The 119,479-nt window shown below is 38.6% G+C and overlaps 2 protein-coding genes and 1 non-coding gene across 7 annotated transcripts; 1 reads left to right on the top strand and 2 right to left on the bottom strand.

Moving 5' to 3' along the window:
* The first annotated feature begins 5,866 nt into the window (after window positions 1-5,866).
* On the top strand, window positions 5,867-11,045 carry STBD1 (starch binding domain 1). The gene is made up of 2 exons (XM_059922819.1): window positions 5,867-6,661; window positions 9,149-11,045. The coding sequence occupies exons 1-2, from the start codon at window positions 6,454-6,456 to the stop codon at window positions 10,009-10,011; spliced, it is 1,071 nt and encodes a 356-aa protein (XP_059778802.1). The 5' UTR covers window positions 5,867-6,453; the 3' UTR covers window positions 10,012-11,045.
* Window positions 11,046-13,525: 2,480 nt separating this feature from the next.
* Window positions 13,526-113,412, bottom strand: CCDC158 (coiled-coil domain containing 158). 5 transcript variants are annotated; one of them, XM_059924019.1, is made up of 24 exons: window positions 113,334-113,412; window positions 107,817-107,859; window positions 98,879-99,022; window positions 92,653-92,870; window positions 87,332-87,441; window positions 86,891-87,218; window positions 86,453-86,529; window positions 84,892-85,002; window positions 84,144-84,258; window positions 77,901-78,020; window positions 75,652-75,849; window positions 74,494-74,976; window positions 67,999-68,188; window positions 66,012-66,164; window positions 63,852-63,964; window positions 59,926-60,084; window positions 58,460-58,552; window positions 57,500-57,625; window positions 36,670-36,827; window positions 28,099-28,158; window positions 25,546-25,613; window positions 22,841-22,999; window positions 15,921-16,028; window positions 13,526-13,642 (listed from the first exon to the last, which is right to left on the bottom strand). In XM_059924019.1, exons 3-24 carry the CDS (start codon window positions 98,946-98,948, stop codon window positions 13,566-13,568), a joined length of 3,294 nt encoding a protein of 1,097 aa, XP_059780002.1. In that variant the 5' UTR covers window positions 98,949-99,022; window positions 107,817-107,859; window positions 113,334-113,412; the 3' UTR covers window positions 13,526-13,565. The 5 variants fall into 5 exon arrangements, with proteins under 5 accessions (XP_059780002.1, XP_059780000.1, XP_059780001.1 ...); XM_059924017.1 differs by having other exon boundaries at window positions 15,921-16,020; XM_059924018.1 differs by lacking the exon at window positions 107,817-107,859 and having other exon boundaries at window positions 15,921-16,020; window positions 113,334-113,368.
* Window positions 65,233-65,340, bottom strand: LOC132366846 (U6 spliceosomal RNA). Its single transcript, XR_009503567.1, has one exon. It is a non-coding gene; the product is annotated as a U6 spliceosomal RNA (small nuclear RNA).
* Window positions 113,413-119,479: the final 6,067 nt, after the last annotated feature.

The raw sequence follows: 119,479 nt of genomic DNA, 5'->3' as shown, positions 1-119,479 counted from the left end.
GTTTATCCATACTGTCACCTGAAGTAACATGGAAAGTAGAAAAACTACCTATTGAACTGGTGATGTAACTAAGGAGATTTTTATACAGAGTGTTGAAGGTACCTCCTGGTTTCTTGCTGCTTATAGTAAAATGCAAGAGGAGATCGATAAGCCAAAAGGACAGTTTAATCAAAAGCAACCAGGACTTGATGGTTTTGTAAACTCCTAGCCTCTCAGATGACAAATGATGTTTAAATTAAGAAATGATTTGTAGCAAAGATCAAATCCAAAAGGACATGCCAGGAAAACATGGTCTAAAGATGAATCCAAGGATGTAATTGTTAAATCCCTTGTTAAGACCTCAGAAAGTTCAAAGATGACGCTTCAGAGTACATTCAGGCGGACAAAACTTCTACTGAAATTTTTAAAGTGTGCCTCACCGTTTTAGTCAAACAATAGAGCGTCTAAGAAACTGGAGGATGTTGTTCTTCAGCATATTCTCAAGGTAGAGAAGGGCTTATCTTCAAGATACATGTGGGGAATTCCCTGGCGGTCCAGTGGTTAGGACTCTGTGCTTCCACTGCCCGGGGCCCAGGTTCGATCCCTGGCTGGGGAGCTAAGATCCCGTAAGCTGTGGCCCCAAATAAAAGAGATTTGTGGTTTTGGCTCTTGAATAATGATGTGGACCACCTAAGATTCACAGGAGACCTGCAAAGTTTTTTGAAGAACTATAATGCAATAAACACTGCCAGCTTGGACTAAAATGGGGGTTGTCTAGAAAGGGGCTAAGTGTATTTTGCATATGAGAGCAAACTGTTACTGAAGTGAATGTAGGTCAGAATTCTTTCTCAACCTCCCCCTCCAAATTCATGCCTGCACCACTCCTGCACCAACAGGCCAGCAGAGCTGCTGCAGATTATTCTCAGTTCTGGCACCTCCCTAATAGCCGTTATATCGCCCATCATTCATCATGTTATCTTCTTTGATTACTCGTTAATAGTGTGTTTCCCTCACTAGAGTATAAGCTCATGAGGGCAGGGAATGTATAGGTTTTTCCTAGTGTCCTGCAGAGCGCCTAGAGTCCTACATAGTTGGGGCTCAAACTATGCATTTATTGAATGAGTGGATGAATATCAGGAATGGTGAAGCACCAAAACATAAGAGGTAAATTTCCTGAAAAAAATTTTTTTTAGAATTGACAGTTATCTTCTTGGGAGAGAGTGAGGTAGACTAAAAAAGGACATACCTAAGCAAAACTATGATGAGGGCAAAGTTTGAGGTGACCATTATGCCCTGTTTCTTGTCTTCTTCCTCTTTTCAGTATTACTCTTTAACTGCTTCCCGATCCCACCCACCTACCCAACCATGGCACTGTAAGTATTGGTAACTGTTAAAATGTGTCAAAAAGAAAGTTGATGTGTCGCCAATACCTTAGAGTGGATTTGCTTGATATTTTAAAATCTAGAGGGAGAACGAACCAAAGGAATGAATTTCTAAAGGAAGAATTTCCTACAGTGGGCTCCTGCCTCGGAGGGGTGGCGAGGGAAGCCGGGCTTCTCCAGTCCTCCACACCTGAATGTACAGTGCCACCTGCTCTGCTCGCATAGAAAGTAGGTTCTATGTTTTTGCTCATGCTGCAGGAAAAAAATGGGCTAAGTCATAAAAAAATACAATAGACCCAAATCACTTCTTAAATGGTCAAGGTCACCAATAAAAAAAAAATTAAAACAAGGTATCAATTTTTGTCTATCAAATTGGCAAAGATTTTTTTTAAGACAAAACTAATATTGGCAAAAATACTAAGAAAAAGGTGCATATATTCAACTTGTGAAAGTGGGAAAAGATACAGACTTTTTGAAGGGCAATTTGGCTATCCAAAGCCTTAAAAAAAAAAACAAAACAGAATAAATAAGCAACTTTGTGTGTGTGTGTGTGTACATATGTACATATGTATATAGCCTTTGACACAACAATTCAATTTCTGGGAATTTTGAGTGAGTAGAGGCCAGGGAGCTGCTAAACATCCCATAATGCACAGGCAGCCCCTCACAACAAAGAATAATCCTGTCTAAAATATCAATAGTGCTGAGGTTGAAAAAGTCGGTCCTATAGCATGTGATCCAAGAGAAGGCAAGGAGGAAGCACAATGCCTTTTATAACCTAGTCTTGGAAATCACACATCACCACTTCTGCCATATTCTATTCATTAGAAGTAAGTGGCTAAGTACAGCACACCTTCAAGAAGAGGAGAACTGAACTCCTCCAAATTTCCTTCGAAGGGAAGAATATCAAATAATTTGTGGCCATAGTATAAGACCAGCGCAGTCTGTCTTTCAGCCACAAATTATTTATGTTGCTCTCATATGCAAAATACACTTATCCCCTTTCTAGACAACCCCCATTTTAGTCCAAGCTGGCAGTGTTTATTGCACTATAGTTCTTCAAAAAACTTTACAGGTCTCCGGTGAATCTTAGATGGTCCACATCATTATTCAAGAGCCAAACCCACAAATCTCTCTCTCTCTTTTTTTTTTGGCTGCACTGTGCAACTTGCGAGATATTAGTTTACCTTTTAGTCACCAATATGTATTTAAGATTTAATTACATTGCTGTGTGTAGATCAAGTTCATTGTCGTAACTACTTCATAGCATTTCATCGGCATCCACCATATTTTACTTATTATTTGCCCACAATGGGCAGCCAGGTGGCCTTGAACTTTCGGTTATCCCAAATAACACTATGTGCCCCCTTACAGTCTTGTGCAATCTCTTGGCCATACATGTTCAGGAGTGGGATTGCTGGGTCATGGGGTACACGCATACTTAATTTCACAAAATTCTTCCAGATTGTTCTCCAGATTGTTTGTACCGGTTTACTCTCCCATCAGCAGCATTGCATCTTTCTAATATTTGCCTTTCTGGTAGATGTAAAATGGTGTAACATCCTTGTTTTAATTTGCATTTATCTAACTACCAGTGAATTTGAGCATTTTTGCATCTTTTGCTAGTCATTTATTCAACTAAAAATTACCCTGAGTGCCTATTATGTTCCAGGCACTGGGGAGAAGCATCCCTTGTTCATTTTATACTGGATCTCGTGTCAGGTTTTGTTTTTTTTTTTTTGGATCAGTTTGTATGAGTTCATCCTATATCTACATATTAGTGCCTTGTCAGTTTTAACAACACGAAAATCTGCTCCCCATCTGGATCTACCTGCTAACTTTGTCTATAGCAGCCTCACTGATGAGATAGCCTTATTTTGATGAAGTCAAGAAATCTTTTGGCCTCTTACATTATGCAATATCACAATGAGAGTCTCTTGGATTTTGTTCTATTAGTAGTAGTTTGACCATTTACATTCAGGACTTTATTCTATCCGGAGTCCACCGTTTTATGTGGTACAAAGTAGTAATCTAACTTTATTCTTCTCTACATAGTGAACTTGTTCTCCTGACATAGATTTGCCTTTGCTCTAAAGGTTTCATCATTCAGCGTAAGAGATCTCAGCCTGGAGTCTATTCTGGAACTAAGATGAGTCAGAGGTTTGCAAACAGTTGCACTTAGAAAATGTCCCTATGAAATATGAAACTGGGCAGCTCCAATGTGACGGCTTTGCAGAAGGCTTGACTTGTGGTTAACATTACGTGGAGTAGCAGGAGCCAGAGGCTTGACAGCAACAGACAGGTGCTAGTGGTGAGTACATTTCCCTAATGAGGTGAGGGCTTGCAGAGAGAGGAATTACAAACCAAGAGCAAGGCTGAAATTCACCGTAAATGTTGGAATACTACCAGAGGGATACGCTGGTATCACACATCCAGATTTGCACACTCACTTCTAAAATGTATGCTTTGAAATTTGGACATGGTTTAAAAGCATTAGAATTCAATGCAGCTAGAGTTTCAAGCAGGAGTCCTGGGAGGTCAGAACACTGGGTTCAAATCCCAGCTTGGTCACTCACCAGCTGTACGACCTTGGGCAGATTACTCCTCTCAGGAATTTAACATGAGATAATCCTCATAAAGCACTTAGCTTAGGGCCAGTATATATTAGGTATTCAATGAACAAAGACAATAAAAAGGCCTATTACATAACAAACTCTGTATTCTGGGGAATACAAAGAATAAACAAACTCTGGCCCTCAAGGGATTTATGATCTAATATGGGGATGAGATAAACTACAACAATAATTATACCATAAGAGAAAACCTTGTATTTTGCTCTAACAGAGTTACAGTAGGTAATCAGAGTTCAAAGAAAAGAATGGCATATCAGTTTGAGCGCTGGGGGCTAAGAGTGGGATTGGGGGCTGGGGAAAAGTTCATGGAAGGAAGTGGCTTTTGGGAAACGTCTAAACCAATGAGAGAAGGCTCCCGCGGGAGAGACCCCCATTTGGCTGGAGTTCAGGTAAACGATAAGAGAAAGGCCTGGAGAGGTTGTTGGGTTGTGTCAGGGAGACCTTGAAGGCTAAAATGGGGTTGGATTTAGTCTGGTAGACAGAGGAGATGCCCTACCCCGGGCTGTGCTTTAGGAGGATTAAATCAGGAGTGGTTGCAGAGTGGATCACGGCCAGAGGGGAGGGAGGTGTGGGAGGATGGTAAGGTCTGGACAGGTGAGGTGGGGTGTGAATGTTGGCGCGGGTACTGGGAAAGGCAGAAAGGGAGCAATGCAACCGGCCTGTGATGGAAGGACCCACAGGACTTCCCAAGGCAACTTCTTCCCCCAGCGGCCATTTCCTTCCTACCGGCTCTGCTTTCCTTAAAAGCTCACCTGGATTTCCTTTCTCCCACTCAGCTGATAGCTAACCTCACTCACGGGGCCCCTGTGTATCTCAAAATGTTTCTTTTGTGCCTTCTTTTCTTTTTCCATGCCTGTTTCCTTCTCTTCTTTCCTCCGAGGCCATCCCTCCCACTGGTGTTCTTGACCCACCACTTCCTCCTTCCCGCGGAATCCCCGTCCAGGATTTCCCGTCCTCCTCACATCTTTCTCCAGGTCTCGGCTGGCTCTCTCCTGCCCACAAACTGAACAAACGTGCCCACGTGTCTCTCGGTCTGAAAGAGCTTCCCTTAGGCCTTGTTCTCAGGCGACACTTCGATTCCTCTCCTACCCTTTGCCTCCAAGTTTCTCTGGAGAGGGCTGCCTCCACGTCGGCCTTCTTCACAGCCTTCACCACGTTCACTGCTCAGCCTTCCAAAGCGAGCTCCCACCCCCCAAACACTGCAGAGTCACCAAGGACCTCTTACAGGCCGAATGCAACCACTTTTTCTCAGCCCTCTATCCACGAATCTCTGCTGAGCGACACCCTCACTGCCCCCAGCCCCTCCAGCTTCTCCCACTGCTTTCTGTACCTGACTCTGCAAACAAGGCTCGAGCCCGGGGCACGTTGGAACGATTTGTTTTACCTGAGGAGCCATTTTAGTAATCATTCCAGCTGTGGTCTTAGCAGTTGGATGTGGGAGCGTGTAGGTCAAGGAAAAGGCTCACCCTGCAGATACAAACATGGGAACCGTTAGCTTGAAGTTGGTGTGTAAAGCCATCAGATCAGCAGAGGAGTGAATTTAGAAAGAAATGTGTATAATTCTTAGTTCCCAGGTTGTTGTTGTTGTTTTGTGAGGATCAAATTAAATGCATACCTTAAACACCTGGCACACCGACAGCACTTAACAAAGACGGTTGCAATTTTTTATTAATAACCCATCCGGAGGCGCTCGCGTCTGCACGACGTCCAGCCCCGTCAGGAGGTCGCGCACCCTCAGCAACGACTGGAGGCGGTTAAGGTGATTGGCATTTACAGATGGATGGATCTCAGTCCAATCGTTTCCTTCTACAGGCGGGGAGGCGGAGGCTTGGGGAGGTTAAGCGCAGCTAACTGGCGGAGGAATGGAGCTTCCAACGCGCCGGCTGTGCGGGTCTACCCACCCGGGCCGGCTGCCTCTCCCGCCCCGCCCCCGCTCTCGCCGCAACCTCGCGTGTCGCAGATGCACCACGGCCTCTTCCGCGTCTAGCCAGAAGCTCGCACTGCTACTGAGTGTTTGTGGGGAGGAGGCGCCGAGGTGGCCGGCGCTGTCCCACGCAGGGCTGGACCTGAGCTGCAGCCGGAGCAGGAAACGAAGGCGGCGGGTTTGCGCGCGGGAGCCGTGCGCCCTTGGACTCTTAACGCGCGCGGGACGCATTTGGAACCCTGCGCCGGGTGCTCCCCGCCGCCGGCGACTGGCGGGGTCGAGAAGGGAAAATGTTGGAGAAGGAGGGCGCTTGTGTGTCCGCCTTGCCGGAACATGGGGCTGCAGCCCCGGGGCGGGGAGTGGGGCGGGGCTGGGAAAGTTGAGTTTTGGTCGCGGTGGGCTGGGCCCCGCGCGGGAGCGCCCGCCACTGGGGACCGTAAAAGGCTGCAGCGGGCTGGGTAGGTGTGGCTCTGCCTGCGTGACCTGAGCCCCCGTCTCGGTCGCCGTCGTCTCCCGCAGCTGCGGCTTCTCAGTCATGGGCGCCGTCTGGTCCGCCCTGCTGGTCGGAGGGGGTCTGGCCGGAGCGCTTTTCGTTTGGCTGCTGCGGGACACGGGAAAGGAGGGGGATGCGGAGCAGGGGAAAGACGCCTCTCCAGGGGAGGCTGCGGCTCCGGGAGGCGATCAGGGTGGCGGCGGCGGACTGAGCCCTGGACCTTCTAGGCGGGAGCTGGTCACCAAACCAGGTATTCTTCCTCCCTGTGTCTCGAGGGCATATCTGCCGGGGGGCTCTGAAGTTACCCGCGGGAGGGGGCAGGGGGCGGAAATCCACCTGGAGGTTTCCCGAGGGCTAGCTTCTCCTAACCCGGGCAGGACCCTCCCCGCGGCTCGCCTTTTCCCCGGCTGGTGCGCACGCGCCGGGTGGGGTTCTCGCCCTACACCGAGGCCCTGGGGATGCCCAGGCGGTTTGTCCCAGGTCCGCGCCCCGCTGAGTCGCTGCCCTCGGCGCCCGCCCCTGAGGACCTGACCCTGCTCTTCCAGCGGGGATGGGCTCCTCCGCTTGGCGGCGCTTGGCGCAGTGCGGGCGGCTGCAGCGGCGGCGCCCCTTCCGGGCCTTCGGAAAGGGGTGCTTAGGGTTCGGAGATCCCACGACCCTCTCCAATTTCTGTCCGAGCAGGGACACTGTCTCGGTCCCAATCCCATAGCCTCATGTCCTCCGATCGCTCACCCCATGGAAGAGCCGTGTTTGGGAACACCGGCGCAGCGAGCAGCCCCCGCTATCTGGACGCTTCTGTCGGGGAGGCAAAGTTCAGGTTGGACTGTGGCCCTGAAGGCTTCGGCTGAAGCCCTGGGGCTGTTCAGTGGCCGCGCATTTCGGAGCTGTCGGCCCTCCCCCACGCTCACCCGAACAGTGCACGGTTGTCTGAAACCCCAGGGAAGAGACACCTCTTTCTACTCGGATGAGTACAATTGACGTCTAGGTTTCCATCTCTGTATTTTAGACCCTGTGTACTAGGCAAAGTAAGAGCACTGGCAGAGAACCTTACCTTCCAGCGCCCTCCCTTGGCAAGCTGCCCATGCCTGGACTCCAGCCTAGTGGTGAAAATGACATCGGTAAACTTTAGTGGAGTGGCGGTTCATGTGTAGCCACTTGAAAATCTGCCCCTGTGCCTCTCCTGCAGAGAGCTCATTTATCTTCTTTTCCTGAAAGCCTAACTCATGTTTCAGGTCGAAAGATTGGGAATTCAGAGTAATATTTGTTGACGTCTCACTTCCAACACCACCATTAAAAAGAGACAAAATTAAACAAGACCACCCTCTTCCCACCGCCATCCCCCCCCCCCAATCCCCATATGCTGATTGTATGGTTTTGGAGAGTAAGATCTTGTAGGGCAGCGGTCCCCAACCTTTTTGGCACCAGGGACAGGTTTCGTGGAAGACAATTTTTCCACGGAAGGGGGTGGAGGGGGAGGGTGGTGCAGGCGGTAATGCGAGCGATGGGGAGCGGCAGAGGCAGCTTCGCTTGCTCCCCGACTCTCACCTCCTGCTGTGCCGCGGGTTCCCAACGGGCAGAGGACTGACTGCTACCTACCGGTTTGGCCGGGGGGTTGGGGACCCCTGTTGTAGGGAGCTATTGGGACTATCAATGAGGTGGCCAAGAAGGAAACTGAGTCTTTAGGGAGCTTGGATTGTGTAGTCTTAAGAAAATATATTTTTATTTATTTATTTTAAATTTATTTCTTTTTGGCTGCGTTGGGTCTTCGTTGCTTCGCGCGGGCTTTCTCTAGTTGCGGCGAGCGGGGGCTACTCTTCACTGCTGTGCGCGGGCTTCTCATTGCGGTGGCTTCTCTTATTGCAGAGCACCGGCTCAGTAGTTGTGGCTCCCGGGCTCTAGAGCGCAGGCTCAGTAGTTGTGGCACACGGGTTTGGTTGCTCCGCGGCATGTGGGATCTTCCCGGACCAGGGATCGAATCCGTGTCCCCTGCGTTGGCAGGCGGATTCTTAACCACTGTGCCACCAGGGAAGTCCCAAGAAAATATATATATATATATATATTTTTTTTTAAGAAAATATATTTTTAAAGTATGCAATGGGAGGGGATATAAGATGCCTGTGTTTTGTCGAAGAGGTTCCTAATGCACATGGGGTGTGCAAGGCAAATCCAGCCCTCCTCCCCACCCTCACCCCCAACTCTTGCCCAGCCATGCACTGCTGTCCTTTGTATTCTCCCACAGTGACAGCTGCTGCTGACCTGCCCGCATCTGTGAGAGTCAATCCCTGACCTGCACGCAGTTCCTGGGAGTACAAGTGTACTCATCTGGTTTGCAGGGTAACCGTGCAGCTCTTTGTCACACAGGCTGGACATTTTTTGATGATGGCAGCCAAACAACTTGACTTGGTTGCATGCCAGTATGGCCTGGACTACAGAGATCCAGGACCATGACAGGGTTACACTTCTGCCTCTACAGCTTGCCACCTCGTTTACACTCTTGTGCTGGTATACTGACACTCCTGGATGTGCCTTTTATTACTGGATATGCCTGTATATTCTTAGAGCACAGTTGGGAACACACCAGGTAATTAAGTACTTGATTTTAATAGAGACAAATTTTGTGAACTGCAGATAGATTAGCAGCAAAGTCTTTAAAAACTAAAACTATTTTCTCAGCCTAACTTACTTTTTTCTCACATAAACTGCACAACACTATTACACTTTTCCTTTTGTTTTTTAGAGCATCTTCAAGAAAGCAATGGATGTTTGGTTTCTAAGACTAAAGGCCCTGGTGACCTGCAGGAAGCAGCATGGAGACTGCAGAGTCCTTCTGGAGAAGGCAGTAACCGTGACAATTCAAGAGCGCGTGTTCCTTCTGGACAATTTCCAGACACACAATCTCCAGCTACCTCTGAGACTGGTAACTCTAGAAGTGACTCTGACGTTTCAAGAAACGAAAGCCTTGGATCTCCTGTGGGAGAATGGGGATTCCAGAAAGGCCAAGAGAAAAGTGCTAAAGCAGCTCCAAGTCTGGCAGAGAAGTTGCCTTCTAGCAACCTGCCCCTGGACAGAGCGAAAGAAGAAGTGAGCCTTGCACAGTCGGACAGTCGGGCCCGGGCTGACCACGTGGACTGGGAGATGGTGTCCCGGCACTCATCTTGGGGCGATGTTGGCTTGGGTGGCAGTCTTGAGTCTCCAGTGTTAAGCTCTAAGCAGGGAAAGGACTATGACAGAAGCAGTCTTGTGGAAGCAAGAGGTCAGGAAGTGGATGTGAAACCAAAAAGGGCAGGAGCAGTGTCTTCAGAGTCTCATCAGGTTAGCGTCAGGTTCCAGGTCCACTATATCACAAGCGCTGGTGTGCAATGCCTTGCAGTAACTGGAGACCATGAGAGTCTTGGGAGATGGAACACTTACATCCCACTCCAGTGTAGCAAGGATGGGCTCTGGTCTCGTTCTGTGCCCCTGCCAGCAGACGCAGTGGTGGAATGGAAGTTTGTGGTAGTAGAGAATGGGCAAGTTACCCGTTGGGAAGAATGCAGCAATAGATTCTTAGAGACTGGCCACGAGGATAAAGTGGTTCACAAGTGGTGGGGGATTCACTGATTCAATTTGCAAAGCATCGAAGAGGCTATTGCAGAACATGGAAGAGGCTAAGGTTGTGCAGCACCCTGAATAATTTAAAATAAAGGAAGTGAAACTTCCAGTCTAGCCATCAGAGTTGTTTCAGATTTGCTAGTGGCTTTTGTCTAATGTGTAGATAATGCTTCCATTGAGCATGGACTTTTTTTCCTGTGGCACTGATGGATGGATTTATGCTGATCCATCGTTACTTTAGGGCTTGGTGGTCTTGAGGAGGGCTTGGCTAAACTTCAGATGTGCACTGGTCACGGAGCACGGAAACTAACCAGCTGCAGAGGCTTGAGGCTTGAGCCTTCGGGTGATTCTTGAACCAGGGGAGTAAAACACGCTTTATTCAAAAGGAGCAGATTTCGTACTGGTACAGCTGGAGAAATGCTCTCTTTAATCATACACACTTTATATTTAAAAATCATTAACATCGTATGGAGCTGTGATTAGAAAATGTCTGGTCACTAGATGTGATTAGCCAGGATATAAGGTAATGCATTAAGACTTCCCAATGTTTTTTGCTTGATTTTACTTGCCATGTATGGTTTGAGGGTAGCAAGTATGTTTTTGTCCTAATGATCAATGGCTGGTATACAAACAAGGGGCCTAATCAGAGCTTGTTAGCAGGAGCAGCCCAAGAGGAAAGAACAGGAAGGGGGATAGGGTATAGGGCTGAGCAAGGTGGCCTGAATGACACCTCTTAAAGAGCTGGGAGCTACAAGCCCCGCCGGACTGCAGGGTGGGACATGCCCGTCATTTCCTCACGGGCCTCCTGCAGGACCATCTCTCCCCACGGCCCCTCCTCTCACAGCAGCTCTGGGCTGACAGATGGACTGCCCCATAGCAATCATTTCAGCCTCTTCCCTCTCCCTTCATGCCAGTAGCTAACAAAATTATAACAGGAGAGTGATACGGAAGTACATCTTTGCTCTGGGAAGAAATAAACATTTAAACTTTGCCATTATAACTGAAAAAAATAATAAAACCTGAGTTTTAACATCTTTATTAAATGTCTGAATTATTTGTATAAATCTTAGTACCATAATAGCTTAGATGTAAAATAAAATACTAATATTTTCTCCACTAATGACACAGAAAAAAAGCAAACATCAAAAGGCACAGAGTCTGTTCTCCCTTTAGAGAAAAAGTTTTAGAATATTTCTTTTAAAACTTTACCTTTGTTTGGAGGGATATTATACATGCCTGTACTTGAAAATTAATTCTATATTAAAACAACTTTTAATAAGTGTAACATCTATTGGCAAAACAACGTTTAATCCTGGTTATAGATGGTCTTTGCTGAAAAGAGCCTAAACCCAACTGAAAATAGTGTTAGAAAGTGCTTTAAGAACTGTTTTTGGCTCATAGCACTTTTGTGTTAAATTCACATATATTTTCTACAGACTTCACAATGAATTTTATATTCTACCAGTGAGGTCTTCAGAAGGCATTTACCATTACTGTACAGAATGCCCAAGCATTTCTATTAGGTCAAACTAAAGGTAAAACAATTTACAGTCAAAATCTGTTTAGAATTCTATCATTAGCCATTTTATCATTACCTAATGAAATAAAAATCTTTCAGTAAAGCCAACTGATTTAAGAGATAACATATAATACTAAACTTTATATTTTTAAAACTTGTTATTTAAAATCGGATGTGCTTAGAGGGAGAAGCGTGAGGGCTGTGGTGGTAACTTACGTCCTACTTAGCGTGTCATCTGCACTGGTTACCCTGAGCGCCACCCGCTGTCACAGACCCCAGCGTGTAAGAAGGCTGCAACGACAGCAGCTTACTTCTCCCTCACTAAACGGCAGTGGGTGCTCCTGGCAGGAGGGCAGCTTTCCTTGCAGGTCATCACCCAGGCTCCTGTCCTGTGGCTCCTCCATCCCCTAGGACCTCACTGTCCTCTGTAACCAGCCTGTGGAAGGGGAAATAAAGTAAGGAAAGACCCCACTAAAACTTTGGGCCAGAAAGCACCACAAACTGCTGTGTCCATGTGCCGTTAGTGAGAACTGGGCAGGTGTTCCCATGTAGGGAGAGGGGAAGTGGGGCTGGGAAACAGAGTCTCTAGACGGGCAGCAGTTTCTCAGTGGCAGCTGTACTATGGAACGGGAGTACAGGCTTTTTGGACAGGCTGGCTTCTGCGACACCGTTCCTGTTGTCTTTGGCACAATTTAAACATTTTTGTATCTGTTCTTCTGCTCTCCTTTTATTTGGTTCACATCCTGTAGTATCAAATATATTTGGTCTTTGTTCCTGGCACAGAGCTCCTCAAACCCTGGGAATTTCCTGAGAGATAGGAGTATCTTGTTATGCAGATATGAGCTTCTGCTAGTGAGGTGACTTAGATGGGCCCCCTAGATAGCCTCAGGCTGGGGCTGGTCACCGGAAAGACCAAGTGATCGGAGGCTTGCAACTTCCAGCGCCACACTCCGATCTCCAGGATGGGGAGCGGGGCTGGAGAAGAAGCTCTATAAAGTCTCAAATGGTGAGATTTAATGAGCTTCTGGGTTGGCGAACACAAGGTGCCGGGAGCCCTGAGAGGGCGTGGAAGCTCCACACCTCTACCCCGTACCTTGCTCTGTGCATCTCTTCCATTTGGCTGTTCCTGAGTTATAGCCTTTATAATAAACTGTAATAGTAAGTAAAGCACTTTCCTGAATTCCATGATCAGTTCTAGAAAATTATTGAAACTTTAGAGGGGAATGTGGGAACCCCCAATTTATGGCCAGTCAAAAAGTATAGGTGGCCCGGGACTTGTGACTGGTGTCTGAAGTAGGGGCAGTCTCGTGGGACTGAGCCCTTAAATCTGTAGAATCTGACACTAACTCCAGGTAGTGAGTGTCAGAATGGAATTGACTCAGAGACACCCAGGTGGTATCCACAGAGAATTGGTTATTGGTGTTGGAAAACACTCCACATACAAACCCCACTAATTTATTAAACTCTAATTGAGGCAGACTGAATCCATTCAATCTGCAGAAGTTACCCACTGGCTGAAGAATAACAAACTTTTTCTCTCTTGCTTCCTAGTTATTAATACGTAAAAAGAAACTTTTCTAAAAGTTTTGATTACGGGCCACAATGTTTAGTTATGTGATTACATTCACTGATATTGACAGAACAAACAGGGAGTTCAGGGTCACAGAAGGAATCCTGGTCAGTACCTTGGAGTTTGTCCTCCTGTTCTGGGCATTATACCCCATCTTTCAATTTCATGTGAAAGAAGCATTTTAAGCTGAAAAAAAAAGAAGACTATTGCCTCAGCACCACTAAAGATAACAAAAAAACACGTGATTATTCCAACACACTGGTATTAGCACAAAATAACACCTATAAGGTACTCTTGCATCTAGCTAGTACTGCTTTTAAGTTTTACTGAGAGAGCACTCAAGACTAGTTTATTTCAAAATAGAGTTTACAGGACAGGGTATCCTTTATTAAATTTTCACATAAAAAGAAAACAGTACACAAGGCACTAATTATAAGTAACACCACAATTAATTGGGCATCATCAAGCAATGTATTATTTTAGTAACATTTTTTCCTGGTCTTTCACTTTCTGTATCCTCTTTTCTTGATTTCTGATCATTGAAGACATTGCTGAAAATGTTGATAAAGCAAAGTTAGAAAAGCAACATTACTCAGGCTTTAAATTCTATTATGCGCTTCTTAAAAGGTCAGCTTGCTACCACACACAGAATCCTGAGCTCAATAAGTTCTCAAAAATTGCAAAGTAGCATATTTTTTAAAAGACTGAAATTATGAAACAGAGCTAAGGGTAAATCTTTGCTCTTTCAGTTGTTTTAAATGAACATGATAGAGAATTCCCTGGTGGTCCAGTGGTTAGGACTCTGCTCTTTCACTGCTGAGGGTGTGGGTTCAATCCCTGGTCAGGGAACTAAGATCTCACAAGCTGTGCAGCACAGCCAATAAATAAATGAACATGATAATTATTGTTATAGAAGTAATACATACTAATTGTAAATAATTTGAACACCTCAGAAGGGTACAAAGAGGGGTAAAGGTCATTGTTTGTTTTTGTTCCCTCAATCTGTTGAACCTCCCCATCCCAGGTCATCACTGTAAACCCGTCAGTGAGTATCTTCACATGTACACACACACACACACACACACACACACACACACACACACACGGTTTTCTTCTTTACACAAATGGAAATATGTGGTATAAATTGTTCTGTAGCTTGCTTTTATTCACTTAACAAAATGTCAACATCTTTCCAGTTCAGCTCATGATTTGTTATGACTGCACAGTATTCCACTGTGTGGATGCACCATGTTAGTAAATAAATTTTTAAAAGTTGTTTCTTATTTTTGTTTATGAACATGCTATAGGAAATACTTCAGACTTTTGTATGTACAATTCTTCCTTGCAGAATAAATTGCTAGAAGTAGAGTTTCTGGGTAAAAGAACACACGCACTTTAAATTTTGATAAATGTTCCCAAAATTCTCTCCAAAATATCTATTGCAGAATTTCCAAGACACACTCCATCCAGACAATGCATCCAATAAAAAGTATTTGTCTAAAAGAACTTTTTAAAAGTTTTTTAAAACAAATACGACATGTTTATCATTTGGATTATTACATGGTAGGATTACTCAGATAAAGTCAGAAATATACGTCAAAGTGTGAATAAAAATGGGGCCAATAAGATAATGCATCTTCCTTAAAAAAGTTATGATAAACTTAAAATCAAACATTTTTCTTTATGTTTATATATGCAGGCATCTGGAGTTATCATAAAGAATTTGTTAATTTTCTTTGGTAACAATTTGGTATAGCTTTAGTACATTAAAAAATGTGCATTTTGGAGTCAGAAATTGCAGAGATCAAGTCCCAGCTCTATTACTCATTGTGTGACTTAAAACTTATTGACTGATTGTGATCTTCAGCTTCCTCATCACCAAATGACATAATATTAGCACCCACCTCCCAGTGTTGTGAAGCTAATTAGTAAGACACTGAGTACAGGGCCTGGCACATAGCTGATAAGTGCTCAATAAATGCTAATAACAACTATTATTATTAATAAGGTTAAATTTATTTTAAAAGGATTTATTCTTAGAAAATTATTTATTATCCTCCATCTAGCAACTTATATTCTCTAGAGATGGAAGATGAAATGAGAATAACATGTATCCTCCAAAATTAATTTCTTTCTGACAAAGGCTCCTGGATTCATGTCAGGAAATCATAAAACATGACAGCCTCCCAAATCCATGGGAACATCCACTTAGAATTTATGCCCCAAAAGTTGTCTATCATCTGCAGACTACAACAGTTTCTCATTCAGATAGCTTCAGTATATAGTTTTTAAATTTAAAATTTTTTTTCATTTTTTATTATTTATTTATTTTTGCTTCAGTATATTTATATGCAGTTTATCTTTTTATTTAGTGATTCATTGGGTGGCACAGTCTCCTATACCCATGCTAATTTAAATCCTCTATAAGGCTAAATACTGTTGTTTTGTTTTCTGGCTATTAACTGCAAACTTATCTTGGCTACTGCCATACAAATTCTCATCTACAGACCTAACAGGGACAAGAAAGACAGTGTATGGGAAAGTCTCATGTGAAATCAGCCACTCAAAACATGTGTTCTGTTGAGGGTTAGTCAGCCGTATTATCGTCCCTATTAGATGAAAGAGGAGAGCAGGGCTAAAGTGACCTGCCCAAGGTCACACTATTAATCCAGGCATTAGGCATGGTTAAGACACTCATATTTTGACTAAGGTTTCTGAATTTCTTGTTCAAGATCCTTTTCAGTGGGACTACAGATAAGAGGCTTAACCTGAAGGGAAGATGAGTATTCTTTTGAACAAGGAAGATCTCTCCAAAAATGTACACTGTACCTTGGTTCTTCATCTGTAAATCTTCTACCAGAGTCTGCAAGCTTTCCAGTCTGTTCTGAAGCTTCCTGCATGTTTTTCCGGTTGTTTCTATTGGCTGAGACTGTGAAGCTATTAGAAAATTGCTTAGATGTGGTATTAAAAATCTATTCAGTATTTCATTTTAGAAATCTTTCACTTACAGGTTAAACAATCTTTCCTTTAAAATAATGAAAAATTTAAAACACTATTTGAAAATAAAATGTTTTATCTAATACTGCAATACTAGCTTATTTGATTTTGTTTCAAACCAATCTGATTTACTATTTTTTAACTAGGTAGCATTAAATGTGATGAGTGTGAAGAACACTTCAAGTTTAATGATACATTCTGCATTATAAATGACAACTTTTCATACCAAACCTGAGTAGTTCCAGTAACTTAGAGTTTGGAAGCACAAGATTTAATACTCATGCTGGCAACAGTTTTGAATGTGTGTGAGGCCAAGTGCCCATTTCAGTTGTTGACACCTGAATGAGGATAGTATTAAATGATGGGAGAGGGGAGTACAGATGCTGATATGGCCACAGTGAACCTAGAATAAATGTGGCAGCAGCAACTGAGCAAGGGCTAGAAGCATTTGAGCTATTCTCTAATAAGTATGCTAAGTTTTGTCAACCTCTAAAAAATACTGGTTGTCAATCACAAGATTTTAATTTTGAGCTTAGCCTCTGACTTGCTGAATAATCTTGAAAATATTTTTGATGGCTCATTTTCCTATCAAAAGACTCTTTCACTTAAAGATATTAAATTTTAAAGGCAATCATCTAGGAGTTACTTTGGTTCAAGAGAATAAAAAATAATTTCTCATTGAGAAATTTTTAACATAACACAAAACATATGAAGTTTGATGAGTATCTGACAACAGGGTAAAAAAAGAAAATGCCACACTATTATGTAACCACAAATTAATAATGGGGTGACCAACAGCACTGTTCTACTCCTGCAGTAATCACTGCTGTAATGATGAAGTCATTTGCTACTCTAAATTTTTTAAAATATTAAAGAATAACTTAGAAGCATAATAGATGAAGGAGGACACAAATGCAGAAAAAGATGGTAAAACAGAAAATGTACTAAAATCTGTGATTAGGTCCTGATTTCTTTTTTTTTAGGATCTAAAAATATGTTAGGCATATAATTTCAAAAGACCAGGAACTGACTTAACAATGATGCAACAACTTGCCTAATTTATCCCTTATCAAAGGGAATGATACCATAGAGCACTGGGGCAGTTTGAATCACTGTCATATATGATGAAAAACATTTCAAGTTCAATTCAACATATACATATTTAATGTCCACTTATTTATCAGGCTCTTATTCTAAATCAAATCATTTCTCCATCTGTCTTAGTGAATAACAAATGAACTTAAAATCTTAAAAATGAGAACATTTTGGTAAGTTTGTATGATAGACACTTGCACTTATAAAGGCAGAGACTGAAGAGAATGTAAATAATTTTAGAGAATGTAAATAAGAAAGAAAAGTCAGACACATCAGAAACAAGAACTAGAACCCTGCAGCCTGTGGAACGAAAACCACAGTCGTGGAAAGATCGACAAAATGAAAAGGCAGAGGACTATGTACCAGATGAAGGAACAAGGTAAAACAACTAAATGAAGTGGAGATAGGCAACCTTTCAGAAAAAGAATTCAGAATAATGATAGAGAAGATGATCCAGGACGTCGGAAAAAGAATGGAGACAAAGAGCAAGAAGATGCAAGAAATGTTTAACAAAGACCTAGAAGAATTAAAGACCAAACAAACAGAGATGAACAATAAAATAACTGAAATGAAAACTACACTAGAAGGAATCAATAGCAGAATAACTGAGGCAGAAGAACGGATAAGTGACCTAGAAAACAGAATGGTGGAATTCACTGCCGCGGAACAGAATAAAGAAAAAAGAATGAAAAGAAATGAAGACAGACTAAGAGACCTCTGGGACAACATTAAACACACCAACATTTGCATTATAGGGGTCCCGGAAGAAGAAGAGAGACAGAAAGGACCCAAGAAAATATTTGAAGAGATTATAGTCGAAAACTTCCCTAACATGGGAAAGGAAATAGCCACCCAAATCCAGGAAGCGCAGAGAGTCCCATACAGGATAAACCCAAGGAGAAACATGCTGAGACACGTAGTAATCAAATTGACAAAAATTAAAGACAAAGAAAAATTATTCAAAGCAGCAAGGGAAAAACAACAAATAACATACAAGGGAACCCCCATAAGGTTAACAGCTGATTTCTCAGCAGAAACTCTACAAGCCAGAAGGGAGCAGCATGATATACTTAAAGTGATGAAAGGGAAGAACCTACAACCAAGATTACTCTACCCAGCAAGGATCTCATTCAGATTCGATGGAGAAATCAAAAGTTTTACAAACAAACAAAAGCTAAGAGAATTCAGCACCACCAAACCAGCTCTACACAAGTGCTAAAAAACTCCTCTAAATGGGAAACACAAGAGAAGAAAAGGACCTACAAAAACAAACCCAAAACAATTAAGAAAATGGTCATAGGAACATACATATCAATAATTACTTTAAACATGAATGGATTAAATGCTCCAACCAAAAGACACAGGCTTGCTGAATGGATACAAAAACAAGACCCATCTATATGCTGTCTACAAGAGACCCACTTCAGACCTAGGGACACATACAGACTGAAAGTGAGGGGATGGAAAAAGATATTCCATGCAAATGGAAATCAAAAGAAAGTTGGAGTAGCAATACTCATATCAGGTAAAATAGACTTTAAAATAAAGAATGTTACAAGAGACAAAGAAGGACACCACAAAATGCTCAAGGGATCAATCCAAGAAGAAGATATAACAATCATAAATATATATGCACCGAAAATAGGAGCACCTCAATACATAAGGCAACTGCTAACAGCTATAAAAGAGGAAATTGACAGTAACACAGTAATAGTGGGGGACTTTAACACCTCACTTACACCAATGGACAGATCATCCAAACAGAAAATTAATAAGGAAACACAAGCTTTAAATGACACAATAGACCACATAGATTTAATTGATATTTATAGGACATTCCATCTGAAAACAGCAGATTATACTTTCTGAAATGCACATGGAACATTCTCCAGGATAGATCACATCTTGGGTCACAAATCAAGCCTTCGTAAATTTAAGAAAATTGAAATCGTATCAAGCATCTTTTCTGACCACAACGCTATGAGATTAGAAATAAATTACAGGGGAAAAAACGTAAAAAACACAAACACATTGAGGCTAAACAATACATTACTAAATACCAAGAGATCACTGAAGAAATCAAAGAAGAAATCAAAAAATACCTAGAGACAAATGACAATGAAAACACGACGATCCAAAACCTATGGGATGCAGCAAAGGCTGTTCTAAGAGGGAAGTTTACAGCAATACAGTCCTACCTCAAGAAACAAGAAAAATCTCAAATAAACAATCTAACCTTACACCTAAAGGAACTAGAGAAAGTAGAACAAACAAAACCAAAAGTTAGTGGAAGGAAAGAAATCATAAAGATCAGAGCAGAAATAAATGAAATAGAAACAAAGAAAACAATAGCAAAGATCAATAAAACTAAAAGCTGGTTCTTTGAGAAGATAAACAAAATTGATAAACCATTAGCCAGACTCATCAAGAAAAAGAGGGAGAGGACTCAAAGCAATAAAATTAGAAATGAAAAAGGAGAAGTTACGACACCGCAGAAATACAAAGCATCCTAAGAGACTACTACAAGCAGCTCTATGCCAATAAAATGGACAACCTGGAAGAAATGGACAAATTCTTAGAAAGGTATAACCTTCCAAGACTGAACCAGGAAGAAATAGAAAATATGAACAGCCCAATCACAAGTAATGAATTGAAACTGTGATTAAAAATCTTCCAACAAACAGAAGTCCAGGACCAGATGGCTTCACAGGCGAATTCTATCAAACATTTAGAGAAGAGCTAAAACCCATCCTTCTCAAACTCTTCCAAAAAATTGCAGAGGAAGGAACACTCCCAAACTCATTCTATGAAGCCATCATCACCCTGATACCAAAACCAGACAAAGATACTACAAAAAAAGAAAATTAGAGACCAATATCACTCATGGATATAGATGCAAAAATCCTCAACAAAATACTAGCAAACAGAATCCAACAACACATTAAAAGGATCATACACCATGATCAAGTGAGATTTATCCCAGGGATGCAAGGATTCTTCAGTATATGCAAATCGATCAATGTGGTATACCATATTAACAAATTGAAGAATAAATCCGTATGATCATCTCAATAGATGCAGAAAATGTTTTTGACAAAATTCAACACTCATTTATGATAAAAACTCTCCAAAAAGTGGGCACAGAGGGAACCTACCTCAACATAATAAAGGCCATATACGACACCCCACAGCAAACATCATTCTCAATGGTGAAAAACTGAAAGCATTTCCTCTAAGATCAGGAACAAGACAAGGATGTCCACTCTTGCCACTCTTATTCAACATAGTTTTGGAAGTCCTAGCCACGGCAGTAAGAGAAGAAAAAGAAATAAAAGAAATCCAAATAGGAAAAGAAGAAGTAAAACTGTCACTGTTTGCAGATGACACGATATGACACACAGCAAATCCTAAAGATACCACCAGAAAACTACTAGGGCTAATCAATGAATTTAGTAAAGTTGCAGGATACAAAATTAATGCACAGAAATATCTTGCATTCCTATATACTAACAACAAAAGATCAGAAAGAGAAATTAAGGAGACAATCCCATTCCCCATGGCAACAAAAAGAATAAAATACCTAGGGATACACCTACCTAAGGAGGTGAAAGACCTGCACTCAGAAAACTATAAGACACTGATGAAAGAAATCAAAGATGACACAAACAGGTGGAGAGATATACCATGTTCTTGGATTGGAAGAATCAATATTGTGAAAATGACTATACTACCCAAAGCCATCTACAGATTCAATGCCATCCCTATCAAATTACCAATGGCATTTTTTACAGAACTAGAACAAAAAATCTTAAAATTTGTATGGAGACACAAAAGACCCCGAATAGCCAAAGCAATCTTGAGGGAAAAAAATGGAGCAGGAGAATTCAGACTCCCTGACCTCAGACTACACTACAAAGCTACAGTCATCAAGACAATACGGTACTGGCACAAAAACAGAAATATAGATCAGTGGAACAGGATAGAAAGCCCAGAGATAAAACCCAAGCACCTATGGTCAACTAATCTATGACAAAGGAGGCAAGGATATACAAGGGAGAAAACACAGTTTCCTCAATAAGTGGTGCTGGAAAACTGGACAACTACATGTAAAAGAATGAAATTAGGATACTCCCTAACAGCATACACAAAAATAAACTCAAAATGGATTAGAGACTTAAATGTAAGACCGGACACTATAAAACTCTTAGAGGAAAATGTAGGAAGAACACCCTTTGACATAAATCACAGCAAGATCTTTTTTGACGCACCTCCTAAAGTAATGGAAATAAAAACAAAAATAAACAAATTGGATCTAATGAAACATTAAAGCTTTTGCACAGCAAAGGAAACTATAAACAAGACGAAAAGACAACCCTCAGAATGGGAGAAAATATTTGCAAGCGAAGCAACTGACAAGGGATTAATCTCCGAAATATATAAACAGCTCATGCAGTTCAGTATTAAAAAAACAAACAACCCCATCAAAAAATGTGCAGAAGACCTATACAGACATTTCTCCAAAGAAGACACACAGACGGCCAAGAGGCACATGAAAAGCTGCTCAACATCACTAATTAGTAGAGAAATGCAAATCAAAACTACAATGAGGTATCACCTCACACCGGTTAGAATGGGCATCATCAGAAAATCTACAAACAACAAATGCTGGAGAGCGTGTGTAGAAAAGGGAGCCCTCTTGCACCGTTGGTGGGAATGTAAATTGATACAGCCAGTATGGAGAACACTACGGAGGTTCCTTAAAAAACTAAAAATAGAACTACCATATGATCCAGCAGTCCCATTCCTGGGCATATACCCTGAGAAAACCATAATTCAAAAAGAGTCATGTACCACAATGTTCATTGCAGCTCTATTTACAATAGCCAAGACATGGAAGCAACCTAATTGTCCATAGACAGACAAATGGATAAAGAAGATGTGGTACATATATACAATGGAATATTACTCAGCCATAAAAGGAAACAAAATTGAGTTATTTGTAGTGAGGTGGATGGACTTAGAGTCTGTCATACAGAGTGAGGTAAGTCAGAAAGAGAAAAACAAATATCATATATTAACGCATATATATGGAATCTAGAAAAATGTTACAGATGAACCAGTTTGCAAAGCAGAAATAGAGACACAGATGTAGAGAACAAACGTATGGACACCAAGGGGGGAAAGGTGGGGGTGGGATGAATTGGGAGATTGGGACTGACATATATACACTAGTATGTATAAAATAGATAACTAATAAGAACCTGGTGTATAAAATTTCCTCCAAACTAAAAAAAAAAAAAAAAAAGAAAGAAAAGAAAAGTCATTCTCAGCATTTAAAAGAAGACTCAAAATCTTATAATAAAATAGAGAAAAAAGGTCATTATTCATGTCAGAGAAAGAAACATAATATTTACCTATAATATCTATGTATATTTACTAAGGGGTGTGTATGTGGTATACAGTAACTATTCTATTTAAATAAGACTCAACTAAATAAACAAAGAAGACCCACTTAAGCACACACCCACCACACAGCATCAATTAGAGTGTACATATAAGAACACCATGTGACCTTTTATTAATTCCAATTATAGAACTTTTAAGTCACTGGAGTAGGAAATCAATTAATCTCATCAGTTATATCAGGTTATTCTTACCTTTAACAGAATCAGGTGAATGAACAGGCTTGGTGGATCTATATTGTGGTGTGGAACCTATAGAATCTTCAACCGAACTAGTCAGGAGTGAGTGAATTGGAGACTTCTTAGGAGAAGAATGGAATGAACGAGAAGCTGAATTTTTCACAGATGGATTTCCTAAAATTTTACAAGAACAAAAGTAAAAGGACAGAATTACTTAAAAATAGTATGCTGCACCTCTGAAAAAATCAAACTCTCATGAGAATATGTTCCCAATCACGGGGCTGGGGTGTGTTCTGGTAAATCCCCAAGGCTTTGGGTTGGAACAGAAAAGGGCTACATCTTAGGAATGAGGGACTGGACCTGCCCTTGGGGATCCTGAGGTCTATCTTCAAATCATCTTAATTCCTGATTGGATTAAATTGATCTGGGATTGCTGGTGACCTTGGTTGTGTACCAGAAGCAAGCATGAATGCTCTCTGGAGGAAGGTGATCATATTCTAAGTCTGAAACCATCTGTACAATTTTTCACATATGTCTGTCATACAATAAAAATAACCAGGCATATGAGGAGACAAAATAACATGGCAGAAAACCAAGAGTAAAAAAATACAGGTAATAGATATAGACCCACAAGTTCTGTATAATGGAGGCGCAGACTTCCACAGATTCAACAGCATTACTCCAAACCCCAAACAAGTTCTTTTTATATAAAGAAAATCATACCTAGGTATATCAATAAAAACTGCAAAAAACAAACAAATAAACAAAAAACCCAAAGACAAAAACAATCTTAAAGCTGCCAGAAGGGCAAAAATGGCAGATTACATTTAAATGAGCAACAATTAAATTTAGAGCTGACTTCTTAGTAGAGACACTGGAAGCCAGAAAATAGTGGAATATTTTCAAAGTGAAGGAAAAATGTTAACCTAGATTCTATACTCAGCAAAAATATTCCTCAAAAATGGGGATAAAATAAAGACAAGTTCAGGAAAACAGAAACTGGGAGAATACATTTAAAGGAAACATTAATGGCTTAAGTAAAATGATAGCAGATAGAAAGTAAAGTGTGAATATGTGGGTGTATGTAAATGAATATTAACTGTACAACACAATGCAAATGATCCATTATGGTATTTACCTTTATATGTGACAACAACTGTATGACAGTTGGAAGGAAAGTGAATGGAGTTAACATGTTCTAAGGTACTCACAAATTATGAGAAAAGGTAAAGGCACTCACATATTAATCTAATAAAACAAGGATATATGTTGTTTTCTCTTGGGTGAACATTGAAACAACAGTATAAACATATAAGTGAAGTAAAACCTGAAGGAATTAATTGTTCAATTTCAAATAAATGCTCTTTTCTTCAAAATATTAGTTCTTAAAGATTTCTCACAAGTTAAAGTTTTAAAAATTAAGAATTTGCAATTATTTTATTTAAGAATATTATGTTTTTATTTTAGATATACATAGATACTCTTCTACAAAAGACAAGAAAATCTGGAAACTTATCTTCTTCTATCTATTTCACCTCACACCTCGATTTTCCCTATTTACATTATTACTGTCCAGATTTATAGCTACAATTTGTTGAATAACCATCATTTTCACAGTTTCATTCTTTCCCATTTATTTTGTTCTCTTCCATAAGAAGGCTGATAATGTGTCTGCTGATTTGCCTTCGCCTTCCAAATCTAACATATTCTGTATCATTATCTTTCATGTTTCTTAGTTTTAAAATTCCTTTTCTGTAATTTTCTCTTGCGGTCCATGATGTCCCTGACTATGATTTCAGTCATGCATATACTAATTTTTATTTTTCTAAGGCTTTCCTCTGTAATGTTATTATTTTTTCTTTTCCATATCTAGCCCGAGTTGTGCCATTTTATTTTTCAACAGATTCTGTTATCTTTCAATCTCTTCCTTGATCTCCTTGTTTTATAGAGAACATTTTGTCTTTGGAAAGTATATGGAGAATCATCTGTCTCATTTCTTTTTCTTTTCTTTTCATCCATTCAGTAATTATTTATTGAGGACCTGCTATGTGCCAGGAAAGTTCTAGGTACTGCATATATCAGGGAACCAAACAACTAAAGACATATGCCCTTGTGCAGCTTTTGTCTAGCAGGAGGTGACACACAATCAACAACATAAATTAGTAGGTTACATATAGTATAAAAAAAATGCTAAGTGTAATTTAAAAAAAGAAAAAGATAAGGAGGTTATAATTTTTACATAAGGTGGTGAGAGTAGGTCTCACTGGGAAAGTGACATCTGAGCAAAGGCTTTAAAGGCGGTGAGGGGACTAGCAGTGTGGAGGGAACCACCGAAAGGGGAGCCACTGCAGGGTTTTAAGCAGGCCCCATTTCTGTGCTTTCATTAAAAACTCACCTGCAGGGGCTTCCCTGGTGGCGCAGTGGTTGAGAATCTGCCTGCCAATGCAGGGGACACGGGTTCGAGCCCTGGTCTGGGAAGATCCCACATGCCGCGGAGCAACTAAGCCCGTGAGCCACAACTACTGAGCCTGCGCGTCTGGAGCCTGTGCTCCGCAACAAGAGAGGCCGCGATAGTGAGAGGCCCGTGCACCGCGATGAAGAGTGGCCCCCGCTTGCCGCAACTAGAGAAAGCCCTCGCACAGAAACGAAGACCCAACACAGCCAAAAATAAATAAATTAATAAATTAATAAAAAAATATAAAAAAAAAACAACAACTCACCTGCAGATGGGAATGCGAAGCAACTAGGTGGATCTCCCAGCTCTCCTGTGTGTAATGTGACTGGCTCTCTGGAAGCATAAGAATGGTCAGGCAAACATTCCATTTCAAAACTCAGTGTTAAGATTTATCGACAGAAACAAGCTAATGAAGGCAAAAGTGATGGCTTAAAATATAAGCCCAAGATGGCAGCCATAACCCAAAACTGCAGAAGTCCTAAAATACCCTATGAGGGAGATCCAAAGTTGCATCATCTCTATGTATTCAGTGCCCATGAACATTTTGCAGAATGAAAAGGTAATAATATATAATCTTGGTTAGAAAATTCATTTTTGTGTAATAATAGCTATGAAACCCAGTATTTCTCTCATGGATTCTAAGAGATGCAATCTTAATGACTCATTTAAAAATTTAAAAACCAAAGGAAAAAAAAACCTCTCTTAGCAATAAGTATCGCTTTATAAAACTATCAGACCTATTTAAATCAGTAAGTTGAACTAAACTACATAGTTCTCTGTAGGATGGGTGCCAGTTTGATAATATTATGACAGCAGCTCTGAAGGTGGTGCCCTTGCAAAGGGAGTTTGTGAGGTCAACATTATTTTTATTATAATACTAAGGTATTATTTTCTTTTTAACTCTCAGTCTCAAACAAGTGTATAGTGGAGTTTCCCAGAGGCTCCATGATATCTGATATCACAGCAGATAAATGCAGAGGCAGATATGAGAATACAGCTATCTTTTATTAAGCCATGCATTAAACTGATGATTTAATGATTTTTAATGATTAAATCTTAATGATTTTTTTTGAAAAACATAGTTATTTTTCATAATAAAATATGTTATTATGGTAATATGTAATGTACTTTGTTACTTTTAAGTGAATCAAAATGTTTTAATTTTTTAATGCTTAAAATTAAATTTTATTTTCCAATACTAAAAATGGAAATGACCTATATAAACAAAAGCTCTTTGGAATCCTCAGTGATATCTGTGAGTGCAAAGGGGTCCTGAGACCAAAAAGTTTGAGAGTATTAGGAGAAAAGCCTTGGAAAGGAAGGTCATGGCTATACTGTGGCTAGTTTTAATTATCAGGGCAAGCAGTTTGTTCTTGCTGCAGTAGGCAATGGGGAGCCTTTGAAGGTTTGGGGGCTGGGAACATAGTCTGAGGAGTGCTTCAGGCGATCAATCTGAAATTGATGCACAGAAGTGACTGGAACTTGCAAGAGATTGGAGATTTAAAACATCCACACTAAACACTGTAGAGCCCACCACAATGGTACATGCAAATGGTAAAATGGCCTAAAAGGCAGTGTGGTAGGATGAACAATAGCTGCCAAATATATGTGTCCAAATGCCAAGAACCTATGAATGTTACCTTATATGGCACAAGAGACTTTGCAGATGTGATTACATCAAGGATCTTGAGATGGGGAGATTATCCTGGATTATGTGGAGATATACCTACATTATCTAAATGCCATCACAAGTCTCTGTACAAACAGGAAGGCAGGGGGAGATTTCACACAGAAGAGAGAAGGTGATGTGACAATCTCAGCAGAAAGACTGGAGGATGCTATGTCATAGGGTGTGAAGATGGAGGAAGGAGCCACAAGGCAAAGAGTGCAAAGAATGAGGCTCTAGAGGCCCAGAAGCTCTAAAAGAGAAAGGTAAGGAAATGGATTAATCCCAAGGGCTTCTGCAAGGAGTGCAGCCTTGCCATCACCTTGATTGTTCAGGTACTCAGAGGCAGAACACAGGAGCAGTTACAAGCCTGAGCTCAGGAACCAGCTAGACCTGAGTTCAAATCTGGCTCCTCTATTTACAAGCTGTATGACCTTGGCAAATTGCTTGGCAAGCCGAGTCTTCATTTCTAACCTATATACAGGGATAATAATGCCTATATCATAGATTCGATTAGACAGACTAAATGAGATGAGTCTAAAACACCCATATAATAGTAAAAATAAAAATATGCAGTAGATAGCTGCAGATATTATTAACAGGAACGATGTAATGTTACACACTCAGGTGAGAAGAAAATCAAAACTTGTTTCTTTTAGGCTAAGAGAAAGCTGTATTTAGAAAGATTCAAGTTCACTGAATATTGATTAAACAGCAGGGACAGTAAGAAAGTATCTGTCTTAACTCATCACTAAACAAATATTTCCTGAACAGCTACTATATAACAGGCAATATGCTTGGTGCTGAAGATACAGTAATGAATAACCCTTTCTTTGCCTAAATGGAATTTAAACACTAGAGTTCATTTTCATATTCTTATGATATAAAGAGGGCTCCGATATCTCTATTTTTTATAAGTGGTAAAAATAGAAAAGATAAAAGCTTTTTTCCAGGCAGTCAGTCAATAAATAGACCCTATGACTATAAGCAACTTGAGGACAGAGCCCATATCTGTCTTCCTCACTGTTACATCGTAAGGGCCTAGCACAGAGTGTGGCACATCATGGGCAGTTAACGATCTTCTGAATTAATGAATGAACAGTAGTAAAGGGGACATTTTGAAAGTCAGGGGCTGGAGAGATCGTTTCTTACCTGCTAAGAGTTTCACTTGATTTGCTGCCTTCAGTGGATTCCCTTAATGAGTTGTTGCTTCTGTTGGCAAAGGGTGGGAGAAGTTAAAGACCACGTGATCAAACAAAATTGTTCCTCTGGATACTGCTTTTAGACAAATGCAGATTCAAAAGAGTGAGATTGGGGCGCTGGCTCTTCCCAGTGGAGAGAACAGTATGGAGAAGAGCTTGAAGACAGAAGGAAATGAACCCCTTTTGGGAATCAGGAGTAGTCTGTTTTGGTTAGAGCACAATACAGGAGGAAAGCAGGGTGGTGACGAGTTAGGGAGATTCTTCAACATCAGCCTGAGAACCATGTACTGAATGCAGCAGACAGTGAGGAGCTACTGAAGATCTGCAGGCAATGGCTTCTGTGTCTGACACGAGTAACAAAGTAATATTAGCTTTTTTTTCCTTTTTGGCTAAAGTCAGTTCTCAGAAGTTGTCTTTGTTTAGGGGTTATGGACTTCATTTCTTTATGCTCTTTTTATGATTTCATTTAAACATTCAGCTATTCAATTATTAATAAAAATAGAACTGTTTTCAGTAAGGTTCTTATAATCCTATATTGAGGTGGTTGTAACTTCCTTTCAGACTACCTTTCTCTCAAAAGTTATGTAAGCTACTGTAAATACATGTAAATGTAGAAAAAGTATTCCGTTTTTGGAATGGCATACCATATAAATATCTTCGCCTGGGTAAACAGCAGTAAAATTTAAAATAAGCAAAAAAGAAAAAAAAAACTGCTGGGGCTTCCCTGGTGGCACAGCAGTTAAGAATCCACCTGCCAATGCAGGGGACACGGGTTCGAGCCCTGGTCCGGGAAGACCCCACATGCCGCGGAGCAACTAAGCCTGTGCACCACAACTACTGAGCCTGTGCTCTAGAGCCCGCAAGCCACAACTACTGAGCCCACGTGCCATAACTACTGAAGCCCAGGCACCTAGAGCCCATGCTCTGAAACAAAGAGAAGCCACCACAATGAGAAGCCCGTGCACCGCGACGAAGAGTAGCCCCTGCTCACCGCAACTAGAGAAAGCCTGTGTGCAGCAACAAAGACCCAACGCAGACAAAAATAAAATAAATAAAATAAGTAAATTTTTAAAAATGCCTATTGTCTCTTTGGTGGGGCTAATGACAGACTCTGGGAGGGCTCACGCCAAGGAGTACTTCCCAGAACTTCTGCTACCAGTGTCCTTGTCCCCACCGTGAGCCACGGCCACCCCCCGCCTCTGCAGGAGACCCTCCAATTCTAGCAGCTGAACACACATGTTGACTGAAGAAAAACTCACAACCTAAAAGTTGCGAGTTAAGCTGTACTCCGGGATCTTACTGAGGACTCTAGCACAGGCGGCAGCTTCTCAGATATCCCTGAGGATCTTCTCTGAAGAGGATGTGCAAGAGCAGCTGTGGGTTATAACTGGGAGGAGTCATCTCTGCATTTTTCCCTGTTGCTTGCCGTGTGGAGGACAGGCTCTTGGTGCTCCAGCCAGGCGTCAGGGCTGTGCCACTGAGGTGGGAGAGCCAAGTTCAGGACACTGGTCCATAAGAGACCTCCCAGCTCCACGTAATATCAAACGGCGAAAATCTCCCAGAGATCTCCACCTCAACGCCAAGACGCAGCTCCACTCAACGACCAGCAGGCTACAGTGCAGGACACCCTATGCCAAACAACTAGCAAGACAGGAACACAACCCCATCCATCAGCACAGAGGCTGACTAAAATCATAATAATCACAGACACCCCAAAACACACCACCAGACGTGGACCTGCCCAGCAGAAAGAAAAGATCCAGCTTCATCCACCAGAACACAGGCACTAGTCCCCTCCACCAGGAAGCCTACACAACCCACTGAACCAACCTTAGCCACTGGGGACAGACACAAAAACAACGGAAACTAAGAACATGCAGCCTGCGAAAAGGAGACCCCAAACACAGTAGGCTAAGCAAAATGAGAAGACAGAGAAACACACAGCAGATGAAGAAGCAGGGCAAAAACCCACCAGACCTAACAAATGAAGAGGAAATAGGCAATCTACCTGAAAAAGAATTCAGAATAATGATAGTAAAGATGATCCAAGATCTTGGAAATAGAACGGAGAAAATACAAGAAATGTTTACAAAGGACCTAGAAGAAATAAAGAGCAAAGAAATAGTGATGAACAACACAGTAAATGAAATCAAAAATTCTCTAGAAGGGATCAATAGCAGAATAACTGAGGCAGAAGAACGGATAAGTAACCTGGAAGATAAAATAGTGGAAATAACTACTGCAGAGTGGAATAAAGAAAAAATAATGAAAAGAATTGAGGACAGTCTCAGAGACCTCTGGGACAACATTAAACACACCAACATTCAAATTATAGGGGTCCCAGAAGAAGAAGAGAAAAAGAAAGGGACTGAGAAAATATTTGAAGAGATTATAGTTGAAAACTTCCCTAATATAGGAAAGGACATAGTTAATCAAGTCCAGGAAGCACAGAGAGTCCCATACAGAAAAAATCCAAGGAGAAACATGCCAAGACACATATTAATCAAACTATCAAAAATTAAATACAAAGAACAAATATTAAAAGCAGCAAGGGAAAAACAACAAATAACACATAAGGGAATCCCCATAAGGTTAACAGCTGATCTTTGAGCAGAAACTCTGCAAGCCAGAAGGGAGTGGCAGGATATACTTAAAGCCATGAAGGAGAAAAACCTACAACCAAGATTACTCTACCCAGCAAGGATCTCATTCAGATTTGATGGAGAAATTAAAAGCTTTACAAACAAGCAAAAGCTAAGAGAATTCAGCACCACCAAACCAGCTTTACAACAAATGGTAAAGGAACTTCTCTAGGCAGGAAACACAAGAGAAGGAAAAGACCTACAATAATAAACCCAAAACAATTAAGAAAATGGTAATAGGAACATACATATCGATAACTACCTTAAACGTAAATGGATTAAATGCTCCAACCAAAAGACATAGACTGGCTGAATGGATACAAAAATAAGACCCATATATATGCTGTCTACAAGAGACCCACTTCAGATGTAGGGACACATACAGACTGAAAGTGAGGGGATGGAAAAAGATATTCCATGCAAATGGAAATCAAAAGAAAGCTGGAGTAGCAATTCTCATATCAGACAAAATAGACTTTAAAACAAAGGCTATTAGAAGAGACAAAGAAGGACCTACATAACGATCAAGGGATCAATCCAAGAAGAAGATATTACAATTGTAAATATTTATGCACCTAACACAGGAGCACCTCAATACATAAGGAAAATACTAACAGCCAAAAAAGGGGAAATTGACAGTAACACAATCATAGCAGGGAACTTTAACACCCCACTTTCACCAATGCACAGATCATCCAAAATGAAAATAAATAAGGAAACACAAGCTTTAAATGATACATTAAACAAGATGGACTTAATTGATATTTATAGGACATTCCATCCAAAAACAACAGAATACACATTCTTCTCAAGTGCTCATGGAACATTCTACAGGATAGATCATATCTTGGGTCACAAATCAAGCCTTGGTAAATTTAAGAAAATTGAAATTGTATCAAGTATCTTTTCCAACCACAACGCTATGAGACTAGATATCAATTACAGGAAAAAATTTGTAAGAAATACAAACACATGGAGGCTAAACAACACACTACTTAATAACCAAGAGATCACTGAAGAAATCAAAGAGGAAATCAAAAAATACCTAGAAACAAATGACAATGAAAACACAATGACCCAAAACCTATGGGATGCAGCAAAAGCAGTTCTAAGAGGGAAGTTCATAGCAATACAATCCTATCTTAAGAAACAGGAAACATCTCAAATAAACAACCTAACTTTGCACCTAAAGCAATTAGAGAAAGAAGAACAAAAAAACCCCAAAGTTAGCAGAAGGAAAGAAATCATAAAGATCAGATCAGAAATAAATGAAAAAGAAATGAAGGAAACGATAGCAAAGATCAATAAAACTAAAAGCTGGCTCTTTGAGACGATAAACAAAATTGATAAACCATTAGCCAGGCTCATCAAGAAAAGAAAGGAGAAGACTCAAATCAATAGAATTAGAAATGAAAAAGGAGAAGTAACAACTGACACTGCAGAAATACAAACGATCATGAGAGATTACTACAAGCAACTCTATGCCAATAAAATGGACAACCTGGAAGAAATGGACAAATTCCTAGAAAGGCACAACCTTCCGAGACTGAACCAGGAAGAAATAGAAAATATGAACAGACCAATCACAAGCACTGAAATTGAAAGTGTGATTAAAAATCTTCCAACAAACAAAAGTCCAGGACCAGAAGGCTTCACAGGCGAATTCTATCAAACATTTAGAGAAGAGCTAACACCTATCCTTCTCAAACTCTTCCAAAATATTGCAGAGGGAGGAACACTCCCTAACTTATTCTACGAGGCCACCATCACCCTGATACCAAAATCAGACAAAGATGTCACAAAGAAAGAAAACTACAGGCCAATATCACTGATGAACATAGATGCAAAAATCCTCAACAAAATACTAGCAAACAGAATCCAACAGCACGTTAAAAGGATCATACACCATGATCAAGTGGGGTTTATTCCAGGAATGCAAGGATTCTTCAATATATGCAAATCAATCAACGTGATACACCATATTAACAAATTGAAGGAGAAAAACCATATGATCCTCTCAATAGATGCAGAGAAAGCTTTCGACGAATTCAACACCCATTTATGATAAAAGCCCTGCAGAAAGTAGGCATAGAGGGAAATTTCCTCAACACAATGAAGGCCATATATGACAAACCCACAGCCAACATCGTCCTCAATGGTGAATAACAGAAACCATTTCCACTAAGATCAGGAACAAGACAAGATTGCCCACTCTCACCACTATTATTCAACATAGTTTTGGAAGTTTTAGCCACAGCAATCAGAGAAGAAAAAGAAATAAAAGGAATCCAAATTGGAAAAGAAGAAGTAAAGCTGTCACTGTTTGCAGATTACATGATACTATACATAGAGAATCCTAAAGATGCTACCAGAAAACTACTAGAGCTAATCAATGAATTTGGTAAAGTAGCAGGATACAAAATTAATGCACAGAAATCTCTTGCATTCCTATACACTAATGATGAAAAATCTGAAAGTGAAATTAAGAAAACACTCCCATTTACCATTGCAACAAAAAGAATAAAATATCTAGAATAAACCTACCTACAGAGACAAAAGACCTGTATGCAGAAAATGATAAGACACTGATGAAAGAAATTAAAGATGATACAAAGAGATGGAGAGATATACCATGTTCCTGGACTGGAAGAATCAACATTGTGAAAATGACTCGACTACCCAAAGCAATCTACCGATTCAATGCAATCCCTATCAAACTACCAATGGCATTTTTCACAGAACTAGAACCAAAAATTTCACAATTTGTATGGAAACACAAAAGACCCCGAATAGCCAAAGCAATCTTGAGAAAGAAAAATGGAGCTGGAGGAATCAGTCTCCCTGGCTTCAGACTATACTACAAAGCTACAGTAATAAGACAGTATGGTACTGGCACAAAAACAGAAATACAGATCAATGGAAAAGGATAGAAAGTCCAGAGATAAACCCACGCACATATAGTCACCTTATCTTTGATAAAGGAGGCAGGAATATTCAGTGGAGAAAAACAAATACCATATGCTAACACATATATATGGAATCTAAAAAAAAAAAAAAGGAAAAGAAAATAAATGGTCAGAAGAACCTAGGGGCAAGACGGGAATAAAGATGCAGACCTACTAGAGAATGGACTTGAGGATATGGGGAGGGGGAAGGGTAAGCTGAGACAAAGTGAGAGAGTGGCATGGACATATATACACTACCAAATGTAAAATAGATAGCTAGTGGGAAGCAGCCACATAGCAGAGGGAGATCAGCTCAGTGCTTTGTGACCACCTAGAGGGGTGGGATAGGGAGGGTGGGAGGGAGGGAGGGAGATGCAAGAGGGAAGAGATATGGGGACATATGTATATGTATAACTGATTCACTTTGTTATAAAGCATAAACTAACACACCATTGTAAAGCAATTATACTCTAATAAAGATGTTTTTAAAAAATGCCTATTAAGTTGATTTCTAGAAAGTAAATTACTTTAATACATTTCACCAAAATCCTTTTTGGTTTCAGTTAAACACTATCACAACTTTCCATCAATTCTCATGTAAACTGTCCAGACTTCCCAAATTACCTGGTCACATGTAAAATTCCTGGACAATTAATTAGATTCAGAATCTCAGATTCCTCTCACCTATGGCATATCTCTAATCTCAGGCTTGATTCAGTAATGCAATCTCTTATTCTATCATCTCTGTATAGATAAATGTAACTCTCAGTTAATTATACAAAGAATAATTTCTAGATTCCATGTATTTTTAGAATAATCAATTGCTCCTACGTATTAAACTCTTCTTTAAGGCACAACAGTAGAATTTAGGCCTCCAAGCAAATTTTGCAAAATGCTACCTCTGGAATTTGTCAACTTAGAAATGTTTTTGTTCCTGAACCCTTAAAAGCTTGAGGCTGAGTTTCGGCTTTGGTGACAAAGCTTAAAATGACAAGGTCATTTGTAGGATTACAGCAAATTAACATAAACTCTCTAACAGCAGGGGCTAAATATATTCATGTTGAATACAGTTTAATATAGTCAAGCCCATCATTAGTGGTTGAAGTGATGGAATTTTGATCAGGTAAGTCATGGTAATCTTGTGGAATGATTAGTGCTGGAAGCCAGGGGCTCTAATGTTTACTTCTGACTTTGTCTCTTTGCCTCATAGGAGGAGGCAACTTAATCTGTCTAAATGTAATCATCTGTCAAATGAGCTTAATAATACTGCCCTGGCTTAGAAGGCGTATTATAGAGTTATGACAAAAATGAAAGTGCTCTGCCCTTCACAACAGCCAGGACACGGAAATAACCTAAATGTCCATCGACAGATGAATGGATAAAGAAGATGTGGTATATACATACAATGGAATACTACTCACATAAAAAAGAACAAAATAATGCCATTTGTAGCAACATGGATGCAACTAGAGATTATCATACTAAGTGAAGCTAGTCAGAAAGAGAAAGACAAATACCATATGATATCACCTATATGTGGAACCTAAAATATGACACAAATGAACCTATCTATGAATCAGACAGAATCACGGACATAGAGAACAGACTGGTGGTTGCCAAGGGGGGAGGGAGTGTGAGGGAGGGATGGAGGGGGAGGTTGGGGTTAGCAGATGTAAGCTTTTATATACAGAATGGATAAACAACAAGGTCCTACTGTATAGCACAGAGAACTATATTCAATACCCCATGATAAACCATAATGGAAAGGAATATTAAAAAAAAAGAATGTATATATGTGTATAACTGAATCACTTTGCTATACAGCAGAACATAACATTGTAAATCAACTACACTTCAATAAAAAAAAACTGAGAAAAAATAAAATACATGAGAACATTTTAAAACAATGAAAGTGTCCTGCACATATAAGTATTCTTGGATGGAGTGACAGTAGAATGTTTCTAACATATGATTCAGAGAATGCAATGTTATACTAGGTAACTGGACTGTTATTAATATTTTACTACTATTATTAATAATATTATTAATAAAAAATAGACAAATCCAATTAACATTTTGCTACCTCAGGTTAATAAACACTAACTGAGCATCTTAAGAAAATGGAGATTATTTATATATAAGTATTACGTCAGAAAGTATTATTCTGAGATATTTGCCATATAACCAGAAAACAAAATTAAAACAATGGTTTATTATAATACTAACAACATATAATTAGTATTGTAACGCTAAGATTATAGTATATACCATATTAACATGCTCTAAGTTAATTTAATAGTAGCACACATTAAAAATTTAAAACACTATTTGAAAAGAGTATGAGAATGTCATTGATTTCTGCAGGTACGTGCAGGCAGTGGCTGGTGGACTGGTTGAATCCTGTTTTGGATCTGACTTTTATTAATTTAAGTCATTGGCATGAATGCCTAGAGAACCAAGGCTTTCCAATTAGCTTATACCTGGAGAGTTATGTGGTTCTCAGGGTTTGAGTTTTAGCTTCACCGTGTATGGCTGTAGGTAAGTCAACCTTTTGGAACTTGTGTTTTTCTCATTTTTAAAATAGGATAAATAAATCCTGCTCTGTCTCGTCTCAAACAGACAGTTGTTGTGACAATCAAATAAGATTATGGATGTGAAATCTGTTGGGAACTATAAATTACTGTATGAATGTAACTTTGGGTAACACGTTGCCTTGACTAATTTCTGAGTAGAAAAACTATTGCTATTATTTTCTCTTGATGTCAAGGTGTTTTACTTTTGCTAACTCATCCACTTTTGTTTTCCCTGGTAATGTCCAGATACCCCTCAAAGTTACTGAAACTTCAACCCCCCAGAAGTTGTCCCACATAGACAACGTGATCGCTACCCACTGATGAGAGAAGCCTTCCCACTCTCAAGTACACTCAGTCTTACACAGCCACATAGGAGACCCCCAGAGATGGTGCTCTCCCGTCTTCCTCGTTCTTGCCCAGGGGCACGGGTGGCTCCTCGTTGATCACACTTCTCAGCTCCCGGAGAAGCTGTTTCAAGTCCCTCGTTGGATCTTCCTTTGTGTTAGGTTTCGTAGAGTGCTGAATTAAAACAATTTACAAGACAAGGACACTTTGTTTTTTTCAGATTCGAATGCCATTTCCTATTATAAAATTAATTCAACTGGTAAACAGAAATTATGGAGGAGAAAGAAGAGGAAATAAAAAACCTGTAATCTTACTCCTCAGGGATAATCAATAATATTCAATCAATAATCCACACAGTGCTATATCTAATCTATAAATGTGTGTATACCTATTTATACATATATGTAAACACAGGATCAAACTATAAACATCTATTTTTAAATCTTTTTTTATTTTTTAACTTTAACAATGTGGTATGTACATCTTACCATGCCATTAAATATTTACAACTACCTCCAGGCAAAATAATTCCAATACTTTTGTTAAGGGCTGAACTAATTTTATAAAGCTACAGAACTTTACAAATAAGGAACTCTCTAGCGATGAGTCAATCTACTCCCAACACTTTACTGATGAGGAAAGAGACATCCAGTATTTTCAAACTGTGTTAGTTGGAGAATAATATAAAAAAGATTTTCAAATAGATAGTATTCCTCAATGAATATTTATAATATAAGAAAAAGTACAGAGGTTCCCAATTGGCACAAAAAGAGAGGAAACCTAACGATAGTCAGAAGTTGCCCTGGTGAGCAGGTGGACTTAGTTGGAGGATGTTCATGGCTAGAGAGGCATCAGGCATCATCAAGCTATTTTAGCCAGAAGTGTCTGTCCCAAGGCAGAGTTACACCTGCCACACGGATTGGCTGCTGAAGGAGGAACACTGCAAAATTTTTGTTCTTTGGGCATTACTTTTCTAGGGTCCACATCAACCAAGTGTTGATGTTACTGGTATAACCCTCACATTCCCCTCCCCTTCCTACCACCACTGATAAACCACGTAAAATATCCAGCTGAAGATGTCAAGAGTTCTAACTGAATGTGTGGTAATTATGCTCTTTCCAGTTTACTGATGGTCACCTTACCTAGAAATTACCATGATGAGTTCAGAATTTCATAAATTAGACTCCATTAAATTATGAAATTTGATTTCATTAATTTAAAATATATGAAGATGTGAACCATTTTTAATAGACTTTATTTTTTAGAGCAGTTTTAGGTTCACAGCAAACATGAGTATTAGGTACAGAGATTTCCCATATACCCGCTGATCGCACACATGCTGAACAAGTTTCTTAATCATAAATAAAAGCATTTGTCTCTAAGCAGATCCAATTTCACCAAAAACTGGCTTTGTTCCTGCCCTAGCCCTGGTGGACATCATATCTAATGTGGAATAAAACTTCAAAAACCTTATCCTATTGCAATATTCAGTCATTTTAGTTCTAACCTTGAAATCTCAATATAACACCTGGACCTTCATATCTTCTGCCCATTAGAAAGTTTATTTAATAAGCTTTGTCATTAAAAATTTTAAGCCCTTGACATTTATTATAACTTATCAGTATAATATCGTACAAACATGTAAATATGCTTCCTTCCCCACCCCCAGGATCATGACACTCATGTTCTTTGAGAGTAACTGGTGCTTTACAAAACATACAAGGTTGAAAAGTATTCAATTAACATTAACATTTACTTAACAATTAATCATAATCAGCCCTATGATATTCTCTTATTGTGATTTCATCCTAATACTCTTTAAAACTTTTAAAATTTGTGTTGTTCCTCCAATTAAAATATAAGTTTCATAGAGGCAAGGACTGGTTCGACCATCTCCGTCTTTATACACTGCATTTCAAATAACCCATACTTTGCTTGTATATAAAATCACAAAAATATAAAGTTGGAAGGGTCTTTAATATCATTTAATTCTAGTCCAATCTCCAGTCAGAAGTGATGATGAATTTTCTCTACGGCATCCCAGCAATATACTTATCTGGCATTTACTTGATCACCAAAAACCAAGGAAGGCAGTTTAATTTTCATATAGCTTTAATCCTTTGCAAGAAAGGCTTAAACTGAATCTCCTCCATACAGCTTCCATCCCTGGTCATAGTTTTATCGCCCAGTGTTATGAGGGAACAATCTAACATGATAACCTTTTAGAAATGGATACTTATTTTATCATGCCAACCTCCCCTCCCCCACCTATACTTTCTAACACACTCCCCAGGCTAGATCTTCTCAATTCATCTACTCTTTTAAGTAGCATGGGCTCACGATTTCTCACCACTTTGGTTGTGCTTCTTTTTGACAGACTCTGGTTTATCAATGATTCTCTTAATTCAAGGAGAATCTGACCAGAGCACAAGGGAGGAGAACTGTCTCCTTCCTTGATCTGGGCACTATCCTTAAAACCTTTTTTGGCTGCAGCATAATACTGCTGACTCAGACTGAGCAGGCAGTCAGCTGAGGCTCCCCAGGTCTTTTCCACACGTTATTGATAATACACATCTTCCATGTCCTGTACTTTGCATTTCTGTGTATTTCGTACCAAGTTCAAGACTATATCTATCCCAGTCAAACTTTCTCTCATAGATGTGGCTCATCATTTCAACTGTCAAGATAAATTAATAGAGGCACCATTTATCAAATGTTTACCATGTACCAAGTACTCAATATATTATCTCATTTAAACTTTAATCTTCAAACCACCCAATAAGGTAGAAGTCATCACTTCCATTTTAGAAATGAGAAAACTGAGGCACAGAGAGGTTAAACAACTTGCTCAAAATCACACAAGGGGTAAATGGCACAACTGGGATAAAAAATCATCTGCTTGTCTTCAAAGTCCATGATCTGTCCAATGTGATACACTGACTAATTCTCACTGGATATATTCATTAGGAAATTTTATCAGTATGTAATGAGCTGTCCAAATTTAGGATCATAAAATCACAAAATTGTAGAATATGGACAAGTATTAAATCATATAGTTGAACACGTGAGCTCACCATACTTACAGTCTGGTTATTACTACAAGTAATTCACAAATCACATGAAGGCAACTACTCTACAAACTCAGAGGCATTAAACAAGAATTGATTTATCAGTCAAATGTACCCTGGGAATCTTTAAAACTACTAAAGAGATAGTAACACAAATGCCAGTACCACTTCCTAACCCATTCTGGAGGTGATAGGGAATAGAGAGGCAGTGTGGTACCAGTGGAAGACAGCACAGGCTTTTAAATCATGGCCACTACCATTCTCTGGCTATGCGATGTAGAACAAGTTACCTTTCACACTCCAACAGACTTTGCAGGATATCTGTTATGTGCCAGACACTCTGTTAGGAACTAATGTAAAATGACAAATAAGACTGGTCCTTGCTTGCAGAGACCATACAGATTAATATGGGAGGCAAATGCATAAACAGATCATTTCATTATAACAAGGGAAATGCTTCTTTTAATCTCCACCTCCTAATCTGTAAAAATGAGGAAAATAACTCTTACTTTATAAGGATGGCATAAGGAATGAGAAGCACTTAATATATACATAGGAAGTATTCAGTAAAGGCTGGTTTCCACTTCCTTCTCCCCTTAGCATAAAAACACATGAAGTATTTTATATGCTTCATATTTACCGATCTAGAATGACCAGAAAGGTAATAAGACTTAAAGTATTAAAATGTGTTAGGACTAGGATAGAGCCACTAAGAAGATGTCACCAGGGTTAACTGTGCATTCTAGTTACTTATGCTCTCCTTGATATAAGTAGAGACATTATCTTTCTTTTCTTTTTTCTTCACTCCCTTCCTTTATAAACCAATATCCTATTGTTAGACAGTTGTATTATTTCCATTTTTTGCTATTATAAATAATGCTTCAGTGAATATCTTCATGCATTTACCTTTGTGCCTATCTCTGATTATTTTATCAAGATCAATTTCTAGAGATGATATTACTGAATCAAAGGGCATTTTAGGACTTCTGATAACTATTATCTAGAAAAGTCATAACAGTCCAATCTAATATATAAGGAGCTTAGAAGTCACCACTTCTTTCCTCACAACAAGAAAAAAACTTAACAAACTGATAATCATCAACTCTCCTTAGATCCACTGGAGAACTGAGGACACAGGCCAAACTGCTGCTCTCAAAACTGGAGGCAAATATACAGAATTATAGCTTACTGGAGCAGAAGTCCAGGAGCAGAGATCCTCCACTGAAGCCAGTAAAGGGTAGAAAAACTTAAATTGATGAATTGCTAGAGGCTCAGTGTGAACAAGCTTAAGAATTAAAAACTCCAAGTTAGGGCCACCACATTTTTGTAAGCTTTACCTCCAGGAGCCCCATCAGGTTCTCAGAATGGAGACTGGAGAAAAATCCCCTTGTGTTTCCCGACAGGAGTAAGGCAAAAGTAACTATCTTGAAATATGCTCAGAGCCTTCTGTTCTTCTTAACAAATCCAGCCCTCAAGGGACACTTGATATCAAACCAGAGGTGAAACATCTTGGGTTTTACTAGAGCTTGACCAACCTGGGGGAAGGGAAATACCCAACTCAACTCCCCCTAGCCTTCTTGTCTTACCTAAAGATGACAGTGGTGGTGGGGTAACAAAACTGAGAACTTGGGAGAGTCCCACCCAAGTGGCATAGGCTCACTAAAAGACAGACCTAATAATAGGGCTATACAGTGTTCCACACACACACACCTCACCATGACATCAATAAGCCTTCTGTATAATAATGAGAGTACAACATAAAGAACTGCATGTCAAAGGCCTTAAGAGAAAGTCTCTAGGGAAACCCAAAGACAAGAGGGGAAACAAAAACAAGGACGCCTGAGAAAATTTTAGCCTCTGACACCTACAGCTACAGCAAGCAGTAAACACAGCCCAACTCCTGGCGAAAAAACACAAAACCACACACTAAAGGTCTGTTTATCTCAGTTCTTTTTATCCAGTACATCATGTCCAGCCTTCAACAAAAAAGTACAAGGCATACTAAAAGACAAAAAAACACAGTTTGAAGAGACAGAGCAAGCATCAGAACCAGACTCAAATATGGCAGATATTTTAGAATTATCAGACTAGGAATTTAAAATAACTATGATTAATATACTAAAAGTTCTAATGGAAAAAGTAGATGACTTGTAAGAACAGATGGGTAATGTAAGCAGAAAGATTAAAATTCTGAGATAGAATCAGAAGGAAATGCTAGAAAGAAAAAACATTGTAAAGAAATGAAAAAGGCCTTTGTTGGACTTATCAGTAGGCTGGACATGCCCAATAAAAGAAACAATGAGCTTCAAGATATGTCAATGGAAACTTCTAAAGCTGAAATACAAAGAGAAAAAAGCATGAAAAAGATAGAATAGAACAGAAAATAGAACTGTGGGACAACTATAAAGGTGTAACATCCATAATGGGGACACCAGAAGGAGAAGAAAGAGAGAAAGAAACAGGAGAAATATTTGAAGTGATAATAGTTGAGAATTTTCCAAGATTACTGACAGATTCCAAGCCACAGATCCAGGAAGCTAAGAGAACACGCCAAGCAGTATAAACACACACACAAAAATCTATGCATAAGTATATTATATTCGAACTGCAGAAAATCAAAAAAAAGAAAGATTTTAAAGAAGCCAGAAGAAAAAAACACCTTACCTATAGAGTAGCAAGGATAAAAATTACATCAGACTTCTCTTCAAACCATGTATGCATGTGAAAAGAGAGCTGAGTGAAATATTTAAAGTATTGAGAGAAAAACACCTACCAACCTAGAATTATGAACCCTGCAAAATTATCCTTCAAAAGTAAAGGAGAAATAACAACTTTCTCAAACAAAAATTGAGGAAATTTGTTGCCAGTAGACTTGCTTTGCAAGAAATGTTAAAAGTTCTTTAGAGAGAAGGAAAATTATAAGGTCAGAAACCCAGATCTACATAAAGAAAGGAAGAGCATTAAAGGAGGAATAAGTGAAAGTAAAATACAAAACTTTTTCTTAATTGCTCTAACAGCAGTTTGTTCAAACAATAATAGCAATAATGTATTCAGTTAGGTACATACATCATATATATTAATAAAATATATAATATAATATATATTATGATATGTATTATTAATATATGCTTGTGCATAAGTGAAATGAATGACAACAAAGATACAAGGGGCAGGAGAGAGGAATTAGTACTATTTTGTTGTTAGAAGGTACTTGCACTACCCATGACACAGTATAATGTTATATGAAAGTGAACCTGGATTAAGTGTAAATGTATATTGCAAACTCTAGGACAACCACTAAAAAAAGCAGAAAAAAACCCATAATTGATGTGCAAAAGGAGAGAAAAATAAAATCTTACAAAATGCTCAATTTAAAAAAAAAAAGGCAGGAAAAGAGTGAAAGACAAAAATAGGGAAGAAAACAAAGGCAATGACAAAAAACAGTAACAAATATGATACATATTAATCCAGCTATATAAATAATCACTTTAAATGTTAATGGTCTAAATATACCAATTAAAAAACAGAGATTGTCAGCGTGCATCAAAAAAATAAGACCCAAATATTTATTGTCTACAATAAACCCACTTCAAATATAAAAGCACATATAGATTAAGAGTAAAGAGATGATGGACTTCCCTGGTGGTGCACTGGTTAAGAATCCACCTGCCAATGCAGGGGACACAGGTTCGAGCCCTGGTCTGGGAAGATCCCACATGCAGCGGAGAAACTAAGCCTGTGCACCACAACTACTGAGCCTGCGCTCTAGAGCCCTCAAGCCATAACTACTGAGCCCGCGTGCCACAACTACTGAAGCCCATGTGCCAAGAGCCCGTGCTCTGCAGCAAGAGAAGCCACCGCAATGAGAAGCCCACGCGCTGCAACAAAGAGTAGCCACCGCTCGCCGCAACTAGAGAAAGCCTGCATGCAGCAATGAAGACCCAATGCAGCCAAAAATAAAAAATAAATAATAATTTTTAAAAAAGTAAAGAGATGAAGAAAGTTACACCATGCTAACACTAATTTTAAAATATCGGGGGACTTCTCTGGCGGTCCAGTAATTGGGACTTCACCTTCCAGTGCAGGGGCTGTGGGTTCGATCCCTGGTCAGGGAGCTAAGATCTCACATGCCTTGCGGTCAAAAACCAAAAAAACATAAAAAACAAGCAATATTGTAACAAATTCAATAAAGACTTTAAAAATGGTCCTCATTAAAAAAAAAGTTGGAGTAGTATTAATTTCAGACAGAGCAGACTTTAGAGCAAGGAAAACGATCAGGGATAAAGAAGGGCATTACATAATGATAAACAGGTCAATTTTCTTAGTAGGTATAACAATCCTTAATGTGTATGCACTTAACAGTGGAACATCAAAATATGTGAGGCAAAACCTGACAGAACTGCATGGAGAAATAGATGAATTCACAATTAGTTGGAGACTTTAATAACCTTCTTTCAAAAATGGAAACATTCAGCAGGCAGAAATTCAGTAAGGATATAGTTGAACTTAACAACACCATCAACCAACTGGATATAATTGATACCTAAAGACTAATTCATCTAAAAACAGCAGAATACATATTCTTCTCAAATTTACATGGAACATTCACCAAGATATGAATTTGGGGCCATAAAACATACCTTAACAATTATTAAAGAATAAAAATCATACAATGTCTACTCTAGGAACACAATAGAATTGAACTTGAAATCAGTAACAGAAGGACAGCTGGAAAATCCCAAAATAATTGAAGATTAAACAGCACAGTCCTAAATAACACATGTGTCAGATATATCAAGAAAAATTTTAAAATAGTTTGAATGAAATGAAAATGAAAATAAACTTACCAGTGTGTGATATAGCAAAAGTGGGGATTAGAGGGAAATTTATAGCACTGAATGCACATATTAGAAAAAAAGAAAGATCTAAAGCCAATAATCTAAGCTTCTTTGGGAATTTAGGAAAAAATAAGAGCAAATTAGATCCAAAGCAAGCAAAGAAAATACAAATAAAATTTAAAGCTGAAATCAATGGAATTAAAAACAGGAAACCAATAGAGATAATCAATGACCCAAAAGCAGGTTCTTAAACCTGCTTTTTATTAAAGATCAATAAAATTAGTAAGTCTCTAGCCAGGCTAACTAAGAAAAAAAGAGAGGATACAAAAATTTCTATCAGAAAGAGGTGACATCATCACAGATCCCATGGACATTAAAAGCATAATAAAGGAATATTATGAACAACTCTGTACCCACAAATTTGATAACCTAGATGAAATGGACCAATTCCTTGAAAGACATAATCTGTCAGAATTTATATAAGAAGAAATAGACAATCTGAATAGGCCTATTTCTATTAAAGAAATTAAATCAATAATTAATAACCTTTCACAACAGAAAGCACCAGGCCTAAATGGGTTTACTGCTGAACTCTAACAAACATTTAAGGAAAAGATTATACCAACTCTCGACAATCTCTTACAGAAAATAGATGTAGACAATATTTCCTAAGTCATTCTATGAGACCAGCATTACCCTGATACCAAAACCAAAAACACTAGAAGAAAAGAAAACTATAGACTAATATCTCTCATGAACATAGATATAAAAATATTCAACAAAATATTACTAAGTATAATACAACAATCTATTTTAAGAGCTACATCCCACAATCAAGTGGGAATTATCCCAGTTATATAAAGCTAGTTCAACATTCAAAAATCAATTAATATAATCTATCACCATCAACAGGCTAAAGAGGAAAAATCGCATGATTAAATTAATAGATGCAGAAAATGCATCTGACAAAACCCAACATCCACCCATGATAAAAACTCTCAGCAAAAGGCCATTTACAACCAACCCACAGCCAACATAATACTCAACAGTGAAAAGCTGAATGCCTTCCCACTGAATTCAGTAACAAGACAAGGATGTCCGCTCTTGCTGCTTCCATTTAACACAGTAGTGGAAGTCCTAGCCACAGCAATCAGACAAGAAAAAGAAATAAAAGGTGTCCAAATTGGAAGGGAAGAGGTAAAACATTTGCAGATGACATGATACTCTATATAGAGAACCCTAAAGTCTCTACCCAAAAACTATTAGAATAAATGAATTCAGCAAGGTTGCAGGATACAAGACTAACATACAGAAATCTGTTCCATTCCTGTACACTAATAATGAAATATCAGAAAGAGAAAGTTAAAAAAAATCCCACTTAAAATTGCATCCAAAAATATAAAATACCTAGGAATAAACTTAACCAAGGATGTGAAGGACCTGTACTCTGAAAACTATAAAACACTGATAAAGGAAAATAAGATGATTCAAAGAAATGGAAAGATATCTCATACTCTTGGATTGTAAGAAATAATCTTATTAAAATGGCCATACTATCCAAAGCAATTTACAGATTTAACGCAATCCCTATCAAAATACCCCATGACATTTTTCACAGAACTAGAACAAATAATCCTAAAATTTATATGGGACCACAAAATTGCCAATGCAATCCTGAGAAAAAAGAACAAAGCTGGAGGTATAACCCTCCCAGACTTCAGACTATCCTATAAAGCTACAGTAATCAAAATAGTGTAGTACTGGCACAAAAACAAACACATAGATCAATGGAACAGAATGGAGAACCCAGAAATAAACCCAGGCACCTTCAGTCAATTAATCTATGACAAAGGAGGCAAGAATATACAGTGGAGAAAAGACAGTTTCTTCAATAAGCGATGCTGGGAAAACTGGATAGCCACATGTAAAACAATGAGATTAGAACATTTCCTCACACCATATACAAAAATAAACTCAAAATGGTTTGAAGACCTAAACATAAAACCTGAAACAATAAAAATCCCATAAGAGAACATAGGTGGAACATTCCTTGACATATTTTCTTGGATCAGTCTCCTAAGGCAAAAGAAATAAAAGCAAAAATAAACAAATGGGACCTAATTAAATTTAAAAGTTTTTGAACAGCAGAGGAAACTTTCCATCAACAAAATGAAAAGACTACTTACAGAGTGGGAGAATATATTTGCAAATTATGTGACTGACAAGGGGTTAATATCCAAAATACACAAACAGAGCATATAACTCAATATCAAACAAACAAACAATCCAATCAAAAAAATGAGCAGAAGTCTTGAATAGATATTTTTCCAAAGAAGACATACAGATGGCTAACAGGCACTTGGAAAGATGCTCAACATCACTAATTATTAGAGAAATACAAATCAAAACCACAAAGAGGTATCACCTCATACCTGTCAGAATGGCTATCATCAAAAAGTCTACAAATAGAGAATTCCCTGGTGGTCCAGGGTTAGCACTTGCTGCTTTCAGTGCTGTAGGCCCAGGTTCAATCCCTGGTTGGGGAACTAAGATCCTGCAAGCCATGCAGTGCAGCCAAAAAAAAAAAAAAGTCTACAAAAACAAATGTTGGCAAGGATGTGGAGAAAAGGGAACTCTCATACACTGTTGGTGGGAACGTAAATTGGTGCAGACACTATGGATAACAGTATGAAGGTTCTTTAAAAAACCAAAAATAGAACTACTATATGATCCAGTAATTCCACTCCTGGGTAAATATCCAGAAAAAACAAAAACACTAATTTGAAAAGATACATGCACCCCAATGTTCACAGCAAGTAATATTTACAGTAGCCAAGACATGGAAGCAACCCAAGTGCCTATGAACAGACAACTGGATTAAGGTGTGGCACATAGATATACACACACACATACACACACACACACACACAATGGATACTACTCAGCCATAAAAAAGAATGTAATACTGCCAGTTGCAGCAATGTGGATGGACATAGAGAACATTATGCTTAGTGAAATAAGTCAGACAGAGAAATTGTTTAGATTCCGCATAAGATATCACTTATATGTGAAATCTAAAAATATAATACAAATGAATATATATGCAAAACAGAAACAGACTCACAGATATAGAAAACAAACTTGTGGTTACCAAAGGGGAGAGGGATGGGGAAGGGACAAATCAGGGGTATGAGATTAACTACTATATATAAAACAGATAAGCAACAAGGATATACTGTATAGCAGAGGGAATTATACCCATTATCTCATAGTAACCTATAATGGAATATAATCTGCAAAAATACTGAATCACTATGCTGTACATCTGAAAGTAACACAATGTTGTAAATCAACTATATTTCAATTAAAAAATAATTATTTATAGTCTTGAAAGGGAAAAAACCTCTCAGTAAACTAGGAATAGCAGGGAACTTCCTCAATTTGAGAAAGAACACATACAAAAACCCTACAGCTAACAGCACACTTAATGGGGAGAAGTTAGATGCTATCTTGCTAATGTCAAAAACTAGGCAAGAATGTCCCTTCTCATCAGTTCTGTTCAACATCATATTGGAAGTCATAGTTAATGAAATAAAAAGAAAAAAAAGGAAACAAAAGGTGTACAGATTTGCAAAGGAAGAAATGACTGTCTTTCTTCACAAATGACATGATTCGCTATGTAGAAAATCCCAAAGAATCAACAACAGTAACAAGAAAACTCCCGGAACAAATAAGAAATTATTGCAAGGTGTCAGGAAACAAGGTTAGTATACAAAAGTCAATTGCTGTATAAGAGCAATGAACAATGGATTTTAAAATTAAAAACACAATACCATTCACATTAGTACCAAAGATATAGAATTCCTAGGTATAAATCTAACAAAGTATGTACAAGATCTACATGAGTAACACTACAAAATTCTGATGTAAGAAATCAAAGAAGAGCTAAATAAATGGAGAGATATTCCATGTTCATTGATAAGAAGACCCAATATTGTTAAGATACCAGTTTTTTCCAACCTGATTTATGAATTAAATACAATCTTAATCAAAACCCCAATAATTCTTTAAATTTTGTTTATATTGACAAACTGATTCTAATGTTTATGTGGGAAGGCAAAAACCCCAGAAGAGCTAAGACAATAGTGAAGGTGAACAAAGTTGGAGAATTGACACTATCCAAGTTCAAGATTTACTGCAGGGCTTCCCTGGTGGCGCAGTGGTTGAGAGTCTGCCTGCCAGTGCAGGGGACACGGGTTCAAGCCCTGGTCTGGGAGGATCCCACATGCTGCGGAGCAACTAGGCCCATGAGCCACGACTGCTGAGCCTGCGCGTCTGGAGCTTCTGTTCCGCAACAAGAGAGGCCGCGACAGTGAGAGGCCTGTGCACCGTGATGAAGAGTGGCCCCCACTCCCCGCAACTAGAGAAAGCCCATGCACAGAAACGAAGACCCAACACAGCCAAAAATAAATAAATAAATAAATAAAAATTAAAAAAAAAAAGATTTACTGTAATAAGACAGTGTGGTACTGGTAAGAGAACAGACAAATAGACTGATGGAACAGAATAAAATAAAGATCCCAGAAACAGTCCCACACAAATATAGCCAACTGATCTTCAACAAAAGAGCAAAGGTAATTCAATAGAGAAAAGGCACTATTTTCAACTAGTGGTGCTGGAAAAACTGGACATCCACATGCAGAAAAAAATGAATCTAGATGCAGACCTTATATCTTCCACAAAAATTAACTCAAAGTGAATCACAGACCTAAATGTAAAATTCCAGACTATAAAACTCCTAGAGGATAATATAGGAGAAAATTTAGATGACCTTAGGTTTAGTGATGACTTTTTAGATACAATATCAAAAGCATGATCCATGAAAGAAAAATATCAGTAAATTGTACTTTATTAACCTTAAAAACTTTTCTTTGTGAAAGATAATATTTTAAAAAATGGAAATATAAACCACAGACTGGCAGAAAATCTTTTCAAAACACATAACGGATAAAAGACTGGTAACCAAAATACACCCCAAAAAAGAACCTCTTAAAATTCAACAATAAGAAAAATTTTTAAATGCCCATTTAAAAAATGGGTAAAAGTTTGGAACAGACATCTCACCATAGAAAATATGTATATGGTAAATAAACATATGAAAATAGGCTCAACATTGTATTTCATTAAGGAATTTCAAAGTCAAACAACAAGATATCATACTACACTACATTCCTATTAGAATGGCTAAAATCCAAACACTGACAACACCAAATGTTGTCAAGGAAGGGGAGCAACAGGAACTCTTATTCACTGCTGGTGAGATTACAAAATGGTACAGCCTCTTTGGAAGACAGTTTCGTAGTTTCTTACAAAACTAAACATGCTCTTACTATACAATGCAGCAATCATGCTCTGTAGTATTTACCTAACAGAGTTGAAAACTTATGTCTGTGCAAAACCTGCACATAGATGTTTATCTGCACATAGATTTATTCATAATCTGCCAAAACTTGGAAGCAATCAAGATATCCTTCAATAGGTGAATGGATAAAAAAACTGTGGTACATCCATACTATGGAATATTATTCAGTGAAAAAGAAATTAGCTACTAAGGGATGAAAAGATATGAAGGAATCTTGCAAGCATATTGCTAAGTGAAAGAAGCCAATCTGAAAAGACTATACACTATATGATTCCAATTATATGATATTCTGGAAAAGACAAAACTACAAAGAGAGTAAAAAGATCACTGGTTGCCAGGGGTTCAGGGGAAGGGGAGAACAGATGAACAGGTGAAACACAGGGCATTTTTAGAGCAGTGAAACTATTTTGTATAATACTATAATGGTCGATACACACCATCATACATATGTCAAAACCCACAGCATGTACAAGGAGTGAACCCCAATGTAAATTATAGACTTTAGTTAATAATAATGTATCAATATTGGCTTATCAGTTGTAACAAATGTACCACACTAATGCAAGATATTGGTAATAGGAGAAACTGGGGGGAGGGAGGGGGAGGGCAAAGGGAGTCTATGGGAGCTCTCTAAACTTTCTGCTCAATTCTCTGTAAAGCTAAAACTACCCTAAAAAAATAGTCTAGTAATTTAAAAAGAAAAAAAAAGAAACCGTGAACTTTGGAAGCAAAAATGACAACATAAAATCATATCAATTTATATCTTTATCAGTAAGGTATGATACAAGAGTGGCCATTATGCTGCACCCTTCCCATTACCATTTGACCATTTTATATGCAAAATTGTTAGTTTTGCATTAATATGCAGCAATTATTATTTGTTTATAAATGAGTTTGAACATTTTTCATGTTTATTGACTATATGCATTTCTTATGTGAATTTTGTATCCATATCTTTAGTACACTTTTCTTTTAGAGTATATGCTATCTTCATCTGGGTATGTAAAAACTCTCTATATTATATACATTAACCCTTTATTAGAAATATTTTTCTAGTTTGTGATTTCATTTTGATTTTGTTTCTGGTGGTTTTGTGATTTAAGTTTTATTTACTCAAAATAATCAATCGTTCTTTTTTAATTAATTAATTAATTAATTAATTTTGGCTGTGTTGGGTCTTTGTTGCTGTGCGCAGGCTCTCTTTAGTTGCAGCAAGCGGGGGCTACTCTTCATTGCAGTGTGTGGGCTTCTCATTGCGGTGGCTTCTCTTGTTGCGGAGCACGGGCTCTAGGCGAGCGGGCTCAGTAGTTGTGGCTTGTGGGCTCTAGAGTGCAGGCTCAGTAGTTGTGGCGCACAGGCTTAGTTGCTCCGCGGCACGTGGGATCTTCCCAGACCAGGGCTCGAACCCGTGTCCCTTGCATTGGCAGGTGGATTCTTAACCTCTGCATCACCAGGGAAGTCCCAATCGTTCCTTTTAATGTTTATAAATCTTGTAATACTTTCACTGATTCATTTTTAATACTTTTGCTGTTTGATTCATATGGAACATATTTTGATTTATAACATGAGCAAAATACACTTTTAAAAATTAGAAAATAGCTAGGAAATGAATAATTTAAAAACATTCTTTACATATGACTCCTGTCTGGCTGGTAAAGAAATAGCTACATATAAGCTCTTCCTGAAGTTACTGGAGCCCGTCAAAGAATCTTGCTCTCTCTCACTCCAATCTCTGACCCTTAGGATACACATTAAGGCTATTGCTAGGGGACATACATTTTCAAGTTAAAACTTCTACAAGCTTTTTTGGTTTCAAGGGAAGAATATAAGCTTATACTGTTGTTGTTAAACTTAAGGTTTATTTTGTGATTTGATTAGCTTCCTATTATATTTTGACTCTGAAATCAGTTTATGTTAAATTTGTTTCCAAAATACCTTGCAAATTATCTCTCTAATGTACCTCCATCTTCCCCAAATACTGTTCTCTCTAATGGCCTTGAGTCCATTACAGGCAAACTTATGAGTTATAATGTAAGATAAGTAATGTCTAGGGAGAATGTGTGCTTCTCAACTCCTCCTAGCTCCATTCTCCAAAGATAGAAGATGAATGTAAAAGCTAAAAATAAAAGCTTGGTCTCATTCAGTTTGAATTAGACTATTCTATTTTGAGAATGTCTGACCAAATCCATCTCCTATAATACTTATGTTCCTGTCAGAAGGCGGTAATAAAAATGGAATATAAATATCCTGTTTAGAATATAAACATATTATTTATATTGTATACTAAAAATGGGTGAGTAGGAAATAAGACAAAAGTTACAAAGTGTTGCTGAAAATCTTGCTCACATCATGGGTACTTCAATGACAAAGATCAAGCACAGCTAGCACAAATTACAGTGCATGTGTATGGAATCTGATATATAAACAAAATAAATTATATGATTCTGGAAATATTTTATTTTTATATGCTACAATAGCCTTTATCTGAAACTTTCATCTAAAATCTTCTATGTCAAGCTACCAATTATTTGTGTGTATGTGTCTGTCTGTGTAGGTATGTATTTAGATACACATACATATATACATGTTCTTGGTGTTTGAGCTTGGATCAAATCACATAATATAATTTTTCTGGTTCTACCATTTTCTCACCTGTTAAAACTAGGGCAATCAATTGGATACTTTTTAATGCCTTTGTACCTCCAAAATGGTATAATACTCATTCACAAAGACCTAATGAAATACACTATTTGTTCAGGTAGAGTATCTATTTATGTCATCATCCATTTATTTTGTTTATAAACAGCATTCAACAGTGTGGTGTAGAGAATCAGTACAGTATAACTGGCTAAGGAGACAGGTTCTAAGCTCAGGCTATCTTGGTTAAGTGTTGGCACAACTGGGTTTTTGGAGTGTGAACTCTGTAAGTCACTTAGCTTCTCCAAGCCTCAGTTTCCTCCTCTGTAAAATAAGTATAATAACAGCACTTATCTCGTGTGGGTGGTTGTGAGGAATAAATTATATAATCTATAGAAAGTATGCTGCACAGTGCCTGGTGTTCAGTAAGTAATCACTATTGTTAGAATCATGGAACAAAAAGACTAAAATGAAACGAGATAAATGAAGGGGCAATGCAGAACAAAGCACATAGAAATATTCTTGTTTTTTTTAAAATTTTATTTATTTATTTTATTTATGGCTGTGTTGGGTCTTCGTTTCTGTTCCAGGGCTTTCTCCAGCTGTGGCAAGCGGAGGCCAGTCTTCATCGTGGTGCGCAGGCCTCTCACTATCGTGGCCTCTCTCGTTGAGGAGCACAGGCTCCAGACGCGCAGGCTCAGTAATTGTGGCTCACGGGCCCAACGGGCCCAGTTGCTCCGCGGCATGTGGGATCTTCCCAGACCAGGGCTCGAACCCGTGTCCCCTGCATTGGCAGGCAGATTCTCAAACACTGTGCCACCAGGGAAGCCCGAAATATTCTACTTTTAAACGTAAAACTTGGCATTTAGTTTTGCTCTATCTGAAGCCCCACTAAAATGACACTAAAGAAATTAACAAGGATAAAGAGGAAAGGAGAGATAACATTAGATGAGTAATGATGATAAAATTTTGGGAGATGGAAAGCAAATAGGTAATTCATAATTAATTTAGTAGAATAAAGAAAGCTAGGGCTTCCCTGGTGGCGCAGTGGTTAAGAATCTGCCTGCCAATGCAGGGGACACGGGTTTGAGCCCTGGTCTGGGAAGATCCCACATGCCGCGGAGCAACTAAGCCCGTGAGCCACAACTACTGAGCCTGCGCGTCTGAAGCCTGTGCTCCTCAACGGGAGAGGCTGCGACAGTGAGAGGCCCGCGCACCGCGATGAAGAGTGGCCCCCGCTCACCGCAACTGGAGAAAGCCCTCGTACAGAAACGAAGACCCAACACAGCCAAAAATAAATAAATTAATTAATTAATTTAAAAAAAAAAAAAAAAGGTAAAACATCAAGTACCTGCACAGAAGTAGCCAGGAAGCAGCAAGCTGCTCTGCCTCAGAGTATTCCAGAAAGAGTCAGGAAATGGAGGCCTTGTGTATTTCTAAAGGCCAGGGTAAGGGACAGGGCAGCAAAATGGGAGGACTGGCTAAAAGTTTATGGTAGAAGCTGTGAGAATACCAGGTGTACTCCCCATGTAGTCAGGTAATAATTCGTTCTTTTCCCCTAAATACATTTAGAGGCTTAGTCTCTGGGTGAGGTTGAACCAAAGGACTTGAGGCTCCAAAAGGATACCTGGCATGGCAGGAGTCAGGTTGCAAACTGAAAATATAAGCATAAAGTAAGATTTATAGATATATAGATACCCCAGATTCCCTGCCCCACTCACCTCTCAGAATACTGGCGGATAGATGTACATCTACAAGTCTGTAGTAAGACAATCGCTCTTTAAGGGAATTAACAGGACCAAGAAAAAAAACTAAGATAATTTTTGGATCCCTCAGTTCAAAAGTAATACCTAACCACCTACTAGCTAACAAATCCTGTGAACCTTACAAAGTGCTTTTCATTGGCTTTTTAGGGCCTCAGTCTTAAATATGAATGGACAGCCAATGATCACCAAACAGTGAAGGAAAATCTCCAACATGAAAGACAGACATCAGAACAAACAGAAAAAAAATGAATTCAAAGAAATGGCAATAATTCAGGTAACAGAAGAAATTATTGAAAAACTGATATTAATATCCTTAAACGGAAATGAGGAAGTACCACATCCACAAAAGAACATGAAACTATATAAAGAGAAGATTTAAAAAACAGAAAAGGCTCCTGGAAATTTTTTAAAATACATGATATCAGAAAAAAAATTCAATAGATGTTTGGAAGATAGAGTTGAGGAGTTTTCCCAGAAGGTGGGAATAAAATATGAGGAGATGGAAATTGGAAGTCAAAATTAAAGGAGATTAGAGAATAAATCCAGAAGGCTTAATAGGTGACTTAACAGGAATTCTAGAAAGAGAGAACTGAAAAAGTGAAGGAAGAAAATGATCAAATAAATGACACAAGAAAATTTCAGAGAAGAAGAACATAAGAGCCTGCACAATGAAGGGAAAAAGACCCCCAGCAGAGATCACCCTGAAATGAATACCAGACGTAAAGAAAAGACTCTAAAAGCTTTGAGAAACAAACAGGTCACATACAAAAGCCCTGGAATAAAAATGGCACAATAGCAACAACATTTTGCACATCAATCAAATGTAAGTGAAGAATAAAGGTATTTTCAGACATGCAAGGTTTTAAAACACTTAATGAATGAAATGCACCCATTCTCAGGAAACCACTGGATTATATAATCTCTGCCAAATGCTGGCGAGGCTGTGGAACAAGAGGAACTCTCATTCACAGCTAGTGGGAGTGTAAAATGGTACAGCCACCTTGGAAGACAGTTTGGTAGTTTCTCACAAAACTAAACAGATTCTTACCATATGACCCAGCAATCATGCTCTTGATATTTGCCCAAAGGAGTTGAAAACATGTCCACATGAAAACCTGCACATGGATGTTTATAGCAGCTTTATTCACAATCACCAAACTTTGGAAGCAACCAAGGTGCCCTTTAGTAGATGAACAGATAAACTGTGGTACATCCAGACAATGAATATTCAGTGCTAAAAAGAAATGAACTATCAAGCCATGAAAAGACATGGAGGAATCTTAAATACATATTACTAAGTGAAAGAAGCCAATCTGAAAAGGCTACATACTGTATGATTCCAACTCAATGACATTCTGGAAAAGGTAAAACTGGGAGACAATAGAAAGATCAATGGTTGCCAGGGGTGGAATGGGGGGAAGGCAGAACTTTTAGGAAAGTGAATATACTTTGTATGATATGAAAATGATGGATATATGTCAATTATGACCTATGTATAAACATTTGTCCAAATCCATAGAATGTACCACGCCAAGAGCAAACCCCAAGGTAAACTGTGGACTTTGGGTGATTATGATGTGTCGATGTAGGTTCATCCTTGATAACACACCATTCTGGTGAACGATGTTGATAATGCGGAGGCTGTGCATGTGTGAGGGCAGGGAGTATATGGGAAATCTTTGTATCTTCTTTTCAATTTTGGTGTGAATCTAAAACTGCTCTAAAAAATAGTCTTGAAAAAAAGGCAGCAAAAAGAGCAGACAAAAATATGACTAGAAACCAAGAGAAACAATGGTCACAAGTTCATAGGGGATTCAGATAATGGAGTTATCACATACCAATTTAAAAAATAAAGTTACTTAATAGTACAAGTCTCAGAAGGAAACAAGAGAATGGGGCAGACAAAATAGTCAAGAATATAAAAGATAAACATTTTCCAAAATCAATGAAAGATATCAATCCACACATCCAGGAAGATCAGTGAGCCCCAAGAAAGATAAATATAAAGAAGACTACACATAGGCACATCACAGTCAAACTGCTTAAACCAAAACAAAGAGAAAATCTTTAAAGTGGTTAGAGAAAAAAAGTACCTCCCAAAAAGTGACAATAAGACTTAAAACTGACTTGTCAGTAGAAACAATGAAAACCTGAACACAGTATTTTACAATGAATTCATTCACCCATTAGACAAATATGTACTGAATACTTACCACATGCTAGATACTGTTCCAGGTGCTTGGAACACATCAGTGAATAAAACAAAGAATGTATGTTACATTTAATGTGTAAAATTATATAATAAACATTTTTAAGGGAAGAAATTGTATAAAACATGCTTAACAGTCTATTTAGATAATACACTTCATTACTGCTGTTAGAATTACAATTAAAGTTTTAAATTTAATAGACTTATGACTAGTATTTTTTCAGTGATGGATGAGATTCTTTATAATCAAGTACAGTCTATGTATTACTAGGCTGGATTTTGGCTAAAGAAAAGTCATGGAATTTCAGAGTTGATCTTCTAGAAAACCCTAGAGATGATCTATAGTCCAGACTCCTCATTAGAGGTGAAAAGGAACAATATATTTAACTCAGTATCCAAGGGCACACAAAGTAGTTAGAGACACATCTTAAGTCCCAGTGACTCCTGGTCAAATGTTCTTTGTTATGTTTGTTGTTTGCTTCATGGGGAGAGTGGTTTAATTTAATTTTTATCAATGTAACCTGCATATAGTTTTAAAGGTAAAGTGATTTTATAACACTTAAAACAAAAAGCAGCAGTCTCCTTCTCTTCCTCTGCCCACCTCCAAGTTCCAGTCTCCAGAGAGAACCATGTTAACTTCTAATATTAATAATATTCTTTTGTTTGATAGAATGTTACTTGCTGTGTGATAGCTAGTTTATCAGTGCACATAACTCATGTGTGTGAAAAGAGTCCATTTCAACTTTTTCATTCTGCAGTGCATGCTTTTCATTTAAATGCGTAAGCAGGATAACTGGTAGGTTACTAGCAACCCTGTTGCTATACGTACAATAGGACTATTAACTAATGAAATTGATTTTCATGTGTGATTTCATGTGTGATTAGACTATAAGACTAGTTACCTACATGAGATAGGAAGCTGGCTGCAGACTGGGAAGATGGTACATTAGAATGAGAATGGGCAGCAGATGACGGCTGTAGAAGGCGTGGTTTCACAGAAGAATTGGAGGTGTATCCAGGGCCCTTAAGTTCCTGGAAGACAATATACATGTGAGCAAAATAACTGTCAACGTACAGTGAGAATTGTGAAATCAAAATGTATTTTTGCAAATATAATTTCAGTCTTACATGTTGAACTTCTACAAAGTTTTAAGCTAAAGTATTAAGCAAGATGATTCTGGTGTATGTTACTCTTTGGGGACTAATCATGGGCTTAGGAAGATGCCTTCACACTTCTGATGGATAAAATCATTCCAGATGTGAAAAGATATCTCAGATGGGATGCTACTACGTTGGTTTCTAACTTTGCCAAACACTCCACACGACTTCTGACTTCTACTATGTTGGTTTCTAACTTTGCCAAACACTCCACACTACTTCTGACTACTGAGAAAGATCCTCTCCAACTGTGGAGTGCTCTTGCCTGTGAAAATATCCAGTATTGAGACTTTAAAGTAAGTCTGCAACTTTAAAATATACTTGAAAAACAGACATATACTCCAGTGGAAAAATCTATTTTTAAAGAACACATGTTTTGTCATGCAAATTACATCATTTTTCTACTCTCCAAACAAGCCAAACATACTTGACCTCCTGTATACAAACCTCTGGTTCCCCAAGGTAGGTACTTCTATGTTTCCCTCATTCAGTATAGACTTAACATAAAGCATGGTGCTTCAATTTGTTACTATATATGAAAAGGATAGGTATAATCTGTACAATGTACAGATTTTATAATCGCTAATATTAGATAATGTTAAAAGTACACTTGAATGTATCTAAAGTACATGGGGAAAATATGAAAGTATATCAAACCAAGGCATAATTTTTGCTTAAACTACTATTTTTGATGAAAAAAGATCTTACTTTTACATCCAAAGTGTGTTGAAGTTTTAGGCGCACAGATTCTTGTTCCTGACGCTGTATTATATCTTGACATTCTGCAAACTGCAAAGATGCCTACAATCAAGCAACCACATGTGGTTTATCCTCCATCCTTTATGCAACTTTATTTTATTAATGTATAAATGCAGAGTCACCATCTCTTCAAGGAAACTTCCCCTATTCTTGGCACACGGTATTACATTTATCTATTTATTTATCTGTTTTATTCAGAAAACTTGAGAGTAATTGAAGGCCATGTCTTTATCCTCTGTAGCCCCAGCATCTACATGGCATTTAGTATGTGGAGGGCACTCAAAAGAATGAATGAACTAAGGATGAAATGAGCAAACAGCTTTAGCAATGCAAAAACATTTCTATAAAAATAACCACAACTGAAATTCATTGAGTCAATATATCATGTTCTAAGACCTAAGTTTGAATAGGTGGGATCAAAGGTCATTTTCTATTACCATGAAGGCTCTGATTTCTCAAGAATCAATGACTAGTCTTGGTATATTTTTAGGCTTCCAGAGTTTTCAGGTGACACAAAGAGAGATTTACTTCTCTACAATAAATGGCAATGACAAATACAGTGTCATCATTGATCCTTCTCATTCTTCAAGCTGTGTTCCCTACCTGCACTTTCTTTTCTTTTTTTTTTAATTAATTAATTAATTAATTTTTTTAAAAAATTTTTGGCTGTGTTGGGTCATCGTTGCTGTGTGCGGGCTTTCTCTAGTTGCGGTGAGCGGGGGCTACTCTTTGTTGCGGTGCACAGGCTTCTCACTGTCGTGGCTTCTGTTGTTGCAGAGCACAGGCTCTAGGCGCGCAGGCTTCAGTGGTTGTGGCACATGGGCTCAGTAGTTGTGGCTTGTGGGCTCTTGAGCGCAGGCTCAGTAGTTGTGGTGCACGGGCTTAGTTGCTCCGCAGCATGTGGGATCTTCCCAGGCCAGGGCTCGAACCTGTGTCCCTTGCATTGGCAGGCAGATTCTTAACCACTGTACCACCAGGGAAGCTCCCTACCTGCACTTTTTGAACTCCACAAAGTGCCAGATGTTAGCATTACTTTATCTCTGTATGGATATTATTAACAGACTATATTCTACCTAGTATTCAAGTCCTTCTTTGATGGTAAGTTAGATTGGTGGTATTTTTAGTTATTCAGGTCACGAAGGATACCAGGAGCATCTTACACCTTATATCTTACTGCTCTTGTGACCTGTTAGCCAGAAAAAAAGATAATTTTGTAAAAAGTATGCATCATGACTACGTTTTTAAAGCTCAGCCTTCTGTACAGGATACAGTTTTTTTCTTGTGTGAGGTGACTGGGATACAATACAGTTTGACAGATTTGGTTCCTATCAACATGGAGCTTTCATTCAGAACAATTCTACTTGGTTAATAACTATTTAGTTGATAACTATTTTAAATATTTAGTTAATAACCACCTTATCAAGAGCAACTTCCATATTAGCAACCTTTTCTTTCAATCGGCGTTCCTGAGATCGTAGGACTTCTAGTTCTCCCGCCATCTTGTTTTTCTCTGTTGCAACAGTACTCAATTCCTGGCTTAATTTTGTCTTTTCTTCTTTTAGAAAATGCTTTTCCTACAATTACAGAGGAGCAAATATCAGAAATAATATGCTGATGTAGATGCTGAGATGTGATGGAAATCTAAAACTATGATGTAAAGATCTGAACTATAGCTTAATTGTTTATGGATTGGAGTTGGGAGCTGCTAGAATTATGTTACCAAGTTCTCTCTCATTTTTATCACTACTAGTTTACTACTTCTTTCTAGGCTTATTAAATCTTTGATAAAACCTATGAAGTATGTAATAACTGTGCTGTCATAAAAAGAGACAGTGTTGTGGTGAATTGAGATTGAGTAATCACACACCAAATCAAATTGAAACTTCTTTAAAATGACACAAGAGATTTAAAGAGGACACACGTATTTGAAATCTTTATGGGTTTTCTATTTTGTTTCAAGGTTGAATATTAATTTCACAAATGGTTAAATATTAATTTCACAAATGCCTACTGTAGACCCTCTGGCATAAAAAGAAATAGGACACACAGCTCCTGTCCTCAAAGTCACTGTGATCCAGTGATGAGAATGAGCTTACTGATAAACTTATGGAGAATCTTTGGTATCTAACAAAATTTCATTAAAATTAGTTCATTCCTTTAAAATACATCATGAAATGGGTAGAAAAGAACAAATGCATAGTAATCAAGTTAAAATATAAACCTGAACTTACTGAGTTTATATTTCTTTCTATATGTATATTATTTTCATAGAGAAAATGTTTAATGTAAACAAGGTAGTAGGTATCACCACTGTAATACACATTTTGGATACAAATAGTTTTTCCTTTTCTGATGAGTTAGGCAGAAGAGGCTGCAGAAAGAAAGAAGGATTAATTTTTCAAGCTGCCTCCTTCCCGTTTGAGGGGAATGTCATTGAGCTTTGATGAACACCTTCCTTTACTGGGTGCAGGTGTTTCTGGTGACAGCAGGCAGTAACCTCTTACTGCCCTAAGTACCCTTGGGGAGGATGAGGATAAGCCCTGCTTTAGGTTCCAAATAGGCAAATAATGGAAGAAGAAAAAGAAAAGAACAAATTTAGGATAAGAAATGGAGGGGAGAAAAAAGTGGGAAAGAACAAAAGCACAGGAAATAAATAAGTCCATATGATGAGGGGTAGGCACAAATGTATGTACATATTTGTTAATATTTAGCCTCATTCTAAAAAAAGTATTTCAGCATTTTCGGTATGGGGAAAGCAATTATTTTAGTTGCCCTTATTTTCTGCTTATGCTGTTTACCTTCTCATCCCCATTACAGTCAGTTCTGTTATAACTCTTCTTCTAAAAGTGCAAATTTGTTCCAAAGTGATTGAGGTTATCAGGGAACATTTGAGTATAACACAAATTTCACATCTACTTATGCACAGTTTCATTTATGAGAAATACAGGGTCAATGCAGAAAACAGCACCCAGCTAAACAGAGCTGAACAGAAATACACAAGAAGCATACATACACACTCTTCAAACAACTATCAGCTCCCTCAGTTTACCTTGGGTTATGAGCTATGTCCATGCACATCCTGTGTTACAGGAAACCCACCTTCTACCCCTTCTTAACAACTCCCACGCTGCAGTTCTTCAATGCACAAGTAAACTTCAGGTCTTTTTTAAGATAAAGGGCCATCCTAATTGTAGTATTTATGTATCTCTTAACCATTTAACATGTGTAAAACTGTGTTACCATTTTCATTAGGTTCCTATTTTTCTTTTGTCACTGATGAAGTTCATTAGTGTGGTGCTCCTAATCCAACTGTTCTGATGAGCCCCATGGTGGTTTTTATTGCACACTTTTGCATAGCGTGGTGATTTCAGTAACACATATGTTGCATTAGAGCAGAACTGAATATGCTTTGTTTATAACCATTCCGTCTCTCTACCACGAATATCCTTTTGCCTACTTCTTGCAGTTAAAATATTAGCTCTTGGACAGCTACATGTAAAAAAAATGAAATTAGAACATTCTTTAACACTATACACAAAAATAAACTCAAAATGGATTAAAGGCCTAAATGTAAGACCGGACACTATAAAACTCTTAGAGGAAAACATAGGAAGAACACTCTGACATAAATTGCAGCAATATCTTTTTTGATCCGTCTCCCAGAGTAATGGAAATAAAAACAAAAATAAACAAATGTGACCTAACTAGACTCAAAAGCTTTTGCACAGCAAAGGAAACCACAAACAAAACAAAAAAACAACCCACAGAATGGGAGAAAATATTGCAAATGATGTGACCGACAAAGGATTCGTCTCCAAAATTTACAAACAGCTCATGCGGCTTAATATCATAAAAACAAACAACCCAATCAAAAAAAATGGGCAGAACACCTAAACAGACATTTCTCCAGAGAGGACGTACAGATGGCCAAGAGGCACATGAAAAGATGTTCAACGTCACTAATTATTAGAGAAATAAAAATCAAAACTACAATGAGATATCACCCCACACCAGTCAGAATGGCCATCATCAAAAAATCTACAAACAATAAAATGCTGGAGAGGGTGTGGAGAAAACAGAACCCTCCTATACTGTTGGTGGGAATGTAAATTGGTGCAGCCACTATGGAGAACAGTATGGAGGTTCCTTAAAAAACTGAAAATAGAGCTACCATATGATCCAGCAATCCCGCTCCTGGGCATATATCCAAAGAAAATCATTGTTCGAAAGGATACATGCGTCCCAATGTTCACTGCAGCACTGTTAATAATAGCCAGGACATGGAAGCAACCTAAATGTCTATCGACAGATGAATGGATAAAGAAGATGTGGTACGTCTATACAATGGAATATTACTCAGCCATAAAAAAGAATGAAATAATGTCATTTGCAGCAACATGGATGGGCCTGGAGATTATCATACTAAGTGAAGTAAGTCAGACAGAGAAAGGCAAATATCGTATGATATCGCTTATATGCAGAATCTAAAGAAAATGATACAAATGAACTTATTTACAAAACAGAAACAGACTCACAGACTTAGAGAACGAACTTAGGGTTACTGGGCAGAAGGGTCGTGGGGAGGGATAGATTGGGAGTTTGGGATTGACATATACACACTGCTGTATTTAAAGTACAATAGATAACCAACAAGGACGTATTGTATAGCACAGAGAACTCTGCTCAATATTCTGTAACAACCAAAATAGGAAAAGAATTTGAAAAAGAATAGATACATGGGGACTTCCCTGGTGGCACAGTGGTTAAGAATCCGCCTGCCAATGAAGGGGACACGGGTTTGAGCCCTGGTCCGGGAAGATCCCACATGCCGCAGAGCAACTAAGTCCGTGCGCCACAACTACTGAAGCCTACACGCCTAGAGCCCACAACAGGAAACTAAGCCTGTGCTCCACAACAGGAAAAGCCACCTCAATGAGAAGCCCGTGCACCACAACGAAGAGTAGTCCCTGCTCGCCACAACTAGAGAAAGCCCATGGGCAGCAATGAAGAACCAACGTAGCCAAAAATAAATAAATAAATAAATTTATTTATTTTTAAAAAAAGAACAGATACATGCAAAAAATAATAAAAGAGGACCAAGGAAAAAAACAATAAAATAAAATAAAACTCATTCCAGAGTAGTTACAAAAAAAAAAAAATACTAGCTCTTTCAAGGTCCTGCTCAAATGTTCCTTCAGGAACTTTCTCCTCATTCTCTGTCAGAAATAAACTCTTGTCTTTCTTCCATCATACTTTGTATCTCTGCTACGTCCTATTCCGTGTTGTAGTTTACTAATGAGTGAACATATTGGCTTCCCCCATTCCAAGGACAGAGACTTACCTTGTTTGCATTTGCCATGGACTCTTCTAAAAATTGTATCTTGCTCTGAAGGGCATCTATCTGACCTCTTTTCGCTGTAATTTGTTTTTGCATCCCCATTGCCACTTTCATAGCTGGAAAAAAAGGAACTAAACTGTATCTTAGTTTCTAAAGTTTCTAAATTTTGAGAGGTGACTATAATTTGATGGTCAAACATTATGAGAAGGTGACAGGTAAGATTCCTCTAAGGCACCTGGACAGTTTCAAGGAAGTGTTCACAGAAAATGTCTTCAGATTTCACAATATTGGGATATAACAATTTTCAGCAGTTACTCAGAGGTTTTGAGCTCCGAAATGTATATAAATGATGATGTTTTGTGATTCCTTGTTAGAATTAATTTCATTGGCCATCATAATTTGCCGTATCTCCAACAGTAATAAATAATGCTGACCAAGTTCATACTTACACATATAGGAAATATATACACACAAAATATATACAGTCATAAAATGAAAAATGTATATAGTATTTTTACTAAAATAATTTTTCTAGAAACTGATATATAAAATACCACGCAAGACATCTACTATTAGCGATCTTTTAAAAGATCCCAGTGATATCACAAACGATTCAATTTCCAATCTCATGGTTATCGTCATGTGCTTGGAACTCACTGCTGTTTCAGAAGTCAAACTGGCAATACGAGCATATATGTGATTATTTTACTAAAACTGGTGACAGGATGAGAATGTTCTAGACGGGCAGTAGGCACTGAATACTTAAGGCAGGCCACGGAAAAGATAAATAAAGCTCATCCTTGCTTGGAAATTCAAAGTCAGAGACCCTATGTTGTTTCTTGGAGTCAGCTGAGAAAAGAGGTTTGAAAATGCCACTGCTTTGAGTTAGGTGCAGCTAGAGCTTAGAGGGTAACAAGAAAAAGAAAATGTGCCATTCTTTAAAAACAAACTATTGGAGGATGAAAGGTGTGACTTCTTCCTAACAAGATACAGTTCTTATAGCTAAACTGTCAAAGACAGGGTTAATACAGGCACAGGACACTGATTTGCATCACTTTCTCACCACTTTGAAGAATTTTGGTCTGATTAAGTGGATCATGGTTGGCCTTCAAAGGTAATTTTCTTAATAAATTTTTTGTTTTAAGGTGATCTTAATCAATGAAAACAGGCATTCGAAAGCAAATACAGGATTACCTAGTTAATTTAACAATGGTAATGTGACTGGGGCAGTTGTGGCGAGGCCCGGAGCACACTGAGGAGGGACTCTGTCTGGTGGAGGGGACGAGGGAACAGACCCCAGATGGGCCTCTGGAGTCATCTCTCCAAGCCCCACCATTTTCTTGGTGTTAACCAGCGAAGAAAGAGCTGAATCGCCAAGAACCGCACAAAATATGGACGCGTCAAGAATTTGCGTGCCATCTTTGTGCAGGGGCCATGGTAATCTCCTTCAGTATCTTTCCAATTTTGGTATATGTGCTGTTGAAGTAAGCACAGACGTAAATCCTTTGACATGAAAAAATACTGAGAAATAGAAAAAAGGTAGCCTTTAGTTAAATATTTATTCTTACAGTCAGCTAACATAGCCATACAAACAATGATATGAATAATATGAAACAGCAACTAACCTTCTCTCTCTGAATTAATATGGGCAGCAAGGTGAAAAGGGAACAGGTAAGTGGTTGAAGGGACCCCTCATCCTAGCAGTTCAATTCCCAGGGCTCCCTCCCATCTTCATCTCAGAGAAGGAATTGGGAGCTGACAATTAGCCACAGATACACAGTTTATGTAGATAATAAACGTGTGAAAAATAAGGTGTTGAATGAAAATTATTGGTAACCTGTATTTATATCAACACTTCCTTAAAAACAATTAACTGGCATTTATGGACATTGAGGTCTGTTAGAAATTATTGAAATAGCTACAGAAAAAGAAAGATTCAGATACTTAAAGATTAAATTAAGTAAATGGCAATTTCCCTCAAAAAAAAAAAAAAAAACCTGAGAACTACTGCTATATAACACCCATCAGTGATACCTATTGTTGTATGTCTCTCACATCATGCTGCCCTGTGAAGAGGTGAAAGGCAATGTATCTAGGTTTGTGTTTTAATAAATCTAGACCAAGGGAATTAAAAACAAAAGGAAAAAATCTACTAAAGCATACCGTGACCATCAGATCCTTCCATTGACTTTAATGTATTTCTTGTTTGTTCTAGCTCAGACTGTGCAGATTTTAATTGCATTTTCAGCTTATTTGTAGTAGTTTCCATTTCTTCACTTTTGTTTCGAAAATTCCTTTTTAAGACTTCATAGTCCTCTGTACAACGTGATAATCAATAATAGTTAATTTTTTCTACTCCATTGTTATAAAGTATATTTTATTTGTAATTAATGATCACAGAATTTTAGAGCTGAAAGAGATTCCATTTAGTTACAGCATTTGTTACAGAAATTAGATGTACACACACATTTCCAGACATCTGACTCTTTTTAATCTGCTTGGGTGGATCTGCCTCCTTTACCCACTTATTATTTACTGCTTTTTCCCAGCCAGTATAATTGGCTCACATCTATTTCACCTTAAACCTTCTTGGATAATCATATCTACCACACAGATTTAACCACCAGCTGTAGGTAGATGAAATGTCCACCACATGGTAAGTAACCTGAGGCCGCCATGTGTCTTATCTGATTTTTTTATCTGCAGTAACTATCAAAATACCCGGCATTCATTGTTCATACATAAGAATACACACACACCCACACACACACACACATACACACACACACTTATTCAACTATTTATTTATATTTATCTATTTATATATGATAGATAGATTTACATATAAAGGGAACAAACAGAGCCAAGACCTCTCTGCTGAGATCTAACTCTGTCTAACCAGACACTTCCATGTGGATGTCCTGGTGCCCCCAGACCAACGGTATCACACTGACTGCGTCTCACCCTCCTGCCCGAAAGCCAACCCCTCCTGGTCTCCTTCTCTCAGCTGTTGGTATCATTGTTCTCCCAATACTGCAAATTTAAAACCTGAAACACATATACAGTCCCTCCAATCTCCAAAAATATTCTTAATTCTTCCCTCTCCTCTCCTTCTCACTGCCACTGCCTCAGTTCAAGTTCTCATCACCCTTCCCTGGGACTACAGCAGAACCCTCCTTAACTGGTTGGCCTCTGTTCCTTTAGGCTTGCCTTTCTCTCTTTACCTGCTGACAATGTCCTTCTAAAATGTAAATCTGATGACATCAATCTCTTAATATCTTTTGCCGGCTCCACATTGTCTGCCTCATTTCTTAGTCCTCACTCCTTTGTATTTTTACTTCCATAAATACTTCTGAGGTCACATTATGTTATTTTATGCCTTCATGCTTCTGCCCATAATGTTCTCTCTGCCTGGATTGCCCTTCTACCTCTTTTTCACCTGCCAAATTCCTTTTCCTCCATCAATCCCAGTACAGATGTCACCTCCTACAGGAGGCTGATTCTCTACCCTTTCCCACATGTGCAGCCAGCACACATCCACTGTGCCTCACCCACTACACTGTAACCTGTTCTATACGGGTCTGGTTCCCAACTAGCCGGGGGCCTCACTGTTGTTTCTAGGGCCTGTCTCAGCATCTGGCATAGTAAATGTTCAGGAATCACAGATGGATGCGTGTGTGTGTGTGTGTGTGTGTGCGCGTGTGTGTGTGTGTGTGTGAAGTAGATAATACCTATACCATACTATTGGTGAACTAGGAGTATTTCTTTTTAAAATTTAAGGCCTTGGATTTTTCTGTTTCAAGAAATTTGCATAAGTCTGTTTACATGTGTTGCTTCGTTATTAAACATCTCATCAAGCTATCTGACTCAAAGGACTCAAGGTTTCCACTTCCCTCACCCTTCTCTTGGAAACTCAGTAAAGAATTTCATGGACACTGAAGGCTGACTAAAGTTAATGGTTAATAAGTGCAAGCTGTGGGAGGGCTTCAAGGAGAAGTATCAAGACTTCAGGTGTCCACTGGGACAGCATAATTATCCACGTTTGTAATTGGGATGAGGAACCATTCTTTCACATAGTCCTAGTATCCTCATTGAACTTCACTGATAGCACTCCTATTTGTTAGCAGAATTTGAATTGGGAGTAACATACCTGTAAGACTGCTCAACTCATTCCTACTAGCTTTCACCTCACTTAATAAATGATCTCTCTCTTGTTTGATGTCCTTCACTGCACGGAGCCGCTCAGAGCCTGCATTCACCAGCTTCACCTTCTCCAGCTCCAGGTCACTCACTCTGGCTTCAAGCTCCCGTATCTTTGCATCTTTTTTATCTTTCAAAACCTAAATAGAGGGATAAACACAAAGGACAGAGTAAGAAATAAAAAAAATAAAATACAAAGCAGCAATAGTAAGCTGGAAAACAAAAGGAATACTTTACTTCCTTTTAACCTTAGATGTTAATTCTCAGTATCACTGACCCGCAACCCTTCATTATTCCTATTCTTTGTATTCATTCACTCAAAAAAAGGCATTGAGCACCAGCGCCTACTCCGTGCCAGGCCCCACTTTATCTGTTGGGGATAGCGTAGCAGGGGAGGCCCTAGGTGAGTACCTCCTTGTTTTACTCCCAAAACACCTCACCTGCGAGGCTTCCCCTGCCCTGGCCGTGTATCGCGGTAATCAAACAATGTCCTTGCCCTCGTGGGGCTTTACATTCCAGTGAGAGGAGACAGATGAAACAAATATTTAATAGCCGGATAACAGTAAGGACAAAAAAGAATGAAAAAGGTGAGAGGGTAGAGAATGAACACAGGGAGAGGGCTGTTACGTGAGCTAAGTTGGTATGTGGAAGACAGCCTGACGGTTACCCTGATGAAAGCCTGCTAGGCAGGTTGGCTGTTGGCTGTTCTGGAAACCTGGATTTTGAGAGGGTTCCCACCAGTCTAACTGATAAAAGTGACCCACTCTGCCTAAACTGTTCTGCAAACAAAACGATTTATGCTGAACACCTGCTTTCCTTTCAGAAGACTGTATTCACCTGTCCAGTTAAGGAGTACCTAAATGACCAGCCCCCAGTATAAAAACCCTGCATACTGAGTCTCTAATGACCTTCTCTGGTTGGCAACATTTGACACATGTTGTCACAACTTGTTGCTGGGGGAATTAAGCATATCCTGCGTGACTGCCGGAGAGGACTTTTGGAAGCTTGTGCCTGGCTTCCTCCGTGTGCTTTTTCCCTTTGCTGATTTTGTTTTAGATCCTCTCATTGTAATAAATCCTATCCATGAGCACGACTATCTGCTGAGTACTGTTGAGTCCTCCTAGCGAATGATGACCCTGTGAGCGGTCTTGGGCACCCTGCCACAGTTGGTCTGGAAAGCCTTCTCTGATGAGCAGAAACCTCAAAGAGGTAAAGGAGCAAGCATGTGGCAGGCTGGCGACAGCTCCAGGCATGGGTAATGTGTTCAAGGAACAGCAAGGCTGTCAGAATGGCTGGTGGAGGACACCAGAATAGGCCACCCCAAAATCTGCCTCTTCGGCATAAGATTATTTTGAGAAACAACAAACTCAGAAGAAGCTCTGAAAACAGTAGAAGTTAACCTTTAAGGGAAATTTACATTTATAAAGGAAATCTCCATTTGTAAGGGTGTCTGGCTCTCTGAACTGGAGGAAGACTAAATTACAGAGAATCTTAGCAACTGGGGAGGCACCAACTTAAATCTACGTAACAGACCTCATCCTTGTTTACCGTAGTTTTCCTGGTCTACTTCCCATGACATACCTCCCCTACACTGTTCTTTGTTTTAGCTGAAGATGGTACTTAAGCCTGAATTCTAAGCCACCTCTCTGAATTACTCATTTCCCTGGGTCTCTCCCATGCATATATGAAACATACATGTTAATAAACTTGTGTTTGTCTTTCTCTTGTTAATCTGTCAGGGCCCCAGAGAATTGAGAAGGACAGAAGGAAAAGGATTTTGTGTCCTCTACACTGGAGTGGAGTGAGAGTGGGTGGAAGTGGTGGGAGATGAGTCAGAGGGAGCCCTGGGCAAGATGGGCCTTAGAGGCAATGTAAGGACGTGAGTGAGAGCTCCTTCTGAGAAAGAAGCCACTGGACAGTTTTGAGCATGGGAGTGATACAGCATAATGTTTTAAAAATATAACTCTGGCTCCTGTGTGAAGCATAAACAGTGGTGGGGACAAAGGGAGGAGTGGAAGTGGGAGACCAATGAGAAGGCACCTGCTAGAACAAGCCAGTGAGGTGGGCTGCATCTGGTCCTTGAAGTGAGCAGGGAATATGAATTTGGAAACTCTCATTTTGCATTTCCAACCAACTGCCAGGAATTCCCAGCTTGGCATCCTGCTGCAAACTCTGACCAAACCACTCCCCTACTCCTTCCTCACAGGGCTTTTCCTCTTGAGCTTCTTCCCAATTCTTCTGTTAGGGGTGCTACCATATTCTAAGTCCCTAAGACATCTAAGTGCCTTTGAAACCTCAAAGTCTCCTATGTCTTTCCCTTTCCCCTGACCCCTTATAATCAACTAAATCTTCCCCAACCTCCAATGTGGATTATCATACCTCTCATGTGGATTCCTACAACCGACTCAAAACTGGTCTCTATTTACGTTGGTAAGCCTTCCCAGGATGAACCCCTCTCTTCCCAGACCTAGGTCTGCACTGTCTAGTACAATAGCCACTAGGTACATGTGACTGTTGAGCACTTGAAGTGTGGTTAATCTAAGTGGAGATTTCAAACACCAGATTTCAGACTCTATATTAAAAAAAATTAAAATATCTCAATTTGTGATACTGCTTACAATATAAAAATATCACCCTATTTTGGGTATGAGTAAAACAAAATGTTATTAATTTCACCGGTTTCTTTATACGTGTCTATTAAAAAATTTTTAATTATATATGTGGCTCACATCACATTTCTAGTGGACAGAGCCGGCCTAGATCCTTCTGAGCAAACACCATTTGAAAACAAACTTACTTATTTGTCATCAGATTGTGCCCTCAAATTACGGCCTGTTGGCCTTAAATATAATACTAGCTAATGCAGTTTAAATGTATAGACCAATGCTATATTTGAAATGTAACACGTGACGAGCTTTTAGCTGTTGCAGAAAGGATCGGTGGAGAGCTACGAGCTTGTCTCGCTCCCACCTGTGCCGGGCTTGGGCAGTAAAGGCCCTAAACAAGGCCATCTGAGCCCAGATTGCCTAGCCACTCCCGGTAACTGTCACCCTAGATCCAGCTGGACTCATGGGGTGACGGGGGGGAGGGCTTTCCTGGGACAGCCTGCGGCATCACAACATGTACTGGGCTACTTCTGTCCCAACTGGTGGGGTCAGCTGATGGACATTTGGTCCTTTTTCAGCCTTGGAAGAAAGGATCCAGCTGTGAGGCCCTGCAGTTACTAGAAGAGAGTTTACCCTGCTCCTTTGCTGTCAGTGTGCGCAGGCCCCAGCCTAAAGAGGTGAGAGAAACCATACCTTCTAGGGCTAGGATTCCCCTCCTTTCGTCCTCGCTGGATTGTGGAGGGAAGTGGATATAGCATAAAAGCTCAAGTTTTTAACTTACATTCTATGCATCTGTGTGAAGCTCTTTTCAACTAGGAAATCTTTCCCTGAAGCCGCTCCAGTTCCCTATTTGGGAATTAAAAATTAGTTTCGGGCTTCCCTGGTGGCGCAGTGGTTGAGAATCTGCCTGCCAATGCAGGGGACACGGGTTCGAGCCCTGGTCTGGGAAGATCCCACATGCCGCGGAGCAACTAGGCCCGTGAGCCACAACTACTGAGCCTGCGCGTCTGGAGCCTGTGCTCCACAACAAGAGAGGCCACGATAGTGAGAGGCCCACGCACCGCGATGAAGAGTGGCCCCCGCTTGCCGCAACTAGAGAAAGCCCTCGCACAGAAATGAAGACCCAACACAGCCAAAAATAAATTAATTAATTAATTTTTTTAACAAAACTTAAAAAAAAAATTAGTTTCTACCCTGTCTAATCTATCTTTAAATTCTGTATCCAAACTTCGTCAGATTAACCTACCCCCAACATTGCCTTTTTCACGTCACCTTATCTTCTCTACCCAAAACTTTTAACAGCTCCCACACTACCTGTAGGATAAGATATAGACTGAGCTACTTCCCCTTGCTAGGAATGCCTTCTTTCCTCCTCTTTGCCTAGTTTTTACCATTTCAAGTCCCCACTTCTCTTGGAAGGCTTCATTGGCCACTTTAGTCACAGTAATCCACACTGCTCTGGGATACTCTAATATCAGAACTTGACCTATGCTCTCTAGACCAGCATCAGATGGAAATGTGTTTAGAAACACTAAATTTCAGGCCCCGTCCCAGACCTACTGAATCAGAAACCCTGGGGCTGGCGCCCAGCAGTCTATGTTTTAACAAGCCCTCCTGGTGATTCTGGTTTTCAGTCCAGGTGACTGAGAACTTCTAGTTCTCAGGTGATTGAGAACCACTGCACTGTAGTGTTTACTAGTACACTGCCAAGGACCAAATCCCGAGGTAGTGTTGGTCTCAGGCAAGCTATTTAATGTCTCCATTTCTCAGTTTTCTCATCTGCAAAATGGGACAATAATGTACATACCTCATAATGTTTTTGTGAACGTAAAATTGATTTAATTTACAGAGTATGAAACACAACATATTCTTCCATTTCTTTGTACTCTTAACAATACTAGAAATCCATCTCTTTTCTTTAACAAGAAGGTGGAATAATCATCTTTTCTTCTCTAACATGTTCTGCAAACCTATTCTAAAGTTTTCACTGTAAGGGTTGGCCACTGAGAAGCCTTTAAAAGTCTCTTTCATGGTGAGTTTGGCTGTTAAAAAAAAAATGTATGATATAATCAAGTAAAACTTAAGCACTAGAAAATTCTAGGTCTTTATGCAATGAACTTGTATATCTCCATAGGATAGGTAATAATCCATCGGCCCAATTTTTAGAATGAGGAAACTCAGGCATCTAAAGTTTAATCAAGATTTTGATTATCAGGACTTCCCTGGTGGCATAGTGGTTAAGAATTCATCTGCTAATACAGGGGACATGGGTTTGAGCCCCGGTCCAGGAGGATCCCACAAGCCATGGAGTAACTGAGCCCGTGGACCACAACTGCTGAGCCTGTGTTCTAGAGCCTGTGAGCCACAACTACTGAAGCCCGCGTGCCTAGAGCCTGTGCTCCGCAACAAGAGAAGCCACCACAATGAGAAGCCCGTGCACTGCAAGGAAGAGCAGCCCCTGCTCGCCACAACTAGAGAAAGCCCGTGCGCAACAACAAAGACCCAATGCAGCCAAAAATATAAACAAATAAATAAATAAATTTATTTATAGAAAAATAAAATCAATATTAAAAAAAGATTTGTGATTATCAGAGGCAGGGAAAGGATGGGGAGGGGAAATTGGATCAGGTGGTCAAAAGCTACCACATTCCAGATATAACAGAAATAACTACACTAGTGATGTAATGTACAACATAATGACTATAATTAATACTGCTGTATGGTATATTTGAAAGTTGCTAAGAGAGTAGATCCTAAAAGTTCTCATCATAAAGGAAGAAACATTGTTGTATTTAATTTTTTTTGTATCTATAGGAGATGACGGATGTTAACTTACTGTGGTAATCATTGCACAATATATGTAAATCAAGCCATTATGCTGTATGTCTTAAACTTATACAGTATTGTGTCAATTATATCTCAGTAAAACTATAAAAAAAAAATTAATTGTACGTGACTTGTCTCCTACTACTTACCGTGGCAGATACCGGTAACATAAAGCTTAGGAAATCAAATTTTTAAAAATTTGTTCAATAGTTTTAAACTTCGATAGATATTTACTGAGCACCTGCTGGGTGTAAGGCACAAAGTCCTGGGGCAGGGGTACAAAGATGAATAAGATGTGTACCCTGCTTGAAGAAGTCTGCAGTCTTATAGGGAAGAGGAGACACTGCTATTTATACACACACACACACACACACACACACACACACACACACACACACACAGTGCAATACAGAACGTGATCCAGGCTATAAGAGGTACAAATGCAGTATGATAAGGTTCAGAAGGAGAATGGAATGGCAGAAGAGAACTAATATTTTCTAAACATCTTCCACAGGCCAGGAACCAAGCTAAATAAATCCCTGATACATATTTTCTCATTTAAGCCTCAAACAACCCAATAGGTTTTGGGGTTTTTGTTTTGTTTGTTTGCTTTTTGGTTTACAGACATAGAAGCCAACATTCAGCAAACAGTCCAGTGTTTTATAGTTATTGAGTGGTGAGAGATGGGGTTCAAATTTAGGTCTGTTTGAAGAGGGACAGAATACTTCTTCAAACTGTGGGATCAGGAAAGGCTTCACGAAGAAGCTGGATTTTCTGACTTTTCTCTTTTGTGTAAGCAGTTCTGAACCATTTTGGGGCCATTCCTTGTGGAATCTGATAAAAGTATGGCAACTTTCTCACAAAAACATATATGCACACTGACACAAATACGTTCAAACAATTTCAGAGTGTCCACAATCATCTTACAGAACCCCTTTCCTGTCAATTAGGTCGTACTTACTCATGGGAAAAAAGATATTTCAGAAGCTAAACCACCAAAACACTCTACAGACCTTAACTTCCTGTAGCTCCAGTCTCCTGTCATTGACCTCTTTCTCCAGCTGGGCTTTCTCTACTTGCATAGCGCCAGCCGTCCGTCCGTGCTGGCCCACCAGCTGCGTCATGTTTTCAATCTGTTGTCGCAGGATCTCGATCACTTTGTCCTTCTCTGCCATCTGCAGCTTGAGGGCCTCGCATTCTGTCTGCATGTTTCTGAGGTGACCCCCTTCATTCTTCAGATGCTGCAGCTCCTGCAGCTTCAAGTCTACCCGGGAGCGCAGCTTCACGATCTCCGAGTTGGTGGCCTCGATGGCTCTCTCTTTCTCCTGGAGTGAGGCTGTCAGGTCCGACACAGTCCTCTCGGAGCTCTCCAGGGTCAACTTCTTGGCTGTCAACTCTTCTACTACTTTGCGGAGCATCTCTTTGGTGGATTCAAGCTGAGCAGTCAAGGAGGACACTTTTTCTAGACTTTCATTCTTTCCCTGAATTGCTGCCATCTGATTGTTAAAGAAGAATTCCATGAATTTAGGCAGACAGACAGAGGTCTCAAGAGACATGACAAGTTAGCTCAACAACATGAAATCATGAATCTGACAGTGTCTCAAATTGTTCTGCTGTCAGAACCTCATAGGGACCATAGACTGACATGTGTTACTTAGAGCAAGGTGGAGAGGCCTTAATTTAATAATAATGCTCCTCTAGAATGGTTTTCTAGGGTGGGGAGGAGCTTGGCAAGTTTCCTCTGAGGATGTTTTCCACACCAATTTAAGTTAGGATAACACTGGCAATAGTGGAAAGTGTGGTAGGATTGAAGACAAACTGCCCTTTCTATTTCCCTCCAACCTGCCCCTTAATTCCGGGGGGAAAAACAAAAACAAAAAAACATCTGTTGGAGACCTTCAACCCTGCTGTTCCTCAGATCTCCCTATGGTTTGATGCTTTTCTGAAATAAGCAATTGTTAGGTTACCGATTTCTAGGTGGAAATGAAAAGGCAAATCGGATGGGCGTTTCGTGACTCAACAATGGACGAAAACGAGATAAAGCTTAACATTTTAAATTTAACAAGTCGTCAAAGACATAGACATAAACAACAGGTTTTTATAAGTTGCTCATGGAATCCACAACTCTACTTCGGGGGAGCCCCAGGAGGGGCCGCCCAGCCCTGCCTGACCTGCCGTTCCATCTGGCCCTGACACTCGCTCTTCACGGCCTTGAGGAGGGCCTCCAGGCGCTGCACCCCCATGTTCCTGTCGTCCAGCTCCCGCCGCAGGTGGTCGATGGTGATGCTGTTGCCTGTGTCCCGGTCCCACAGGCGCCTATTCTGCTCCTTCTCCAGACTCAGCTCCTTCTCTCGTTCATGCAGATCAGCCTACAAGAAACGAAGACAAGCTTTTCCCCTGGTATTAAATAATTAAAGTAAAATTCGTATTTTCCTTCCTTACATCATCTTTGGAGTTGTTATGTGATTTGAGAAGCCTTTGATTTTGGAATCTGATTCCCTTTTAATGGCTTGATAAAGAACAATATTTCCTAGAAGAATAACATTTTGTTTACTTGTAATTTCTAGCATTACATCTCAATGGACTAGACCCCAGATAGTATATAATGAAAAGGAGAATACAAATCATCCTGTTAAGTTTTGAATTTTCTAACGAAGGCATTATGCTTCACATCAAGTGTACTCCTGTAATAAAGAAAAGCTTGAAGGAACAGCAATAGTAATTTGGTTGACTGCTTCAGAAATAGCAGAATAGTGTCTGGTATTGGGATTGGAGTGGCAATTGGGTTGTGAATAGAATACCTCCCTCTTCAGTTACTCAAGAAACACATAGTGAGTGTTTACTGTTGGCAAAAACTCCATAGTCGGAGAAAGAGAAAAAAAAGACACACAGGGGCTTCCCTGGTGGCGCAGTGGTTGAGAATCTGCCTGTCAATGCAGGGGACATGGGTTCGAGCCCTGGTCTGGGAGGATCCCACGTGCCGCGGAGCAACTAGGCCCGTGAGCCACAACTACTGAGCCTGCGCGTCTGGAGCCTGTGCTCTGCAACGAGAGAGGCCGCGACAGTGAGAGGTCCGCGCAACGCGATGAAGAGTGGCCCCCGTTCACCACAACTAGAGAAAGCCCTCGCACAGCAATGAAGACCCAACACAGCCAAAAAAAAAAAGACACACAGATATTCAGAGAACTTTTCACCCAGAGAGAGATACATGGACAAATAACTGGAAGTGGCTTTTCACTGAAGAGATAGAGCTAATGAACAGCAGAGAGAAATGATCAAAAAGGAGATCAAATGCTTCAAGAAGGCGTCTAAGTTGGACCTTGAGAACAGCTTGGAGATGCAGAGATTAGGAAGAAGGGACTAGAAAGACGCACATGGGGTTTGCTTGGAGCACTGGGTATATGTGGAGAGAAAAGACTGGAAAGGTAAGCTGGGGCCAGATAACGAACAGTCTTGAAAGGCAGGGAGTCTGACCTTATGGGGAGAGTAATTTCTGAGTGGAAGAGAGACACAATCAGAGCTATAGTTTAGAAAGATGAATACAGGCTGGACGGAAGAGGGAAGAAACTAGATTTAGGAACCGAGTAAGGAGATGCTGCCACGCTGCAGGTATAATGAGGGGCTTGGATGAATGGGTAGTGGCAGCAAGAATGAAAAGGAGGGGATGGTTATGAGGACGGTTCAGACATTTAACCCCCAAGATTTTCAAATTAGATATGAGGACACTGGGACACACGCAATAGGAGGGGAAGAAGTGAGGATGATCCCAAGGTTTAGAGCTTCTCTCCCAGTTGCCAGCTCTCCCTTTACGGCACGTTCATCCAGCCCCCTGTCGGCCTGTGAAGGACGCTCTACCAGCAGAGGGCGCTGTAGCCTGGAATAAGGTTGGGTGAGGAGAAAGAACCCTATTCTATAGGACCTCTAATAAATATCACACGAAGGGGTACTAACATCTCCTTTCCTAAACGTCTCAGCCTGTAGTACCCCTAAACAGAGGGCAGAATCTGGTTCACTAGTCTCAGAATCCTCTTTTCTTTCCTTCTAAAAAAATTTTTTTTTACCTGAACTTGCATTTAAATTTTCTTTATACATAATTTGTATGTGTTTTGGATGTTGTTTGGCTTTGAAATGAACACTGAACATTACTTCAATTTAGCAGAACACAGTACCTAATTGAAAGACTATGGCTGTTTGAAGATCAGCTTCACCTAACTTTTAAGCCCTAACAGTTCTGCTTAAAGTATAGAATACTATATTTTATATGTAAAACTTGAATAGTGTCTAGGATATTGTGTTGTGTATAAAAATGTACAACTATGTTGTAAAATTTGTAATTTTACAAATGAAACTAGTTTTGTGAACTATTGTGGTAAAAATTTCCCAGAATTAATCTCATTCATATTTCAGAGCATCAACTTGCCAAGAGCTTTTGAAGTTGATCATCCAGATTTCCAGATTCCTGACTGAACTGATCACGTTCCGTTCGTGCTTCCGTTAGTTCTGAGTTCGCAAGAACTAACTGCTTCTCCAGCTCTTCTATCTGAAAGGAGAGCACAAATCAGTCTGACTACGTCAATGAGTAATATAAAATAAATATAGTCTTTGGAAAACAAATGGTATTATTTTGGGGCAGTGGTATTATTTGGGGGGCAAAAATAAAGTTGATTGTGATGTATTTTGCAAAGTTTTCTAAACTTAAGATCTATGTAGAATTTAGCCAGACAAATTGACCAAAATGAAATACTTGGTACTGTTAGGTTAAGCCATGGTTTGTAATGCATCACTCTCATTTTCACACTATTCAAGATTTATCTTCTGTGAATATGTGTTCTATAATTTGGTATTTAAGGAAGCTTGATGTAGCATAAATAACATTCTGCAGAGCCCACGTAAATTAACTATATTATACTTAGAAGAGCTATTTTGTTTCAGAATATCAGTGTCAATAATAAAAGGCATTGAATATAAAAGAATAAATGGTAACAACAAGTTTATAGTTACTGTCATTATTATATAATCACCCTATTTTGAAAGAATAAGTGAATTTATATTACAATCCTCAATTCCTACGACTATAAAATGGAATAAGAATACCAATTTTAAAGGATTGTTATAGGTGTATTTTTCTCTTACAGACGGGCAGCTGTCGCATCTGTGTGACTGTGCATTTCTATGACATATGCCAGAAGGGCCATAGCTATTAACAGCATCCCTACAGCTCTTAACCTGGAGGTGCAGTGCAGGCTAAAAGGTTAAGGTCTCAGACAATGTAGATTCTGGGTTTGGATTCTGGCACAGCTGTACAAACTCATAACTTAGACACAGATATTAAAATAATGAAAAACTATTGATACTTAGTGATATGTAGTAATACCTGATCTTTAAAGTGATACCTACAATGATATTTCATCATCCACTTTTCAGTAATAACAAATCTTTCATGCCTGCATAAATGTTACATATCCCTTCTTACTGCTAAGGCATCTATTGAACAGGCTTCCAAATCTACTGTCAAGAATAAAACTTATTGATTGGTTTGGATGCAACTGTGATTAAACCTTCTTAAAGAACATACGAGCAAGACTAACTTTTTCTTAATGACTATTTTAAACTGGACTAAGTTCATTTAAGATCTTCATTGATTAATTCAGCACACACTTATTAAGCACATTATATATAAACACATATATGCAACTATCTCTTTGATATATGGTAAGTATGAATACTTAGAAGTTATCTGTGTGTGTATGTGTGTATATATTATATATATATCTTTATCTACATACATACATACATGACTTAAGAAAATACTAATACAGGACTATCAAACAGTTTCAAATTTACCAACAGAGTAGTATTACAGCCTACAGGGACTGGAATATAAATTTTAATATACACATTGGATATATTTTAAAACTGACTCTGTATTTGACTGCATGTTATATATAAAAAAGTATTTCACAGGAATTAGATAAAATAAAACATTAGGTGACTGACTGAAATGTGCTCATAGATTCTAATAATCCTATAAAGAAGTACTTTCACTCTTGTGCTCCTTTGGGGGCATATACAGAAAAAAGCCCTTCAACAATTCACCCTCTGTGGCACAAGTAGCTTCCTAAGATATATGAATGAATAATATCAGTTGATACAACCTCTTCAGCTCTTTTATTATTGGGAAAGACTAAGCGTACTTAGTAAAGACAGTAGGAATAGTTAGGAAAAAACCCATAAACTTTCACTTTGGGTAGACAAATGTGATCAGACAGGAAATGTGATCTTACTAAGAGTCAAACACCTTGGGTTCTGAACCAGCTTCTGTCACATAAGCTGTCTGAGTCTATAATTTGAGTCTAAATTATACATTTTTCACCAATCATTTGAAGAGTATTCTAGATGATCTTTTAAATTCCTTTCAATTCTGCTACTAATACTTTTTAACACAAGAATAACAGTATTAATGAAGCTGAAATTCTATCTTTCCCACCTGTCTTTGGAAACAAAATATGGTCAAAGGAACCATATTTTGAGCTATAAATTTAACAAGAACACTTTCAACTTGAAAAGTTACTCATATGACTAAAACAAACATCTTCTGTTCCTAGTCTGGTGTAAAACCGTTTCTGTCTTTGAGCAAAGTATTTGTATATGTGCTTTAAAAGCTTCAATTAAGACTTGCGATTTTATGTCTGTTTTCACTTTTTAAGAAATCCTGGGTAACCATTTGATGTTAAAATCTATGAGACCAAAATTTTAAAAAGAAAAGAAAAAAGAAAAAGAGTCAACTCGTAACTTTCTGTCTAAGTATCAGAAGTTCCTCCAGACCCCTGCAGGAACATTTGTTTTGTAGTTGTCAGTACTGACTCAACTGCTATAGCTCTGCTTTTACCTTTCACTTTTTAGAGTAAAAATATTTATATTAATTAATCATTCAAAAAGATAAATGGAGAGTGAAAGGGAAAACCATTGAAGTAGCAGCTGAGCTGATACAAACAGCTGTTAAAAACACTATAAAGAAAAGCCTTTTAAAATCTCCAGAATAAATACTGACATCTGAGATATAGTAAAGGTTTTTTCTTTTTCTTTTTAAATAGCAGCACTGGTTTTCCCTTTCACCGTCTATGAATCTACTTTTTGTTTTGGATCACTGGACAAATAGGTACTGGGATCTCATTCTAATCTTACAGTGATTTTAGGTATCACCAATCATGCCAAATTGTATCTTTTGTCTTCTGTGCTCAAAAGGACACAGTTATGGGGTAATAAGGGATGCTGCAGGTGAGCATGGAGGTGCATTGGCAGAACTATGCAAAGAGGTTTGCACAGAATCTTCCCGCACAGTATATAGCTCGAGCCAGTGCCACTAAATCTTCACTTTTTGAGTATGAAATTCAGCCCCAAATGCTTTCAAAGTAGGAAAGATAAACTTAGAATCAAGATCATGAGATATTTTTGTTGTCAAAAAGCGAAAGTTAAGAGTAAAGCCAAATCTACAGAGCCAATAGTGACAGCTTCTACTGGTCCAAATTCGTAAAGGGGAATTCTGGAGGTTCTCCTAAAATGGAAAGAGAAGAATAGAAAAAACATTACAGTAAAACACTTTTGTATGTCTGAAAGCTATGTCTAAAATCTTCTTTGAAACACAATTTCCATTTTCATCAATATGACCTGAAGAGAAACACTGCCCTCCTAAACAAGTTTTCTCTAAACTTATGCATTTTAGTTGGGAAAGTTTTGTTCAGACCTGTCATGTCATCAGTTTTTTAAAATAATAGATACTTTTTTTCTGAAGGAATCTGACCTCAGGAGAAAATACTGATACTGCCTGCCTCTCATAAAATATGTTGATGTATAATATCAACATACCCTTATAAGTCCCTTTTCTCACAAATCTCACTCTTAATCATAGCTTTTAAGTATTTTTTCCTTATTGTTATTTGGACAGTATATACTAAAATGTGCACTGAAGCAGTGGAAAATAAAATACATTTTAAAGTTTTAATAGGCTTTAGCAATGTAAAGTCAAGGTACATGAAAAATAAAAGAAATTAACAAAAGAATCTGTCTTTTAAAATTCTATATTCGATTTATTACAACAAAAACATTTCATAACAATAGAATTTTTCATGAACCCCAAATGAAATACTTTTGTTAACTTGCTTGATCTTCTTTGCTCAGTTACGCCATGTATTATTAATGCCTTTCAGGTCGGAGTATATTCAAATCTATATTTACATGGCAGGGTAATCATCTCTCAGTGTTCCTTCACTAAAGGGAGTTACTGTTAAGAGATCCTTGTTAACCATCAACTAGGTGCCAACTCAATTAGGTTCAATATGCTTTATTATAAGTCTCAATGATCTGGATTAAAATTAATTAAACTAATATGCCCCCCTTATTTCCAATAATGTTGGCTGTTTAAGACTGTCGAAATTCTTGGTGATCCATTGTTTACATTAGAGCAAAGTAAGACAGTGATTTTAGTATTGTTTTTATCTATATGACCTCAAAACACTCATATAAAAGGTTTGCAGTCATTCATCTGGATGCTATGCTTCTAGAATGCTAAAGAAATAGACGTTTATAAAAACAAAAACTATTTTTGTATTGTTTAGATGTATTTGTTAAAATTTCCTACCATGCCCAAATTTACAGTTGATCAGCATGATGCTATATATCAGACCATATGCAGATTAGCCATGGGTGATACTTATGAAGGGGTAATTTTTCCAAGCAACATTACAAATGGAAAGCTATATCAATTTCAAATTATGTAAGACAAACAGGTGAGTTGAGTTTTATTTAGAACTTCGTGGCTTTTCAAAGGGTTTACTTTGTCAATAAACAATGAATAGTCTTTTCAAAATGGTTTGAGTATGATGAATATCAGTCATTGTACTGTACTACAATACAGCAGCTCTCTTATTTCCTTTCTCACTGTTGGATTGTCAGTGCTCAGCTCGGCCAAGGTGCCTACCTCCACTCAACCTGAGTAGTAAAGTAAAGCATCTTTCTACCCCACGCTGTATTGAAATCATTACCATCCTATAGGGTGAGATCATGGCCTTTTGTGTAGGCTTGATCTGCCCAGAATGGGGTCGATCGATATTCCTGCTATCAATCTTCAGAGGAAAAGTGCACCCTGAGAAACGAAACTAGAACACAAAAATCAGGCCTCAGAGAAGCAGTAAAGAACAAATATTTCTCTCTGGGCTTTTGTTTCTTGGGTTTAGCCTTTAAGAAGTCTAAGGTTCCTCAAGGCTGCTTCCAGGTGGCAGTTGTTGAAATGACCTTGATACAAGAATCTAGCCAAGAGCTAAGGAAGAGGTCTTGGAGAGCAGTGTTATTCACACTGCAGCCCAGCAGTGAAACATGAAGTCAACTTAGTGAGCATCAAATCAGTATCTGAAGAAAACAGAAAAGAGCCAGCGTCTTAAGTAATAGGGGTAAGTACTGTTTTGTGAAGTGTGCTTCAGTTGTATGTGTATACTAGATTATATGGTAAACTATATTTCTTGCTGTGGGTAGTGATCAAAAATGTTTGAAAGTCCCTGTAGAGGATCCAAATCTCATAACTGAGGTTATATAGTTTCATGTTACTCTTTATTGTTTAGACTTTTATAGTAAATTCATGTCTAAATTTTCCATTCTTCTTTCAGCTGTGCCACAACGAGTTTAAAGTCGAGGTCTTGAGCTAGAGAACCGAGGAGAAACAGCCCCCTCCTGTGGCCAGCAAAGGGGTGACAGTGGTAATTACAGGAGGGGTTGCTCAAAGGCAGGAAAATATCTGGAAGAGTTAGTGCTGCAATATTCAATTGCTTCTTCCCATACGGAGCTTTTTTCTTGTACTGTTACCCTGTAGAACTGGATTATTTTATAAAGAAAATCTGGCAGCTTCCTTATACTCTATTTCTTCCCAATCAACTAAGGAGTAGGAAATTAGCTACAAGTGGTTAGAACTGTAGGTTCTCTTACAGGTAGGATGATTATACGTAGAATTTATCTTCCAGACAAGGACATTTTGGAGATGAAAGGTGGCATTCACAAAACAGGACACTATTTTGTGTCCTTGAAATTAACAAAAACCTAAGCTCCAGAAAAATGGTTGATAATGATAACGAACAGCTTGTCTTTAGCTATGGACAGTGAGAGAACAGAATACTGTAGTAAATATTAATATCTAGTGTTAATAGGAACTGTGTGATGAGAAATGAAGATTTAGCTTCCTAATTATTTTTTATTCGGCCTAATCTTGAAGCGAACTCAGTTTGCTAGCCGCACAATGATTAATAAGGAGGAGTTGAAGTAAGAGAGGAGGTTAGGCCCCAAAACGTTCAATGGTCGGGGAGACCAGCTGGTACCAAAGTACCTGCTAAAGCTAAGCCTTGTAAAAGTAATTAAAATGGCCTTATTATTCACTTTTTAGAAACTTACTTGAAGGATGCAAAAAACTTTTCTAAGAATGAATTAATTTGAGCAAACAACTTAAAAACTGTTTTTCTATAGTAATTTAACATGTAGCTATTTAGCACCCATCTTATAAACTGCTTTTAATTTTAAATGATTGCTTTGAGTCCTCATTTTCAAATAAACCATTAAAAACTATATAATTGATTCTGTGTATAATAGTCGCTGGAAGCAGAGCAGCAAAATCTAAACTCACCTTGTCTTCATACATCCTTTTGGCTTCCCTTAATTCAGAACGTAGCTGAGAAACAGTAGATTCCAGGTCACTGAGTTGACGCATATACATTGAATTTTGGTTTCTTGCTTGCTCTCTAAAAAGGGTTTAAAGGGGGAATAACAACAAATAGCAGACTGAGAATAAGTGTGATACCTAAGGGTTCTCTAGCTTTTAGATACTTCCACTAATTATTTAATATGGCATTATTAGGCCAATAGTCTTTTATTTTCCAAAACTGCTTATTAAAAGATTAAATTCAAAAATGTTAACTGTTAAAGGTAGGTGCTGTATACATAGGAGTTCATCATACAATTTTCTCTATACCTTTGTGTATGACTGAAAATGTCCATATAAAAAGTTTCAACACAGGAGCTCAAATTATAAAGTTATTTATATGTATATATATAAAATTTATGTATATTTATACATACACACACATATATATAGTGTGTGTGTGTTTGTTTCATCCTATCAGTTGAAATGTAGACAATATCTAAAACATCCAGTCCCAAGAGGCCCAAATACTTGCCATAATACTTCTGCTATGGTTATAAAGTATTATCTACATGTGAAGTAATCTTTTCTGTTTCTTTGAATGTTAGAAAAGTTTTACTTTCCTGTAGAAGCAATTATTAAGCAATTTTTTAAAAGATCTTAGAACAAAAAATTAATACAAATAAAATGAAGATAAATGACTATCAGTTTCAAACCTCCAGGACACACATACTGAATGATTTCCAGTTGACTCTGGATGCTATTGGCTTGGCTCCGAGCACTGCTAGCTTTCTCAGTAAGTCCTGCTCTTTCAGTTTCATGTTCACTTATTAACTGCTCAATCCTATAAAAAGAATGTGGGGATTGTTATTTGATACAGATTTTGCCTGACAATGAATTATTCTAAAAATTAATGGTTTTCGACACTCTCAAATTTAGTATTTTGTTTTAGCTTTGAATATGCTATTCTTTTTATAACAAGTATATAAATTAGACCCAGAATCCTTTATCCAAGTCCTCTGGGGGCAGTTACGTTTTAGGATTCAGAATTTTTTTTTTTTTTTAATTTTACAATGGTAATAAATAACAGTACTAAATATCATGTGACACCCCCAGAGAGATCTAGGGAAGTGTCCTAGAAGCCACACATTACTAACACAACAGTAGGTTTTTAAATATTCACAGTAACTCATAAAGACTATAAAAAGCTTTACATTAGCTCAGGTTTTCCCAACAAATGAGTGACAAAGACTCTAACCTTGACCAAGCTTTAGTCAGACTCCTCTCGGCAGTCTGCATCTCCACCCCACTTAGTAGGAAGCCTAGGCTTAGTATGAATCTCGCTAAGTCAGTTTAGTGAGAAGCCTCCCGCCTTGATGCCTCCTCCTAGTAATTTTCTATCCACTGAACCCCTCACCCTGCTTCTTGGCTATGAATCCCCATTTGCCCTTGTTGTATTGGGAGTTGAGCCTCATCACTCTCTAATGCAAACTCCTGTTGCAATAGTCTTGAATAAAGTCTTCCCTACTTTTTAAACACGTGTCAGAATAAGTTTTTCTTTAACATGAGTTTGCCACAAATCTATGAAAAAAGGATTCTGTGCTTTAGAGCTTTATAGATTTTGGAATTGCTGACGAGAGATGGTAGACTTGTGGTATAGTTTCACTACGATCTTCTATACCAGTGTTCCCCAACCTTTTTGGCACCAGGGACTGGTTTCATGGAAGATGATTTTTCCATGGACTGGGGTTGCAGGGGAAGAATGGTTTGGGGATGATTCAAGTGCATTACATTAATTATGCACTTTATTTCTATTATTACTACATTGTAATATATAATGAAATAATTATACAACTCACCATAATGTAGAATCGGTGGGATCCCTGAGCTTGTTTTCCAATTGATTTATTATGGTCCCTGTGCAGTCAGACCTCTCTGCTAATGATAATCTGTATTTGCAGCCGCTCCCCAGCACTAGCATCACTGCCTCGGCTCCACCTCAGATCATCAGGCATTAGATTCTCACAAGGAGCATGCAACCTAGATCTCTCGCATGCGTAGTTCACAGTAGGATTAGCGCTCCTATGAGAATCGAATGCCACCGCTGATCTGACAGGAGGCGGGGCTCAGGCGGTAATGTGAGCCATGGGGAGCGGCTGTAAATACAAATGAAGCTTCACTCGCTCACCACTGCTCATCTCCTACTGTGCAGCCCAGTTCCTAACAAGCCACAGACCGCTACCAGTCAGTGGCCCAGGGGTTGGGGACCCCTGTTCTATACCTCAGAAACTTACCTGTCTTGATGTTGTTGAAGTAGTAGTTCTATTTTGTTCTGTGATTCAGATTTCAGTGTTTCAAGCTGATCCTCTACCTGGTTATAAAAAAGAGATACAGATTTAGGAACTGGTAAATCTAAAGCTTGGAAAACTTAGAGATTTTCCAACAAAAGGAATTCCTTAGAAAGATGCAAATAGAAGCAATGCTAAAATCAGATACATTCTACCGCTGTATTTTATTAGACCTTTTATATTGGTTATACTCTCACGTAACTACACAGATAAGTCGAGTTAGTTCCCATTATTAACAAAGATCATTGTGGAAGTAACTTCTGCTATTTTAGAGAACAAAAATGAGAACTTGGCTTACTTTGAAGAGTTGTAAAAATTATATGCCTAATACTATTGTCTTAATGAATTTTAATATAAAATTGATGTAGTGTTCTCACCACTTACTGGAAATATCCTCCCTTTAAGATAAGAAATCTCTGTGTCTAAATCTCTTAGGATTTTACTAATAGCTGAGCCCATGCTGCGGAAGTGGATGGTAGACATGCTGTCATGTTCATATATTTTCTTGCCTGAGGCTTCTTCAAAGTCAACTAGGACTGATCGGATTTCTTGAAGCACCCCCTCATGACTAAGCATCATCTTTCTTAGCTGCTCTATCTGTGTGTTGCTCTCTTTCAGCATATCGTCCTTAAGGCATTTGGCAGCTTCAAGTTCATGAACAGTATTTTGAAGCTGATTTCTTAAATCCTCCTGGGACTGACTCTCTCTTCGTCTACGAAATAAATGAAAGAGAAGAAATAATACTGATAAAACTCAGATTCACACAAGTGATTTTACACTACAAAGAATAAAACTTTAAGATAATTTCAGGTAACGAATCCCAACCTGATGTCAGCCATGGCATCTCTCTCCATCTGCATCTCTTGAAGTTTTGTTTGCAAATCAATGACTGACTGTCTTAAGTAAAATGTTTGTTTCTCATGCAATTCATTGCTCTGAAAAAAAAAAAAAAAAGTCCTGCAAATTAGTTTTCATTAGAGGAATGTATTTCCTTATAGCTAATAATTTCCAAAAATCTATATATCAATGATTTATTTTTATGTGTACTTCCTTCCCCCTTCACCATTGTTCGGAGCCTAATTAATCATTTCTCACCTAGGTTTTTTGAATACCTTAGTATCACTGTCTCAACCTTGTCCCCTTTCAATCCATTCACTTTACAACCAAAACACCATTCCTAGAACAAATCTGACTCTGGTTCAAGACAGAGATAGGAATAAACTCTATTCCTGAGGACATGAGAATTGGTGGAAATTGTGTATATAGAAAAGTCAACCCCTACCTCCAAATGACTTAAAAAACTTGGCAGCAGACAACTACCATTCAAAAATCAAGGTGTTCTACTACAAAGAAATTCACAAAGATCTCAAAATCAGGCACTGAGAGATCTCCCAGCACAGTGGTTGATGCCACACCTAATTATCCCAAAGTAAAGCCATCAAGTTCTGCCCTCAGGGAGACTGCCATCAGTTTTTTTTACTGTTCATTCTTGAGTATGAACAAAGAGCCAAAAACCACTGAACACTTGAAGGAAGATTACAAAATAAAAAAGAGACCAAGATTAAACAAATGAGCAAATACTCAGGAAAAAAGATTCAAAGAAACAAAAAGAGATAATGCAACAGTGGAAGAACACTTCCAAAAACTTGTATTGCAGAGAAATTTGAGAGACATTTTTGCTGTAAAGTAAGAACAGGACATGTGTCAGAGAAGTGATCAGAGGAGAAGAGAGAGTTCTTGGAAATTAAAAATATGGTTGCAAACTAAAAAGTTGCAATAGAAATGCTGGAAGTCAAGAAACGCACCCCAAAAGTAAAAAAGTAGACACAAATTTTGAAAGAAAAGGTAAGAGATTTAGAGGTTCAACCTAGGAGATAATATCTGACTAACAGGAGCTTCAGAAAGAGAGAATTGAGAAAACAGAAAAAAACTATCAGAGAAAAAAGAAACCAAAAAAACCTGAATTCCTCAAAGCTGAAGGGCACAAATCCGCAGGCCAAAAGGGTCCACTGAGTCCCTTTTGGTACTAGCACAGGGAAGGAAAAAACAAAAATCCACACCTAAGAACATCATAGTAGAATTTCAGAGATAAAGACCCTAAAGTTTCCAAAGATGAACCCCAATTAAGTAAAAACATATCATCTACAAAGGAACAAGAATCAGATAGACATCTTCTCAGTCTGTGCAAGGGCACGCAATATTTTCCAAGGATTGAAAGAAAATAACTTTCAACTTTATCCAGCTTAAGTCATTATCAGAATGAAAAAATTCATATAATGTTGTCCCATATACTTCTTCTTAAAAGTTTCTAAAGATGTGTTTTGACTAAATGAAGAAATAAATCAAGAAAGAGGAAAAGAGAAAACAGTGAATCCTGGAAATCATGAATCCAACCAGGAAAGCAGTGATAGGAATCCCAAGAAAATATCTACACAGCAGACCTAAGAAGAAACTCATCAAGACTAGACAGAAGAACTCCTAAAGGGTCCTGGGTTAAAGGAGGTTTGATAGAAAACCTATATAATAATTTTTTAATGAGGATATGATAAAGGTAAATATCAACAGTATAAGGAAAAAGCAAGGCAATTAGGAACCACAGGAAAAACAAAAATTACACAAGAAAGGAAATATAATAGGTTACTACCTAATTCTGCAGTTGACAATGTTTATATAGTCAATACAAGGTAAGACCCTTTACCTTCTTTTCTAATAGTCCAGGTAAATGGCTAGAGTAGTCTGAACTTTGGATGGTTAACAGTGGAAATGAAAACATTTCCATATTTGAGAAATATATATGTGGTACACTGGATGGATTTGGTAGTAAAGTGGATGTCAGGGAAAATGAAGAGGTATCAAGAATGAACCAGGTTTTTGCCCTGTGCAACTATGTAAATGTGGCACCATATATAGCTAGAAGAAAGGTTTGGGGGAAAGATCAGGTATGCAGTTGGAAATGTTGAGTTTATGGAGCCTGAGAAACATTTCAAGTAGAAATGTCCAGTTGGAACACAGGTACACTAACTGGTGTGGAGACCAGTTAAGAGGTCTGACCAGAAATGTAAACTGAACATTCACTTACATATAAATGGCAACAGAAGCTATGGGAATCACTATGACTGTCTATGGAGGGTTTTGCTGGAATAAGAAACTGAAAAACAATGAGCTGGAGGAAAATCAGGAGAGTGTGTTTCCATGAGACCTAAGAGAAAAGAGCACTTCAAGAGGAAGAGAATTGTCATGTGTGTCAAATGTTGTTGAAAAGTCAACTAAGATAAGGAATGTAAAGCATTGATTAGATTTAGCATCACTGCTTACCCCTGCTGTAGCATACATGTCCTGTTACTATCATTTTCTATTTTAAATATCTCAGCTGTAAGACTGTAAATGTGTACACAAAAAGGACCATATCTTTTCCATTTTTATATATCCAGTACCTAGCATAATATCTGTTACATAGGAGGTTTGTGATAAATATTATAAGTACCCAAATAGCCCTGTTATTTATTTACTGATTTAACTAATTTATTGGGAGCCAGTCAAGTGTCACATACTCCGCCAGAGGATAGACTTGGAAAATTAACTGACATTGCTTCTTTTCCTCATTGGTACCTCTGTGCTTCATCTATCTATCTATCTATCTATCTATCTATCTATCTATCTATCTATCATCAATCCATCTCTTTAGTGCACTTATCATAAAGTATTGTCATTATTTGTTTATATGCCAGGCCCCCTTCAAGACTATGAACTCCTTATGAGTCCTATCATTCATCTTTGCATCCCCTCTACATAATACAATGGTATCTCATTTTCAGCACTTAATAAATTTGTAGTTTTTTTAAGTGCTCACACATTCTGGTGAAGTAGAACAATCCGTTAATGAATATAATAAAACGTACTAAATACTACAATAGACGTGTGTATGAAGAGCAACAAGTGTACAGAGGAGAACACACCTACTTGTGTCTAGAGGAAAGGCTTCAGAGAAGGAAATGCTTGAGCTGAGTCTTGATGGATAATAACAATTTAACAGGGAGACAGGCAGAGAAGAGGAAATGACTTGGGCAAAGGCATGAAGGTCTAGAATAGAATGGCACATCCAGGGAAGAGCGATATTGCTAGAATGGAGGGTACATATAGGGAACAGGTAGCAGAAGAGGCTAAAATGTACAGGGAAAAAATTAGATCACAAAGGCCTTTGTATAAGTTTGACTTCTAGGCTATAGACTATTAGGATCCAACATGCAGCTGTAAAGCTGACTAAAGCCAGCTTGATTCTACAGAAGATCCACTTGAAATTTTTATCGAATAACTTCTATACACTACTTAACTATCATGTATACACATACATCTAAAAACCGACCCCCTACCAACTGCTTTGTAAAGAAAAACCAGGTATCATGAAAGCAGGACAGCAGGCCTGAACCAATTACGAATTATAATTATAGATGAATGTCATTAATTATAACATTTTGAGCTATTCAAGTTTCACTAAGATTACACCAAGAGCACAGCAAAAGAAACAATTAACAAAATGAAACGACAGCCTATGGATTGGGAAAAAATGGTATTTGCACATCCTATATCTGATAAGGGGTTAACATCCAAAATATATAAAGAACTCATACAACTCAATAGCAAAAATCCAAATAATCTAATTAAAAATGGGCAAAGGACCCGAATAGACATTTTTCCAAAGAAGATATACGAATGACCAACAGGTACATGAAAAGATGCTCAATATCACTAATCACTAGGAAAATGCAAATCAAAACCACAATGAGATATCACCTCATACCTGTTAGAATGGCTAACATCAAAAAGGCAAGAGATAACAAATGCTGGCGAGAATGTGGAGAGAAGGGAACATTTGTGTACTACTGATGGGATTATAAAAAACTGGTGCAGCCACTATGGAAAACAGTAGGGAGGATCCTCAAAAAATCAAAAATAGAACTAACATATGATCCAGCAATTCCACTTCTGGGAATATATCCAAAGGAAATGAAAACACTATGTCGAAGCGATACCTGCACCCCCATGTTCATAGCAGCATTCTTTATAATAGCCAAGACATGGAAACAACCTAAGTGTCTACTGACAGACGAATGGATAAAAAAGTTGAGGTATGTATGTATGTGTGTGTATATATACACACACACACAATGGACTATTATTCAGCCACAAAAAGGAGGAAATCCTGCCATTTACGACAACATGGATGGACACTGAGGGCATTATGCTAAGTGAAATAAGTCAGACAGAGAAACACAAGTATCATATGATCTCACTTACATGTGGAATCTAAAAAACAAAAAAACAAAAAAACTTATACAGAAAGCGATCAGATTTGTGGTTACCAAACAGGGATGTGGGGAGAGGGGGAATTGGATGAAGGTGATCAAAAGGTACAACATAAGTACTGGGGATGTAATGTATAACATGATGACTATAGTTAACACTGTTGTATGGTATATATGAAAGTTGTTAAGAGAGTAATCCTAAGAGTTCTTATGACTAGGAAAAAAATTTTTTTTCTTTTTCTTTTTTTTATCGATATGAGATGATAAATGTTAAGTAAATTTATTGTGGTCATCATTTCATGATATATATAAGTCAATTCATTAATTCATTATGTTGTACACCTTAAACTTATGCAGTGCTGTATGTTGATTATAGCTCAATAAAACTGGAAAAAAATTACACCATTAAGACAAGGCATTATGACTTATTAACAAAAGACAAATGGGTTGCAGACTTTTCATCAATCCAATTTTTAATAGTGAAATAGAAGGCATAGGCCAAATTAACAAGTTTAACCAATGAATCCATTATTATTATTTTTTAAAATTTTATTTATTTATTTTTGGTTATTTTGTGCTGGGTCTTAGTTGCGGCCGGTGAGCTCCTTAGCTGGGGCATGCAAACTCTTAGTTGTGCTATGCATTTGGGATCTAGTTCCCTGACCAGGGATCGAACCCACGTCCCCTACATTGGGGGGTGAATTCTTCACCACTGCACCACCAGGGAGGTCCCATGAATCCATTATTAAGTTTTTCTTCCAGAAAGTTTGGGTTCTATTCCAAAGCTCTGTGCCTGTCTCCCCAAAATGGTATCAGATACTGGAGGAAAAGAATGTAACTCACTTCATTTAGTCTTCTCTGCAAATCTTTGACTTGATGTGAATATTCTTCCAAAACACATTCAATGTGTTCCTTTCCAGGGTAAGGAATGACTTTTCTGTGAGAATCAAGTTCCACTTCATATTTAGGGAAAAAAGGGATTTGTGTCAAAGTCCCAGTTGAAGATGTGTTTTCAATTATTGTTCCACGAATAGATGACATACAAAATGAACCTGAAGAACCTAAATATTAAATAATTAATTAACCAATTAATGAACTTAATAATAAAAGAATTTTGTGGCAAACATTATCCCGGGTAGATTCCCTTATTGAACCCTGAAGGAGCTCAAGGTCTCATGGGGAAAACAGAAAAGTGAGAGTCTCTCTTGAGAGAGAAGAGCACAAGGTAAAAAGGAGGAGCAGGTCAGGGAGGAGGGGGTAGTTTTACTTGACAGTGATCAAGTGATACTTGAGCTGAATTACTCTTGAAGCATCTATGAGTAAGAAGTCACTAGTCTGGAAGACAGGAGAAGAGGAAGAGCATTCCAGGTAGTGGGAAAACCATCATTATTGGCGAGGGGTCTTGAAGCAGCATGGCAGACTATGGGTGAAAGGAAGTAGTGGCCAGATATGAGAATGAAAATGTAGGACAAATCACGAAGGGCCTTGTGGTCGTGCCAAGGAATTTGGATTTCACTGTGAAAGCTCTAGGGAATCATTAAAGGACCTGAAGATAGGCATAATATAACTTGTGTTCTGAAAAGGCTCTCTGGCTTCAGTGTAGAGAATGCATTGGATGGGGATAAAAATGAAGGTAGAAACTCAAAGTAGAAGAAGGCTTTCAACAGTTCAGGCAAGACATGGCAAGGGTCTGCCCTAAAGCAGAGACAGCAGAGATAGAAACAAGGGCATGAATTTAAGAAATATATGTGGTAAGTAAGAGAGAGGGAGACATCAAAGATTTCTCTTTAGTTTCCGGCTTCAGCAACATCAAGTAATGATGTTGATTTGCAAATACTGTACATGGACTTGAAGTCTGGGAGAGTGTTTTACTTTAGAGATAAGCCTCTGGGAATCATCAGCATATGAGCTCTAATGAATAGTTGGAGTCAACGGGATCATCTAGGGGCAGCGTACAGAGTGAAAAGGGAAGAGGATCAAGAAGGGCACTCTGAGGAAATATTAACATTTAAAAGGAAGACGAAGGAGGTAAAACCCAGTAAGAGTCACAGAAGACACACAAAGATTTTCAAGAACCACCACCGGCTTGAACTGAGGGACAGAGACAGTATGAGATGGAAAGAGGCTTTTCTACAAGCACGCTGAAAAAAGCCACCCAGCTGGAAACATATGCTACCTTTCATGCAAAAGGGAGGAGAACTCAGAGCCAGACCCAAGCGTCCAGTGGATGGTGCCAGGAAACCACGGAGACTTATTCCCAGGCCTGGGTCCTAATCAGTCAGCTGGTCCTGAGGGGTCAACCTGTGCCCAGCTGGATTTCAGAACTGTGACGGACATACGTGCTTCCTGTTTACTGCTTTCTCAATAGGAGAGGACAATGGTTATCCTGTGCCTGGCTACCACTGTATGTTGGGTGTCACAAGTCTTCAGATAACGAGGAACTCTACTCAAGGAGCTGTATTTAAGGGATTACAATTAAGGAGTTTCATCCATACCTGAATCTAATGTAGATAAAGATATTCTGGCCTTTCAGTGAGTGCTGTAGTGTGATCAGGCTATTAGGGGCCTTCTTAGGAAAGTGAATATATTTTGCATGTGAGAGAAATATAAATAATCTGTGACCACAAGGTAAACTGCAGTGGTTTTAAAATATGTCCACATATTCTTTGCTACTCCTCCCTTAAATAGGTGGAGGTTAATTTCCCTCTTCTTTGTAAGAAAGGAGAAACAAGAGTGTACGTGTATGTGTATATGTATGTACATATATGGATATGTGTGTATGTGTGGCATTTGCTTAATTTTACACAAAAGAAACACTGGAAGAATAAGACAGAATCTCATGAAAACAGCTATCTATAGGAGTATAGGGATGGGTGGAAATAGAATGGAAAAGATAGGGATGGCAGCAAGACTCTACTGAATATACCTTTTTATAAAGTTTTCACTTTTGAGCCATATACGTTATACATATTCAAAAAATAAAATTGAAAACTAACAGAAAAAAATAAACCTAAGTGTACAGTAAGTTGATAACATAACCTCACAGAGAAAATAGTTCCTTTCAAATAACTTTAGAACACAGTACCCTGACTGCACGTGAACTTAACTTAGTGGGTAAGTTGTTAATATAACAGGTGTCGTTACAATTCTGAAACAATTTTGTGTGTACTGTGTAAGAGAGAAAACGAGTAAACACACTGAAGTTTTTGGAAACGTGAGTTTTCACTGTAAGGGAAATACAGATATGGAATGGGGGGAAGATGAGGAACAACTCTATGGTACTGGATTTGAGAATTACCAGTGTGAACTTAAGGAAAAAAAATCTAATTCCAAGCTTTAGACACTGAACACTCCTAGACACAGTGACACCTCAGTAGCAATAAGCACACGAGATCTTGGTGTGTGAATACTATTTCCTACTAGAAGGAACCAGGGCTCCTTAGTGAATAGCTGATTCCAGGTCTGGTGGAACAGGAAAAGTACAGCCTGGAACATTCTGATGTGCCAGAAAGTAATGAAGTGGGCCATGTTTTAAAAAGACACAGAATTGGCTTAAAGGGGCTGGCCAAGTTTGGTACAATTGAGCATCAAAACAACATTGACAACAATACATTATAGCACTTTGAATTAAAAACAACCTATGGATCTAGAGTGATAATAATAAGAGAAAAGCTTTTCTTTCCTAAAAAATGTATGCTAATAACTATGGTAAAATTAGAAATCATCAATGTAATAATTGATTCAGGCAAGGATCTTCAATTGACGCTAAAACCACTGAATGAAAGGTTATTTAGTACTAGGATACTCACAAGGTCTCAAAGGGCCATCCTATAGGTTACTTATTAATTGTAAAGGAGAAAATATGACTCTAAATTAGCAGGATCTGGCATTATGTGTTCCCTAAAGTATGATGTAAAAGTATAAATTGTCACCTATGTAAAACTCTTGCCAAATGAGTTTCATCTGAATCTAAACATGAGACACAATCAGAAAAATCTAGAATGTGGAACATCCTATAATACAACTGGTCTGGACTCTTAAGGAAAATGCTATGAGAAACAACAACAACAAAAGGAGGGAGGACGGTTACAGATTTAAAGAGACCAAACAGTCAAATAACAGTGCATGATCTTTGATTAGATTTTTTTAAATGCTAACTAAAACTTTTTTTTGGAACAACTGGGGAAATTTAAATATGAATATAAATTAGATGATAACTGCATCGACAGTAATTTTCTCATGATGATGTGGCAATGTAGGAAATCATCCTTTTCCTAAGGAGATGCACATTCAGGTTTTGAGGCATGAATAATGATGCCTTCAACTTCAGCAAAATGAAATATAAATTGTAGGTATAGAGATAAAACAAATATGATAAAATGTTGACAACTGGTACATCAGTTGAAGGGTATTTAATGTATTCAATGTACTATTTTTTCAATTTTTCGACCATTTTGAAAAAATTCGAAGTAAAATGTTGGGCAGGGGGAGAGTTCACTGCATTCAGCAAAAAAGAGAAAATCTAGTCATTATGGCCAGAGTGATTTCATTGGAATACTAGGTTCAAAAGTCCTAAGGCAGTGGTTCACAGAGTGAATCGATGGTGAAGATGTGGACACGGGAACACAGACTTGTCTTTCAGACGGCACAGCTATGAAGGAAGAAGAGACACGGAAGGCGTAGGTTGAGGAGAAGGTTTTAATTTTTGTTGTTTTGGTTTGTTATATCTCCTTGTTAGTGGTTTTAGGCTGGGAGAGATTTAGCATGTTTACTTTGATGGATAAGTGCAAATAGAGAGAGAGGGACTGAAGATATCGGAGTGAGTGGGGCCCAAGACTCTGCAGAGATTCTGGAGCCAAACCTCCGAGGAGGCTGAGCTGGTGTGAGCGGGGGTAGCAAATTAGGAGGGTACCTCCTCCACTGAACTGTGAAGACGCATCGACTGTGAAAAACAGTGAGTCTTAGGGGCAGTACAGGAGAGGGTAGGAGAACCAGCCTAATGGTGTATTTTCTCTGCAAATTAGGAAATGATGTTATCTGAGAGTGAGAAGGACGGTGGCAGAGTGAGGGGCTTGAGAATGGTGTAATTGTGAAATAAGCGTGGTGAGAAACTGGAGACAGAACTGGCTAAGATTAAGAGAAAGATTCCTCAGCAGTATCAGGGGCCCAGCTGAGACGGCAGACTATGGCTCTGAAGTGGCAAATTGGTGGAAAATCCACATTTGTGTATTTTCTTCCAGCAGCCCAGAACAAACATGGAAAAGGCAGTCAGCCTGAAAGCACTGGGATTTTCCTGTAAGAGTGCAAAGAAGAATAAGAGAAAGAGGAAGTTGAGGATATTGGCAAGTGATAAAGAAAGGGAAGATAGGAAGAGGTTGATAGTTTAGGAGAAAACAGCAGAAGGTAGAGCAGCTGTTCTCAGCCCTTGCTGTAAACCAGGAACACAAGGAGAGCTTTAAAAAAAAAAAAAACAGTGGTGCCCAAGCCCCATTCCAGATCTCCCGAATTAGCATCTCTAGGTGTGGTTCTAAGACATTTAAAAGTTTAAAGTCTCAAAAAGTGATTTTGACATGGAGCCATGGTTGAGAACCACTACCTTTTATGAGGCAGAAAAATTAGTGTTGCAGGAATAAGACAGTGAGAGTGCTAGAAGATAGCAGGCTGGATTCCAGAAGTCCAACCATTCTTGGCAATAAGATCCAAGATAGGAAAGTGAGTAGCTAGAGTATAGGTCAAAACAATTAGAACTAAAAAGGTGTAGAAGCCGTGAGTCTAAGATCTTAGATGGGTCATCCATGAGGACAATGATATTACGGGATGATGATATGCCTGGGGAGGGAGAGACAGCCCATGAACTAAGTGCCCATGTCCCTGATGAGGATGAGGGATATCGTGTAGGTGGGGAGGTGAGCAGGGTTGATGGGTATAGTAGGATGGAGGTGACAATGGCATGAGCATCCTAAGGAGCAGAAGCTTTTACAAAATAAGCGTGCTAAAATAAAAGTTTTTAAGCACTGTTTCACTGTGCTTAGAAACAGTGAAACAACACCTATAACTGAGAATAAATTCTGGCTGCATTCTTTCAGATGAGAGAGACGTGACAGGGAAAGCAGTTAGGGCTGTGCAGGTCACCTGCCTGACTGCCAGATAATCCACTCTCTGTCCTGCCCCTATTCTGCTGTGTGTTGTGGAGAACTTGTTTTCCTAGGCCCCGTTCCCAACTTGTTTCCAGGACGGTTCGCAGTGGGAGGTACTGGCAAAAGACCAGAAGGCCAGAGGAAGGGAGAAGCTAAGGGACCGCTCCTCTCTCCTGCCTCAGACAGGCTTCTGGCAGTGAGTGGTGGCTTCAGCTCCCACAGGCAGCCGTCTCCATGGTTCTAGCTCCTGCTTGTACCTACGCCGTATGACAGTTCCCATTCTCAGGGTCCTTCTAGCCCAAAAGCTGGTAGCAGCTTCCTGCAGTGGCTCATCTCTGAGCCTTCTCAGCTCTTTCAACACCTGTGTTATCAATTCCCTATATTAAATGTCACCTATTTATTCCAACTGTTTCTGTTTTCCTGCCTGCTATCTGTTGACTGAAATAATTTTCATCAGAGTTGATGGGGGGCCTGAACTAGGACAGCAGTCATGGGAATGGAGAGGGAAAATGCATTCAAGACACATTTCTGAGAATAGAGAAAGCAGGACTTGGTACTTGACTGGATGGGGGGCGGGGGGTGTGAGGGAAAAGAAGTCACAATGATGCAGAATTTGGGCTTAGAGCAGACCGAGGAAGAGAAGGCATTTAGAGAAACATGGCATGTGCTTAAGTGCCTCAACCTGAAAACAATCTTCAAACCAAAATATAATGTAAACACATGCTAAAAAATAGATATGCTATTTTTAAAAGACTAAACAATTTCTTCCTCATAAAGCAGAATTATAAATAATCTGGTAAACATTCATGAACAAGGTCTGTGCCTTGCACAGTTAAATCAAAACATACTGAAAAAATAGCAGCTTGAATGAATATTATGAAGACTGCTTAGTTCTAATTTTTTCCCCATTTTGTTTTATAAAAAACACATACCTGCATTGGATGTAATGCCACTACTTGGTAAAAGATCTTCATGATTTGATTCACAAGGTTTTTGTTCCATATTAAATATTTGCTACCTCTTCTTAGAGATCTTGAAATATGAATGCTTCCCTATTTAGTTCTTTTAGTTCTTACCTATAAAAGACAGGGATTCGATTTTTATTAATAAGGTATTATGTGAAAAAAGTTCATAGAGGAGGAACTGACTATATTTACATTTGAAATTTAATAGCAATTTTTCACCAGGAAAATATTTACACAGAAATATTTTATTATTATCTAACATTAATAAGTGAACAGAATCTTACTGTAAAACTTATTGATTTTAATGGCCAAGTGGCTTATTAGAGACAATCTAAAAATAAAAAACTAACACTTTAATTATTATGATTATTAGCACTCTGATTTGGGGCAGAGTTTTTTCTCTTAAGTCTCTGTCATCACCTTACATTGTCAAATAATGGAGGAAGACATTTCCTCAGTAAAGAGCCACAAATTAGGAAAAAAGATCACAAATCAGCAAATTAGAAATCATTAATAAAATGTAAAAACTTCTTTGATATCAAATAGTGCTCATAATTTTAGATTAGGCCAAGAGGGGTCTTCTGGGTTTGGAAAACACTGGTGGTGGCCTGATTCCAAATCTCCTCCTCATCCTCTGAATATCCATAAAATCAACAAGAACAACAAATAAATAAAAGCACGTGGGCTCCAAGCCTTCAGCATTCCCAGAAGACAGAGAATACCACAGCCTTCAAATTGTCTGTAAGGAGAGAGAAATTTTTTTCCAAAAGTTCTCCCATATTCTACCGACCAGCACTGCAGGCCTGTGAGTATGGACAACAGGAAAGGAGAGGCTGAAAAGGCTGAAAAGACTGAAAAGGAGTAGAGGACTCAGAGGAAGCACAGAGTCACCCTGGAAAGAGAAGAAGAAAGGCCAGGTTACTAAGCACAGGCTGGAACATGATAGTCTGTAGCCCTGGCTATGCAGTAAGGGCTTGAAAGTGGGTGGGCACCAGGAGTGTCAGCCTCAGAGAAGAATGTTTCTGGGGGAGAATCAGATATGGAGACATGGCAGTAAAGGGAAGAAGGAAATGAGAGGGGAAAATTCAGGAACCAGCAGAAACAAAAAGAAGCAAGATATGCCAATGCTCCTTCTACCCTTCCCACCCAACATCCCCACCACCATCCATAAAAGGGAACACATGGAAGACGGCTCTCTCAGACAAGGAATCCTGTCCACTAGATGAATAAAAGTAGAACACATCCATACAGAACTACAACAAAATGTCAGAAAATGTGGATAAACTCTTTTTTGCCTATGAAGAGTCCCCCCCCATACCCTCCCCACCAACAAACATGAAGTCAAAGAAAATTGTAACACACCACTCCAAACTGAACTAAATATTCTCAAGCAAGCATTTGGGGGTGATGAAAAGTCACCCTTGAATGAGAATTGTAAATGTAAGAACAGAAGTGGACAAGAAACAAAGAAAAAAGCAAAAAATCAGGAAGAAATGAAATGAGAGTTGATTAAAGTAAGGAAAGAAAGAAAAGAAAAAGACAAAATTATATCAGAAATGAAGACCAAATTACAAAGTACACAGGGAGGAGAGACTGTAATGTAAACTTAATAAAGGCATTGAAGAAAATCAGGAAAACAAGAGGATGAAAACTGAGATAAAGAAATAAAAAGGGTGGGAGAGGAAGTGAATGAAATGGAAGACAGGCAAAGAAGGTTGAACATAATTGGTGTCCCTGAAGAAAAAAGTCAAAAAAAAAAGAAACAGAACTATTATTTAAAACTATAATCCAAGGAAGCTTCCTATAAATAAAGGAAGATCCAAATCTACACATTTTTCATACTAGGGAAAATCGACCAAGAATGATTAAGTCTGAAATATATCCTAATAAAACAATATTAAGACTTTAAAGATTATGAAAAAATCCTCAGGGCCTTCAGGCAAAAAAGATGAAATAATATACAAAGGCAAGAGGATTAGAATGGCATCAGATTATTCAAAAACAACATACAAAGCAAGGCAACAGAAGAGCAGCATTTTCAAGAAATCTAAGGAAAGAAAGTATTGATATAAACCAAGGATATTATACCCAGCCAAGATCTTCAAAAGATACAAAGGCATAGAAAAGCAGTTTTGAATGCACCAGAACACTGTACATTAAGTGCCCCTTCTGAGAAATCTACTAGAGGGAGTGAAGCTTCATCCAACCAATAGATGACCAGCAAATGTGGCCAAATGGTAACAACTGGTGAAAATCTTTGGTTTTTCTCTAGGTTTTAAATTTTTCAAAATAAAACTTGGGAAAAAAGATGAACATTTAAAAAGATGACTGGGAACACTGAAAAAAGATTGATGGTGAACATTTAAATATTCAATTGCAAAGTTGAGACTAAAACATGGGTGGGATAATGGTACTGAAGAATAACATATAAATATTATATGTGTGACAACGGAGAACAGATGTAACTAAAGACGGGAAAAGAGACAAAAAGGGAAAGTAGAATGCCATTGGTTGTAAAAGGTACCATTTAAAACTGACAAAAAGCAAAAGGTAAAGAAAGGAAAAAAAGGGGGTTACAGGTGCAGTATAGAAAGTATTAAGGCAAAGGTAACCACTAGAATAAAAATACAAATCTTCTAAAGTGACAAAAGAATTTTAAAAAGAAAAAGTAAAGAAGAAACACCAAATAAACACAGTAAATATAATATAATACTTGCAGTAATTACACCAGAAGATAATAATGTAATAACAATGTGACAGAATTTAGACCAAACACAACAGTCACATCAATAAACCTGAAGGGACTTAACTTGCCTATTCAAAGAGAAGTACTTTCAAATTGGCTCTTAAAAAAATTCAACTCTGTGCTGTACACAAGAGGACACTAATAGGCATTGATTCAAAAAGACTACAAATAAAGTGATGGACAATGGTTTGCTAGGCAAATGAAAGCAATAAGAAAGCATGGGTTGGCCATACTACCCAAAGCAATCTGCAGATTTAATGTGATCCCTATCAAATTACCCATGGCATTTTTCACAGAACTAGAACAAATAATCCAAAAATTTATATGGATCCATAAAAGACAGAGAATTGCCCAAGCAATCCTGAGGAAAAAGAACAAAGCAGGAGGCATACCCTGACTTCAGACAATACTACAAAGCTACAGTAATCAAAACAGCATGGTATTGGCCCCAAAACAGACATATGGATCAATGGAACAGAACAGACAGCCCAGAAATAAACCCACACACCTATGGTCAATTAATCTTCGACAAAGGAGGCAAGGATATACAATGTGGAAAAAACAGTCTCTTCAGCAAGTGGTGTTGAAAAGTTGGACAACTGCAGGTAAATCAATGAAGTTAGAACACATCTTTGTACCATATACAAAAAATAAACTCAAAATGGCTTAAAGACTTAAATATAAGACATGACATCATAAAACTGCTAGAAGAGAACATATGCAAAACATTCTCTGACAAAAATTGTACCAATGTTTTCTTAGGTCAGTCTCCCAAAGCAATAGAAATAAAAGCAAAAATAAACAAATGGGACCTAATCAAACTTATGAGCTTTTGCACAGCAAATGAAACCACAAATAAAACAAAAAGACAACCTACGGACTGGGAGAAAATATTTGCAAATGATGCGACCGGCAAGGGTTTAATTTTCAAAATACATATATAAACAGCTCATACAATTCAATAACAAAAAAATAAACAACCCAATTGAAAAATGGGCAGAAGACCTAAACAGACATTTCTCCACAGAAGACATACAGATGGCCAATAAGCACATGAAATGATGCTCATCATCACTAATTATTAGAGATATACAAATCAAAACTACGATGAGGTACCACCTCACACCGGTCAGAATGGCCATCAATAAAAAGTCTACAAATAATAAATATTGGAGAGGGTGTGGAGAAAAGGGAACCCTCTTATGCTGTTGGTGGGGATGTAAATTGGTGCAGCCATTATGCAAAACAGTATGGAGGTTCTTCAAAAAACTAAAAATAGAGTAGCCATATGATCCAGCAATCCTACTCCTGGGCATGTACCCAGACAAAACTCTAATTCAAAAAGATACATGCACCCCTATGTTCATAGCAGCACTATGTACAATAGCTGAAACATGGAAACAACCTAAATGTCCATTGACAGATGAATGGATAAAGAAGATGTGGTATACAATGCTATACAATGTACAATGGAATATTACTCAGCCATAAAAAAGAATGAAATAATGCCATTTGTAGCAACATGGATGGACTTAGAGATTATCATAATAAGCAAAGTAAGTCAGTAAGAGAAAGACAAATACCGTATGATATGTCTTATATGTGGAATCTAAAATACGACACAAATGAACATATCTAGGAAACAGAAACAGACTCACAGAAATAGAGAACAGACTTGTGGTTGCCAAGGGGGAGGGAGGTGGGGGAGGGAAGGACTGAGAGTTTGGGATTAGCAATGCAAACTATTATATATAGGATGGATAAACAACAAGGTCCTACTGTATAGCACAGGGAACCATACTCAGTATCCTATGATAAACCATAATGGAAAAGACTATGAAAAAGAATATATATATATATATATATATATATATATATATATATATATATGTGTGTGTGTGTGTGTGTGTATAACTGAGTCACTTTGCTGTACAGCAGAAATTAACACAACACTGTAAACCAAATATACGTCAATAAAATTAAAAAAAAAAAAGCATGGGTTAAAATCCTGATACCAGACCAAGTAGTCCTCAAGCCAAAGAGTATTAAATAAGACAAAGGGCACTTAAAGTTAAAAGCTGCATTCCACAATAAAGATGTAATATCTCTGACTCCATTTACCACATAACACAGCAACCACTAAGATAAAACATAAATTACAGGAAATGCAATAAGAACTAGAAACACAGTAATAATGAGAGACTTTAACAGGCCACTCAGTATGAGGTAGGTCAAGCGGCCAAAAAATGAGTAAGGATATAAAAGATTTAGGTGAAATAATCACTAAGGTAGACTTTTTGGATATATATTGAACACTACATTTTGATAATAGAGAATGTACCTTCCTCTCAAGTGCACATGGAATATTCACAAAAACCAATCATACTTTAGGGCACAAATAAAAGATCAGTAGGTTCCATAAATAGAAATGTTACAAACATCCACCTCTGGTCACAATGTAATAAAACTAGAAAGTAAAAGTAAAACCCAAAAGCAAAAAGGCCTTTCCACTTGGAAATTGAAAGGCCTTGTATTAAATAATTCACGTGATAAGAGAAATATAAACAGAAATTTAAAAATTTCTGAAAAATAATGACAATGAAAGCACTACATATCAGAATCTGAGATACATTAAAGCAATGCAGGGACTTCCCTGGTGGCGCAGTGGTTAAGAATCCGCCTGCCAATGCAGGGGACACAGGTTCGAGCCCTGGTCCGGGAAGATCCCCCATGCTGTAGAGCAACTAAGCCCATGCACCACAACTACTGAGCCTGCGCTCTAGAGCCCGGGAGCCACAACTACTGAGCCTGAGCACCTAGAGCCCGTGCTCCGCAACAAGAGAAGCCACTGCAATGAGAAGCCCGCGCACCGCAACGAAGAGTAGCCCCCGCTCGCCCAAACTAGAGAAAGCCCGAGTGCAGCAACGAAGACCCAATGCAGCCCCCACAAAAATAAGTAAATAAAATAAAAAACAGACTTAAAAAAAAAAAACCAATGCAAAGAGGAAAATTCCTAGCCTTAAACACCTATTTCAATTTTAAAAAGAGAATGAAAATAAGTGAATTCGATTTCTAACACAAAAAGGTAGGGGGAAAAAGTATAACAAAAGAAAGCACATGGTAGGAAATAATAAAGATAAAAGCAGAAATTAATGAAGAAAACAGAAAAACAACAGATCAAGTTAATGAATCAGAATCCTTATTCTTTAAAAAATATAGGCAAGGACCATCAAAATGATGGAAAGAGGAAGATCACTTATAACATACTACTTACCATTTTTACATTAATGCACAATGTAAGCATAGTGTTAAAATTTTTTTTTTTAAAAACTTCTGAGCTAAAAAGAATTTTTGTTGAACAGAATTCCTTTTTATTTCACTCACAGTTTCTCCCTTTAGATTACTGAGGTGCCATCTGTCAAAACAACAATTAGATAAATTCTACCTTAATATGTTTTGTGCTATCATTTTTAGGAAATACGTAATAGGTAGGGAGACATTCCATAAAGAATTATAACAAATGGAATGTTACTCAAGATTGCTAGGCAATTTAAATGTTCTAACAGAAGGAACTGCTATTTGGGAAAAAACTCTCATTTAAACAAGTTTTATCATGAATGTTTGCTGTATAACTTAGCTTACACACTAAAGTGATGCATTTGGGGATTCTTCAGGATGATGAAAGACAGTAAGAAAATGTAAATTACTGAGTAATGTTATTATCATAAATTACAGATAGATCAAAAGCATGAAAGAATGAGCAGGACAGGCTGAATCAAAGCCCAGCATTGCGAGATCATAAACTAATCCACTCTGCTTGATACCAGAGTTCTGGGTATCAAGAAGGAAACAGAACCTACAAGCAAGGTAAGCAGAACGGGTACTAGAAGTTGGAGAAATGAGAAGAAAGGAAAAGGTTTGACTTCAAATTATTCTGATATGGAAACCATGTTCTACTTTGGCATAAGATGATGATAATAAACTCATTAATTCAGTAACCACTGATTGTTGGTAGGACATTAGGAGCCACAGTCCTTCAGAGGGAAATTTTTTTTCTTAGAAAATTAATAAAGAAGACAGCACAGGTTTATTTACTTAAACAAGAATTTTAAAACCATTTATTTGTAAAGATGCTTAGCACTTCTACTTGTCAATGCTGCTAGCTATTTTATGTACCGTAGAGTAATGAAATCTGTCTTTAAAAAAGTATTTGTAATCTAGATTTTCACTATTTTAGACTGACCAAATCATTAAACTGGTCAAATCATTCAGTGTTTCTCTACTTGCATTGCATTGTAAGAACTGAAAGATAATTCCTATTTTCAGGCATAAAACTTATTAAATTACTAAGGATTCCTGGGAAAAGAAAGTTTTTTTTGCCTCAGTAAGTCATAAAATTGTGAAAACGCTGCACTTTGTTGATTTGGGGATCAAAACATGAACTTACATGTGTCTGACTTAAATCTCTGAGTAAAGTACACACATAAGATCTTGGTCTCTTCTAGTATGCTCAAGATTTATTAAGAACAATTCTACCTTGTTTAAAATTATGAACAGGTTCACATTGAAAGGAGCCTTAAATTTCTGACAAGTAATAGCTAGGTAAAGACTCTACTCTTGTTATTTAATTGGAATGTTGCAGAAAAGGCCTTAGAAACCACAAACCACAAAAAGAGGACTTTTGGAGGAAAATAGTTTATAGGCTTTAGTTTTTGTTACATAGTTGAGCTAAAAGACTTAAAACTATCTCCTGGGTTCTTACCCCTTTCTCCTTGGCTTCCAAAAGGCCATGGTGACTGTACACCTACTTTCCCTAATGTGACCAGTCCTCACCTTGATTTCTTTCCTTATGGCTACGTAAGGTGGACCTCTCATGTGACTGTGATAAAATGTGACTGTCTCCACAGTAAGGTGATTTAGAATCCATGCTCTATTTTGACTGGGAAAGATTACGTATAATGTGTGTCATATTTAGATTACTGGATTCGTCAACTAATGACTCAAGCCCCTAGAGTGCTATCTTTCACAGAAGCCTGAGACTGGTGATTTTATAAAACTGGTCCATACTCTCGTAGAACCAGTCTGCAGGTATGTTTCCCCTAGAAAATTCTAAGGTACCCCAAGATTGATCCAAATATCACATACCTGGGCTGGTACAGTCTCAGAAACACAATGACGAGAGCAATTATTACTGAATAACCCGTTATTGCCTGAGTTATTGTTGTTACCAATAACTTCACACCACTCTTACTGTCTGCTTTCTCAATCACATTCTTTCTCTCTAGATGTTGTCATTGACTGTTATGGTTCAAATCCTAGCTCTGTGATCTACCACCTATGTGACCTTGAGAACTGTATTTAACCTCTGTAAGACTATAAGATGGAGATAGAGTATATACCTCAAAAGAATAAGAGTTAACTGAGATAACTCACGTCAGCCTTACTATACAGTACTTGCCTCAATCTATAGGTACACAGTGCCACAGTAAGCCATGAATAACAATATTGTTTTTAAAATTTAGGCAGTGTATACCCCCTCACTTGCCCATAATAAATGGCTATATCTTTCTATATATCTAGAAAGAAGATATGTTTCATATAAGTCCACTAACAGAAAAGAGAGTGAGTTTAAAATGCATTGAGTAAACACAGGGACCATTATAATATAATGTAGAATTAGGCTATTTAGACCCTACTTCACCAGTACATAATACCATCTTGTAGGGAGGCAGCACATAAGAAGCACAGAACTTAGGATCAGGACACGTAATTCTGTCATTGGTTACCTGTGAAAGCATGGGCAAATCTTTTCACATCTCTGAGCCTCAATTTCCACCATTACTAAGTGAGGTTACGGGTGTGTTTTCCAAATGTTTCTTAAGGAGTGGAAGCCGTTTTTTGAATCTTCAGACCCCCGACTACACACCCTCCTCTCTGCCTCCCAAACACCTTTATGGAATGCAGAAAGCCCCACGGAGCAGAGTTTGAAAACCACAGAGATAAACCCCTTACAACTTTATTATCTTAGATACTCCAGCCTAGGCATTCATCAAGTTTAAGACTTCAGGCTCTAAAATTAGATACAGATATAATGAATTAGTGTATCAGTTGTATTTAGTCACAATTCTTAAATATAACTCAAAGTAAAACAAGAAATACCTTAAAATCTGGATATTCTTATTTTCACTTATACTATTAACACCTGAAAAAAAAATTTAAAAATATGCTTATTAATATATAGAATACTTCATTACCTGAAATTTATTATTTTCAAAAAGTTCAATTTGCAAGTTAATTTTCATCACTTAAGATCTTGACAACACCTAAAACACACACATACAACAACACCAACAGCAACAAAACTAAATTCTTTTTCCTTTGGGCTTATCTTGTATATGAAAGTATGCTTTAAAATTATAGCCTATGGCACTTATCTAGGCTATGTTTATACAACAGAACATGTTCAATTATATGCTCCCTATTTATTGGCCCAATGCTAATCTTGTTGGTATAGGTCTCATTGATATTATCAAGATAGCGCAGCAAGTAAACCTATAGGCCCGTGTCTACATTCCCAGACCTGACCTTTCTCCAGGTACTGTCCAAACTGACTTAAATAGACCCCCTGAATGTCTTCTGACCATTTAAACTGCTTTTCACTGCTTGGAGATGCTTTTAACAGCTCTTATGCTTGGTTAGAAAAGTTACAGAGCAGAGGAACTTCTATCTATAAATCAGAAATAGGTCAGAAATGGGTCTATAAATCTTAAGCAATGGAGCTGAGATAAACAACTAGGATTTTTGGACTATCTCAGTGGAATCTAAGTAAGCAGTTGCCTCAGTGGAAAAATGAATGACAATACAAGCATCAAATCATTGTGAAATACACCTGAAACTAATATAATATTATATATCAATTATACCTCATTTGAAAAAAAGAATGACAATATTCTAGGTTCAGAATGAGGACTAATGAACAGAAGTAAAGGGAGGTAGGTTCTAGCTCAGGGTGGAAATGGACATTCTAAAAACTAGAGCACCTTGGATATTTACATGGTGGACTTCCTTGTGAGGTGTTCAAACTGAGGGTGGATGAGCATTTGTTGGGATGACAACTTGCCACTGGCTGTCCTCTCTTGGGAAGAGTATTGGACTAGAAGAAGTGTAAAATCTTCTCCAATCTGGACATTCTATGATTTTGTATGGAGAACATTCAGCAAAAAGATGACCAAAAATACAGTGACTTCTCACAGATGATTTCAGTCAACAGCAAAGCCAGATAGGGACAATTCCACTGCTTCCAGCAAGTTTCATGCTCTTTCGTTTAAAAATTTTGGCTCTAGATAAATTTTAATGAAATCTGTTCCTTTAACACCTCTGCATATATGTTTACAGTCACCTGAAATTCATCTTATCCCAAATCTGGTCTCTTTTCCTTCCCACCTAACCTGTTTTCTAGGGTGTTCTCAGATAGTGACACCATAAACCCAACTTCCCAAGTCAGACATTTCAGTGTCTTCATTCTTCATCTATTGAAACTCCACATTCTGTTGAGTCTATCTCTGTAATACCTTTTAACTCAGGGAAGGAGACTTAAGTGTGGTCAAAAGTTATAAGGAAGGAATCCTGGAATATGCAGTTTAGTTAATTTTAGTCCTATCGTATTCTTTCATGCTTTAATCAACTCTTACTAGACCTGCTACAAAATACCTCATAATGATCCTTCTAGTTTCATTTTCTTACAATCTTCCTTTAAAATCAGAGCCATCTTGCCATACCTTGCCCAAAAACAAAGCTTTGAACTAAGACCAGCACTCAATGCCCTTTACCATCTGGCCTAACCAACCTCCCAGCCTCATCTTCATCTTCACTCCCTTGACACACACTGTGCACCATTCAAAGTTTACTAGCTGTGTCCTGAGCATATCCTGCTCTTTCAGGACCCTGCTTGTATTTATACTCTTCTTTTTCTTTCTCCTTTCTTCCCAGCAAAATCCTCTCCAGTTTAGCTTTTAGGGATGTGGAGAAAGAGGTTCAAAACTATGTAGCTGGTAGCAATGTACACTGATCCAGTCTTTAAAATCAGTGTTCTAATAAAAAGGGAAAGAAAACTGCCTAATGCCTCTGAAAAATATAATTTAATGTAGGGGACTATATCTGGAGGACATGCTCCCCTTACTCTTCCCACATCAAAAGTAGTATGCTTTAATTAAATCATTTATGCATATAAAACACTTAGCACAGGGCCTGGTACAAAGTAGACCTCTGGTAATTATTAATTACTGTTGTTAGCATTTTGATGGTTTACAATGTATTGCTGCTATGAATAGTGCTTCTATAAATACTAGAGATAGAACTTTCTAAGATCAAGACCAATCAAGTTTCTGCCCTCGTGGGTCTTATATTCTAACGGAGAAAGACACTAACAAAACAAATCAAAAATATAATTTTGGAGATTGGTCAAGTGCAACGATGAGAATAACACAGGGTAGTAATAATATACAGAGAGAAGGAGTTGAGACTACTTAGTTAGGGTAGGTCAGGGAAAGACTTCCTGAAGTGACATGTGAGCTGAATGACAAAAATTCAGCCCTGCAGAGGACTGGGGAAGATCTTAAGAGGAAGTGCCACATGCAAAGGTCCTGAGATGAGAAGGGCTAAGGGTTCACTGACTGCCAGGAAGGAGGCTAGTGAAGCTGCATGTAGTCCAGGGAGAATGGGAGGTCTGCTTATAGACAGCCAACTGTGTACTGTGCCCGAAGGAATGCTGTGCTTATTAGCAGTTCCTTTCCTAAATTATCCTGAGAAGTTGCTGGTGAGGTTGGCTGATGGTAGAGCTCACGGGACCTTGAAAAAGTCATACTAATGACTTTGGGGTTTATTCTATAATTGCAGTGGAAAGCCACGGGAGGATTTTAACCAGGGGAATATAATCCTCTAGTGGCTGGGTGGGAAATATACTGAGTAGAAAGAGGCAGTTATGAGGCCACTGGAGTAGTACAGCAGAGGAACTAAAACCTTAACTCTAAAGGAGGCCAGTGATCTAGAGCAGATTGGTGCTGGGATTGGGAATGGGGATTGACTACAAATGGGTACCAGGGATCTTTCTTGGGTGATGAAAATGTTCTAAAACTGATTTGCAGTGATGATTGCACAACTCTAAATTTACTAAATATCATTGGATTTTACACTTAACATTGGTGAATTTTATGGTATGCAAATTATACCTCAAAAAAGCAGTTCAAAAAGAAAGCAGATTGGCTACTCTTTGTACGTTTTTGTGATGTTTTGTGGGGTAAGAAGAGGGGTGCAAATTAGCTGCCTGGGACCCAGAAGTCAATCAATTAAACCTGAACACTGGCTTTTTCCTGCATCCTGAATACTCCAAAGGGTCTTTATTTCAAGATGACTAGAGGTTGTTTTTAACTCCCCGCCACATGGAGGCACTTTGGCATTACCTCTTTTCCCCTGGATTGAGCCTGGAACTCAATCCCCAAGTGTCTGCAACTCTTATTTGATATACACATGACAGCTATCCAACAATGTCTTAGTTAAGGACCAAGCCTAAGTCACTTTGTACCTTTATTCTCTTAACCAGAATAAATGCAGTGATATATTAATAGGAATACAACGAAAGTTTAAAAAATTGCTTTGAAGTGCTAGACCACCTCTTTCTTATGCACTTTTTAATTTCTTTTCTCACCAAATTCTTTGTTCAGCCTTTTCCTTAGGATTTACGGGGTTCAGGAAATACTTAGTGGTCTCCACTACTACACCTGCCAATGCCCCAGCTGGAGAGCTTTAAAATACAGTAAGTCCCCTGCATACGAACGAGTTCCGTTCTGTGTGTTTGTAAGTCCAATTTGTTCATAAGTCCAACAAAGTTAGCCTAGGTACCCAACTAACACAATCAGCTATATAGTACTGTACTGTAATAGGTTTGTAATACTTTTCACACAAATAATACATAAAAAACAAACAAACACAAAAAATAAAACATTTTTAATCTTACAGTACAGTACCTTGAAAAGTACAGTAGTACAATACAACAGCTGGCATACAGGGGCACGTTCAAATCTTTGAAAGCCTGCAACTTGGAGGTTCATATGTAGAAGACTTACTGTATTCATCAATACAGGATTGATTCTATGTGATTTATAAGTATAACTGTATTAGTTTCCTGTAATTGCCATAACAAGTTACCACAAGTTTGGTGGCTTAAAACCATAGCCATTTATTCTTTCACAGTTCTGGGGCCAGAAGTTCAAAATCAGCCTCACGGGGCTGAAATCCAAGTATTGGCAGGGCTGTGCTCCCTTCAGAGGCTCTAAGGAAGAATCCATTCCTTGCCTCTTCCAGCTTCTGGTAGCTGCTGGCATTACTTGACTTGTGGCTGCATCACTCCAATTTATGTCTCTGTGGTCACACTGAATTCTCTTCTTCTGTATCTGATCTCCTCTGACTCCTTCTTATAAGGATACTTGTGTTTGCACTTAGAACCCACCCAGATAACCTCCCATATCAAGATCTTTGACTTTACCCTCTTTCCTTATCCCATTCACAGGTTCCAGGGATTAGAACCTGATATTTTTGGGTGGCCCTTATTCAGTCTACTATACCATATAATTTGGGGCCATCTAGTTTGGGAACAGGTGGTTCACAGAGGCCCTATTTAATGAATTGCGGATTATTACAGTGAATGGCCCTAACATACTAGATAGACAACACTGAGTCCTCTTTGTAGAACACAATAGTAAGGGCTCTGCACATACCAAATAACTTGTCAATTTCTGCCCTCAATTCAGGAGTATAATAATATGTCTACGGCCTAAAAACCACTTTTCCCACAACACAAATAAAGATAACTGTATAAGTTTTAAAACAATAAATGTGGTACAGAGGTGGGAGGATCAGACTGTCTCTCACCACTCCCTCACCTCCATCCCACGACTTTACACACATGGAAACAGTCCTGCCCGGCTGGTCTCTGGGACAGTGGAAAGTGCCAGCCCTGTCCTTCCCGAATCGGCTGCTGAGAAAGCAAGAAGTGGTTTTGCCAGTCTAAAAACCCTGAGAAATAGCCAACTTCACTTTTCTTCTATTTTTGCTTGCCCTTAATGTACACCAAGATAAATGAACACAACCTGGAACAGCCTCAGTGGGGACTTGGAGCACAGTTTTGTGGAAAAGGATGGTCTCATCTGAGAACTTCTTGTTTCTGACTGATGCAGAACCAGACTCCTCACTTAACAGGGAGGGCTCCAGCTGAAAGGGCCCCTGCACAGCATTTAATACAATCTCATTCTGCATAAGACTGTCCAAGGCTACACATTCCTCTTCATACCCCTGTCTTCCGCACCCCTCCCCCCCGTCCGCCGGAAGCGCGGTAGGAACAGGAGTTAGCAGTAATGTCGGGACAGGATCCCGTTATTTCTACCAAAAGGAATACTATGGTCCCAGAGTTCAGCCACCGTCCCCGGAGGTCTTGCGATCCCCGAAAACGACGGCAGTCCGTTCTGATAAAGAAGCAACTGGCCATCTACCACGTGCAAAACAAACACAAAGGTCTGGAAGGTTCCAGAAATGAAGACGCGCTGCTTCGGATCCTCCGGAAAACGACCCACCCCCTCACCGGGTCCCGGGTCCCGGGTCCCAGGGTCGCGCCCGCCCCTGTACCTGCGACCAACGCCTCATCCTAGGAGACCGGCCCCATCCCCGCGGGGACGCCGGCGGGCGCGACGGCCGCACCTGCGTCGACTGGGCGGGGCGGCGTGGGCGCGGACGCTGCCCCGCCCACCCCTGCGCCCACTCCTCGTGCGCTCGGGCTCCGGCCGCCGCCTGCTCCAAGCCAGCCGCGCGGGCAACGGTTAGCACCTCAGCCGGGCGTGGGGAGGGGGAAGGGGTGCTGTACTATTCCCGCGGGGGCCGGCGCCAGCCCCGGACTGCGTCCCCAGACGCCGTCGCCCGGGCAACCGAGCGCCATTTCCCCCCCCACCCCACCCTCCTCCCCGACCCCAGGAGCCCTAAGGAGGCTGCTGCTTGCACCCCGCAAGCATCAAATCCTGCCAGCCCTACCCCAGAAACGACCCTGATTCGGGCCTCCACTTACGCTCTCTGCCTCTCAAGGCGTCTCTCTTTATCTACGGCCTCTTAGCCGGTTTCCAAGTCCTACTCTCCCCCCGCCCCCACCCCCGGCACCCGAACGCCCCAGGCTATTCTCGAAGTTGTTCCGCAAATGATCTTCCCCAATGCTTACCGACCCTCACAAATCCTATCTCTACCCACAATCTAAGCGTCAAGCCCAATCTTGGCGTTGCCAGTCAGGTCTCCCCGCCCACCTTCTGACAGTGCCTCCGTACCCCCCTCCGCCAACCCACCCCTCAATTCCCCTTTGACTATCTCATTTAACGATTCACATTCTGCAGCTCTGCCTTCGCTTATGCCGATCCTCTGTACGGAATGATTTTCAAGGTTCACAAGTGTTCTCGGGGTAGCTGACCCTCTTGCCTCCGGAAAGTTGTTTCTTCCGCTGTGCTTCACTTGCTCTCTGTCGTTATCTCTGATATAGAACTTATCACATAATGTGATTTGCACACTTAGACCTCTCGGTGCTGCCTAAATTAGTGCTCAGATGGAAGAAATCCAGAAAGGCCTGCGTGTGATAGATGCAACCTGTCGCGTTAATGCTATTGGCTGCCGCGTTTTACGGACACCTACAGTGAATAACTTTTTATGTGCAAGTTGACTGGAAGTATTAATAAATCCTACATTATATAATGTAGTTATAAATTTTAATAAAATTAGTATTAAATACCACTAAAGATTGCTTTTTATTGTACCTATGATATAAATTATTCCATTTATTGACTGGGAGAGAGCTAAGATTGCCTGTAGAATCAAGTATTTTAATAGGGAATGAAATCGTATTAAATGGAGGAATGAATGGTTTAAGTTTTGTGGCTAGAAAGAAAGCATTTTTTAATTATATTGTTTTAAATTTTATTCTATCAAAGCATGAGTGTGGAAAGAAAATATTTTAGTTCCTAATATGTGATTTCCATTGGTGTCTTATGTTCGTATTTGTACCCTGGGCTCTACGAACAAAGAAAGTTCTGTTTTCTTTACGTTTTGAAGTCTTTAATTGAAATAGTATGTTAATTAGAACACTATAAAACTATTTAAACCCGCATATATGTATGAAAATTATTTTATTCTAACTTTTTTTTTGAATTTTATTTTATTTTATTTTTTATATGGCAGGTTCTTATTAGTTATCCATTTTATACACATCAGTGTATACATGTCAATCCTAATTTCCCAATTCATCCCACCACCACCACCCCCACCCCCACCCCCAGCTTTCCCCCCTTGGTGTCCATACGTTTGTTCTCTACATCTGTGTCTCAATTTCTGCCCTGAAAACTGGTTCATCTGTACCATTTTTCTAGGTTCCACATGTATGCGTTAATATACGATATTTGTTTTGCTCTTTCTGACTTACTTCACTCTGTATGACAGTCTCTAGATCCATCCATGTCTCTACAAATGACCGAATTTCGTTCCTTTTTATGGGTGAGTAATATTCCATTGTATATATGTACCACATCTTCTTTATCCATTCGTCTGTCGATGGGCATTTAGGTTGCTTCCATGTCCTGGCTATTCTAAAGACTGCTGTAATGAACATTGGGGTGCATGTGTCTTTTGGAATTATGGTTTTTCTCTGGGTATATGCCCAGTAGTGGGATTGCTGGGTCATATGGTAATTCTATTTTTAGATTTTTAAGGAACCTCCGTACTGTTCTCCATAGTGGCTGTATCTATTTACATTCCCACCAACAGTGCAAGAGGGTTCCCTTTTCTCCACACCCTCTCCAGCATTTGTTGTTTGTAGATTTTCTTATGATGCCCATTCTAACTGGTGTGAGGTGATACCTCACTGTAGTTTTGATTTGCATTTCTCTAATAATTAGTGATGTTGAGCAGCTTTTCATGTGCTTCTTGGCCATTTGTATGTCTTCTTTGGAGAAAAGTGTATTTAGGTCTTCTGCCCATTTTTGGATTGGGTTGTTTGTTTTTTTAATATTGAGCTGCATGAGCTGTTTATATATTTTGGAGATTAATCCTTTGTCCGTTGATTCATTAGCAAATATTTTCTCCCATTCTCAGGGTTTTCTTTTCATCTTCTTTGTAGTTTCCTTTGCTGTGAAAAACCTTTAAGTTTCATTACGTCCCATTTGTATATTTTTGTTTTTATTTCCATTACTCTGGGAGGTAGATCAAAAAAGATCTTGCTGTGATTTATGTCAAAGAGTGTTCTTCCTATGTTTTCTTGTAAGAGTTTTATAGTGCCTGGCCTTACATTTAGGTCTCTAATCCATTTTGAGTTTATTTTTGTGTATGCTGTTAGGGAGTGTTCTAATTTCATTCTTTTACATGTAGCTGTCCAGTTCTCCCAGCACCACTTATTGAAGGGACTGTCTTTTCTCCATTGTATATCCTTGCCTTCTTTGTCATAGATTAGTTGACCATAGGTGCGTGGGTTTATCTCTGGGCTTTCTATCTTGTTCCATTGATCTGTCTTTCTGTTTTTGTGCCAGTACCATATTGTCTTGATTACTGTGGCTTTGTAGTATAGTCTGAAGTCAGGGAGTCTGATTCCTCCAGCTCTGTTTTTTTCCCTCAAGACTGCTTTGGCTATTCAGGGCCTTTTTTGTCTCCATACAAATTTTGAGATGATTTGTTCTAGTTCTGTAAAAAATGCCATTGGTAATTTGATAGGGATTGCATTGAATCTGTAGATTGCTTTGGGTAGTATAGTCATTTTCACAATATTGATTCTTCCAATCCAAGAACATGGTATATCTCTCCATCTGTTGGTATCATCTTTAATTTCTTTCATCAGTGTCTTATAGTTTTCTGCATACAGGTCTTTTGTCTCCCTAGGTAGGTTTATTCCTAGGTATTTTATTCTTTTTGTTGCAATGGTAAATGGAGAGTTTTTATCATAAATGGATGTTGAATTTTGTCAAAAGCTTTTTCTGCATCTATTGAGATGATCATATGGTTTTTCTTCTTCAATTTGTTAATATGTTGTATCACATTGATTGATTTGCACATATTGAGGAATCCTTGCATCCCTGGGATAAATCCCACTTGATCATGGTGTGTGATCCTTTTAATGTGCTGTTGGATTCTGTTTGCTAGTATTTTGTTGAGGATTTTTGCATCTATATTCATGAGTGATATTGGTCTGTAATTTTCCTTTCTTGTAGTATCTTTGCCTGGTTTTGGTATCAGGGTGATGGTGGCCTCATAGAATTGAGTTTGGGAGTATTCCTTCCTCTTCAATTTTTTGGAAGAGTTTGAGAAGGATGGGTGTTACCTCTTCTCTAAATGTTTGATAGAATTCACCCATGAAGCCATCTGGTCCTGGACTTTTGTTTGTTGGAAGATTTTTAATCACAGTTTCAATTTCATTACTTGTGATTGTTCTGTTCATATTTTCTATTGCTTCCTGGTTCAGTCTTGGAAGGTTATACCTTTCTAAGAATTTGTCCGTTTCTTCCAGATTGTCCATTTTATTGGCATAGAGTTGCTTGTAGTAGTCTCTTAGGATGCTTTGTATTTCTGTGGTGTCCATTGTAACTTCTCCTTTTTCATTTTTAATTTTATTGATTTGAGTCCTCTCCCTCTTTTTCTTGATGAGTCTGGCTAATGGTTTATCAATTTTGTTTATCTTCTCAAAGAACCAGGTTTTAGTTTTATTGATCTTTGCTATTGTTTTCTTTGTTTCTATTTCATTTATTTCTGCTCTCATCTTTATGATTTCTTTCCTTCTACTAACATTGGGTTTTGTTTGTTCTTCTTTCTCTATTTCTTTTAGGTGTAAGGTTAGATTGTTTAATTGAGATGTTTGTGGTTTGTTGAGGTAGTATTGTATTGCTATAAACTTCCCTCTTAGAACTGCTTTTGCTGCATCCCATAAGTTTTGGATTGTCTTGTTTTCATTGTCATTTGTCTCTAGGTATTTTTTGATATCCTCTGATTTCTTCAGTAATCTCTTGGTTATTTAGTATCGTATTGTTTAGCCTCCATGTGTTTGGGTTTTTTTTGTTTTTTTCCCTGTAATTGATTTCTAATCTCATAGCATTGTGGTCAGAAAAGATGCTTGATCTGTTTACAATTTTCTTAAATTTACTGAGGCTTGATTTGTGTCCCAAGATGTGATCTATCCTGGAGAATGTTCTGTGCGCACTTGAGAAGAAGGTGTAATCTGCTGTTTTTGGATGGAATGTCCTATAAATATCAATTAAATCTATGTGGTCTATTGTGTCATTTAAAGCTTGTGTTTCCTTATTAATTTTCTGTTTGGATGATCTGTCCATTGGTGTAAGTGAGGTGTTAAAGTCCCCCACTATTATTGTGTTACTGTCGATTTCCTCTTTTATAGCTGTTAGCAGTTGCCTTATGTATTGAGGTGCTCCTATGTTGGGTGCATATATATTTATGATTGTTATATCTTCTTCTTGGATTGATCCCTTGATCATTATGTAGTGTCTTTCCTTGTCTCTTGTAACATTCTTTATTTTAAAGTCATTTTATCTGGTATGAGTATTGCTACTCCAGCTTTCTTTTCCATTTGCATGGAATATCTTTTTCCATCCCCTCACTTTCAGTCTGTATGTGTCCCTAGGTCTGAAGTGGGTCTCTTGTAAACAGCATATATATGGGTCTTGTTTTTGTATCCATTCAGCAAGCCTGTGTCTTTTGGTTGGAGCATTTAATCCATTCACATTTAAGTTAATTATCGATTTGTAAGTTCCTATGACCATTTTCTTAATTGTTTTGGGTTTGTTTTTGTAGGTCCTTTTCTTCTCTTGTGTTTCCCACTTAGAGAAGTTCCTTTAGCATTTGTTGTAGAGCTGGTTTGGAGGTGCTGAATTCTCTTAGCTTTTGCTTGTCTGTAAAGCTTTTGATTTCTCCATCGAATATGATTGAGATCCTTGCTGGGTAGAGTAATCTTGGTTGTAGGTTCTTCCCTTTCATCACTTTAAATATGTCATGCCACATGACTTGGAGAGTTTCTAGCTTGGAGAGTTTCTGGCTTGGAGAGTTTCTGCTGAGAAATCAGCTGTTAACCTTATGGGAATTCCCTTGTATGTTATTTGTTGTTTTTCCCTTGCTGCTTTCAGTAATTTTTCTTTGTCTTTAATTTTTGCCAATTTGATTATTATGTGTCTCAACGTGTTTCTCCTTGGGTTTATCCTGTATGGGACTCTCTGTGCTTCCTGGACTTGGGTGGCTATTTCCTTTCCCATGTTAGGGAAGTTTTCGACTATAATCTCTTCAAATATTTTCTCGGGTCCTTTCTCTCTCTCTTCTCCTTCTGGGACCCCTATCATGTGAATGTTGTTGCGTTTAATGTTGTCCCAGAGGTCTCTTAGGCTGTCTTCATTTCTTTTCATTCTTTTTTCTTTATTCTGTTCCGCAACAGTGAATTCCACCATTCTGTCTTCCAGGTCACTTATCCGTTCTTCTGCCTCAGTTATTCTCCTATTGATTCCTTGTAGTGTAGTTTTCATTTCAGTTATTGTATTGTTCATCTCTGTTTGTTTGTTCTTTAATTCTTCTAGGTCTTTGTTAAACATTTCTTGCATCTTCTCAATCTTTGCCTCCATTCTTTTTCCAAGGTCCTGGATCATCTTCACTATCATTATTCTGAATTCTTTTTCTGGAAGGTTGGTGTATCTCCACTTCATTTAGTTGCTTTTCTGGGGTTTTATCTTGTTCCTTCATCTGGTACATAGCCCTCTGCCTTT

Source organism: Balaenoptera ricei, chromosome 5 (genome assembly GCF_028023285.1).
Source record: "Balaenoptera ricei isolate mBalRic1 chromosome 5, mBalRic1.hap2, whole genome shotgun sequence".
Lineage (NCBI taxonomy): Eukaryota > Metazoa > Chordata > Mammalia > Artiodactyla > Balaenopteridae > Balaenoptera > Balaenoptera ricei.
Note: the sequence above shows the minus strand (reverse complement) of the source record. Positions and strands in the feature narration are given on the sequence as shown.

Bases quoted from the DNA above. Each gene is read 5' to 3' on its own strand.
- CCDC158 (XM_059924017.1), bottom strand. From the start codon at position 98,948: ATGGAACAAAAACCTTGTGAATCAAATCATGAAGATCTTTTACCAAGT. The intron at 87,219-87,331 runs GTTGGGATTCGT...TTTATTTCGTAG, and splicing joins GATGCCATGGCTGACATCAG to ACGAAGAGAGAGTCAGTCCC. The intron at 75,850-77,900 runs GCAAGTTGATGC...CGTTTCTTGTAG, and splicing joins ATCAACTTCAAAAGCTCTTG to GCTGATCTGCATGAACGAGA.
- STBD1 (XM_059922819.1), top strand. From the start codon at position 6,454: ATGGGCGCCGTCTGGTCCGCCCTGCTGGTCGGAGGGGGTCTGGCCGGA. The intron at 6,662-9,148 runs GTATTCTTCCTC...TTTGTTTTTTAG, and splicing joins GGAGCTGGTCACCAAACCAG to AGCATCTTCAAGAAAGCAAT.